At 47.0% G+C, this 144,179-nt stretch overlaps 3 protein-coding genes across 17 annotated transcripts in view; 1 reads left to right on the top strand and 2 right to left on the bottom strand.

Moving 5' to 3' along the window:
• The window catches only part of LOC144503050 (hemicentin-1-like), a 390,871-nt gene extending 379,555 nt beyond the window's left edge, over positions 1 to 11,316 (top strand). Inside the window, exons 99-103 of the mRNA XM_078227553.1 lie at positions 35 to 163; positions 1,157 to 1,495; positions 4,212 to 4,331; positions 10,739 to 10,865; positions 10,959 to 11,316. Coding sequence (XP_078083679.1) covers positions 35 to 163; positions 1,157 to 1,495; positions 4,212 to 4,331; positions 10,739 to 10,865; positions 10,959 to 11,316 — 1,073 coding nt within the window. The remainder of the gene's footprint in view (positions 1 to 34; positions 164 to 1,156; positions 1,496 to 4,211; positions 4,332 to 10,738; positions 10,866 to 10,958) is intronic.
• A 19,237-nt stretch (positions 11,317 to 30,553) lies between these two features.
• On the bottom strand, positions 30,554 to 118,209 carry prdm12a (PR domain containing 12a). The gene is made up of 5 exons (XM_078227579.1): positions 117,990 to 118,209; positions 114,831 to 115,021; positions 43,301 to 43,456; positions 39,884 to 39,998; positions 30,554 to 30,939 (listed from the first exon to the last, which is right to left on the bottom strand). Exons 1-5 carry the CDS (start codon positions 118,207 to 118,209, stop codon positions 30,554 to 30,556), a joined length of 1,068 nt encoding a protein of 355 aa, XP_078083705.1.
• A 22,153-nt stretch (positions 118,210 to 140,362) lies between these two features.
• fubp3 (far upstream element (FUSE) binding protein 3) overlaps positions 140,363 to 144,179 on the bottom strand; it is a 126,724-nt gene continuing 122,907 nt past the window's right edge. For 8 of the 15 annotated variants that reach the window (XM_078226354.1, XM_078226357.1, XM_078226359.1 and 5 more), the window contains 2 exons: positions 143,000 to 143,081; positions 140,363 to 142,166 (listed from right to left, as the gene is read on the bottom strand). In XM_078226354.1, coding sequence (XP_078082480.1) covers positions 143,028 to 143,081 — 54 coding nt within the window. In that variant the 3' untranslated portion in view covers positions 140,363 to 142,166; positions 143,000 to 143,027. The remainder of the gene's footprint in view (positions 142,167 to 142,999; positions 143,082 to 144,179) is intronic. The other 7 variants (XM_078226362.1, XM_078226356.1, XM_078226358.1 and 4 more) reach the window with 1 other exon arrangement.

Here is a 144,179-nt window from a genome sequence, read left to right as displayed (position 1 = left end):
CCTCCGCTTCCCTCAGCGCTGTTTCTTTCCACAGATGTCGATGAGTGCAAAACGGGAGAACATCAATGTCGCTACAACCAGAAATGTGAGAACACGGCTGGGAGTTACTACTGCAGCTGCCCTCGGGGTTATCGGTCACAGGGGACAGGGAGACCGTGTTTGGGTAAGTGGCGGGGGTGTGGCGGAGGGAAGGAGAGAATCGAACAGTGAAGCATCAGGGAGCCCCCCTCCCCCCGACACCATTGGCTTGTTAAGGTTTGCACCATTCTTTAACCGGGTGGAAGAGAAAGGTGTCACCGACATTCCCGCTCTGTTGGGGTTCGATTCTGGCCTCTGGTCACTGTCTGTGTGGAGTTTGCACATTCTCCCCGTGTCTGCGTGGGTTTCCTCCGGGTGCTCCGGTTTCCTCCTACAGTCCAAAGATGTGCAGGTTAGGTGGATTGGCCATGCTAAATTGCCCCTTAGTGTCCAAAGATGTGCGGGTTAGGTGGATTGGCCATGATAAATTGCCCCTTAGTGTCCAAAGATGTGCGGGTTAGGTGGATTGGCCATGCTAAATTGCCCCTTAGTGTCTAAAGACGTGTAGGTTAGGGAGATTGGCCACAGTAAATTGCCCCTTAATGTCCAAATACGTTAGGGGGATTAGCTATGGTAAATGTGTGGGGTTACAGGGACAGGGCAGTGGTTTGGGCCTGGGTGGGATGCTCTTTCGGGGAGTTGGTGCAGACTCGATGGGCTGAATGTCCTCCGTCTGCACTGTAGGGAAGTCTGGTAGTCAAAGGAAAGTCATGTTAACAGTGAGGACTCCACTGATATTGCTGTTTCTGTGAGTGGGCTCGTGGTGCTGATAAATACTCCTGACTGCCCTTCCCCAGTGCCCTGACTTCCTCAGGGACTCTGAGCTGCCTGTACCTCCCAGGCAGGGCAGAAGCTGCCAACCACAGGGTCTCACCCTCCGTATCGGGTCAGAGTGGCGCAGTTACAACTGTCTGGGTTCAAAGTTCAGAATCAGCAGGGAAGCCTCCCGATTCCCAAAGAACTTTCTGGAAATGTGAGGGTGATGCTTGTTTTCCTGTTGTTTCCAATGAATATTCTAATTCACCCCAACCATGCCCTCTGCCTCTCTCCCTCCCTATCTTCTCCTCCCTGCCACTAGATGTCGATGAGTGCCAGCAGGTGCCCAAGCCCTGCGTCTACCAGTGCCGCAACCTGGCCGGCAGCTACAAGTGCCTGTGCCCACCCGGGAAGCTGCTTCTGGCCGATGCCAGGTCCTGCGCTGGCCTGGAGAAGCCCAAACTCAGCAATGGCACCATTGCCAGTTTCAGGCCCCAGCTGGTCTCCATTGGCCAGTTCAGTCACACACAGCAGACTGGCCTGAACCAGATTAACCCCTTCTACACCTGGCTGGGCTGGAAGATGCACAGGGAATTCGAGTCACAGGACAGCAGGACACCTTGTCCCACCGGCTACAGGAAGAGGAATGGGGTCTGTACAGGTGAGCGGTGCAAGAAATTCCGATTTAATAACTTGTTCCCGATGGACGCGTCCGCAACTCGAGACCTGAGTGCCAACAGTATCCTGGGGGTTACCCTTAACCAGAAACTGAACTGGACCAACGGCACGGTGGCACAGCGGTTAGCACTGCTGCATCACAGCGCCAGGGACGCGGGTTCGATTCCCGGCTTGGATCACTGTCTGTGCGGAGTTTGCTCGTTCTCCCCGTGTCTGCGTGGGTTTCCTCCCACAGTCCGAAAGATGTGCTAGTTAGGGGCATTGGCCGTGCTAAATTCTCCCTCAGTGTACCCGAGCAGGCAGCGGAGTGTGGCCACTAGGGGATTTTCACAGTTATTTCATTACAGTGTTAATGTAAGCCTACTTGTGACACTAGTAAATAAAGCAAGGCTGGTTAACTGGTATAGACCAGCGAGAGTGGGGAGCGCCGCTTCCCGAGTTAACAATGTCACACACAGCAGCTCTGCAACAGCCGAGGCGTTTCAATTCCGACATTCAATGTGTTTTGCAGAATTTGGCACACACGTTAATACCTCACTGAGAGCAAATATAATCCTTTAATCGAATTGTTTCTGACGTTTATGAGCCGATTAAAAGATTCCCGGTTTGGGTGACTGTCTATGCGGAATCTGCATGTTCTCCCCGTGTCTGCGTGGGTTTCCTCCGGGTGCTCCGGTTTCCTCCCACAGTCTGAAAGACGTGCTGGTTAGGTGCATTGGCCGTGCTAAATTCTCCCTCAGTGTACCCGAACAGGCGCCGGAGTGTGGCCACTAGGGGATTTTCCACATTAACTTCATTGCAGTGTTAACGTAAGCCTACTTGTGACACTAATACTTCAACTTTAGTGTGCTTTAGGGAAGGAAATCTGCCATCCTTACCCGGTCTGGCCTACATGTGACTCCAGAGCCACAGCAATGTGGTTGACTCTCAACTGTCCTCTGAAATGGCCGAGTGAGCCACTCAGATGTTCAAGGTGGCAGCTCACCACCACCGTCTCAAGGGCAACTCGGGATGGGCAATAAATGCTGGCCAGCCAGCGACGCCCATGACCCCTGGATGAAATGACCTCGCGAGACATTCAGTTTGTGGGCAAATTAGGGATGGGGTAACAAATAGCGAGTGCCACATCCCGCAAAAGAATAAATTAAATCCACCTGCACCAGAAGGAATGAAGACGGGAGACATTCCAGGAATGTCAGCATTCAGCCGGAAAAAAAGAACAGCAGGAGGATGAGATGCAGCGGGAGAGGGGTGACAGGAGGAGGATTAGTCAGTCTGGATGGTTTCGCCTTGTGCTGTGACTAACGATTCCGGGATTCTCTGAACTTCTCCAGAGTCAGTATTGTCATTGCCCCATCGAGGAGGACATTGCTGAGCTGAATCTCTCCATCCCAGATCCCAGCCGTAAATACTGGGGACAGGAAATCTTTTAATCGGCTCATAAACATCAGAAACAATTCGATTAACTCCGTGGTTAAAGGATTATATTTGCTCTCAGTGAGGTATTAGCGTGTGCCAAATTCTGCAAAACACATTGAATGTTGGAATTGAAACTCCTCGACTTCTGCAGAGCTGCTGTGTGTGACATTGTTAACTCGGGAAGCGGCGCTCCCCACTCTCGCTGGTTTATACCAGTTATGATGTGGAGATGCCGGCGTTGGACTGGGGTAAACACAGTAAGAAGTCTAACAACACCAGGTTAAAGTCCAACAGGTTTCTTTGGTAGCAAAAGCCACACAAGCTTTCGGAGCCTTTAGCCCCTTCTCACCTGAAGAAGGGGCTTAAGGCTCTGAAAGCTTGTGTGGCTTTTGCTACCAAATAATCTTGTTGGACATTAACCTGGTGTTAAACCTCTTACTGTGTTTACCAGTTAACCAGCCTTGCGTTTGTTTTGCTTTGTTTATTAGTGTCACAAGTCACTGCAATGAAGTTACTGTGGACGGCACGGTGGCAGAGTGGTTAGCGCTGCTGCCTCACAGCACCAGGGACCCGGGTTCGATTCCGGCCTCGGGTCACTAACTGTGTGGAGTTTGCGCGTTCTCCCCGTGTCTGCGTGGGTTTCCTCCGGATGCTCCGGTTTTCTCCCACAGTCCAAAGATGTGCGGGTTAGGTGGTTTGGCCGTGATAAATTGACCCTTAGTGTCAGGGGGACTAGCTAGGGTAAATGTATGGGGTTATGGGGATAGGGCCTGAGTGGGATTGTGGTCGGTGCGGACTCGAGGGGCTGAATGGCCTCCTTCTGCACTGATTTCTGGCAGTGATTTTTGTATCCCGGTGATGGATAATCAATGAGCATTGGTGAGAATCTTGAAGGAATTTGCAAAGTGCCGTCTCAAAACTCAAGACGACACGGATCCCTTACAGCGTCAGGCAATGTCAGCCTGAATTAGATTTGAAAACGGAATGACATTGCCTCACACAATGTGGTTGTGGATTTTGGTTTATAGTTTAGGAGGTGGACCAAACACGATGACAATGATTATTTTAAGTCCCAGTCTCCTCTCCGCACTTACTAAGGAAATAACTTGCATTTCTTTGGCACCTTTCTGGCCTCGGTATTTTTGGATTGCAGTTATTCGGGGAATGTCGTGTGATTAAACAACGTCAGCAGGTGAGAGCGAGCTTTCACTGTGAACCCGGAGTGAGAGCAATCTGTCCAGCTTTGTGCTGATTTGTCCGCGTGCCATTTTCTATTCCAGATATCAACGAATGCCAGACGTGGAATTTCTGCCAACATGACTGCAGGAATACCCAGGGCAGCTACCAGTGTGTGTGCCCGCCCGGATACCGGCTGATGCCCAATGGTCGAAGCTGCCAGGGTAAGTGGTAAACAGCAGGGACGGTGCAACGCGCTGTGATGGCAACTGGCTCCTCGCGCTTTTATCCCATTGATGGAATAACCCACTCTTTTCCCATCCCTGAAACTGCAGACATCTCACTGCGTCCCAACTGGTCAGTCACCAGCCTGCGACTGCGCCTTGTCTGTCTGTGTCTGTGACTGTCTGCGACTGTGCCTTGTCTGTCTGTGTCTGTGACTGTATTTTTAAATTCATTCACAGGACATGGGTGTCGCTGGCTGGACCAGCATTTGTTGCCCATTCCTAATTGCCCTTGAACTGAACAAAGGGCATTTTTAAGAGTCAACCACATTGCTGTGGCTCTGGAGTCACATGTAGGCCAGACCGAGGTAAGGATGGCAGATTTCCTTCCCTAAAGGACATGAGTGAACCAGATGGGTTTTTCCGACAATCGACAATGGTTTCATGGTCATCAGTAGATTCTTAATTCCAGATATTTTTTATTGAATTCAAATTTCACCATCCACCTTGGTGGGATTTGAACCCGGGTCTCCAGAACATAACCCTGGGTCTCTGGATTTACTAATCCAGTGACAATACCACTATCCCACTGCCTCCTCCCATCTGTGATTCTATGTGACTGCCTGTGTCTGTGACAATCCATGCCTGTATGTAACCATCTGCCTGTATGTGACAGCCTGTGTCTATGTGTGATTGTCTGTGTCACCATTTGTGTTGTATGCAATTATTTGTATGTGACCATCTGTGTCTGTATATCACTGTCTATGTCTGTATCTGATTATCTGTGTCCGTATGTAACTATTTGCATTTGTATATAACCGTCTGTGTCAGTATGTCACTGCCTGTGTGTGACTATCTGTGTTTGTATCAGGGTGTGGATGACTGTGTCTATTTCTGTATCTGTGTATGTGTCTGTATCTGTATGTATCTTTATCTGTGTATGTGTGTGTGATTCTGTGTATGTGCGAGCATGTGTGTGTGTGTGTGTGTGTGTGATTCTGTTGTGTGTGTGACTCTGTGTCTGTGTGTGTGTGTGTGTCTGTGTGTCTATGTGTGTGTGTATATCTGTGTGTGTGTGTGTGTCTCGTGCGTGTGTGTCTCTGTGTGTGTCCCTGTGTGTGTGTCTCTGTGTGTGTCTCTGTGTGTGTCTCTGTGTGTGTGTCTCTGTGTGCGTGTATCTGTGTGTGTGTGACTCTGTGTGTGACTCTGTGTGTGTCTCTGTGTGTGTCTCTGTGTGCGTGTCTCTGTGTGCGTGTATCTGTGTGTGTGTGACTCTGTGTGTGTCTCTGTGTGTGTCTCTGTGTGTGTCTCTGTGTGTGTCTCTGTGTGTGTCTCTGTGTGCGTGTCTCTGTGTGCGTGTATCTGTGTGTGTGTGACTCTGTGTGTGTGTGACTCTGTGTGTGTCTCTGTGTGTGTGTGTGTCTCTGTGTGCGTGTGTGTGTGTCTCTGTGTGTGTGCGTGTGTGTGACGGTGTGTTTAATGTAAACAGTTGGTAGGCTATTCGACTGTGGAAGGCTATGTGATCAGTTTTGATCGAGAGTATATCTGACATTCCAGTGCTGGTTGGAGAGATCAGGACCGGGAATCTGGTTTCTTTTCCTGCTTTTATCAGAGGCACCGAGATTAGTTTATTCAGCAGTAACCAGGGATTGAATGGGAGGCTGTTCGGTTTGTGTGACTCAGTTTATAACCTGAGCCAACAAACCCAGAGGTTTCCATCCGTTGCTTCTGCCTGGATGCTGCATTGTGACATTGTAAAAATGGAGGAGGAAGGGGCTGCTTTGCCTCTCAATCCCTCACACCCCCACCTTTATTTCAAAAGGGGCAAAAATACATTGGAGAGGGTGTCAGTGTGAAAGATCCCAAAGGGACCAACAATGGGAGAAGGTTAGAGAATATGGAGCTCTAGCTACCTCTGGTGGCAGTGACCTGCCAGTGCAACAGGACAGATCCCAGGATGGAGATGGAGGGGACTGGGATGTTTAATGTGGTTCTCTGTGCGCTGTGGGATCACTCGACAGAAATTGGCATCTGATCCCAGCTGAGAGTGAGGATGATTGAGGTGTATAAGATTATGAGGGGTGTGGACAGGGTGAGTGGGGAGCAGCCCTTCCCCTTGGTTGAGGGGTCAGTCATGAGGGGGCAGAGTTTTAGGGTGAGGGGCAGGAGTTTCAGAGGGGATTTGAGAAAAAACTTTTTCACTCAGAGGGTGGTGGAATGCACTGCCTGGGAAGGAAGTGGAGGCCGGAAACCTTTCAACCTTTAAAAAATATTTGGATGAGCACTTGAAACGTCAGAACATTCAAGGATATGGGGGACAAGTGCAGGAAAATGGGATTAGCGCGACTTTAATGGTAGTTATTGTCGGTGAAGACCTTTTCTGCACTGTCTGACTGTGCAGGGTTGACTGTAGAATAGTGGCATGGTGGCACAGTGGTTAGCACTGCTGCCTCACAGCACCAGGGACCCAGGTTCAATTCCAGCCTTGGATGACTGTCTGTGCGGAGTCTGTATGTTCTCCCCATGCCTGCGTGGGTTTCCTCCGGGTGCTATGGTTTCCTCCCACAGTGCAAAGATGTGCAGGTGAGTTGGCCATGCTAAATTGACCCTAGTATCAGGGGGATTAGCAGGGTAAGTATGTGGGGTTACGGGGATAGGATGGGATTGCTGTCGGTGCAGGCTTGATGGGCCGAACGGCCTCTTTCTGCACCGTCGGATTCGCGGATTCTATGACCGCACCTTTGCCGTGTCCTGATTTGATGTCAAGGTTGCAACTGAGCGTGTCTGTCCGATCTGATACTTCTGTCCCTGTTTTAGGAGTGACTCTGAGTACTGGGGAGCTGAGAGTGGCTGCAAAGGGATGGAAATAAAGTTTAAAGTTTATTTATTAGTCACAAGTAAGGCTCACATTAAGTGAATGGACAAAAATAATGGCAAATGGAGTGTGATGTCAGCAAACATTGGCAGGAACAATTAAAAAGCAGAATAGAAAATGCTGGAAAATCTCAGCAGGTTTGGCAGCATCTGTAAGGAGAGAAAAGAACTGACGTTTCGAGTCTTTGTCAAAGCTGTCTGGATTAAAGCTGGTCGCCTGGACTCGAAACGTCAGCTCTTTTCTCTCCTCACAGATGCTGCCAGACCTGCTGAGATTTTCCAGCATTTTCTCTTTTGGTTTCAGATTCCAGCATCCGCAGTAATTTGCTTTTATTTGAAAAGCAGTATGTTGTTTAAGTGGAGAGAGACTGCAGAGCGCTGAAGTACAGAGGGATCTGGGTGTCCTTGAACATGAATCACAAAATGTTGGCACTCGGGTGCAGCAAGTGGTCAGGAAGGCAAATGGAATTGTGGCCACACAGAGTCAGTTGCAAAGGGCAATGGAGGGTAAAAGTGGGAAAGTCTTGGCTTGACTTGTGCAGGGCATTGGTGAGGCCACATCTGGAGCACTGTGTACAGTTTTGGTCTCCTCACAGAAGGAAGGACATGCTTGCATTGGAAGTGGTTCAGAGAAGATCCACGAGGCTGATTCCTGGGACGAAGGTTTATGGGGAAAAGCAGGTCAGGCCTCGACTGATTGGAGTTCAGGAGAATGAGGGAGGATCCGAATGAATCATATACAATTCTGAGGGGGTAGAGGCTGGGATGATGTTTCCCCTTGTGGAAGAATTTAAAACTGGGTGTGGTGGGCGGGTCACCATTTAAAAACAAAGGGGTCTCCACTCATTTAGGACAGAGGAGAGGAGGAATTTCTTCTCTCTTTAGAGGTCTCATCCTCAGAGGGGCTGTGGGTCACTGGATACATTCAAGGCCAAGTTAGACAGATTTGGATCGACAAGGGGCGATGGGGGCCAGACAGGAATGTGGAGTTGAGATCACAATCAGACCAGCCATGTTCTTATTGAAAGGCAGAGCAGGCTCGATGGGCTGAATGGACTCCTCCTGCTTCTAGTTCTTACAATCTTCTGAGCTTCGTTGGGCCAATTGTTAAGGATGTTGAGCTGTGTCTATCTGCTTAATAACTGCATATCCCTCTAATCAACACCAGAAAATGCTGGAAAATCTCAGCGGGTCTGACAGCATCTGTGGAGAGAGAATAGAGCCAACGTTTCGTGTCTTTGTCAGAGCTAAAGACTATAGAGACTAATTCACTCTGTGTATATTACAGAGACACTATAGAGAATAATTCACTCTGTGTATATAACAGAGACACTATAGAGAATAATTCACTCTGAATATTGCAGAGACACTACAGAGAATAATGCACTTTGTGTATATTAGAGACGCTATAGAGAATAATTCACTCTGTGTATATTACAGAGACACTATAGAGAATAATTCACTGTGTGTATATTACAGAGACGCTATAGAGAATAATTCACTCTGTGTATATTACAGAGACACTATAGAGAATAATTCACTCTGTGTATATTACAGAGACACTATGGAGAATAATTCACTCTGTGTATATTACAGAGACACTATAGAGAATAATTCACTCTGTGTATATTACAGAGACACTATAGAGAATAATTCACTCTGTGTATATTACAGAGACACTATAGAGAATAATTCACTCTGTGTATATTACAGAGACACTATAGAGAATAATTCACTCTGAATATTGCAGAGACACTACAGAGAATAATGCACTTTGTGTATATTAGAGACGCTATAGAGAATAATTCACTCTGTGTATATTACAGAGACGCTATAGAGAATAATTCACTCTGTGTATATTATAGAGACACTATAGAGAATAATTCACTCTGTGTATATTACAGAGACACTATAGAGAATAATTCACTCTGTGTATATTACAGAGACACTATAGAGAATAATTCACTCTGTGTATATTACAGAGACACTATAAATAATTCACTCTGTGTATATTACAGAGACACTATAGAGAATAATTCACTCTGTGTATATTACAGAGACACTATAAATAATTCACTCTGTGTATATTACAGAGACACTATAGAGAATAATTCACTCTGTGTATATTACAGAGACACTATAGAGAATAATTCACTCTGTGTATATTACAGAGACACTATAGAGAATAATTCACTCTGTGTATATTACAGAGACACTATAAATAATTCACTCTGTGTATATTACAGAGACACTATAGAGAATAATTCACTCTGTGTATATTACAGAGACACTATAGAGAATAATTCACTCTGTGTATATTACAGAGACACTATAGAGAATAATTCACTCTGTGTATATTACAGAGACACTATAGAGAATAATTCACTCTGTGTATATTACAGAGACACTATGGAGAATAATTCACTCTGTGGGCCTGATTTTACCCATTGCATCGTGCCCATTTTTGGGCACGGAAACTTGGTAAAGTCGGGTGTGAGGCGATTAGCGCGATCCGTGTCCGTGCAGATGGCCACTTTACCAAGGCCCGAAAATGGCCGCGATCTGAACCGCACCCGAAACAGATGCATTTGCATGCATTTAAATTGAATTAATTGACTGTCCGCCCAACTTTACCAGCATTTCCCCCTTTACCATCGCATTCGCCTGTCCAGATTCGGCGCAAAACTGACATGTTTGGCAAAGGTCTGTTTCAGGCGCTCCAGGTAGGCTCAGAGCTTCCGGCGACTCTCTGACTCAGATCAGTGGTGGGGGATGGGGGAGGGAGATGGGTCAGATCATTCTCTGGTCCGGGTGGGGGGAGGCCCGATCATTCTCTGGTCCGGGGGGGGTGGGGAGGGAGGCGGGTCAGATGTATCTCTGGTGGGGGGAGAGGGAGGTCAGATGGATCTCTGATGGGGGGGTCGGGGGTGGGCGGGCAGGGGCAGGGGGGACCGCTGCCACTCTGCGGGCGATCGGTTGGGGAGAAGTGGGGTGGAGGGTTGCGATCGGTCTGGGTAGCGGGGGAGGGGTGGATAAGGGGGGCAGCTGTTATGTTGCGGGAGTGGGGCGATATCTGTGGGGGCCATCGCTCCCGCTTTTTTCTCCCGAGCCGCTTTTTCCGCTTTTTGCGGCCCGGGGGCGATATGACAGGGGAGCGATTTTCAAATGTTATTCTCACTGTGCATGCGCAGTTGAAGGCTCCGATTGGAGCAGCAGCGTTTTGGACGTGATAAGCCCCACCCACAGCGCGATTCAGACCTGTGGTTTTTTTTTCAGGCTAAGTGCGTATGGGGGCGCCTGAGAGCAAATTTCCAAGTCGGATCTGAATTGCGCCCCAGATTCAGTACTTAGAATCAAAATGGTAAAATTGGATCCTGTGTATATTACAGATACATTATAGAGACAATAACAGAAAATGCTGGAAAATCTCAGCAGGTCTGACAGTGTCTGTAAGAGAGAATAGAGCCAACGTTTGAAGTCTGGATCACCCTTCGTCAGAGCTCCCTCTAATCAAATTCCCTTCTTTTTTTCAGATATTGACGAATGCCAGGAGCAGAATATTAAGTGTGGACTGAACCAGATGTGTTTTAACACCAGAGGCAGCCACCAGTGTATAGATACCCCATGTCCGGCCTCTTACCGCAGGGGAGCCAGCCCAGGGTAAGAGGAGACTCCCAGTGTTCAGGGGTAGTCATTGGGAGGTTTTCTTGTTGAAACTCACTGCCGTCTCTCTCTCTCTCTCTCCCCGCCCAGGACTTGTTTCCGCCGCTGCATCCTGCAGTGCGCGGCCGGACCCCTGGCGTTCCAGTACAAGCTGCTGACTCTCCCCCGCGGGATCCCGGCCACCCACGACGTGGTGCGGCTCTCGGCATTCTCGGAGAACGGCGTGCTGCAGAGCCGGACCAACTTCACCGCCATCGAGAGGGACGCGGGCAGCCCGTTCGCCATCCGCACCGAGGAGGGGCGCGGGATCGTGCACACGCTGCGCCCGCTGGGCGAACCCGGGGTTTACCGCCTGAAAGTGCGAGCTACCACCTACAGCGAGCGGCAGACACTGAAATACCAGAGTGTCTTTGTCATTGTGATCGCCGTGTCCCCGTACCCTTACTGAGACAGGAGGCTTCTACAGAGCGAGGGACCTGCTGTAGCCCAACGTGTTGATACAAATTTTTGTATTCTTTTAATGTCTCACAAAAATAAGATTGTTTATTTCTTTTCCCCACCCGGTGATCGTGACTTGCCGACTTTCAGAGCTCCCTTCTTTCCCGTCTTGTGGCAATGCCGCGCTGGCGGTTACGGACTAACTTCCCAGTGGATTTATCCGCTGACGGGGAACTGAATTGGGGAGGGGGGTGGGGGTGGGACGACACAATGTGTTGACATTCACCGTCGCAGAGTAAAACTCCCAGCTTACTTCACAATGTCCTCCAGGTTAGACACCCCCCGCAGTCTGTATAACACTCTAGTCCGTACTGCCCAATGCCCATTCAGCAGCCTGGCAAAGACAACCCCAGTTTCTACGCTATGGTGCAGGAAGGTGCTGCTGCCCTTGTACCATCACCCCTCCCTCTTCCTCCCACCCCCCCTCTTCCCCCCACTTCCCCACGCACCCCCCTCCCCCACATTCCACCCTCCCCCAACCCACTGCGAGTGCCTACTGCCCAATCAGCAAGGATAACCAATAAGCCCACAGGCCGGAATTCTACCGCCGCGTCTGCCCCGGAACGGCGGCTCCCGGAAGGGAATTCTCCATTGGCCTCCAGCGGGATTTTACGAGGCTCGCTCGAGCGAGGTCATAAAATATCAGCAATAGAATCACACCGCGCAGAAGAGGCCCTTTAGCCCATTTAGTCTGCACCGACACATGAGAAACACCTGAACTCGCACCTAATCCCGTTTACCAGCACTTGGCCCATAGCCCTGAATGTTATGGCGTGCCAAGTGCTCATCCAGGTACTTTTTCAAGGATGTGAGGCATCCCGCCTCCACCACCCTCCCAGGCAGGGACCCTCACCATCCTCTGGTACAAAAGGTTTTCCTCACATCCCCCCCCCTAAACCTCCTGCCCCCTCACCTTGAACCTGTGTCCCCCTCGTGTCTGGCCCTTCAACCGAGGGGACCAGCTCCTCCTTATCCACTCTGTCCGTGCCCCTCATAATCTTTACACAAATGCCTTTGACACCATCACGTTGAGTATATTTAACAGGTGCTTTGCTTTCTCAGCCTGGACCGGCTCCCCACGGTCTGGCCATCGCTTTCTGAGAAGGTTAAGAGATGGATGGCTCCAGTCAGATCGCGGTTGACTTCAAGGATTAACCGAGCAAACCCCGGTGAACATTTAGCTTGCCCTGAACTTGGCCGAGGGGGGCAGAGACAACCCGTCACCACGCCCCAGATTGTGGGGGTTCTGTTCTCAAAAGCATTTTCCAATGTTTTCCCGTGCGGCTGGGTTTCACACTTAACCAGACGGCCTGTTTTAAAAGGACAATCTGTCCTCTCTCTCTCAGGGTGTGTGACAGGTTCTGACAGCACATAAGCAGCACAGCGAGGGGTCTGTTCACAGGAGGGTTTATGTGGAGCACTAACTCTGTGGAGGTTGCTCTTTCATTGTTTGTTTTGCCACTTCTGCCTCTGAAAATGTCACAGATAGGATGCAGTATTTGATTTTCAGTACCTGTGACCTCCGTGTCACACCAGATCAATCAGACATTGTTTCTCTAGCATGTCTCCCCGCCCTCACTGTGATGTTCAACCTCGCGACATCTTGGCCGCCTCAATGGAACTCCGACCCTTCATCTATCTCTCCATCTATCTCCCTCTCCTTAAAAATCTCAATCTGTTTTTAAACGCACCTTCAGCCCAATCTGCTGAACCCTCCGCCACTTAGGCTGATGTCCCTCCTACATCCCTTCTCCTCTCTCAAACCCTCTATTGCTCAATTCTCCTAAGCCTCTCTCTCCTCAAACCATCCAACATTCAGTGCCCCTCTCCCCCCCCCACCCCTCCCACCCCCCCCTCTCTCTTCCACCACTGGGAGTCCCTCAGAGATATTACAGCATCCCCTGCCCCAGTGCCCTGGGCCTCCACATCGAACATGGCTCTCACTGCGGTGGAAGGACCTTAGTGATGGGTAGCCAAGCCTGTTACATGTGAACGCATGAATTAGGAGCAGGAGGAGGCCACTCGGCCCCTTCAATAAGACCATGGCTGATTTGATTGTAACTTCAGCCCCACATTCCTGCCGACCGCCTGATAACCTCTCACCCCCTCGTTCATCAAGAACCTATCTGGCTCTGCTTTTAAAAAAGATTCTGCTTCCACTGCCTTCTGGGGAAGAGAGTTCCGGAGACTCACGACCCTCTGAGAGAAAATTCTCCTCATCTCTGTCTTAAATGGGGCGGCACGGTGGCACAGTGGTTAGCACTGCTGCCTCACAGTGCCAGGGACCCGGGTTCAATTCCCGGCTTGGGTCACTGTCTGTGCGAAGCTTGCATGTTCTCCCCGTGTCTGTGTGGGTTTTCTCCGGATGCTCCGGTTTCCTCCCACAGTCCAAAGACGTGCTGGTTAGGAGAATTGGCCATGCTAAATTCTCCCTCAGTGTACTCGAACAGTGTGGTGTGGCGACTAGGGGATTTTCACAGTAACTTCATTGCAATGTGAATGTAAGCCTACTTGTGACTAATAAATAAACTTTAACTTTAAATGGGTGACCCTAATTCTAGATTCTCCCACAAGAGGAATCATTCCCTTCACATCCACCCTGTCGATACCCCTCAGGATCTTGTATGTTTCAATCAAGTCGCCTCTTACTCTTCTAAACTCCAGCGGATACAGGCCTAAATTGTCCAATCTTTCCTGATAAGACAACCCACCCATTCCTGGTAGTAGTCTGGTAAGCCTTCTCTGAACTGCTTCTAACGCATTTACATCTTTCCTTAAATAAGGAGACCAGTACTGCACACAATACTCCAGACGTGGTCTCACCAATGCCCTGCACACCTGAGGCATAACCTCCGTATTTTTGTAATCAATTCCCCTCACAATAAACATTAACATTCTATTGCTAATTACTTGCTGTGCCCGTATACCAGCCTTTTGTGATTCTTGCACTAGGACACCCAGATCCCTCTGCACCTCAGAGCTCTGCAATCTCTCACTATTTTGATATTGTGCTTCTTTTTTAAGCTTCCTGCCAAAATGGGTAATTTCACATTTTCCCATATTGTACTCCATTTGCCAGATTTTTGCCCACTCACTTAACCTATCTGTTTCCTTTCGTAGCCTCCTTATGTCCACTTCGCAACTTACCTTCCTACCCTTCTTTGTGTCATCAGCAAATTTAACAACTGTAATCTTCAGTCCCTTCAGCCAAATCATTCATATAAATCGAAAAGAGTTGAGGTCCCAGCACTGATCCTGCGGCACACCACTCATCACATCCTGCCCACCAGAAAATGATGCATTTATGCCTACTCTGTTTCCTGTTAACTAGCCAATCTTTGATCCATGCCAATATGTTACCCATTACACCGTGAATTTTGACTTTCCGCAATAACCTTCAATGTGATGCCTTATCAAATACCTTCTGAGAATCTAAATCCAGCACCTCCATTGGTTCCCCTTTATCCACAGCACATGTTACTTCTTCAAAGAACTCCAATAAATTGGCTAAACGTGATTTCCATTTTACAAAACCATGTTGACTCTGCCCAATTACCAGGTGCCCTGCTGTAACATCTTTAATAATATTTTCTGATGCTTTCCCTATGACAGATGTTAAACTAACTAGCCTGTAGTTTCCTGGTCTTTGCCTCCCTCCTTTTTTGAATAAAGGAATTACATAATTGCCCTTATTTAGGTTTAAGATACTAGTCTTAGACCCACTCTTATCTCCCTCAAACTGAATGTAAAATTCAAGCATATTATGATCACTGCTACCTAGAAGCGCCTTCACTATGAGATTGTTAATTTATCCTATCTTGATACACAGGTTTAGCATTGCCTGCTCTCTGGTTGTCTCCAGAATGTACTGTTTTAAGAAATTAGCCCTAAAATATTCTATGAATTCACCATAGAAACTTAGAAACTAGAAGCAGGAGTAGGCCATTCGGCCCTTCAAGCCTGCTGTGCCATTCATTTTGATCACGGCTGATCATCAAATTCAATAACCTAATTTCCTCTTCCGCCATATTCCTTGATCCCTTTAGTCCCAAGAGCTATATCTAATATCTTCTTGAAATCACACAATGTTTTGGCCTCAACTACTTTCTGTCGTAGTGAATTCCACACATTCACCATCCTCTGGATGAAGACATTTCTCCTCATCTCAGTTACATAGGACATAGAACAGTACAGCACAGAACAGGCCCTTCGGCCCACGATGTTGTGCCGAGCTTTATCTGAAACCAAGATCAAGCTATCCCACTCCCTATCATCCTGGTGTGCTCCATGTGCCTATCCAATAACCGCTTAAATGTTCCTAAAATGTCTGACTCCACTATCACTGCAGGCAGTCCATTCCACGCCCCAACCACTCTCTGCGTAAAGAACCTACCACCTAGTTCTAAAAGGTTTACCCCTTATCATCAAACTATGACCCCTAGTTCTGGACTCCCCCACCGTCGGGAACATTCTTGTCTAATCCTGTTAGAATTTTATAATTTTGATGAGAGCTCCTCTTCTAAACTCCAGTGAATACAATCCTAAATGACTTAGTCTCTCCCCATATGACAGACCTGCCGTCCCAGGAATCAGCCTGGTAAACCTTCGCTGTACTCCCTCTATAGCAAGGACATCCGTCCTCAGATAAGGACACCAAAACTGCACACAATACTCCAGGTGTGGCCTCACCCATGGCCTGTACAATTGCAGCAAAACATCTCTATCCCTTTACTCAAATCCTCTTGCTACGAAGGCCAACATACCATTTGCCTTCTTTACTGCCTGCTGTACCTGCGCGCTTACTTTCAGCGACTGATGCACGGTGGCACCAAGGATCACTGAGTATCCGCCTCTCTCAATTTGCACCCATTCATATAATAATCTGCCTTCCTATTATTGCTACCGAAGTGGATAACCTCACATTTATCCAGATTATTCTGCATCTGCCATGCAGATACCCACACAGTCAGCCTGTCCAAATCACGCTGAATCATCTATGCTACCTGTTGTTATAGAATCCTACAGTGCAGAAAAAGGCCATTCAGCCCATCGAGTCTGCACCAATCACAATCACACCCAGGCCCTATCCACATATCCACCCACTAACCCATGCATCCCAGGACACTAAGGGGCAATTTAGAATGGCCAATCAACCTAGCCCACACATCTTTGGACTGTGGGAGGAAACCGGAGCACCCGGAGGAAACCCATGCAGACACAGGAAGAATGTGCAAACTCCACACAGACAGCGACCCAAGTCGGGATTCGAACCCAGGTCCCTGGAGCTGTGAAACAGCAGTGCTAACCACTGTGGTACCGTGCTGGTTCAGGTTAGAAACTCCAAAGTGTTTTATGAAGCCCGCCTGGATCATAAATTTTGGCTTGGATAAGCATGATAGGTTTCACTTCAGGCATGATTCAAATGGCCCACTCGGGAGCTTTTATCAAACAAAGTTTATTTAAGAATATAGTTAACATGTATAGTAAGGAAATTAGCAAGAACTTTTATCAATTACAAACAAGAAACAAAACGACTATAATGTATAACCCTTAATGAATATATCTAAGATGTTCCAATTAAAACCAAAACCTTCCATTGACAAAACCCTTCAAACAAGTTCAATACAGCAAAGACTCATGCTCACGTGATATTGAAAACTTGGTTGAAGTCTGCAGTTCTCTGGATTCACTCAGCACAGTTTGAAGACAAAACAGCTTCTCAGAAACCCAGGGAGAGACTCTCTGGTCAAGCCACCAATTGCAGAATCCTTACTGCAGGAAGGCAAGACCTTGCTTTTAGATAACGAGCAGAATTTCCAAAACCAACAGTGAGAGAGAAAACACTTCTTTTCAGCTCGCTGTCCTTTCTAAAAACTAAACTGTCGCTCAGAACTGAAAATGAAGGAACTTCTGTCACCTGACCTGCCAACCAGTTTTTCTTTCCTCCTAATAATGCAGAGTTATAAAAAAATTCCAAAGTAAAAGCAAACAACTCCCGTCCAAGCCACTTAAGGAGCAATAAAAATTCATCTAGTAGTCTGCCCGGCAACAATAATGACATCAGCTGAGGCTGTGAACTGCAGAAATCATGATCTTAAAAAATCTTTCTTAAAGGTACACTATAAGACCATAAGATATAGGAGCAGAATTAGGCCACTCTGCCCATCGAGTCTGCTCTGCCATTCAATCATGGCTGATATTTTTTTCAACCCATTCCCCTCCCTTTTCCCCATAACCCCTGATCCATAGAATCAAAGAAACCCTACAGTGCAGAAAGAGGCCATTTGGCGCATTGAGCCTGCACCGTCCACAATCCCACCCAGGCCATACCCCCCTTATCCCTACATATTTACCCGCTAACCCTTCTAACCTACGCGTCTCAGGACACTAAGGGGCAATTTCAGCATGGCCAATCAACCTAACCTGCACATCTTTGGACTGGATCTCCTTATTAACCAATAATCTATCTATCTCTGTCTTAAAGACACTCAGTGACCTGACCCCCACAGCCGTCTGCGGCAAAGAGTTCCACAGATTCACCACCCTCTGGTGGAAGAAATTCCTCCACATCTCTGTTTTAAACGATCGTCCCTTTAGCCTGAGGTTGTGCCCTCTGGTTCTAGTTTTTCCTACTCGTGGAAACATCCTCTCCACGTCCACTCTCCCCAGGCCTCGCAGTATCCTGTAAGTTTCAATAAGATCCCCCCTCATTCTTCTAAACTCCAACAAGTACAGACCCAGAGTCCTCAACCGTTCCTCATACGACAAACTAATGTCACACTTTGCCGACTTGATTTTTCTAGTCTATATGTAGATTAAAATCCCCCATGATTATCACCATAACTTTCTGACAAAACTCCCACTGTTTCCTCTTTAGCTCCTTGGCCTATTGTGTGAGTACTGTTCAGGGTACACCACTCCTACAAGTGACCTCTTGTCTTTATCATTTCTTTAAGTTTAAAGTTTATTTATTAGTGTCACAAGTAGGCTTACATTAACACTGCAATGAAGTGCAGTTCTCCCACGGGGAGAACGTGCCAACTCCGCACAGACTGTGACCCAAGCTGGGAATCGAACCCGGGTCCCTGGCGCTGTGAGGTGGCAGTGCTAATCACTGTGCCACCGTGCCGCTCATTGCCATTCTCACCTCCACCCAAACCACTTCTATATCCTGATTTCCTGAACTTAGACGTTCTTGAACTTTATTGTGCTCATGTCAACTTTAATTAACAGAGCCGCCCCTCCACCTTTTCCTAACTCTCTCGCTCCTGCTACATATGTTGTTATATTGTTGCTGCAGGAAACATTTGTTATACAGCTTTTAGTTTAAACCTTCCAAGCATTCCAGTTTAATGAGACAAACAAGGACAGTAATTCAATTATTTCTTTATTTAACACTTCTAGTACCAACTCAAACATAAACAGTTGCAACTCATTAACTCTCAACTGAACTCTAACTCTTAATTGCATATTAGTTTTAACTGAACACCAACTTTAACTATTTAACTGAAAATAGATACCACCAAGTTTAGGAAAACATTGGCCAAGAAATATCCTCGATGTAGAATCTATCTTCTTCTTCTCTGAAGTATCCTTCAGGGTGCAGATCCTCTTGCGATGGTTGGTCTCTTCGAGTTATCGCTGGCAAACAAAGCTCACATGTCTTTTTATCCACAATTCTCCACTCGCTTCCGGAAGATTCCCTGTCATTCAGTCAACTGTGTAACCAGGAACCGGTCACATGGCTCGAACATCCAATGAAATTACTTGCGAATGACACCATTACACTTAGTTCAAACCGCATACTCCATGAGTAAAATTAGAGACGCAATGTCCGGGTCAATGTAAACAACTTCCCCTATCTGATCAACACAGGAAGCTTCAGATCACAGCTGCCAGACCAGAGCAACTTTATGACCTGCATCTGGTTTTAATCTATAAGTTGACCAAAAATCCCAGCATGCTTAACTCCGCAGCCAGAAAAGCCATTTTAAAGTCACTATGGCCATTATTGTTATTAAGTCACTGTTGTAGCCGTTCTTTCTCCTTCCACACATTGTAGCCCCCGATACGTCTGAATGTGTTATGCTGAATTATGGGATCCAGTGTTTGAAGGGACAACTATTGCGGAACAGTCACAGCCCGGAGTCAACCAGCTGTGAGTTTGATTGTAAAACATTGCCACAAATCCTGTATGGAATGATTTTCCCCCCTATTTATTTATCGATGTGCAGGGTTCTAACATGTTCAGGGAAACATTAAAATGAGGGATTGAGAAAAATTAACTTTTCAAATGTGTGCCAAATTTTGTTTTAACCAACTGCTCTGAGCGTCTTCTTATACACACATGTACACGCACACGCACACACACACACACACGCACACGCACACACTGACAGTGCCAAGATGTGTGTGTCTTTTGCAGCTTTGTGGAGTCCGTGTTCCACGTGTATGTAATTTGCCCTCGGCTGCACCCCTCTTTATAGTTTTCTGAAAAACCTGTTATTTTATTTTTGGTTGCACTTGCAGCCCCAAGGCTCCTGATCTTCGAGCACCCGATGCAGAGAGGGGGGGGGGGGTACTGGGGACAGAGGGAGACCTCCTTGTGGGCCTGCCCCTGGGCCTGGCCAAGCTGGCCATTAATGGGTCTGGGCAGCTGGTGGTCAAGGGGGTCGTCCTACCAGATTGTCTGCCCATCCTCCGCGGCTATGCTGGGTATCTCTGGAATGGGGGCATGTGGTCTCTGCCAGTGCCATCGAGGACATGTATATACCCAGTGGGCACCTGGCACAGTGGTTAGCATTGCTGCTTCACAGCGCCAGGGACCCGGGTTCAATTCCTGGCTTGGGTCACTGTCTGTGCGAAGTCTGCACGTGGAGAATTTAGCATGGGTTTCCTCCGGGTGCTCCGGTTTCCTCCCACAGTCCGAAAGTCATGCTGGTTAGGGTGCATTGGCCATGCTAAATTCTTCCTCAGTGTACCCGAACAGGCGCCAGAGTGTGGCGACTAGGGGATTTTCACAGTACATAAGAACATAAGAACATAAGAAATAGGAGCAGGAGTAGGCCATCTAGCCCCTCGAGCCTGCCCCGCCATTCAATAAGATCATGGCTGATCTGACGTGGATCAGTACCACTTACCCGCCTGATCCCCATAACCCTTAATTCCCTTACCGCTCAGGAATCCATCCATCCGCGCTTTAAACATATTCAGCGAGGTAGCCTCCACCACCTCAGTGGGCAGAGAATTCCAGAGATTCACCACCCTCTGGGAGAAGAAGTTCCTCCTCAACTCTGTCTTAAACCGACCCCCCTTTATTTTGAGGCTGTGTCCTCTAGTTTTAACTTCCTTACTAAGTGGAAAGAATCTCTCCGCCTCCACCCTATCCAGCCCCCGCATTATCTTATAAGTCTCCATTAGATCCCCCCTCATCCTTCTAAACTCCAACGAGTACAAACCCAATCTCCTCAGCCTCTCCTCATAATCCAAACCCCTCATCTCCGGTATCAACCTGGTGAACTTCATTGCACACCACCGGCTACGTAAGATTCTTATGGGTGGCACGGTGGCACAGTGGTTAGCACTGCTGCCTCACAGCGCCAGGGAGCCGGGTTCGATTCCCGGCTTGGGTTACTGTCTATGTGGAGTTTGCACGCTCTCCCCGTGTCTGCGTAGGTTTCCTCCGGGTGCTCCGGTTTCCTCCCAAAAATGTATGGGTTAGGTGGATTGGCCATGCTAAATTGCCCCTGAGTGTCAGTGGGACTAGCTAGGGTAAATGCATGGGATTACGGGGATAGGGCCTGGGTGGGATTGTGGTCGGTGCAGAAGCGAATGGCCTCTCGCTGCACTGTAGGGATTCTATGATTCTGAGAGGGATTGACAAGATTGAGGGTGAGAAGCTGTTCCCCTGGATGGAGCGTCTAGAACCTGGAGGGGGGAGGGGGGCAGAGATGCAGGATAAGGGGTCAGACATTTAGGCCAGAGCTGAGGAGAGATTTCTTCACTCAGAGGGTTGTGAATATTTCACACTCACTATCCCAGCAAGCTGCATTCAGTATATTCATTACAGAAATTGATAAATTTGACGGAATTAAGGGATTTTAAAAAATTCATTCATGGGATGTGGGCATCGCTGAACCAGCATTTACTGCCCATCCTTAATTGCCCCTTGAACAGACTGTAATTCAGAGGGCAGCTGAGAGTCAACCACATTGATGTGGATCTGGAGTCACATGGAGGCCAGACCAGGGTAAGGAAGGCAGATTTCCTTCCCGAAAGGAAGGACTCACTAAAGAATATTAGTGGACCAGATGGGATTTTGCAACAATAGTCATCATTAGAATTTTAATTTCAGATTTTTACTGAATTCTAATTTCACCATCTGCCACGGTGGGATTCAAACCCGGATCTCCGGAGCATTATCCTGGGTCTCTGGATTACTCGTCCAGTGACAATACCACTAGGCCAGTGCTCCCAGGTAGAGGGGCAGTGATGATCATAGGGAATGATCGAGGACAGTTCTCATTGTGAGTAACTGCAGCCATCATCACCTCTCTCCCAATGGACTGCCTTCAAGAACAATTTTACCCAGTCTTTTTCAGTGGATGACCCGAAATGAGGCATGTTGTTTTAGCGTGGAAGCAGTTAATGTCACTGTAAACCTTACTGATCACACTGAAACTCAGGAACTGGAAGAGGTTTGATGGAGAAATCAGTGGGCAAAGAGCAGAAGAAGAAATGAATTAAAAGTTTGAGTATATTTATTAGTGTCACAAGTAGGCTTAAATTAACACTGCAATGAGCTTACTGCAGAAAATCCCCTAGTGGCCACACTCCAGCACCTGTTCGGGTACACTGAGGGAGAATTTAGCATGGCCAATGCACCTAACCAGCACGTCTTTCGAACTCTGGGAGAAAACCCACACAGACACGGGGAGAATGTGCAGACTCCGCACAGACAGTGACCCAAGCCAGGAATCGAACCCGGGTCCCTGGCGCTGTGAGGCAGCAGTGCTAACCACTGTGCCACCGTGAAGACCCAACAGTAACCCACAGAATGGTCGGGCAATTGAGAATGAGGAAGGGAAATTGAAATGTCCACAGAAATAGAAATAGCAGCAAGGAGCTGAGAGTCGAGAGCAATTGGCAGGAGGAAATAGAGAACGGCAGAAAGATCTGAACGTATAATGCAGAGAAATAGAGAGAGGCAAAGAGATCAAATGGAGGTTCATCGAAAACTAGAATCGCAGAACCAGCCACAGAAGGACAGAAAGAGGGGGGAGCAAAAGTAGAAAAGCAATCGCGTCTGCAGTCTAGAAGGAAAGTGAAATGGGTCGAGTGACAGAGAAAGTGACATTGAAAAATGGAAACAAGAAGGAAAGAATTTGAGAGCGAACCTATGGCAGAAAGGGAGGGAACCAGCAGAGAGAGAGCAGCAGACACAGAGTAAAATAGAGAATCGATAGAGGAGGCGATGGCCTCGGGGTATTGTCACTAGACTATTAATCCAGAAACTCAGCTAACGTTCTGGGGACCCGGGTTCGAATCTAGCTACGGCAGATCAAAGAACAAACAAAGAACAATACAGCACAGGAACAGGCCCTTCGGCCCTCCAAGCCCGCGCCGCTCCCCGGTCCAGGATTGAATCCTGAATCCAGGATCCCCGCCCAATTTTCCAGCCTATCTACATACCAATATCCTATCCACCGAGCTGTCCCTCACAGCTACGATGCTTTGTTCATTACAACCTATTAACTCACCCCCACCCCCCCATTCCAGACCATGTGATCTCCAGGGAGAGGCGAAAACCCAGAGTGAAAAACCCCAGGGCCAATATGGGGAAAAGAAAATCTGGGAAATTCCTCTCCGACCCCCTGAGGCGATCGAAACGAGTCCAGGAGATCACAATGGCCCTGATCGGAAAATGCTTCCCAACCCTAGTCATTTCCACTTCCACGAACACCATATGAATTCCCTGCCCCCGAGACAGGTTCCCAACTATCTGCCGTCTCGCTCTGTACTGGCACCAGCAAGATGATCATAGAATGAAGCCTTGAAACGAGAAACAAGGAACAATTAGCCCGCGCCGCTCCCTGGTCCAAACTAGACCACTCTTTTGTATCCCTCCATTCCCACTCCGTTCATATAGCTGTCTAGATAAGTCTTAAACGTTCCCAGTGTGTCCGCCTCCACCACCTTGCCCGGCAACACATTCCAGGCCCCCACGACCCTCTGTGTGAAATATGTCCTTCTGATATCTGTGTTAAACCTCCCCCCCTTCACCTTGAACCTATGACCCCTCGTGAACGTCACCACCGACCCGGGGAAAAGCTTCCCACCGTTCACCCTATCTATGCCTTTCATAATTTTATACACCTCTATTAAGTCTCCCCTCATCCTCCGTCTTTCCAAGGAGAACAACCCCAGTTTCCCCAATCTCTCCTCATAACCAAGCCCCTCCATACCAGGCAACATCCTGGTAAACCTCCCCTGTACTCTCTCCAAAGCCTCCACGTCCTTCTGGTAGTGTGGCGACCAGAACTGGACGCAGTATTCCAAATGCGGCCGAACCAACGTTCTATACATCTGCAACATCAGATCCCAACTTTTATACTCTATGCCCCGTCCTATAAAGGCAAGCATGCCATATGCCTTCTTCACCACCTTCTCCACCTGTGACGTCACCTTCAAGATGGTGGAATTTGAATTCAATAATAAATATCTGGAATTAACAATCTATTGATGACCCCTTGTCAATTGTTGGAAAAACCCACCTGGTTCACTAATGTCCTTTAGGGAAGGAAATCAGCCGTCCTTACCTGGTCTGGCCTACATGTGACTCCAGAGCCATAGCAATGTGGTTGACTCTCAACTGCCGTCCAAGGCAACTAGCGATGGGCAATAAATGCTGGCCAGCCAGCGACACCCCTATCCCAAGAATGAATAAAAAACAGAGAGAAATAGGTTGGGATGCGGGTTTCCATTTGATTTGATTTATTATTGGATTTGGATTTGGATTTATTATTGTCACTTGTATTCATATCCAGTGAAAAGTATTGTTTCTTGCGCGCTATACTGACAAAGCATACCATTCATAGAGAAGGAAAGGAGAGAGTGCAGAATGTAGTGGTACAGTCATAACAGTAGGTCTATTCAAAAGTCTGATAGCAGCAGGGAAGAAACTGTTTTTGAGTCGGTTGATACGCGACCTCAGACTTTTGTATCTTTCCTGACAGAAGAAGATGGAAGAGAGAATGTCTGGGGCGAGTAGGGTCCTTGATTATGCTGTCTGCTTTTCCGAGGCAGCGGGAAGTACAGACAGTGTCAATGGATTGAAGGTTGGTTTGCATGATGGATTGGGCTTCATTCACGACCCTTTGTAGTTTCTTGCGGTCTTGGGCAGAGCAGGAGCCATACCAAGTGGTGATACAATCAGGAAGAATGCTTTCTATGGTACATCTGTAGAAGTTGGTGAGAGTTGTAGCTGACATGCCAAATTTCCTTAGTGTCCTGAGAAAGCAAAGGAGTTGGTGCACTTTCTTAATTATAGCGTCCGCATGGAGGGACAGGTTGCTGGTGATCTGGACACCTAAAAACTTGAAGCTCTCGACCATTTCTACTTCATCCCCATTGATGTAGACAGGGACATGTTCTCCCTACACTTCCTGACGTTGATGACAATCTCCTTCATTTTGTTGACATTGAGGATAATTGTCATCGCACCAATTGACCAGATTCTCTATATCCAGGAATTGGAATGGACAATAAAATATATGTACATAGTGATAAACCAATGACAGAAGTAGCATAGAAATACTTACTGAGAACACAGCAGTGAGAGAAGAACAGCAGGAATCAATCAATGCATCAGTGAGAGAGAATTCTCCTGATGTTCTCCTTCAATCCCCAATAATTGCCATTGATTTTTAAAAAGGATTTTCTTTGTGTACGAACTCATCACTAAAAACATTGACAACTGTTTCTATACGGATCTAATTGAGGTCAGTGGCAGATAAACCAACTCTGGGTTGTTTACAGTGTTCCAGCGCTTTCAAAGAACAAAGAACAGTACAGCACAGGAACAGGCCCTTCGGCCCACTGAACCTGCACCGACGCATGATGCCTTTCTAAACTAAAGACCTCTACGCAGTCCGTATCCCTCTATTCCCTGTCTATTTACGTGTATCTGTCAAAGTGCCTCTTAAACACTGATATTGTACCTGCTTCTACTACCACCTCCTCTGGCAGCGCATTCCAGGCACTTACCATCCTCTGTGTAAAAAACGTGCCTCTCACATCTCCTTTAAACTTTCCCCCTTTTACCTTAAAACTATGTCCCCTGGTAATTGACATTTCTACCCTGGGAAAAAGACTCGGACTATGCATTCTGTCCATGCCTCTCATAATTTTGTAAACTTCTATCGGGTCGCACCGCGCCCCCCCCCCTCCCACCACCACCACCCCCCACCCCCTCCCCCAAACCTCAAGTGAAAGCAAACCAAGTTTGTCCAATCTCTCCTCATAGCTATTACCCTCCAAACCAGGCAGCATCCTGGTAAACTTGGATAAAAGCAAATTACCACTGATGCTGGAATCTGAAACCAAAAGAGAAAACGCGGGAAAATCTCAGCAGGTCTGGCAGCATCTGTAAGGAGAGTAAAGAGCTGACGTTTTGAGTCCAAATGACCCTTTGTCAAAGCTTTCCCCCTTTGACAAAGGGACATCTGCTTTGACAAAGGGACATCTGCTTTGACAAAGGGTCTTCTGGACTCGAAACGTCAGCTCTTTTCTCTCCTTACTGATGCTGCCAGACCTGCTGAGATTTTCCAGCAATTTCTCTTTTGGATCCTGGTAAACCTTTTCTGCACCCTCTCCAAAGCCTCCACATCCTCCTGGTAGTGTGGAGACCAGAACTGTACAATGTTCCAAATGTGACAGAACTAAAGTTCTACACAGCTGCAACATGACTTGGCCAATTTTTATACTCTCTGCCCCGACCGATGAAGGCAAGCATGCCATATGCCTTCTTTCAACAGCAACTATATATTATATAGCGTTCTCAACATGGTAAAATGACCCAAGGTGCTTCAGAGGAGTGTTCCCAAACAAAAAATTGGCATTCAAGTAAATCGCTGTGTCAGTAGATATCTCAGCTGGCAGGAGGCTAAACCCATTACCAACTATCTGGTGGATTGAGGAGTGAGAGAGGTTAATAGATTTAAAAAGATAGCAACTAAATATAACATTTCCCAACAAAATACATAGTAGGAGAGAAAGTTTCAGAAATAAGGTACAGTTTATTCAGAAATACAAGAAAAAAGTACAGATTTATTTATACATTTCCATACAGTGAACATTTACAATTCAATACATATAATTACAAAATGCAATATGTCTGGCAAATATCTCCTTTAAATATTTACAAGGTAAAGTGACAATTATTTTAGTTCTCTTTTGGAAGCCGCACACAGTCACTGCAAACAAATGTTATTTTATTTAATTAATAATTAACCTATACTGTATTCACTTAAAGCTTTCATACATTTAAACAGGTAGGCAGGAGGGGGTTAGTGCTGCACCGAGACAGCGCAGGCACCAGGGGGCAGTCAATACCAGTACACTTCAATACATAGACCAGGTGTGTGAGGAGAGACTAGAGGGGTCCAGGTGAATGGAACCGGGCTCAGTCCGGTACCCAGTTACCTTACGAATAAACCAAATGCAACTTCTAATTGAAATTATAATCAAGCTACAGTAAGAACCTGTTCACTTTCATCATTAGAACAATCTCAGTGTTCAAGCACTGGGCCCATTAAACCATTTCGAAAAAAAACACTTCTAATAAATTAAATTGTGGTGAGCGAGTCAGAGGAAGGGTTAATTATGAAGGTTTTTTTTTATTATCACAGGGTTTCGCTATAAAAGGGGGTTTCATTGTAAAATGGCAGCGCACTGTGGTGTCATTTGGTCCTTCTCGAAAGAACGGTTTTATTTAGTCCCCGTTGTGCAGTATTGAACTTCGGATATCCAGATGTGCCGACTTATAGCCCCTGGCCTGTATGGTATCAGCCGATATCAGTGTAGCTATAATGACCTCAGAGAGGCCCATGAAGTTGGCCTCTTGGAGTATGAGCTCCCTGACTGAGGTAGCGGTTGCCTGTCCAATCAGAGAGCTCATACTCCAAGAACCCCACCTCATGGGCCTCTCTGGATCAATACAATAAGTGACCTTTTGGAATTAAGCAGAGAAAAGTTAGACCTGGTTCCCCCGCACCTGATCACTTGGGCTTGGTTGCCGGGGGAGTTGCCGTGGGGGGGCGGGGGGGGGGGGGGGGCGGGGGTGGCGGTGGCGACTGAAAAATGACTGGAATAGACTCCAGACCACACTGTCTCAGATGAAATGGGGGCATCGCTGGCTGGGCCAGCATTTATTGCCCATCTCTAAGAACCTTTGAACTGAATGGCTTGCTAGGTAATTTCAGAGGGCAGTTAAGAGTCAACCACATTGCTGCCGGTCTGGAGTCGCATGTAGGCCAGACTGGGTAAGGACGGCAGATTTCCTTCCCTAAAGGGAACATTAGTGAACCAGCTGGGTTTTTAACAATAATCGACAATGGTTTCATGGTCATCAGTAGGTTTCGAATTCCAGATTTTTATTGAATTGAAATTTTGGGATCTGACATAGTGAGATTCTTGTCTAAGTGAATGGGCGAGGGTCTGGCAGATGGAGTACAATGTTGGTAAATGTGAGATCACTCATTTTGGTAGGAATAACAGCAAAATGGACTATTATTTAAATGGTTAAAAAATTGCAGCATGCTGCTGTTCAGAGGGACCTGGGTGTCCTTGTGCAAGAATCTCAAGGAGTTGGTTTTCAGGTGCAGCAGATAATTAAGAAGGCAAATGGAATTTTGTCCTTCATTGCTAGAGGGATGGAGTTTAAAAACAGAGGGGTTATGTTGCTGTATAAGGTGCTGGTGAGGCCACACCTGGAGTACTGTGTACAGTTTTGGTCTCCTTACTTGAGAAAGGATATACTGGCACTGGAGGGGGTGCAGAGGAGATTCACTAGGTTGATTCTGGAGTTGAGAGGGTTGGTTTATGAGGAGACACTGAGTAGACTGGGGCTATACTCATTGGAATTCAGAAGAATGAGGGGAGATCTTATAGAAACATATAAGATTATGAAGGGAATCGATAAGATAGAAGCAGGGAAGCTGTTTCCACTGGCAGGTGAAACTAGAACTAGGGGGCATGGCCTCAAAATAAGGGGAAGCAGATTTAGGAATGAGTTGAGGAGGAACGTCTTCACACAAAGGGTTGTGAAGCTGTGGAATTCCCTGCCCAGTGAAGCAGTTGAGGCTACCTCATTATATGTTTTTTAAGGCAAGGATAGATCAATTTTTGAGTAAAGGAATTAAGGGTTATGGTGAGCGGGCGGGTAAGTGGAGCTGAGTCCACGAAAAGATCAGCCATGATCTTATTGAATGGCGGAGCAATCTCGAGGGGCCAGATGGCCTACTCCTGCTCCTAGTTCTTATGTTCTTATTCGAACTCTGATCCCCAGAGAATTCAGTAAGAGTTTTAACAACACCAGGTTAAAGTCCAACAGGTTTATTTGCTACCAAATAAACCTGTTGGACTTGAACCTGGTGTTGTTAAAACTCTTACTGTGTTTACCCCAGTCCAACGCCGGCATCTCCACATCATGACCCCAGAGAATTCCCAGAGCTCTTCTGTAGAAGGGTCATCTGGACTCGAAACATTAACTCTGTTTCTCTCTCCAAGACCTGCTGCGTTTACCCAGTATTTTCTCTCTTTATTCCCCAGAGCATGAACCTGGGTTACTGGATTACTCGTCCAGTGACAAGCTGAGAAGACTTGCATGGTCAAATAGTTTCTACAACACTCTGCCTGATGTTGAGCAATACAAGTGTGGAGAAAGACCAGAAAAATTGGAGTTGTTTAGATTTCTTTGAAAACAGGGGTGAGGGGGGTGGGGGTGGGGGGGGGGGCGGATTTCAGGGGTTAATTGATGGGGTTGGTGAAATGGGAAAAGGCAAAGTGGATCGAGTGCTCAAAGAATGAAAGAATAGATAGAAAGTGAGACTCAGGAGCAGGAGATTATTTGCACAGGGAGATCTGTGGAATGTACCAGCAGAGTTAGTGATTGAAACATCGAATGCCTAGAGAGCAGAAGGTGGCCATTCAGCCCAACGAGAATGCACCGATTCAGCATCTTACCCAGGCCCACACATGTTACTCAGCACCGCCCGCCCGCCTGATCCCCATAACCCCTAATCCACCTTACTCACACAACTTGGGACACTCAGGGGCAATTCAGAAAGGCCAATCCACCTAACCTGCACATCTTTGGAGTGTGAGAGGAAATCGGAGCACCTGGAGGAAACCCACGCAGACACGGGGAGAATGTGCAAACTCCACACAAGCAGTCACCCGGAGCCGGAATTGAACCCCGGTCCCTGGCGCTGTGAGGCAGCAGTGCGAACCACTGTGCCACTGTTCCGCCTCGTAAATAATGAGTTGTTAAGATAAGGAGTTCAGAGGAAAAGAACAAAGGGATTGGGGAACGGATCAGGCACGTTGCAATTGGAGTTACAACTTGTTGAAGAGTGATCTCTATGAGGGGCAGTGGAGGTTAAACAGTCGACAGAGATCGAACATTCGGTGTAAGATAGTGAACACAGTGCTCCCAGGAGCAGGGGACGAGGCTAAGCTTGATGGGTTGGGGTGAGGAACCATATCCAACAGGTATGGAGCTGACACTGTGTAGCTCGCTCCCAGCCTTGTGGTTCTGCTTATCGCGCTGCCTTGTTGCATTTTGATGACCAATTGCAGGATCTCTCACCAGTCTCTTAAAAATAAAACAGACATGGTAACAGATACAAGAGACACCTTGGCACATATTAGCTACATATTAGAGAGAGGGTGTGAGGGAGATTCAAGACAGACTGGGTTCAGAGAAACGTGACACTTCTGTACTTCTGAACCTTTTTCTTAAATGTCTACAGTTCGCGTCATTGGCCAAAATGGGGGTTCGTTTTGGCGAAATGTCTCTGTCTCCATGGCGATACGATCGGCAGTGGAAGAACTTCCTTTTCCTCTTCCACCAAAGTTTCTTTTGTAGATTCGATGGGAAGGATTCCTAATCAGCTGGTGCCCGGCAGTCACAGTACCATGGTGGGGATGTGGTGTGCCAGGGTGGCAGAGTGCGACACCGCCAGGGTTGGCGAGTGGGGCTGCAGTGAGGCAGGGGGCGGCCGGTGCCTGGCGCTCTTTTGGTGGGCCCGGAGTCCGGCCAGCTGGGAGTAGGCGCTCTGGCACACCTGGCACTTGTAGGGGCGTTCGCCCGTGTGCAGACGCACGTGGTTCCTCAGCGTGGACGACTGGCTGAAGCGGCGATTGCAGAAACGGCAGATGAAGGGCTTGTCCAGGGTGTGGATGCGCATGTGCGAGCGGAGGTTGCTGCGTGAGTTGAAACCACGGTAACAGATCACGCATCGCATCCGTCCCGCGCTGCTCCCACCGGAACCATCCCCTGTGTTCAGATCATCTGCAGAGAAATAAACAAAGGAAATGGCGTCAGTGGAGGTCTCCCATATTGCTGCAGTATTATTCATTTCTTATTCATTTTAGGTTGCAAGGTGCTAGATTCAACTCTGGGATGAGGAGGAACTACTTCTCGCAGAGGGTGGTGAATTTGTGGAACTCGCAGCCCCATAGCACGGCGGAGACTGAATCGTTGAATGGTTTCAAGAAGGAAATAGATATATTTCTAATTTTAAAAAGGGATAAGGGGATATGGGGAACAGGTGGGGAGGTGGATTTGAGGCCAGGGAGAGATCAGCCATGATCTGATGGAATGGCGGAGCAGGCTCGAAGGGCTGAATTTGCCTTCTTCTGCTCCTTATTCCTATGTTCCTCTGTTTATGGGACATGGGTGTCACTGGCTAGCTGGCCAGCAATTATTGCCCATCTCAATTGCCCTACAGAAGGTGGTGATGAGCTGCTTTTGAACTGCTGCACTCCCTGACGAGTAAGTACAACCACAATGCTGTTAGAGAGGGAGGTCCAGGATTTTGACCCAGCGACGCTGTAGCAACAGCGATATATTTCCAATTCAGGACGGTTGTGTGGCTTGGAAGGGAACTTCCAGGTTGTGGTGTTCCCAGGTATCTGCTGCTCTTGTCCTTGTAGATGACAGCGGCCTTGGGTTTAGAAGGAGTCTCGGTCCTGGGTGAGTTCCTGCAGTGCATCTTGTAGATGGTACACACAGCTGCCACTGTTCGTTGGTGGTGGAGGGAGTGAATGCTTGGGTGGCAATCAAGCGGGGCCGCTTTGCCCTGTGTTGCTGCCAATTCTAGACGCCACCTAGAGGAAGGATGCCAAGACCGTGGAGAGGGTGCAGAATACTGGAGCAGAGATGAGGGACTTCACTAAGCTGGAATTGTTCTCCTAAGAGCTGAGAATATTATGGGGACACTCAGTGGTGATCCCGGGTATGAAGGGATTTGCTTGTGAGGTGGGGTTGAGTAGGTTGGGCCTGTACTCACTGGAGTTCAGAAGAATGAGAGGTGACCTTATTGAGACAGATCGGATTCTCGGGGGCTTGACAGGGTAGATGCTGAGAGGTTGTTTCCCCTTGTGGGACAGTCTTGGACCAGAGGGCATCATCTCAGAGTAAGGGGGATGAGGAGGAGTTTCTTCTCTCAAGGGGCAATGAATCTGTGGAATTCTTTACCACAGAGGGTTGTAGAGGCTGGGCCATTGAGTATGTTCAAGGCTGAGATAGATAGATTTTTAATCAGTAAGGGAATCCAGAGTTATGGAGAGAAGGCGAGAAAATGGAGTTGTGGATTATCACATCAGATCAGCTGTGGCCTCATTGAACTGCGAGATGACTCGATGGGCCGAATGGCTTACTTCTGCTCCTCCATTTTCTATGGTCTTATATTCAAGATTATAAAGGGTTCTGATAGAGAAGAGGAGGAGAAATTGCTTCCAGAGACAAGGTGAGGTGACCAGAGGACTCAGACTGAAGGTAATTCATTGGTAAAGATTCTAGAGTTGGGGGGGCGGGGGGGGGAGCGGTGATGAGGAATTTTGGTTTGATGCAGCCAGTGGCTATGATCTGGAATGCACTGCCTGAAAGGGCAGGAGAATGAGATATAATCATAACCTTGAAAAGAGAATTGTTTTTCTTAGCTGAAAAGGGATGGTTTGTAGGGCTGTGGAGAATGGACTGGGGAGTGGGAGTAAGTGGAATAACTCCTTCATAGAAGCTGCTACAGGTGACGGGAGTCAGGTGGTCTCCAAAGCTGTATGAGTTTTATGTTTCTCTGATATATATGACTGACAAATCCCCAGGGCCTGATGGAATCTATCCAAGGCTGCTCAAGGAGACGAGAGGTGAAATCGTTGGGCCTCTGACGCAAATCTTTGTCTCGTCACTGGACACAGGTGAGGTCCCAGAGGATTGGAGGATAGCCAATGTGGTCCCGTTATTTAAGAAGGGTAGGAAGGATAACCCGGGTAATTATAGGCCGGTAAGCTTGACGTCCGTGGTGGGGAAGTTGTTGGAGAAGATTCTTAGAGATAGGATGTATGCGCATTTAGAAAGGAATAAACTCATTAACGATAGTCAGCATGGTTTTGTGAGAGGGAGGTCATGCCTCACTAACCTGGTGGTGTTTTTTGAAGAAGTGACCAAAATGGTTGACGAAGGAAGGGCCGTGGATGTTGTCTATATGGACTTTAGTAAAGCGTTTGACAAAGTCCCTCATGGTAGGCTGGTGAAAAAGGTTGGATCCCATGGGATAAAGGGGGAGGTGGCTAGATGGGTGGAGAACTGGCTTGGTCATAGAAGACAGAGGGTGGTAGTGGAAGGGTCTTTTTCCGGCTGGAGGCCTGTGACTAGTGGTGTACCGCAGGGCTCTGTATTGGGACCTCTGCTGTTTGTGATTTATATAAATGATCTGGAAGAAGGAGTAACTGGGGTGATCAGTAAGTTTGCGGACGACACAAAACTGGCAGGACTTGCAGATAGTGAGGAACATTGTCAGAGGCTACAGAAGGATATAGATAGGCTGGAAATTTGGGCAAGGAAATGGCAGATGGAGTTCAATCCTGATAAATGCGAAGTGATGCATTTTGGTGGGAATAATGTAGGGAGGAGCTACACGATAAATGGAAGAACCATAAAGGGTGTAGAGACGCAGAGGGACCTGGGTGTGCAAGTCCACAGATCTTTGAAGGTGACGTCACAGGTGGAGAAGGTGGTGAAGAAGGCATATGGCATGCTTGCCTTTATAGGACGGGGCATAGAGTATAAGAGTTGGGGTCTGATGTTGCAGATGTATAGAACGTTGGTTCGGCCGCATTTGGAATACTGCGTCCAGTTCTGGTCGCCACACTACCAGAAGGACGTGGAGGCTTTGGAGAGAGTACAGGGGAGGTTTACCAGGATGTTGCCTGGTATGGAGGGGCTTGGTTATGAGGAGAGATTGGGGAAACTGGGGTTGTTCTCCTTGGAAAGACGGAGGATGAGGGGAGACTTAATAGAGGTGTATAAAATTATGAAAGGCATGGATAGGGTGAACGGTGGGAAGCTTTTCCCCGGGTCGGTGGTGACGTTCACGAGGGGTCATAGGTTCAAGGTGAAGGGGGGGAGGTTTAACACAGATATCAGAAGGACATATTTTACACAGAGGGTCGTGGGGGCCTGGAATGTGTTGCCGGGCAAGGTGGTGGAGGCGGACACACTGGGAACGTTTAAGACTTATCTAGACAGCTATATGAACGGAGTGGGAATGGAGGGATACAAAAGAGTGGTCTAGTTTGGACCAGGGAGCGGCGCGGGCTAATTGTTCCTTGTTTCTCGTTTCAAGGCTTCATTCTATGATCTGCCAGTCTGCGGATAGTTGGGAACCTGTCTCGGGGGCAGGGAATTCATATGGTGTTCGTGGAAGTGGAAATGGCTAGGGTTGGGAAGCATTTTCCGATCAGGGCCAGTGTGATCTCCTGGACTCGTTTCGATCGCCTCAGGGGGTCGGAGAGGAATTTCCCAGATTTTTTTTTCCCCATATTGGCCCTGGGGTTTTCACTCTGGGTTTTCGCCTCTCCCTGGCGATCACATGGTCTGGAATGAGGGGGTGGGGGTGAGTTAATAGGTTGTGATGAACAAAGCATCGTAGCTGTGAGGGACAGCTCGGTGGATAGGATATTGGTATGTAGATAGGCTGGAAAATTGGGCGGGGATCCTGGATTCAGGATTCAATCCTGGACCGGGGAGCGGCGCGGGCTTGGAGGGCCGAAGGGCCTGTTCCTGTGCTGTATTGTTCTTTGTTCTTTGTTCTATATCAGTACTATACAAATATTAGGGTTGGAAGCTAATATATAGATAAACAGATCATTTTAGTGGGTTAGCAGGACATGAGCGTTCAGTTTTCTGAAGCTCTTCAGCCTCATTAAGGTGAGGAATATGTGTTACTAGTGCGTGGTACAGTGGTTAGCACTGTTGCCTCCAGCGCCAGGGACCCGGATTCGATTCCCGGCTTGGGTCACTATCTGTGTGGAGTCTGTACGGTCTCCCCGTGTCTGCATGGGTTTCCTCCGGGTGCTCCGGTTTCCTCCCACAGTCCGAAAGACTTTAATCCCTGGAGCGTAGAAGATTGAGGGGAGATTTGATAGAGGTGTATAAGATTTTGATGGGTATAGATACAGTGAATGCAAGCAGGCTTTTTCCACTGAGGCTAGGGGAGAAAAAAAACCAGAGGGCATGGGTTAAGGGTGAAAAGAGAAAAGTTTAAAGGGAATATTAGGGGGGGGCTTCTTCACGCAGAGAGTGGTGGGAGTGTGGAATGAGCTGCCGGATAAAGTGGTAAATGCTTTTAACATTTAAGAAAAACTTGGACGGGTTCATGGATGAGAGGGGTGTGGAGGAATATGGTCCAAGTGCAGGTCAGTGGGACTAGGCAAAAAATGGTTCGGCACAGACAAGAAGGGCCAAAAGGCCTGTTTCTGAGCTGTAATTTTCTATGGCCATGCTAAATTCTCCCTCAGCATTCCTGAACAGGTGCCGGAGTGTGGCGACCCGGGGATTTTCACAGTAACTTCATTGCAGTGTTAATGTAAGCCTACTTGTGACTAATAAATAAATACTAAACATTTTTTAAACCAGTTTCAGTACCAAGCACTCACTGAGGTGGCACAGCTAGGGAGAATGCCAACTACCCTGCCCAGTCACATATCCCCAGATTAGATACAGCTAATGTTAAAGCAAATTAAATCCCCGTTGGTATGACATCTCCAGGCTGAGGACAGGGACACAGATTAAAGCCCTTGTTACATCCATTATGTCCAGGTCAGACAAAGAATTTAGCTGCAGAGTCACACTCTCTTTACCATTCCAATGCACTGCCTAGGTCACAGTGCAGTGTGAAAGGACAGTGTGTTAACCCATTGAATCACACAGTGCAGTGTGTGAAAGGAGAATGTTTTAACCCATTGAATCACACAGTGCAGTGTGTGAAACCATAGAAAACCATAGAAAATTACAGCTCAGAAACAGGCCTGAAGCAGAATTGCCGCTGACATGTATAAATGTTAAAAAGACAAGTCTAAAGCCACTGCATCTGAATGCATTGAACATTCACAATAAGGTAGATTAATTACAGTGCAAACTGATATATGCAAGCACAATATGATTGCAATTGCAGAGACACGGCTGTAGGGTCACCAAGGCTGGGAACTGAATATCCAGGGCTACCCGATTTCTAGGAAGGACAGATGAAAATGAGGTGGGGTGCCATTGTTTGTTCAGGATGGAATCAGTGCAATGGTGAGAAATGATACAGGCTCAGAAAACCTCAATGTAGAATCAGTCTGGATGGAGCTAAGAAGAAAACAAAGGCTGGAAAACATTAGTGCGAGTTGTCTGTAGGCCTCTAAAGAGTAACGGTAAAGAAAGGGATGACAGGAAATTAGAGATTCATATAAGAAGGGAACTACATTCATCATGGTTGACTTCAATGTACACACAGATTGGGTAAATCAAATTAGCAGCAATATTCTGGTGGATAAATTCCTGGAGAATGGACAAGATGGTTTTTTAGACCAGTGTGTCGAGGAACCAACTCGGGAACATGCTTTCCTAGGTGTGGTATTATGCAATGGGAAAGGATTAATTGATAATCTGGCTGTGTGGTGTTCTTCCGGGAAGAGTGATCATAACATGATAGGTTTGAATGGAAAGTGAAGAAGTCCAATGTGAAACTAGGACCCTAAACATATGCAAAGGAAACTGGGGAAGTATGAGGCAAGAATTGGCAAAGATAGATTGGTGAACTTCAATCATGATGAATGGGCAATGGCTAATAGTTAAGGAACAATGCATGCATTGCAACAGTTGTACATTCCTCTTGCAAAAACATTGCCAGAAAAGTGGCTCAACTATGGCTAACAAAAGAAATGAAGGAGAGTATTAGATCCAAAGAGGAGTCGTATAAAGTTACTAGAAAAGGTAGCAAGGCTGAGGATTGAGAGCAGTTCAGAATTCAGCAAAGGACAAAGAGATTGATCAAGAGGGGGAAAATTGAGTATGAGAGTAAACTTGCAAGCAACTTAAAACAGACTGCAAAAACTTCTATAAGTATGTAAAAAGAAAACAATTAGTGAAGACAAATGTAGGGCCCTTACAGTCTGAATCAAGAGAATTGATAATAGAGAAGAAGGAAATGGCAGAGCAATTAAATAACTTTAGCTCTGTCTTCATGGAGGAGATACAAATAACTTTCCAGAAATTCTAAGGAACCAAGGGACTAGTGAGAAGAAGAAATTGAAGGAAATTAGTATTACCTACAAATAAATAGTGCTGGGGAAATGAGTAGGACTGAAAGCTGAAGGAAATTGGGGAATTTATAATAGAGAACAAAGCAATGATAGGGCAGTCGAACAATCACTTTAGTTCTGTCTTCATGGAGGAAGACACAATCTTCCCGGAAATGTTAGGGAACCAAAGATTTATTGAGAAGGAGGAATTGAAGGAAATTAGTATTACTCAAAAAACGTGCTGTAAAAATTACTGGGTGAAAGCTGATAAATCCCCAGGGTCTAATAATCTACATCCCAGGGTACTAAAGGAGGTAGCCGTGGAAATAATGGATACATTGGTTATCATCTGCCAAGATTCTGGAACAGTCCAAACAGATTAGAGGGTGGCAAGTGTAACTCCGCTATTTAAAAAGGGGGTAGGGTGAAAACAGGGAATTTCAGACCGGTTAGTCTAAATCAGTAGTAGAGAAAATGGTAAAGTTTATTGTAAAGGATGTGATATCAGGACATTTCGAAAATATCAGTGAGATTAGACAAAGTAAAGATGGGATTATAAAAGAGAATCTAGAATCCCGACAATGCAGAAGGAGGCCATTCGGCCCATTGATTCTGCACTGACCACAATCCCACCCAAGCCCTATTCCCGTACCCCACATATTTACCCTCCTAAATCCCTGATACTAGGGTCAATTTGGCATGGCAAATCAACCAACCCACACATTATTGGACTGTGGGAGGAAACCAGAGCACCCGGAGGAAACCCAAGCAGAAACAGGGAGAATGTGCAAACTCCACACATACAGTGACCCGAGGCCAGAATTGAACCCAGGTCCCTGGCGCTGTGAAGCAGCAGTGCTAACCATTGTGCCACTATGCTGCCCCAGGTTTGACAAACTTAATGGAGTTTTTTGAGGATGTAATTAGTAGAATAAATAAGGGTGAACCAGTAGATATGGTGTATTTAGATTTTCAGAAAGCTTTTGATAGAGTCCCACATAAGAGGTTAGTGTGCAAAATTAAAGCACATGGAATTGGGGTAATATATTGGCATGGATTGAGAGTTGGTTAGCAGACAGGAAACAGAGAGTAAGAATAATTTTTTTTTTCAAGTGGCAAGCAATTATTAGTAAGATCTTGCAGGGATCAGTGCTTGGGCTCCAGCTATTCACAATATACGTCAATGGTTTAGATGAAGGGACCAAATGTAATACTTCCAAGTTTGCTGATGATACCAAACTTGGTGGCTATGTGAGTGATGAAGAGGATGTTAAGAGGCTTCAAGGTGAGGAAGACAAGTTGAGTGAGCGGACAAGTATATGGCAGATGCAGTATAACATGGATAAATTTAAATTCACCCTCTTCAGACTGGGAAACAGAATAGCAGAGTATTATTTAAATGCTGACAGATTGGGAAAAGTTGACATAAACCATAATATAAACCAATCATTTTGCAGAGTCACATTGGGGGAGGAGATATTGACAGGGATCGAATCTCCGCCGATCAGTATGAAAACACAAATGTTTACATGCGCAAGAAACTACAAAGGGTTGTGAACGTAGCCCAGTCCATCACACAAACCAGTCTCCCATCCATTGACTCCGCCTACACTTCCCATTGCTTCAGAAAGGCAGCCGGCATACTCGAGGACCCCACACACCTCGGACACGTTCTCTTCCACCTTATTCCGTTGGGAAAAGGATACAAAAGTCTGAGATCATGTACCAACTGACTCAAGAATAGCTTCTTCCCTGCTGCCATCAGACTTTTGAATGGACCTAACATATATTAAGCTGATCTTTCTTCACACCCTAGCTATGACTGTAACATTACATTCTGCACCCTCTCCTTTCCTTCTCTATGAATGGAATGTTTTATCTGTATAGCTAAAGTAAAGTTTACTTATTAGTCACAAGTAAGGCTTACATTAACACTGCAATGAAGTTACTGTGAAAATCCCCTAGTCACCACAGTCCGGCGCCTGTTCAGGTCAATGCACCCTAACCAGCACGTCTTTTAGAATGTGGGAGGAAACCGGAGCACCTGGAGGAAACCCACGCAGACACGGGGAGAACGTGCAAACTCCACAGAGACGGTGACGCAAGCCAGGAATTGAACCCAGGTCTCTGGCGCTGTGAAGCAGCAGTGCTAACCACTGTGCCACCCGTTTAAAAAAAAAGCCTATTGTACCTTGCATTCCCAGGCAGTCTCCCATCCAAGTACTAACCAGGGTTGAGTCCACTTAGCTTTACAAGATCAGACAAGGGCAGAAATTCTAGACTAACATGGCCACATGCCACAGTGCGCAAGAAACAATACTTTTCACTGTATCCCAATACATGTGACAATAATAAATCAAATCAAAATCAAAGTACGTACAAACATGCTTAGAGTAACTAGAAGCTAACAATTCCAGAATTAAAATATTCTCTATTCTTTTCCTGTTTGGGCCCTGCGTGTTTGCGTGTAATTACAGTGATTGCAGTTATCCACCTCCCACCAGTGGTGAAACATTGAACATTTCATCAGGATTAATAGATCGGGATCAACCCTGCTGAGAAGTGTTTAAATAATCCGAGTGTCTATTTAACAATTCCTCATCCCTCCCTCCCCCTTATACACCATTCACTTCTACCCCTCTTATCCCACTGGTGTTAACTATCATTACCATCTTTGTTCTTTTTCCTGTGTTCTTCCTCTATCCCTGGAACTCCCGGGATGCCAAGGAACGTATTCTGTGTATTTCCGTACCACACCAGCAGCTCCTGGTCCGGGGGGATTGTCTGTAGGGGAAAGGGAGACAGAGAAAGACATTGCTTTGATCCCAGTACCATTCTGTTATCTAATCACTGGCATTCATAAGAACATAAGAAATAGGAGCAGGAGTAGGCCATCTAGCCCCTCGCGCCTGCCCCGCCATTCAATAAGATCATGGCTGATCTGATAGTGGTTTAGTTCCACTTACCCGCCCGCTCCCCATAACCCTTAATTCCCTTATTGATCAGAAATCTATCTACCTGTGACTAAAACATATTTAACGAGGTAGCCTCCACTGCTTCAATTGGCAGAGAATTCCAGAGATTCACTACCCTCTGAGAGAAGAAGTTCCTCCTCAACTCTGTCCTAAACTGACTCCCCCTTATTTTGAGGCTGTGTCCTCTAGTTCTTGTTTCCTTTCTAAGTAGATTAATTCACCATTAATCTTCACCTCTGCTTTTAGATCCATGGTTTAGACATGAAGGGAATCTTTCCCTGCCCCGTGCCCCTGTTTGGGTCAGGTACAACACAGACTGGGTGCAGAGTGAAGCTCCCTTTCCTAAAATCCCAGCAGAAAAGTGAGGGGCAAAAATCCCCCCCCTGCTCCCATCATTCTGGGTGAAAGGAAAGCTCTCCCACTGTCCCAGCCTGCTACCTTCAAAGTGGAGAAAGTACTGGGGATGTTTTAACCGAAGCAACATAAACATATCGAATCCCCAACAAAAGTTCCCCTTTTTGCAGCTGAATTTAAGTGGGTGGGCGACACTGGAACTAGGGAGGGGGCAGAGGGGAGAGCAAAAAGGAAAGATAGTCCAGGCTCCATCCACACTGATCCCCCTGTTAGACCAACATGGGTGAAGAGCAGCAGATCTGTGATGCTTCTATGGTCCAATAGCTAACAATTCCTTCCAGACTGACAGGGCAAGGGGAGAATTGATCGGGGTGAGGGGGTGTATGGATAGGTTACTTATCCAGAAGGGCTCTTCCTATTGGCGGTTGGTGTCTGGATTGCACTGTCTGAGAGTATGGTGGAGACAGGATTCAAATCTTGATTTTCAGAAGGGAATTGGATCATTACCTGAAAAGATAAATAAACTGCAGGGCCACGGGTCTAGGGAGGGCGGTGGGGGAGGGTGGGGGGTGATGTAACGGCAGGGATGTGGGACTAGTGGAGTTGCTCTTGCAGAGAGCAAGTACAGACAGGGTGGGCAAAATGGCCGCCTCCCTTACTGTGTTATCATTCTATGACTTGTCCAGCCTGCCCTTGGGAACTGTATGGCCACAGCTGTCAGTGTCTTCCGCAGGGGGTGATATCGAACGAGCTGGAAACATACTTTAGAGAGAAGGTGAAAAGAGCCCAGCAATGATTGCGTCTTAATCCAACATAAACCATAAAACCGGGAGATAGCTGCTCAATATCACTGACCAATGTTGCTGCTGCTCTAATACAATTTCTATCTGAAATAAAAAGAGAAATGCTGGAAAATTTAGCTGGTCTGAAACTCTGTAAAAATTGCATATTGGACTAATGTTAGCTCCATTTCCCTCCCCAGAGAGATTACCCTGACAGGGCACCCTCTGTGGAGTTAATATTTGGAGTCCGCTTCTACCACTTCTTCAGAATTTCAAACCAGTTTTTCCAACATTTCCTGTTTTATTTCAGATCTCCAGCATCTGCAGTATTTTGCTTTTTATTTATCAATTAATTTGGGCCTGATCTTAATTCCCGCGTGGAGCTAGTTCAGCTCCAGCTGTTGCATCTTGTACTAACAACAGCCAGCGTGGTGGCACAGTGGTTAGCACTGCTGCCTCAGAGCGCCAGGGATCCAGGTTGATTCCCAGCTTGGGTCACTGTCTGTGCGAAGTCTGCACGTTCTCCCCGTGTCTACGTGGGTTTCCTCCGGGTGCTCCGGTTTCCTCCCACAGTCCAAATGATGTGCTGGTTAGATGCATTGGCCATGCTAAATTCTCCCTCAGTGTACCTGAACAGGTGCCGGAGTGTGGCGACTAGGGGATTTTCACAGTAACTTAATTGCAGTGTTAATGTCAGCCTACTTGTGACACTAATAAATAAATAACATAGAAACTAGGAGTCGGCCATTCAGCCCTTCGAACCTGCTCCACTATTCATTTTGATCATGGCTGATCATCAAATCAGATCCCGTCTTCCTCCCCATATCCCTTGATCCCTTTAGCCCCAAGAACTATATCTAATTTCTTCTTGAAATCAGACAATGTTTTGGCTTCAACGATGTTCTGTGGGAGCAGCACAGTGGCACAGTGGTTAGCATTGCTGCCTCACAGTGCTAGGGATCCGGGTTCAATTCCCAGCTTGGGTCTGTGTGGAGTTTGCACATTCTCCCCGTGTCTGCGTGGGTTTCCTCCGGGTGCTCCGGTTTCCTCCCACGCTCCAAAGATGTGCAGGTTAGGTTAATTGATCATGCTAAGTTGACCCTTAATGTCAGGGGGATGAGCTAGAGTAAATACATGGGGTTATGGGGATGGGGCCTGGGAGGGATTGTGGTTGGTGCAGACTCAATGGGCCGAATGGCCTCCTTCTGCACTGTATGATTCCAGGAGTGAATTTCACACATTCACCACCTTTTGGGTGAAGAAATTTCTCCTCACCTCAGTTCTAAAAGGTTATCCTCAAACTATGACCCCTAGTTCTGGGCTCCCCCACCATTGGGAACATTCTTTCTGAATCTACCCTGTCTAACCCTGTTAGAATTTTAAAAGTTTCTATGAGATTCCCTCTCACTCTTCTAAACTCCAGTGAATACAATCTTAGTCTTAGTCTCTCTTCATATGACAGACCTGCTATATCCTGCCAAATGCCAGTACTGAACCCAGTGGAGTGATTTCTAAGCACTGGGGATGGGCGGCGGGGGTGGGGGTGGGGGGGGGGGTGTGGGGGGGCGCGGGGTGGGGGCGGGGGGTGGTTATAAATCCATGTTCACTACTCTTCCCAAGTTCAAGGCAGTTTTCTTATGAGATAAATCTTTTACAGATACTAAACATTAAATTTCGACAAACTACAGATGTTGGAAAGCTGAACAATGTTTTGATGAGATTCACTTTCACCCCATGGACTCAAACTATATTTTTCTGTCGATACAGATTTCACATTTCCGGAAGCTCTGATTTGCCAAGAGTTAAGGAGCTGTTCCCCTCCCCTCCTGAAACTCTGTCCGGACCCCTGCGGGGCTCGAACCTGCCACCCTCCCCCACTGGGCAGAGTGCGGCCCTGGCTGGCAGAACAGACCAAACCGGGTTCAGTCCTGACACCACCCTCTGATGCAAGGCAGTGGCTAAGAGAGCGCCTCACCTCGGTAGCTTTGTAGTAAATGTTGTTTCCGATCTGGACCACTTCCAAATTTTGCTCCTGCTCATTTCTGGCACATTTGATGTAAGTCATCCAGCTGCGGTGATCCTCTTGGCTGGCATCAATGAAATACCTCACCGTGCCATCATCGTTAAAAACCTGGGCACAGAGAGAGACGGGGAGAGGGAGGATGAAGGCTAATACTGGTCCTGGACACTGACAGTGAAATCAGCACTACCCTAGGACACTGAAATCAGCACAATCCTGGGACACTGAAATCAGCACTATCCCGGGATACTGAAATCAACACTCACCTGGGAGACTGAAACCAGCACAATCCCAGGACACTGAAATCAGCACAAACCCGGGACACTGAAATCAGCATTAACCCCAGACACTGAAATCAGTACTAACCTGGGACACTGAAATTAGCACTAACGCAGGACACTGAAATCAGCACAATACTGGGACACTGAAATCAGCACAATCCCAGGACACTGAAAGCAGCACTAATCCAGGACAGTGAAATCAGCACTAACCTGGGACACTGAAATCAGCACTATCCCAGGACACTGAAATCAGCACTATCCCAGGACACTGAAATCAACACTAACATTGGACACTGAAATCAGCACTATTCCAGGACAGTGACAGCGAAATCATCACTATCCCAGGACCCTGAAATCAGCATTAAACGGGGACATTGAAATCAGTACTGACACGAGACACTGACAGCAAAATCAGTACTCACCCAGGACCCTGAAATCAGCATTAACATGGGACATTGAAAGCAGCACTAACCCGGGACACTGACAGCAAACTCAGAATTATCCCGGAACATTGAAATCAGCACTAACCCGGGACACTGACAGAAAAATCAGCATTATCCTGGGACATTGAATTCAGCACTAAGCCGCGACACTGAAATAAGCACTAAACTGGGACACTGAAATAAGCAATAACTTGGGGCACTGAAATCAGCACAATCCCAGGACACTGAAATCAGCACTAACCTGGGACAGTGAAATCAGCACTAACCTAGGACACTGAAATCAGCACAATCCCAGGACACTGAAATCAACACTAACCCGGGACACTGAAATCAGCACTAACCCGGGACACTGAGATCAGCACTATCCCAGGACACTGAAATCAACACTAACCCGGGAAACTGAAATCAGCACCAATCCGGGACAATGAAATCAGCACAAACCAGGGACATTGAAATCAGCATTATCCCAGGACACTGAAATCAGCACTATCCCGAGATACTGAAACCAACACGAACACGGGAAACTGAAATCAGCACTAACCCAGGACAGTGAAATCAGCACAAAGCAGAGACACTGGAATCAGCATTAACACAGGACACTGAAATCAGCATTAACCCCGGACACAGAAATCAGCACAATCCCAGGACACTGAAATCAGCACTAACCCGGAACAGTGAAATCAGCACTAACCTGGGACAATGAAATCAGCACTATCCCAGGACGCTGAAATCAACACTAACCTGGGACACTGAAATCAGCACTAACCTGGTACACTGAAATCAGCACTAACCTGGTACACTGAAATCAGCACTAACACGGGAAACTGAAGTCAGTACCAACCTGGAATATTGAAATCAGCACAAACCCATGACATTTAAATCAGCTTTTAACCCAGGACACTGGAATCAGCACTAACCCCGGACACTGAAAGCAGCACAATCCCAGGACACTGAAATCAGCAAGATCCCAGGACTTTGTAATCAGCACTAACCTGGGACACTGAAATCAGAACTAAGCCACGACACTGAAATCAGCACTAACATGGGACACTGATATCAGCACTAACACGTGACATTGAAATCAGCACTACCCAGGAACACTGAAATCAGCACTAACCTTGGACACTGAAATCAGCACTAACCCGGGACACTGAAAACATCACTAACCCGGGACACTGAAATCAACACTAACCCGGAACACTGAAAACAGCACAAACCGGGACACTGAAATCAACACTGACACGGGACACTAAAGTCACCATTGACCTGGGTCTCTGAAATCAGCACTATCCTGGGAAATGAAATCAACACTAACATGGGACACTGAAATCAGCACCTACCTGGGGCACCAAAATTAGCACACACTCAGGACATTGAAATCAGCATTAACCCAGGACACTGAAATCAGCACCTACCTGGGGCACCAAAATTAGCAGACACTCAGGACATTGAAATCAGCATTAACCCAGGACACTGAAATCAGCACAATCCCAGGACACTGAAATCAGCACTAACCCAGGACACTTAGATCAGCACTATCCCGGGACACCGGAATCAACACTAGCATGGGACATTGTCATCAGCACTAACCCGGGACACTGAAACTAGCACAAACCAGAGACATTGGAATCAGCACTAACCCAGGACACTGAAATCAGCACTAACCTGGGACACTGAAATCAGCACTAACCTGGGACACTGAAATCAGCACTAACCCGGGACATTGAAATCAGCACTACCCAGGAACACTGAAATCAGCATTAACCCAGGACACTGAAATTAGCACGAACCCGGGTCACTGGAATCAGCACTAACTGGGGATACTGAAATCAGCACTATCCTGGGAGACTGAAATCAGCACTAACCTTGGACACTGAAATCAACACTAACCCGGGACACTGGAATCAGTGCAAATCAGAGACACTGGGATCAGCACTAACCCTGGACACTGAAATCAGCAGTAACCCAGGATACTGAAATCAGCACTAACCTATGTCACGGAAATCAGCACGAACCTGAGACACCAAAATCAGCACACACTTGGGACATTGAAATCAGCATTAAACCAGGACACTGAAATCAGCACAATCCCAGGGCACTGAAATCAGCACTAACCCGGGACACTTAGATCAGCACAAACCCGGGACACTGAAATCAGCATTAACCCAGGATACTGAAATCAGCACTAACCTATGTCACTGAAATCAGCACTAACCTGAGACACCAAAATCAGCACACTCTTGGGACATTGAAATCAGCACTAACCCGGGACACTGAAATCAGCGCAAACCCGGGACACTGGAATCAACACTAGCTCGGGACATTGAAATCAGCACTAACCCGGGACACTGAAATCAGCGCAAACCAGAGACACTGGAATCAGCACTAACCCTGGACACTGAAATCAGCATTAACCCAGGATACTGAAATCAGCACTAACCCGGGACACTGGAATCAACACTAGCTCGGGACATTGAAATCAGCACTAACCCGGGACACTGAAATCAGCGCAAACCAGAGACACTGGAATCAGCACTAACCCTGGACACTGAAATCAGCATTAACCCAGGATACTGAAATCAGCACTAACCTATGTCACTGAAATCAGCACTAACCTGAGACACCAAAATCAGCACACACTTGGGACATTGAAATCAGCATTAACTCAGGACACTGAAATCAGCAAGATCCCGGGGCACTGAAATCAGCACTAACCCCGGACACTTAGATCAGCACAAACCCGGGACACTGAAATCAGCATTAACCCAGGATACTGAAATCAGCACAAACCCGGGACACTGAAAACAGCACTCACCCAGGACACTGAAATCAACACTAACACGGGACATTGAAATCTGCATTGACCTGGGACACTGAAATCAGCACTATCCCGGGACATGAAATCAGTACTAACATGGGACACCAAAATCAGCATACACTCGAGAGATTGAAATCAGCATTAACCCAGGACACTGAAATCAGCAAGATCTCAGGACTCTGAAATCAACATTAACCTGGGACACTGAAATTAGCACTAACCCGGGACACTGAAATCAGCAATAACCCGGGACACTGAAATCAGCACTAACCCGGGACACTGAAATCAGCACTAACCCAGGATACTGAAATCAGCACTAACCCAGGACACTGAAATCAACACTAACCTGGGACACTTAGATCAGCACTAACCCGGGACACTGAAATCAGCATTAACCAAGGATACTGAAATCAGCACTAACACGGGACACTGGAATCAACACTAGCTCGGGACATTGAAATCAGCACTAACCCGGGACACTGAAATTAGCGCAAAACAGAGACACTGGAATCAGCACTAACCCTGGACACTGAAATCAGCATTAACCCAGGATACTGAAATCAGCACTAACCTATGTCACTGAAATCAGCACTAACCTGAGACACCAAAATCAGCACACACTTGGGACATTGAAATCAGCATTAACTCAGGACACTGAAATCAGCAAGGTCCTGGGGCACTGAAATCAGCACTAACCCCGGACACTTAGATCAGCACAAACCCGGGACACTGAAATCAGCATTAACCCAGGATACTGAAATCAGCACAAACCCGGGACACTGAAAACAGCACTCACCCAGGACACTGAAATCAACACTAACACGGGACATTGAAATCTGCATTGACCTGGGACACTGAAATCAGCACTATCCCGGGACATGAAATCAGCACTAACATGGGACACCAAAATCAGCATACACTCGAGACATTGAAATCAGCATTAACCCAGGGCACTGAAATCAGCAAGATCTCAGGACTCTGAAATCAACACTAACCTGGGACACTGAAATTAGCACTAACCCGGGACACTGAAATCAGCAATAACCCGGGACACTGAAATCAGCACTAACCCAGGATACTGAAATCAGCACTAACCCGGGACACTGAACACAGCACTCACCCAGGACATTGAAATTAACACGGGACATTAAAATCAGCATTGACCTGGGAGACTGAAATCAGCACTATCCTGGGACATGAAATCAGCACTAACATGGGACACCAAAATCAGCACACACAGGGGACATTGAAATCAGCATTAACCCAGGACACTGAAAACAGCACCATCCCGGGACACTGAAATCAGCACTAACCCGGGACACTGGAATCAGCACTGACCCGGGACACTTAGATCAGCACAAAGCAGAGACACTGGAATCAGCATTAACCCGGGATACTGAAATCAGCACTAACCTGGGACACTGAAATCAGCACTATCCCGGGACACTGAAATCAGCACTGACCCAGGATACTGGAATTAGCACTAAACTGGGACAGGGAAATCAGCACTAATCCTGGACACTGAAATCAGCATTAACCCAGGACATTGAAATCAGCACTAACGTTGGACACTGAAATCAGAACAATCCCAGGACACTGAAATCAGCACTAACCTTGGACACTGAAATCAGTACTAACCCAGGACACTGAAATCAGCATTAACCCGGGTCACTGGAATCAGCACTAACTGGGGATACTGAAATGAGCACTATGCTGGGACACTGGAATCAGCACTAACGTGGGACACTGAAAGCAGCACAATCCCAGGACACTGAAATCAGCATTAACCTGGGATACTGAAATCAGCACTAACCTGGAACACTGAAATCAGCACTAACCCGGGACATTGAAATCAGCACTACCCAGGAACACTGAAATCAGCATTAACCCAGGACACTGAAATTAGCACGAACCCGGGTCACTGGAATCAGCACTAACTGGGGATACTGAAATCAGCACTATCCTGGGAGACTGAAATCAGCACTAACCTTGGACACTGAAATCAACACTAACCCGGGACACTGGAATCAGTGCAAATCAGAGACACTGGGATCAGCACTAACCCTGGACACTGAAATCAGCAGTAACCCAGGATACTGAAATCAGCACTAACCTATGTCACGGAAATCAGCACGAACCTGAGACACCAAAATCAGCACACACTTGGGACATTGAAATCAGCATTAAACCAGGACACTGAAATCAGCACAATCCCAGGGCACTGAAATCAGCACTAACCCGGGACACTTAGATCAGCACAAACCCGGGACACTGAAATCAGCATTAACACAGGATACTGAAATCAGCACTAACCTATGTCACTGAAATCAGCACTAACCTGAGACACCAAAATCAGCACACTCTTGGGACATTGAAATCAGCACGAACCCGGGACACTGAAATCAGCGCAAACCCGGGACACTGGAATCAACACTAGCTCGGGACATTGAAATCAGCACTAACCCGGGACACTGAAATCAGCGCAAACCAGAGACACTGAAATCAGCACTAACCCTGGACACTGAAATCAGCATTAACCCAGGATACTGAAATCAGCACTAACCCGGGACACTGGAATCAACACTAGCTCGGGACATTGAAATCAGCACTAACCCGGGACACTGAAATCAGCGCACACCAGAGACACTGGAATCAGCATTAACCCAGGATACTGAAATCAGCACTAACCTATGTCACTGAAATCAGCACTAACCTGAGACACCAAAATCAGCACACACTTGGGACATTGAAATCAGCATTAACTCAGGACACTGAAATCAGCAAGATCCCGGGGCACTGAAATCAGCACTAACACCGGACACTTAGATCAGCACAAACCCGGGACACTGAAATCAGCATTAACCCAGGATACTGAAATCAGCACAAACCCGGGACACTGAAAACAGCACTCACCCAGGCCACTGAAATCAACACTAACACGGGACATTGAAATCTGCATTGACCTGGGACACTGAAATCAGCACTATCCCGGGACATGAAATCAGCACTAACATGGGACACCAAAATCAGCATACACTCGAGAGATTGAAATCAGCATTAACCCAGGACACTGAAATCAGCAAGATCTCAGGACTCTGAAATCAACATTAACCTGGGACACTGAAATTAGCACTAACCCGGGACACTGAAATCAGCAATAACCCGGGGCACTGAAATCAGCACTAAACCGGGACACTGAAATCAGCACTAACCCAGGATACTGAAATCAGCACTAACCCAGGACACTGAAATCAACACTAACCCGGGACACTTAGATCAGCACTAACCCAGGACACTGAAATCAGCATTAACCAAGGATACCGAAATCAGCACTAACACGGGACACTGGAATCAACACTAGCTCGGGACATTGAAATCAGCACTAACCCGGGACACTGAAATCAGCGCAAACTAGAGACACTGGAATCAGCACTAACCCTGGACACTGAAATCAGCATTAACCCAGGATACTGAAATCAGCACTAACCTATGTCACTGAAATCAGCACTAACCTGAGACACCAAAATCAGCACACACTTGGGACATTGAAATCAGCATTAACTCAGGACACTGAAATCAGCAAGATCCTGGGGCACTGAAATCAGCACTAACCCCGGACACTTAGATCAGCACAAACCCGGGACACTGAAATCAGCATTAACCCAGGATACTGAAATCAGCACAAACCCGGGACACTGAAAACAGCACTCACCCAGGACACTGAAATCAACACTAACACGGGACATTGAAATCTGCATTGACCTGGGACACTGAAATCAGCACTATCCCGGGACATGAAATCAGCACTAACATGGGACACCAAAATCAGCATACACTCGAGACATTGAAATCAGCATTAACCCAGGACACTGAAATCAGCAAGATCTCAGGACTCTGAAATCAACACTAACCTGGGACACTGAAATTAGCACTAACCCGGGACACTGAAATCAGCAATAACCCGGGACACTGAAATCAACACTAACCCGGGACACTGAAATCAGCACTAACCCAGGATACTGAAATCAGCACTAACCCGGGACACTGAACACAGCACTCACCCAGGACATTGAAATTAACACGGGACATTAAAATCAGCATTGACCTGGGAGACTGAAATCAGCACTATCCTGGGACATGAAATCAGCACTAACATGGGACACCAAAATCAGCACACACAGGGGACATTGAAATCAGCATTAACCCAGGACACTGAAAACAGCACCATCCCGGGACACTGAAATCAGCACTAACCCGGGACACTGGAATCAGCACTGACCCGGGACACTTAGATCAGCACAAAGCAGAGACACTGGAATCAGCATTAACCCGGGATACTGAAATCAGCACTAACCTGGGACACTGAAATCAGCACTATCCCGGGACACTGAAATCAGCACTGACCCAGGATACTGGAATTAGCACTAAACTGGGACAGGGAAATCAGCACTAATCCGGGACACTGAAATCAGCATTAACCCAGGACATTGAAATCAGCACTAACGTTGGACACTGAAATCAGAACAAAGCCAGGACACTGAAATCAGCACTAACCTTGGACACTGAAATCAGTACTAACCCAGGACACTGAAATCAGCATTAACCCGGGTCACTGGAATCAGCACTAACTGGGGATACTGAAATGAGCACTATGCTGGGACACTGGAATCAGCACTAACCTGGGACACTGAAAGCAGCACAATCCCAGGACACTGAAATCAGCATTAACCCAGGATACTGAAATCAGCACTAACCTGGGACACTGAAATCAGCACTAACCCGGGACATTGAAATCAGCACCATCCAGGAACACTGAAATCATCAGTAACCCAGGACACTGAAATCAGCACTATCCCGGGACATTGAAATCAACACTAACCCGGGACCCTGGAATCAGCACTAACCCCAGACACTGAAAGCAGCACAATCCCAGGACACTGAAATCAGCAAGATCCCAGGACTCTATAATCAGCACTAACCTGGGACACTGAAATCAGAACTAAGCCACGACACTGAAATCAGCACAAACCGGGACACTGATATCAGCACTAACACGTGACATTGAAATCAGCACTACCCAGGAACACTGAAATCAGCACTAACCTTGGACACTGAAATCAGCACTAACCCGGGACACTGAAAACATCACTAACCCGGGACACTGAAAACAGCACTAACCCGGGACACTGAAATCAACACTAACACAGGACACTAAAGTCACCATTGACCTGGGTCTCTGAAATCAGCACTATCCCGGGAAATGAAATCAGCACTAACATGGGACACTGAAATCAGCACCTACTTGGGACACCAAAATTAGCACACACTCAGGACATTGAAATCAGCATTAACCCAGGACACTGAAATCAGCACAATCCCAGGACACTGAAATCAGCACTAACCCGGGACACTTAGATCAGCACTATCCCGGGACACCGGAATCAACACAAGCTTGGGACATTGACATCAGCACTAACCCAGGACACTGAAACCAGCACAAACCAGAGACATTGGAATCAGCACTAACCCAGGACACTGAAATCAGCATTAACCTGGGATACTGAAATCAGCACTAACCTGGGACACTGAAATCAGCACCAACCCGGGACATTGAAATCAGCACTACCCAGGAACACTGAAATCAGCATTAACCCAGGACACTGAAATTAGCACGAACCCGGGTCACTGGAATCAGCACTAGCTGGGAATACTGAAATCAGCACTAACCTTGGACACTGAAATCAACACTAACCTGGGACACTGGAATCAGCGCAAACCAGAGACACTGGGATCAGCACTAACCTTGGACACTGAAATCAGCAGTAACCCAGGATACTGAAATCAGCACTAACCTATGTCACGGAAATCAGCACTAACCTGAGACACCAAAATCAGCACACACTTGGGACATTGAAATCAGCATTAACCCAGGACACTGAAATCAGCACAATCCCAGGGCACTGAAATCAGCACTAACCCGGGACACTGAAATCAGCACAAACCAGAGACATTGGAATCAGCACTAACCCAGGATACTGAAATCAGCATTAACCTGGGATACTGAAATCAGCACTATCCCAGGACACTGAAATCAGCACTATCCCGGGACATTGAAATCAACACTAACACGGGACCTTGGAATCAGCACTAACCCCAGACACTGAAAGCAGCACAATCCCAGGACAGTGAAATCAGCAAGATCCCAGGACTCTATAATCAGCACTAACCTGGGACACTGAAATCAGAACTAAGCCACGACACTGAAATCAGCACAAACCGGGACACTGATATCAGCACTAACACGTGACATTGAAATCAGCACTACCCAGGAACACTGAAATCAGCACTAACCTTGGACACTGAAATCAGCACTAACCCGGGACACTGAAAACATCACTAACCCGGGACACTGAAATCAACACTAACCCGGAACACTGAAAACAGCACTAACCCGGGACACTGAAATCAACACTAACACAGGACACTAAAGTCACCATTGACCTGGGTCTCTGAAATCAGCACTATCCCGGGAAATGAAATCAGCACTAACATGGGACACTGAAATCAGCACCTACCTGGGACACCAAAATTAGCACACACTCGGGACATTGAAATCAGCATTAACCCAGGACACTGAAATCAGCACAATCCCAGGACACTGAAATCAGCACTAACCCGGGACACTTAGATCAGCACTATCCCGGGACACCGGAATCAACACAAGCTTGGGACATTGACATCAGCACTAACCCGGGACACTGAAACCAGCACAAACCAGAGACATTGGAATCAGCACTAACCCAGGACACTGAAATCAGCATTAACCTGGGATACTGAAATCAGCACTAACCTGGGACACTGAAATCAGCACCAACCCGGGACATTGAAATCAGCACTACCCAGGAACACTGAAATCAGCATTAACCCAGGACACTGAAATTAGCACGAACCCGGGTCACTGGAATCAGCACTAGCTTGGGACATTGACATCAGCACTAACCCGGGACACTGAAACCAGCACAAACCAGAGACATTGGAATCAGCACTAACCCAGGACACTGAAATCAGCATTAACCTGGGATACTGAAATCAGCACTAACCTGGGACACTGAAATCAGCACCAACCCGGGACATTGAAATCAGCACTACCCAGGAACACTGAAATCAGCATTAACCCAGGACACTGAAATTAGCACGAACCCGGGTCACTGGAATCAGCACTAGCTGGGAATACTGAAATCAGCACTAACCTTGGACACTGAAATCAACACTAACCTGGGACACTGGAATCAGCGCAAACCAGAGACACTGGGATCAGCACTAACCCTGGACACTGAAATCAGCAGTAACCCAGGATACTGAAATCAGCACTAACCTATGTCACGGAAATCAGCACTAACCTGAGACACCAAAATCAGCACACACTTGGGACATTGAAATCAGCATTAACCCAGGACACTGAAATCAGCACAATCCCAGGGCACTGAAATCAGCACTAACCCGGGACACTGAAATCAGCACAAACCAGAGACATTGGAATCAGCACTAACCCAGGATACTGAAATCAGCATTAACCTGGGATACTGAAATCAGCACTATCCCAGGACACTGAAATCAGCACTATCCCGGGACATTGAAATCAACACTTACCCGGGACCTTGGAATCAGCACTAACCCCAGACACTGAAACATAGAACATAAAACATAGAAAGCCACAGCACAAACAGGCCCTTCGGCCCACAGGTTGCGCCGATCACATCCCCACCTCTAGGCCTATCTATAGCCCTCAATCCCATTAAATCCCATGTACTCATCCAGAAGTCTCTTAAAAGACCCCAACGAGTTTGCCTCCACCACCACCGACGTCAGCCGATTCCACTCACCCACCACCCTCTGAGTGAAAAACTTACCCCTGACATCTCCTCTGTACCTACCCCCCCAGCACCTTAAACCTGTGTCCTCTGAAAGCAGCACAATCCCAGGACAGTGAAATCAGCAAGATCCCAGGACTCTATAATCAGCACTAACCTGGGACACTGAAATCAGAACTAAGCCACGACACTGAAATCAGCACAAACCGGGACACTGATATCAGCACTAACACGTGACATTGAAATCAGCACTACCCAGGAACACTGAAATCAGCACTAACCTTGGACACTGAAATCAGCACTAACCCGGGACACTGAAAACATCACTAACCCGGGACACTGAAATCAACACTAACCCGGAACACTGAAAACAGCACTAACCCGGGACACTGAAATCAACACTAACACAGGACACTAAAGTCACCATTGACCTGGGTCTCTGAAATCAGCACTATCCCGGGAAATGAAATCAGCACTAACCTGGGACACTGAAATCAGCACCTACCTGGGACACCAAAATTAGCACACACTCGGGACATTGAAATCAGCATTAACCCAGGACACTGAAATCAGCACAATCCCAGGACACTGAAATCAGCACTAACCCGGGACACTTAGATCAGCACTATCCCGGGACACCAGAATCAACACAAGCTTGGGACATTGACATCAGCACTAACCCGGGACACTGAAACCAGCACAAACCAGAGACATTGGAATCAGCACTAACCCAGGACACTGAAATCAGCATTAACCTGGGATACTGAAATCAGCACTAACCTGGGACACTGAAATCAGCACCAACCCGGGACATTGAAATCAGCACTACCCAGGAACACTGAAATCAGCATTAACCCAGGACACTGAAATTAGCACGAACCCGGGTCACTGGAATCAGCACTAGCTGGGAATACTGAAATCAGCACTAACCTTGGACACTGAAATTAACACTAACCTGGGACACTGGAATCAGCACAAACCAGAGACACTGGGATCAGCACTAACCCTGGACTCTGAAATCAGCAGTAACCCAGGATACTGAAATCAGCACTAACCTATGTCACGGAAATCAGCACTAACCTGAGACACCAAAATCAGCACACACTTGGGACATTGAAATCAGCATTAACCCAGGACACTGAAATCAGCACAATCCCAGGGCACTGAAATCAGCACTAACCCGGGACACTGAAATCAGCACAAACCAGAGACATTGGAATCAGCACTAACCCAGGATACTGAAATCAGCATTAACCTGGGATACTGAAATCAGCACTATCCCAGGACACTGAAATCAGCACTATCCCGGGACATTGAAATCAACACTAACCCGGGACCTTGGAATCAGCACTAACCCCAGACACTGAAAGCAGCACAATCCCAGGACAGTGAAATCAGCAAGATCCCAGGACTCTATAATCAGCACTAACCTGGGACACTGAAATCAGAACTAAGCCACGACACTGAAATCAGCACAAACCGGGACACTGATATCAGCACTAACACGTGACATTGAAATCAGCACTACCCAGGAACACTGAAATCAGCACTAACCTTGGACACTGAAATCAGCACTAACCCGGGACACTGAAAACATCACTAACCCGGGACACTGAAATCAACACTAACCCGGAACACTGAAAACAGCACTAACCCGGGACACTGAAATCAACACTAACACAGGACACTAAAGTCACCATTGACCTGGGTCTCTGAAATCAGCACTATCCCGGGAAATGAAATCAGCACTAACATGGGACACTGAAATCAGCACCTACCTGGGACACCAAAATTAGCACACACTCGGGACATTGAAATCAGCATTAACCCAGGACACTGAAATCAGCACAATCCCAGGACACTGAAATCAGCACTAACCCGGGACACTTAGATCAGCACTATCCCGAGACACCGGAATCAACACAAGCTTGGGACATTAACATCAGCACTAACCCGGGACACTGAAACCAGCACAAACCAGAGACATTGGAATCAGCACTAACCCAGGACACTGAAATCAGCATTAACCTGGGATACTGAAATCAGCACTAACCTGGGACACTGAAATCAGCACCAACCCGGGACATTGAAATCAGCACTACCCAGGAACACTGAAATCAGCATTAACCCAGGACACTGAAATTAGCACGAACCCGGGTCACTGGAATCAGCACTAGCTGGGAATACTGAAATCAGCACTAACCTTGGACACTGAAATCAACACTAACCTGGGACACTGGAATCAGCGCAAACCAGAGACACTGGGATCAGCACTAACCCTGGACACTGAAATCAGCAGTAACCCAGGATACTGAAATCAGCACTAACCTATGTCACGGAAATCAGCACTAACCTGAGACACCAAAATCAGCACACACTTGGGACATTGAAATCAGCATTAACCCAGGACACTGAAATCAGCACAATCCCAGGGCACTGAAATCAGCACTAACCCGGGACACTGAAATCAGCACAAACCAGAGACATTGGAATCAGCACTAACCCAGGATACTGAAATCAGCATTAACCTGGGATACTGAAATCAGCACTATCCCAGGACACTGAAATCAGCACTATCCCGGGACATTGAAATCAACACTAACCCGGGACCTTGGAATCAGCACTAACCCCAGACACTGAAACATAGAACATAGAACATAGAAAGCCACAACACAAACAGGCCCTTCGGCCCACAGGTTGCGCCGATCACATCCCCACCTCTAGGCCTATCTATAGCCCTCAATCCCATTAAATCCCATGTACTCATCCAGAAGTCTCTTAAAAGACCCCAACGAGTTTGCCTCCACCACCACCGACGTCAGCCGATTCCACTCACCCACCACCCTCTGAGTGAAAAACTTACCCCTGACATCTCCTCTGTACCTACCCCCCCAGCACCTTAAACCTGTGTCCTCTGAAAGCAGCACAATCCCAGGACAGTGAAATCAGCAAGATCCCAGGACTCTATAATCAGCACTAACCTGGGACACTGAAATCAGAACTAAGCCACGACACTGAAATCAGCACAAACCGGGACACTGATATCAGCACTCACCCAGGACACTGAAATCAACACTAACACGGGACATTGAAATCTGCATTGACCTGGGACACTGAAATCAGCACTATCCCGGGACATGAAATCAGCACTAACATGGGACACCAAAATCAGCATACACTCGAGAGATTGAAATCAGCATTAACCCAGGACACTGAAATCAGCAAGATCTCAGGTCTCTGAAATCAACATTAACCTGGGACACTGAAATTAGCACTAACCCGGGACACTGAAATCAGCAATAACCCGGGACACTGAAATCAGCACTAACCCGGGACACTGAAATCAGCACTAACCCAGGATACTGAAATCAGCACTAACCCAGGACACTGAAATCAACACTAACCCGGGACACTTAGATCAGCACTAACCCGGGACACTGAAATCAGCATTAACCCAGGATACTGAAATCAGCACTAACCCGGGACACTGGAATCAACACTAGCTCGGGACATTGAAATCAGCACTAACCCGGGACACTGAAATCAGCGCAAACCAGAGACACTGGAATCAGCACTAACCCTGGACACTGAAATCAGCATTAACCCAGGATACTGAAATCAGCACTAACCTATGTCACTGAAATCAGCACTAACCTGAGACACCAAAATCAGCACACACTTGGGACATTGAAATCAGCATTAACTCAGGACACTGAAATCAGCAAGATCCTGGGGCACTGAAATCAGCACTAACCCTGGACACTTAGATCAGCACAAACCCGGGACACTGAAATCAGCATTAACCCAGGATACTGAAATCAGCACAAACCCGGGACACTGAAAACAGCACTCACCCAGGACACTGAAATCAACACTAACACGGGACATTGAAATCTGCATTGACCTGGGACACTGAAATCAGCACTATCCCGGGACATGAAATCAGCACTAACATGGGACACCAAAATCAGCATACACTCGAGAGATTGAAATCAGCATTAACCCAGGACACTGAAATCAGCAAGATCTCAGGACTCTGAAATCAACACTAACCTGGGACACTGAAATTAGCACTAACCCGGGACACTGAAATCAGCAATAACCCGGGACACTGAAATCAACACTAACCCGGGACACTGAAATCAGCACTAACCCAGGATACTGAAATCAGCACTAACCCGGGACACTGAACACAGCACTCACCCAGGACATTGAAATTAACACGGGACATTAAAATCAGCATTGACCTGGGAGACTGAAATCAGCACTATCCTGGGACATGAAATCAGCACTAACATGGGACACCAAAATCAGCACACACAGGGGACATTGAAATCAGCATTAACCCAGGACACTGAAAACAGCACCATCCCGGGACACTGAAATCAGCACTAACCCGGGACACTGGAATCAGCACTGACCCGGGACACTTAGATCAGCACAAAGCAGAGACACTGGAATCAGCATTAACCCGGGATACTGAAATCAGCACTAACCTGGGACACTGAAATCAGCACTATCCCGGGACACTGAAATCAGCACTGACCCAGGATACTGGAATTAGCACTAAACTGGGACAGGGAAATCAGCACTAATCCGGGACACTGAAATCAGCATTAACCCAGGACATTGAAATCAGCACTAACGTTGGACACTGAAATCAGAACAAAGCCAGGACACTGAAATCAGCACTAACCTTGGACACTGAAATCAGTACTAACCCAGGACACTGAAATCAGCATTAACCCGGGTCACTGGAATCAGCACTAACTGGGGATACTGAAATGAGCACTATGCTGGGACACTGGAATCAGCACTAACCTGGGACACTGAAAGCAGCACAATCCCAGGACACTGAAATCAGCATTAACCCAGGATACTGAAATCAGCACTAACCTGGGACACTGAAATCAGCACTAACCCGGGACATTGAAATCAGCACCATCCAGGAACACTGAAATCATCAGTAACCCAGGACACTGAAATCAGCACTATCCCGGGACATTGAAATCAACACTAACCCGGGACCCTGGAATCAGCACTAACCCCAGACACTGAAAGCAGCACAATCCCAGGACACTGAAATCAGCAAGATCCCAGGACTCTATAATCAGCACTAACCTGGGACACTGAAATCAGAACTAAGCCACGACACTGAAATCAGCACAAACCGGGACACTGATATCAGCACTAACACGTGACATTGAAATCAGCACTACCCAGGAACACTGAAATCAGCACTAACCTTGGACACTGAAATCAGCACTAACCCGGGACACTGAAAACATCACTAACCCGGGACACTGAAATCAACACTAACCCGGAACACTGAAAACAGCACCAACCCGGGACACTGAAATCAACACTAACCCGGAACACTGAAAACAGCACTAACCCGGGACACTGAAATCAACACTAACACAGGACACTAAAGTCACCATTGACCTGGGTCTCTGAAATCAGCACTATCCCGGGAAATGAAATCAGCACTAACATGGGACACTGAAATCAGCACCTACCTGGGACACCAAAATTAGCACACACTCGGGACATTGAAATCAGCATTAACCCAGGACACTGAAATCAGCACAATCCCAGGACACTGAAATCAGCACTAACCCGGGACACTTAGATCAGCACTATCCCGGGACACCAGAATCAACACAAGCTTGGGACATTGACATCAGCACTAACCCGGGACACTGAAACCAGCACAAACCAGAGACATTGGAATCAGCACTAACCCAGGACACTGAAATCAGCATTAACCTGGGATACTGAAATCAGCACTAACCTGGGACACTGAAATCAGCACCAACCCGGGACATTGAAATCAGCACTACCCAGGAACACTGAAATCAGCATTAACCCAGGACACTGAAATTAGCACGAACCCGGGTCACTGGAATCAGCACTAGCTGGGAATACTGAAATCAGCACTAACCTTGGACACTGAAATCAACACTAACCTGGGACACTGGAATCAGCGCAAACCAGAGACACTGGGATCAGCACTAACCCTGGACACTGAAATCAGCAGTAACCCAGGATACTGAAATCAGCACTAACCTATGTCACGGAAATCAGCACTAACCTGAGACACCAAAATCAGCACACACTTGGGACATTGAAATCAGCATTAACCCAGGACACTGAAATCAGCACAATCCCAGGGCACTGAAATCAGCACTAACCCGGGACACTGAAATCAGCACAAACCAGAGACATTGGAATCAGCACTAACCCAGGATACTGAAATCAGCATTAACCTGGGATACTGAAATCAGCACTATCCCAGGACACTGAAATCAGCACTATCCCGGGACACTGAAATCAACACTAACCCGGGACCCTGGAATCAGCACTAACCCCAGACACTGAAAGCAGCACAATCCCAGGACAGTGAAATCAGCAAGATCCCAGGACTCTATAATCAGCACTAACCTGGGACACTGAAATCAGAACTAAGCCACGACACTGAAATCAGCACAAACCGGGACACTGATATCAGCACTAACACGTGACATTGAAATCAGCACTACCCAGGAACACTGAAATCAGCACTAACCTTGGACACTGAAATCAGCACTAACCCGGGACACTGAAAACATCACTAACCCGGGACACTGAAATCAACACTAACCCGGAACACTGAAAACAGCACTAACCCGGGACACTGAAATCAACACTAACACAGGACACTAAAGTCACCATTGACCTGGGTCTCTGAAATCAGCACTATCCCGGGAAATGAAATCAGCACTAACATGGGACACTGAAATCAGCACCTACCTGGGACACCAAAATTAGCACACACTCGGGACATTGAAATCAGCATTAACCCAGGACACTGAAATCAGCACAATCCCAGGACACTGAAATCAGCACTAACCCGGGACACTTAGATCAGCACTATCCCGGGACACCAGAATCAACACAAGCTTGGGACATTGACATCAGCACTAACCCGGGACACTGAAACCAGCACAAACCAGAGACATTGGAATCAGCACTAACCCAGGACACTGAAATCAGCATTAACCTGGGATACTGAAATCAGCACTAACCTGGGACACTGAAATCAGCACCAACGCGGGACATTGAAATCAGCACTACCCAGGAACACTGAAATCAGCATTAACCCAGGACACTGAAATTAGCACGAACCCGGGTCACTGGAATCAGCACTAGCTGGGAATACTGAAATCAGCACTAACCTTGGACACTGAAATCAACACTAACCTGGGACACTGGAATCAGCGCAAACCAGATACACTGGGATCAGCACTAACCCTGGACTCTGAAATCAGCAGTAACCCAGGATACTGAAATCAGCACTAACCTATGTCACGGAAATCAGCACTAACCTGAGACACCAAAATCAGCACACACTTGGGACATTGAAATCAGCATTAACCCAGGACACTGAAATCAGCACAATCCCAGGGCACTGAAATCAGCACTAACCCGGGACACTTAGATCAGCACAAACCCGGGACACTGAAATCGAGCATTAACCCAGGATACTGAAATCAGCACTAACCTATGTCACTGAAATCAGCACTAACCTGAGACACCAAAATCAGCACACACTTGGGACATTGAAATCAGCACTAACCCAGGACACTGAAATCAGCATTAACCTGGGATACTGATATCAGCACTAACCTGGGACACTGAAATCAGCACTAACCCGGGACACTGAAAACATCACTAACCCGGGACACTGAAATCAACACTAACCCGGAACACTGAAAACAGCATTAACCCGGGACACTGAAATCAACACTAGCCCGGGATATGGAATCAGCACTAACATGGGACACCAAAATCAGCACACACTCGGGACATTGAAATCAGCATTAACCCAGGACACTGAAAACAGCACAATCCCAGGACACTGAAATCAGCACTAACCCGGGACACGGGAATCAGCACTAATCCCGGACACTGAAAGCAGCACAATCCCAGGACACTGAAATCAGCAAGATCCCAGGACTCTGAAATCAACACTAACCTGGGACACTGAAATCAGCACTAACCCGGGACACTGAAATCAGCAATAACCCGGGACACTGAAATCAGCACTAACGCAGCACACTGGAATCAGCATTAACGCGGGACACTGAAATCAGCATTAACCCAGGACACGGAAATCAGCACTATCCCAGGACACTGAAATCAGCACTATCCCGGGACATTGAAATCAACACTAACCCGGGACCCTGGAATCAGCACTAACCCCGGACACTGAAAGCAGCACAATCCCAGGACACTGAAATCAGCAAGATCCCAGGACTCTGTAATCAGCACTAACCCTGGACACTGAAATCAGAACTAAGCCACGACACAGAAATCAGCACTAACCTGGGACACTGATATCAGCACTAACACGTGCCATTGAAATCAGCACTACCCAGGAACACTGAAATCAGCACTAACCTTGGACACTGAAATCAGCACTAACCGGGGACACTGAAAACATCACTAACCCGGGACACTGAAATCAACACTAACCTGGAACACTGAAAACAGCACTAACCTTGGACACTGAAATCGGCACTAACCAAGACATTGAAAGCAGCACTAACCCGGGACACTGAAATGAACACGAACCCAGGACACTGAAATCAACACTACCCAGGAACAATGAAATCAGCACGAACCCGGGACACTGAAATCAGCACAAACCAGAGACACTGGAATCAGCACTAACCCAGGACACTGAAATCAGCACTATCCCAGGAAACTGAAATCAACACTAACCTGGGACACTGAAAACTCCACTAACCCAGGGGACTGAAATCAGCAATAACTGGGTCACTGAAATCAGCAGTAACCCGAGATACTGAAATCGGAACTATCCCGGGACACTGAAATCAGCACTAACCTGGGACACTGAAAGCAGCACAATCCCAGGACATTGAAATCAGAAGCATCCCAGGACAGTGAAATCAACACTAATCTGGGACACTGAAGTCAGCACTAACCCGGGACACTGAAATCAGTACTAACCCGGGACACTGAAATCAACACAAACCCGGGACATTGAAATCAGCACTAACCCGGGACATTGAAATCAGCACTACCCAGGAACACGGAAATCAGCATTAACCCAGGACACTGAAATTAGCACGAACCCGGGTCACTGGAATCAGCACTAGCTGGGGATACTGAAATCAGCACTATCCTGGGACACTGAAATCAGCACTAACCTTGGACACTGAAATCAACACTAACCTGGGACTTGGAATCAGCGCAAACCAGAAACACTGGGATCAGCACTAACCCTGGACACTGAAATCAGCAGTAACCCAGGATACTGAAATCAGCACTAACCTATGTCACGGAAATCAGCACTAACCTGAGACACCAAAATCAGCACACACTTGGGACATTGAAATCAGCATTAACCCAGGACACTGAAATCAGCACAATCCCAGGGCACTGAAATCAGCACTAACCCGGGACACTTAGATCAGCACAAACCCGGGACACTGAAATCAGCATTAACCCAGGATACTGAAATCAGCACTAACCTATGTCACTGAAATCAGCACTAACCTGAGACACCAAAATCAGCACACACTTGGGACATTGAAATCAACACAAACCCGGGACATTGAAATCAGCACTAACCCGGGACATTGAAATCAGCACTACCCAGGAACACGGAAATCAGCATTAACCCAGGACACTGAAATTAGCACAAGCCCGGGTCACTGGAATCAGCACTAGCTGGGGATACTGAAATCAGCACTATCCTGGGACACTGAAATCAGCACTAACCTTGGACACTGAAATCAACACTAACCTGGGACTTGGAATCAGCGCAAACCAGAAACACTGGGATCAGCACTAACCCTGGACACTGAAATCAGCAGTAACCCAGGATACTGAAATCAGCACAAACCTATGTCACGGAAATCAGCACTAACCTGAGACACCAAAATCAGCACACACTTGGGACATTGAAATCAGCATTAACCCAGGACACTGAAATCAGCACAATCCAGGGCACTGAAATCAGCACTAACCCGGGACACTTAGATCAGCACAAACCCGGGACACTGAAATCAGCATTAACCCAGGATACTGAAATCAGCACTAACCTATGTCACTGAAATCAGCACTAACCTGAGACACCAAAATCAGCACACACTTGGGACATTGAAATCAGCACTAACCCGGGACACTGAAATCAGCACAAACCAGAGACATTGGAATCAGCACTAACCCAGGACACTGAAATCAGCATTAACCTGGGATACTGAAATCAGCACTAACCTGGGACACTGAAATCAGCACTAACCCGGGACACTGAAAACATCACTAACCCGGGACACTGAAATCAACACTAACCCGGAACACTGAAAACAGCATTAACCCGGGACACTGAAATCAGCACTAGCCCAGGACACTTAAATCAGCACTAACCCGGGACACTGAAAACAGCACTCACCCAGGACACTGAAAGCAACACTAACATGGGACATTGAAATCAGCATTCACCTGGGAGACTGAAATCAGCACTATCCCGGGATATGGAATCAGCACTAACATGGGACACCAAAATCAGCACACACTCGGGACATTGAAATCAGCATTAACCCAGGACACTGAAAACAGCACAATCCCAGGACACTGAAATCAGCACTAACCCGGGACACGGGAATCAGCACTAATCCCGGACACTGAAAGCAGCACAATCCCAGGACACTGAAATCAGCAAGATCCCAGGACTCTGAAATCAACACTAACCTGGGACACTGAAATCAGCACTAACCCGGGACACTGAAATCAACACAAACCCGGGACATTGAAATCAGCACTAACCCGGGACATTGAAATCAGCACTACCCAGGAACACGGAAATCAGCATTAACCCAGGACACTGAAATTAGCACGAACCCGGGTCACTGGAATCAGCACTAGCTGGGGATACTGAAATCAGCACTATCCTGGGACACTGAAATCAGCACTAACCTTGGACACTGAAATCAACACTAACCTGGGACTTGGAATCAGCGCAAACCAGAAACACTGGGATCAGCACTAACCCTGGACACTGAAATCAGCAGTAACCCAGGATACTGTAATCAGCACTAACCTATGTCACGGAAATCAGCACTAACCTGAGACACCAAAATCAGCACACACTTGGGACATTGAAATCAGCATTAACCCAGGACACTGAAATCAGCACAATCCCAGGGCACTGAAATCAGCACTAACCCGGGACACTTAGATCAGCACAAACCCGGGACACTGAAATCAGCATTAACCCAGGATACTGAAATCAGCACTAACCTATGTCACTGAAATCAGCACTAACCTGAGACACCAAAATCAGCACACACTTGGGACATTGAAATCAGCACTAACCCGGGACACTGAAATCAGCACAAACCAGAGACATTGGAATCAGCACTAACCCAGGACACTGAAATCAGCATTAACCTGGGATACTGAAATCAGCACTAACCTGGGACACTGAAATCAGCACTAACCCGGGACACTGAAAACATCACTAACCCGGGACACTGAAATCAACACTAACCCGGAACACTGAAAACAGCATTAACCCGGGACACTGAAATCAACACTAGCCCGGGATATGGAATCAGCACTAACATGGGACACCAAAATCAGCACACACTCGGGACATTGAAATCAGCATTAACCCAGGACACTGAAAACAGCACAATCCCAGGACACTGAAATCAGCACTAACCCGGGACACGGGAATCAGCACTAATCCCGGACACTGAAAGCAGCACAATCCCAGGACACTGAAATCAGCAAGATCCCAGGACTCTGAAATCAACACTAACCTGGGACACTGAAATCAGCACTAACCCGGGACACTGAAATCAGCAATAACCCGGGACACTGAAATCAGCACTAACGCAGCACACTGGAATCAGCATTAACGCGGGACACTGAAATCAGCATTAACCCAGGACACGGAAATCAGCACTATCCCAGGACACTGAAATCAGCACTATCCCGGGACATTGAAATCAACACTAACCCGGGACCCTGGAATCAGCACTAACCCCGGACACTGAAAGCAGCACAATCCCAGGACACTGAAATCAGCAAGATCCCAGGACTCTGTAATCAGCACTAACCCTGGACACTGAAATCAGAACTAAGCCACGACACAGAAATCAGCACTAACCTGGGACACTGATATCAGCACTAACACGTGTCATTGAAATCAGCACTACCCAGGAACACTGAAATCAGCACTAACCTTGGACACTGAAATCAGCACTAACCGGGGACACTGAAAACATCACTAACCCGGGACACTGAAATCAACACTAACCTGGAACACTGAAAACAGCACTAACCTTGGACACTGAAATCGGCACTAACCCAGGACATTGAAAGCAGCACTAACCCGGGACACTGAAATGAACACGAACCCAGGACACTGAAATCAACACTACCCAGGAACAATGAAATCAGCATGAACCCGGGACACTGAAATCAGCACAAACCAGAGACACTGGAATCAGCACTAACCCAGGACACTGAAATCAGCACTATCCCAGGAAACTGAAATCAACACTAACCTGGGACACTGAAAACTCCACTAACCCAGGGGACTGAAATCAGCAATAACTGGGTCACTGAAATCAGCAGTAACCCGAGATACTGAAATCAGAACTATCCCGGGACACTGAAATCAGCACTAACCTGGGACACTGAAAGCAGCACAATCCCAGGACATTGAAATCAGAAGCATCCCAGGACAGTGAAATCAACACTAATCTGGGACACTGAAGTCAGCACTAACCCGGGACACTGAAATCAGTACTAACCCGGGACACTGAAATCAACACAAACCCGGGACATTGAAATCAGCACTAACCCGGGACATTGAAATCAGCACTACCCAGGAACACGGAAATCAGCATTAACCCAGGACACTGAAATTAGCACGAGCCCGGGTCACTGGAATCAGCACTAGCTGGGGATACTGAAATCAGCACTATCCTGGGACACTGAAATCAGCACTAACCTTGGACACTGAAATCAACACTAACCTGGGACTTGGAATCAGCGCAAACCAGAAACACTGGGATCAGCACTAAACCTGGACACTGAAATCAGCAGTAACCCAGGATACTGAAATCAGCACAAACCTATGTCACGGAAATCAGCACTAACCTGAGACACCAAAATCAGCACACACTTGGGACATTGAAATCAGCATTAACCCAGGACACTGAAATCAGCACAATCCCAGGGCACTGAAATCAGCACTAACCCGGGACACTTAGATCAGCACAAACCCGGGACACTGAAATCAGCATTAACCCAGGATACTGAAATCAGCACTAACCTATGTCACTGAAATCAGCACTAACCTGAGACACCAAAATCAGCACACACTTGGGACATTGAAATCAGCACTAACCCGGGACACTGAAATCAGCACAAACCAGAGACATTGGAATCAGCACTAACCCAGGACACTGAAATCAGCATTAACCTGGGATACTGAAATCAGCACTAACCTGGGACACTGAAATCAGCACTAACCTGAGACACCAAAATCAGCACACACTTGGGACATTGAAATCAGCACTAACCCGGGACACTGAAATCAGCACAAACCAGAGACATTGGAATCAGCACTAACCCGGGACACTGAAATCAGCACTAGCCCAGGACACTTAAATCAGCACTAACCCGGGACACTGAAAACAGCACTCACCCAGGACACTGAAAGCAACACTAACATGGGACATTGAAATCAGCATTCACCTGGGAGACTGAAATCAGCACTATCCCGGGATATGGAATCAGCACTAACATGGGACACCAAAATCAGCACACACTCGGGACATTGAAATCAGCATTAACCCAGGACACTGAAAACAGCACAATCCCAGGACACTGAAATCAGCACTAACCTGGGACACGGGAATCAGCACTAATCCCGGACACTGAAAGCAGCACAATCCCAGGACACTGAAATCAGCAAGATCCCAGGACTCTGAAATCAACACTAACCTGGGACACTGAAATCAGCACTAACCCGGGACACTGAAATCAACACAAACCCGGGACATTGAAATCAGCACTAACCCGGGACATTGAAATCAGCACTACCCAGGAACACGGAAATCAGCATTAACCCAGGACACTGAAATTAGCACGAACCCGGGTCACTGGAATCAGCACTAGCTGGGGATACTGAAATCAGCACTATCCTGGGACACTGAAATCAGCACTAACCTTGGACACTGAAATCAACACTAACCTGGGACTTGGAATCAGCGCAAACCAGAAACACTGGGATCAGCACTAACCCTGGACACTGAAATCAGCAGTAACCCAGGATACTGAAATCAGCACTAACCTATGTCACGGAAATCAGCACTAACCTGAGACACCAAAATCAGCACACACTTGGGACATTGAAATCAGCATTAACCCAGGACACTGAAATCAGCACAATCCCTGGGCACTGAAATCAGCACTAACCCGGGACACTTAGATCAGCACAAACCCGGGACACTGAAATCAGCATTAACCCAGGATACTGAAATCAGCACTAACCTATGTCACTGAAATCAGCACTAACCTGAGACACCAAAATCAGCACACACTTGGGACATTGAAATCAGCACTAACCCGGGACACTGAAATCAGCACAAACCAGAGACATTGGAATCAGCACTAACCCAGGACACTGAAATCAGCATTAACCTGGGATACTGAAATCAGCACTAACCTGGGACACTGAAATCAGCACTAACCCGGGACACTGAAAACATCACTAACCCGGGACACTGAAATCAACACTAACCCGGAACACTGAAAACAGCATTAACCTGGGACACTGAAATCAGCACTAGCCCAGGACACTTAAATCAGCACTAACCCGGGACACTGAAAACAGCACTCACCCAGGACACTGAAAGCAACACTAACACGGGACATTGAAATCAGCATTGACCTGGGAGACTGAAATCAGCACTAACCCGGGACACTGAAATCAGCACCCACCTGGGACACTGAAATCAGCACTAACCCGGGACACTGAAAGCAGCACAACCACAGGACACTGAAGTCAGCAGTTTTCCAGGACATTGAAATCAACACTAACCAGAGACACTGAAATCAGCACTAACCATAGACACTGGAATCAGCACTGTCCCGGGACACTGAAACCAGTACTAACCCGGGACACTGAAATCAGCATTAACCCAGGTCACTGGAATCAGCACTAACCTTGGACACTGAAATCAGCACTATCCTGGGACACTGAAATCAGCATTAACCCGAGATACTGAAATCAGCACTATCCCGGGACACTGAAATCAGCACTAACCTGGGACACTGGAAGCAGCACGATCCCAGGACATTGAAATCAGCATCATCCCAGGACAGTGAAATCAACACTGACCTGGGACACTGAAATCAGCACTAACCCGGGACACTGAAATCAGTACTAACCCGGGACACTGAAATCAGCATTAATCTGGGTCACTGGAATCAGCACTAACCTTGGACACTGAAATCAGCACTACACTGCGACAGTGAAATCAACACAAACCCAGGACATTGAAATCAGCACTAACCCGGCACACTGAAATCAGCACAAAGCAGACACACTGGAATCAGCATTAGCTCGGGACACTGAAATCAGCACAAAGCAGTGACACTGGAATCAGCACTAACCCAGGACACTGAAATCAGCACTATCCCAGGAAACTGAAATCAAAACTAACCGGGGACACTGAAAACAGCACTAACCCAGGACACTGAAATCAGCACTAACCCAGGATACTGAAATCAGCACTAACCCGGGACACTGGAATCAGCAATAACCCAGGACAATCAAATCAGCACAAACCGAGGACATTGAAATCAGCATGAACCCCGGACACTGAAATCAGCACTAACACAGGACACTGAAATCAGCACTACCCTGGGACAGTGAAATCAAAACAAACCCGGGACATTGAAACCAGCACTAACCCGGCACACTGAAATCAGAACAAACCAGACACACTGGAATCAGCATTAACCCGGGACACTGAAATCAGCACAAACCAGAGACACTGGAATCAGCACTAACCCAGGACACTGAAATCAGCACTATCCCAGGAAACTGAAATCAACACTAACCTGGGACACTGGCAACAGCACTAACCCAGGGGTCTGAAATCAGCAGTAACACGGGACACTGGAATCAGCACTAACCTGGGACACTGAAAGCAGCACAATCCCAGGAAATTGAAATCAGAATCATCCCAGGACAGTGAAATCAACACTAACCTGGAACACTGAAATCAGCACTAACCCGGGACACTGAAGTCAGCACTAACCGGGACACTGAAATCAGCACTAACCCGGGACACTGAAATCAGCACCCACCTGGGACACTGAAATCAGCACTAACCCGGGACACTGAAAGCAGCACAACCACAGGACACTGAAGTCAGCAGTTTTCCAGGACATTGAAATCAACACTAACCAGAGACACTGAAATCAGCACTAACCATAGACACTGGAATCAGCACTGTCCCGGGACACTGAAACCAGTACTAACCCGGGACACTGAAATCAGCATTAACCCAGGTCACTGGAATCAGCACTAACCTTGGACACTGAAATCAGCACTATCCTGGGACACTGAAATCAGCACTAACCTTGAACACTGAAATCGGCACTAGCCCGGGACATTGAAAGCAGCATTAACCCAAGACACTGAAATCAGCACGAACCCAGGACACTGAAATCAGCGCGACCCAGGAACGCTGAAATCAGCACGAACACAGGACAGTGAAATCAGTACTAACCCGGGACACTGAAATCAGCACTAACCCGGGACAATCACATCAGCACAATCCGAGGACATTGAAATCAGCATGAACCCCGGACACTGAAATCAGCACTAACACGGGACACTGAAATCAGCACTACCCTGGGACACTGAAAGCAGGACAATCCCAGGACATTGAAATCAGCATCATCCCAGGACCGTGAAATCAACACTAACCTGGGACACTGAAATCAGCACTAAGCCAGGACACTATAATCAGTACTAACCCGGGGCACTGAAATCAGCATTAACCCGGGTCACTGGAATCAGCACTAACGTTGGACACTGAAATCAGCACTATCCTGGGACACTGAAATCAGCACTAACCCAGGACATTGAAAGCAGCACTACCCAGGAACAGTGGAATCAGCACAAACCCAGGACACTGAAATCAGAACTAACACAGGACACAGAAATCAACACTAACCTGGGACACTGAAATCAGCACTAACCCAGGACACTGAAATCAGCACTGACCCGGGGCAATCAAATCAGCAAAAACCCAGGACATTGAAATCGGCATGAACCCCGGACACCGAAATCAGCACTAACACAGGACACTGAAATCAGCACTACCCTGGGACAGTGAAATCAAAACAAACCCGGGACATTGAAACCAGCACTAACCCGGCACACTGAAATCAGAACAAACCAGACACACTGGAATCAGCATTAACCCGGGACACTGAAATCAGCACAAACCCAGGACACTGAAATCAGCACTATCCCAGGAAACTGAAATCAACACTAACCTGGGACACTGGCAACAGCACTAACCCAGGGGTCTGAAATCAGCACTAACCCAGGGTACTGAAATCAGCACTAACACGGGACACTGGAATCAGCACTAACCTGGGACACTGAAAGCAGCACAATCCCAGGAAATTGAAATCAGAATCATCCCAGGACAGTGAAATCAACACTAACCTGGAACATTGAAATCAGCACTAACCCGGGACACTGGAAGCAGCACAATCCCAGGACACTGAAATCAGCAGTATCCTAGGACATTGAAATCAACACTAACCTGGGACACTGAAATCAGCACTAATCCGGGCACTGAAATCTGCACTAACCAGAGACACTGGAATCAGCACTGTCCCAGGACACTGAAACCAGTACTAACCCGAGACACTGAAATCAGCATTAACCCGGGTCACTGGAATCAGCACTAACCTTGGACACTGAAATCAGCACTATCCTGGGACACTGAAATCAGCACTAACCTTGGACACTGAAATTGGTACTAGCCCAGGACATTGAAAGCAGCACTAACCCAGGAGACTGAAATCAGCACAAACCCAGGACACTGAAATCAGAACTACCCAGGAACACTGAAATCAGCACGAACCCAGGACACTGAAATCAGCACTAACATGGGACACTGTAATCAAGACTAACCTGGGACACTGAAATCAGCACTAACCCGGGACACTGAAATGAGCACTAACCAGGGACAAACAAATCAGCACAAACCCAGGACTTTGAAATCAGCATGAACCCTGGACACTGAAATCAGCACTAACCCGGGACAATCTCATCAGCACAATCCGAGGACATTGAAATCAGCATGAACCCCAGACACTGAAATCAGCACTAACACGGGACACTGAAATCAGCACTACCCTGCGACCGTGAAATCAACACAAATCCAGGACATTGAAATCAGCACTAATCCGGCACACTGAAATCAGCACAAAGCAGACACACTGGAATCAGCATTAACCCGGGACACTTAAATCAGCACAAACCAGAGACACTGGAATCAGCACTAACCCGGGACACTGAAATCAGCACTATCCCAGGAAACTGAAATCAACACTAACCTGGGACACTGAAAACAGCACTAACCCAGGACACTGAAATCAGCACTAACCTGGGACACTGAAATCAGCACTAACCTGGGATACTGAAATCAGTACAAACCCGGGTCAATCAAATCAGCACAAACTCAGGACATTGAAATCAGCATGAACCCCGCACACTGTAATCAGCGCTATCCCAAGAAACTGAAATCAACACTAACCTGGGACACTGAAAACAGCACTAACCCAGGACACTGGAATCAGCACTAACCCAGGGTACTGAAATCAGCACTAACCCGGGACACTGGAATCAGCACTAACCCGGGACACTGAAAACAGCACTGACGCAGGACAATCAAATCAGCACAAACCCAGGACATTGAAATCAGCATGAACCCCGGGCACTGAAATCAGCAATATCCTGGGACACTGAAATCAGCACTGACCCAGGACATTGAAAGCAGCACTACCCAGGAACAGTGGAATCAGCACGAACCCAGGACACTGAAATCAGAACTAACACAGGACACAGGAATCAACACTAACCTCGGACACTGAAATCAGCACTAACCCGGGACACTGAAAACAGCACTGACGCAGGACAATCAAATCAGCACAAACCCAGGACATTGAAATCAGCATGAACCCCGGGCACTGAAATCAGCAGTAACCCGGGACACTGAAATCAGCATTAACCCGGGTCACTGGAATAAGCACTAACCTTGGACACTGAAATCGGCACGAACCCAGGACATTGAAAGCAGCACTAACCCGGGACGCCGAAATCAACACGAACCCAGGACACTGAAATCAGCAATACCCAGGAACACTGAAATCAGCACGAACCCAGGACACTGAAATCAGCACTAACACAGGTCATTGAAATCAACACTAAACTGGGACACTGAAATCAGCACTAACCCGGGACACTGAAATCAGCACTGACCCGGGGCAATCAAATCAGCACAAACCCAGGGCATTGAAATCAGCATGAACCCCGGACACCGAAATCAGCACTAACACAGGACACTGAAATCAGCACTACCCTGGGACAGTGAAATCAAAACAAACCCGAGACATTGAAATCAGCACTAACTCGGCACACTGAAATCAGAACAAACCAGACACACTGGAATCAGCATTAACCCGGGACACTGAAATCAGCACAAACCAGAGACACTGGAATCAGCACTAAGTCAGGACACTGAAATCAGCAGTAACCCAGGAAACTGAAATCAACACTAACCTGGGACACTGGCAACAGCACTAACCCAGGGGTCTGAAATCAGCACTAACCCAGGGTACTGAAATCAGCACTAACCCGGGACACTGAAATCAGCACCCACCTGGGACACTGAAATCAGCACTAACCCGGGACACTGAAAGCAGCACAACCACAGGACACTGCAGTCAGCAGTTTCCCAGGACATTGAAATCAACACTAACCAGAGACATTGAAATCAGCACTAACCATAGACACTGGAATCAGCACTGTCCCGGGACACTGAAACCAGTACTAACCCGGGACACTGAAATCAGCATTAACCCAGGTCACTGGAATCAGCACTAACCTTGGACACTGAAATCAGCACTATCCTGGGACACTGAAATCAGCACTAACCTTGAACACTGAAATCGGCACTAGCCCGGGACATTGAAAGCAGCACTAACCCAAGACACTGAAATCAGCACGAATCCAGGACACTGAAATCAGCGCGACCCAGGAACACTGAAATCAGCACGAACCCAGGACACTGAAATCAGCACTAACATGGGACACTGAAATCAGCACGAACCCGGGACAATCAAATCAGCACAAACCCAGGACATTGAAATCAGCATGAACCCGGGACACTGAAATCAGCTCTAACCCGGGACAATCACATCAGCACAATCCGAGGACATTGAAAGCAGCATGAAGCCCGGACACTGAAATCAGCACTAACACGGGACACTGAAATCAGCACTACCCTCGACAGTGAAATCAACACAAACCCGGGACACTGAAATCAGCACTAACCCGGCACACTGAAATAGCACAAAGCAGACACACTGGAATCAGCATTAACCCGGGACACTGAAATCAGCACAAACCAGAGACACTGGAATCAGCACTAACCCGGGACACTGAAAACAGCACAAACCCAGGACACTGAAATCAGCACTACCCAGGAACACTGAAATCAGCACGAACCCAGGACACTGAAATCAGCACTAACACGGGACACTGTAATCAACACTAACCTGGGACACTGAAATCAGCACTAACCCGGGACACTGAAATCAGCACTACCCCGGGACAAACAAATCAGCACAAACCCAGGACATTGAAATCAGCATGAACACTGGACACTGAAATCAGCACTAACCCGGGACAATCTCATCAGCACAATCCGAGGACATTGAAATCAGCATGAACCCCAGACACTGAAATCAGCACTAACACGGGACACTGAAATCAGCACTACCCTGCGACCGTGAAATCAACATAAATCCAGGACATTGAAATCAGCACTAACCCGGCACACTGAAATCAGCACAAAGCAGACACACTGGAATCAGCATTAACCCGGGACACTTAAATCAGCACAAACCAGAGACACTGGAATCAGCACTAACCCGGGACACTGAAATCAGCACTATCCCAGGAAACTGAAATCAACACTAACCTGGGACACTGAAAACAGCACTAACCTGGGACAATCAAATCAGCAGTAACCGAGGACATTGAAATCAGCATGAACCCCGGACACTGAAATCAGCACTAACACGGGACACTGAAATCAGCACTACCCTGCGACAGTGAAATCAACACAAACCTGGGACATTGAAATCAGCACTAACCCGGCACACTGAAATCAGCACAAAGCAGACACACTGGAATCAGCATTAACCCGGGACACTGAAATCAGCACAAACCAGAGACACTGGAATCAGCACTAACCCAGGACACTGAAATTAGCACTATCCCAGGAAACTGAAATCAACGCTAACCTGGGACACTGAAAACAGCACTAACCCAGGGGTCTGAAATCAGCACTAACCCAAGGTACTGAAATCAGCACTAACCCGGGACACTGGAATCAGCACTAACCCGGGACACTGGAAGCAGCACAATCCCAGGACACTGAAATCAGCAGTATCCCAGGACATTGAAATCAACACTAACCTGGGACACTGAAATCAGCACTAATCCGGGACACTGAAATCTGCACTAACCAGAGACACTGGAATCAGCACTGTCCCGGGACACTGAAACCAGTACTAACCCGAGACACTGAAATCAGCATTAACCCGGGTCACTGGAATCAGCACTAACCTTGGACACTGAAATCAGCACTATCCTGGGACACTGCAATCAGCACTAACCTTGGACACTGAAATTGGTACTAGCCCGGGACATTGAAAGCAGCATTAACCCAGGAGACTGAAATCAGCACAAACCCAGGACACTGAAATCAGCACTACCCAGGAACACTGAAATCAGCACGAGCCCAGGACACTGAAATCAGCACTAACACAGGACACTGAAATCAACACTAACCTGAGACACTGAAATCAGCACTAACCCGGGACACTGAAATCAGCACTAACCTGGGACAATCACGTCAGCACAATCCGAGGACATTGAAGTCAGCATGAACCCCGGACACTGAAATTTGCACTAACCCGGGACAATCAAATCAGCAGTAACCGAGGACATTCAAATCAGTATGAACCCCGGACACTGAAATCAGCACTAACACGGGACACTAAAATCAGCACTACCCTGGGACAGTGAGATCAACACAAACCTGGGACATTGAAATGAGCACTAACCCGGCACACTGAAATCAGCACAAAGCAGAGACACTGGAATCAACATTAACCCGGGACACTTAAATCAGCACAAACCAGAGACACTGGAATCAGCACTAACCCAGGACACTGAAATCAGCACTATCCCAGGAAACTGAAATCAACGCTAACCTGGGACACTGAAAACAGCACTAACCCAGGGGTCTGAAATCAGCACTAACCCAAGGTACTGAAATCAGCACTAACACGGGACACTGAAATCAGCACTAACCCGGGACATTGAAATCAGCATCATCCCAGGACAGTGAAATCAGCACTAACCCGGGACACTGAAAACAGCACAATCCCAGGACACTGAAATCAGCATTATCACAGGACATTGAACTCAACACTAACCTGGGACACTGAAATCAGCATTAATCCGTGACACTGAAATCATCACGAACCCGGGACAGTGCAATCCGCACTAACCCGGGACACTGAAATCAGCACTAACCCAGGATACTGAAATCAGCACTAACCTGGGACACTGAAATCAGCACAAACCAGAGACACTGGAATCAGCACTGTTGAGGAACACTGGAGTCAGCATTAATGTGGGACACTGAAATCAGCATTAAGCCAGGACACGGAAATCAGCACTATCCCAGGAAACTGAAATCAGCACTATCCCAGGACATTGAAATCAGCACTAACCCAGGACATTGAAATCAGCATGAATCCTGGACACTGAAATCAGCACTAACCCGGGACAATCACATCAGCACAATCCGAGGACATTGAAATCAGCATGAACCCCAGACACTGAAATTAGCACTAACATGGGACACTGAAATCAGCACTACCCTGCGACAGTGAAATCGACACAAATCCAGGACATTGAAATCAGCACTAACCCGGCACACTGAAATCAGCACAAAGCAGACACACTGGAATCAGCATTAGCCCGGGACACTGAAATCAGCACAAACCAGAGACACTGGAATCAGCACTAACCCAGGACACTGAAATCAGCACTATCCCAAGAAACTGAAATCAACACTAACCTGGGACATTGAAAACAGCACTAACCCAGGACACTGAAATCAGCACTAATCTGGGACACTGAAATCAGCACTAACCTGGGATACTGAAATCAATACGAACCCGGGACAATCAAATCAGCACAAACCCAGGACATTGAAATCAGCATGAACCCCGCACACTGTAATCAGCGCTATCCCAAGAAACTGAAATCAACACTAACCTGGGACACTGAAAGCAGCACTAACCCAGGACACTGAAATCAGCACTAACCTGGGACACTGAAATCAGCACTAACCTGGGATACTGAAATCAGCAACAACCCGGGACAATCAAATCAGCACAAACCCAGGACATTGAAATCAGCATGAACCCCGGACACAGAAATCAGCACTAGCCCGGGACACTGAAATCAGCACTAACACGGGACACTGAAATCAGCACTACCCTGGGACAGTGAAATCAACACAAACCCGGGACATTGAAATCAGCACTAATCCAGCACACTGAAATCAGCACACACCAGACACACTGGCATCAGCATTAACCCAGGACACTGAAATCAGCACAAACCAGAGACACTGGAATCAGCACTATCCCAGGAAACTGAAATCAACGCTAACCTGGGACACTGAAAACAGCACTAACCCAGGGGTCTGAAATCAGCACTAACCCAAGGTACTGAAATCAGCACTAACCCGGGACACTCGAATCAGCACTAACCCGGGACACTGGAAGCAGCACAATCCCAGGACACTGAAATCAGCAGTATCCCAGGACATTGAAATCAACACTAACCTGGGACACTGAAATCAGCACTAATTCGGGACATTGAAATCTGCACTAACCAGAGACACTGAAATCAGCATTAACCCGGGTCACTGGAATCAGCACTAACCTTGGTCACTGAAATCAGCACTATCCTGGGACACTGAAATCAGCACTAACCTTGGACACTGAAATTGGTACTAGCCCGGGACATTGAAAGCAGCACTAACCCAGGACACTGAAATCAGCACTACCCAGGAACACTGAAATCAGCACGAACCCAGGACACTGAAATCAGCACTAACACGGGACACTGTAATCAACACTAATCTGGGAGACTGAAATCAGCACTAACCCGGGACACTGAAATCAGCAATAACCCGGGACAATAAATCAGCACAAACCCAGGACATTGAAATCAGCATGAACACTGGACACTGAAATCAGCACTAACCCGGGACAATCTCATCAGCACAATCCGAGGACATTGAAATCAGCATGAACCCCAGACACAGAAATCATCACTAACACGGGACACTAAAATCAGCACTACCCTGCGACCGTGAAATCAACACAAATCCAGGACATTGAAATCAGCACTAACCCGGCACACTGAAATCAGCACAAAGCAGACACACTGGAATCAGCATTAACCCGGGACACTTAAATCAGCACAAACCAGAGACACTGGAATCAGCACTAACCCGGGACACTGAAATCAGCACTATCCCAAGAAACGGAAATCAACACTAACCTGGGACACTGAAAACAGCACTAACCTGGGATACTGAAATCAATACGAACCCGGGACAATCAAATCAGCACAAACTCAGGACATTGAAATCAGCATGAACCCCACACACTGTAATCAGCGTTAACCCAAGAAACTGAAATCAACACTAACCTGGGACATTGAAAACAGCACTAACCCGGGACACTGAAATCAGCACTAACCTGGGACACTGAAATCAGCACCAACCCGGGACAATCAAATCAGCACAAACCCAGGACATTGAAATAAGCATGAACCCCGGACACAGAAATCAGCACTAGCCCGGGACACTGAAATCAGCACTACCCTGGGACAGTGAAATCAGCACTAACCTGGGACACTGAAATCAGCACTAACCTGGGATACTGAAATCAATACGAACCCTGGACAATCAAATCAGCACAAACTCAGGACATTGAAATCAGCATGAACCCCGCACACTGTAATCAGCGCTATCCCAAGAAACTGAAATCAACACTAACCTGGGACACAGAAATCAGCACTAGCCCGGGACACTGAAATCAGCACTACCCTGGGACAGTGAAATCAACACAAACCCGGGACACTGAAATCAGCACTACCCTGGGACAGTGAAATCAACACAAACCCGGGACATTGAAATCAGCACTAACCCAGCACACTGAAATCAGCACACACCAGACACACTGGCGTCAGCATTAACCCAGGACACTGAAATCAGCACAAACCAGAGACACTGGAAGCAGCACTAACCCCGGACACTGAAATCAGCACTATCCCAGGAAACTGAAATCAAAAATAACCTGGGGCACCGAAAACAGCACAAACCCAGGGTACTGAAATCAGCACTAACCTGGAACAGTGGAATCAGCAAGAACCCGGGTCACTGAAATCAGCATTAACCCGAGATACTGAAATCAGCACCATCCCAGGACACAGTACTCAGCACTAACCTGGGACACTGAAAGCAGCACAATCCCAGGACATTGAAATCAGCATCATCCCAGGACAGTGACATCAACACTAACCTGGGACACTGAACTCAGCACTAACCCGGGACACTGAAATCAGCACTAACCCGGGACACTGAAATCAGCACTAACCCGGGACACTGAAAGCAGCACAATCCCAGGTCACTGAAATCAGCATTATCCCAGGACATTGAAATCAACACTAACCTGGGACAATAAAATCAGCACTAATCCAGGACACTGAAATCAGCACAAACCAGAGACACTGGAATCAGCACTGTCCAGGGACACTGTAGTCAGCATTAACGTGGGATACTAAAATCAGCATTAACCCAAGACACGGAAATCAGCACTATCCCAGGACACTGAAATCAGCACTATCCCAGGGCATTGAAATCAGCACTAACCTGGGACACTGAAAGCAGTACAATCCCAGGACATTGAAATCAGCATCATCCCAGGACATGAAATCAACACTAACCTGGGACACTGAAATCAGCACTAACACGGGACACTGAAGTCAGCACTAACCCGGGACACTGAAATCAGCACTAACCCGGGACACTGAAATCAGCACCAACCTGGGACACTGAAATCAGCACTAACCCGGGACACTGAAAGCAGTACAATCCCAGGACACTGAAATCAGCACTAACACAGGACACTGAAATCAACACGAACCTGGGACACTGAAATCAGCACTAACCCGGGAAACTGAAATCAGCACCAACCCGGGACACTGGAATCAGCAATAACCCGGGTCACTGAAATCAGCATTAACCCGAGTAACTGAAATCAGCACAATCCTGGGACACTGAAATCAGCACTAACCTGGGACACTGAAAGCAGCACAATCCCAGGACATTGAATCAACACTAAACTCGGACACTGAAATCAGCACTAATCCGGGACACTGAAATCAGCACTAACCTGAGACACTGGAATCAGCACTGTCCCGGGACACTGAAACCAGTACTAAACCGAGACACTGAAATCAGCATTAACCCAGGTCACTGGAATCAGCACTAACCTTGGACACTGAAATCAGCACTATCCTGGGACACTGAAATCAGCACTAACCTTGGACACTGAAATCGGCACTAGCCTGGGACATTGAAAGCAGCACTAACTGGGACACTGGAATCAGCACGAACCCAGGACACTGAAATCAGCACTACCCAGGAACACTGATATCAGCACGAACCCAGGACACTGAAATCAGCACTAACCTGGGGCACTGAAATCAGCACTAACCCGGGACAATCAAATCAGCACAAACCCAGGACATTGAAATCAGCATGAACCCCGGACACTGAAATCTGCACTAACGCGGGACAATCACATCAGCACAATCCGAGGACATTGAAATCAGCATGAACCCCGGACACTGAAATCAGCACTAACACGGGACACTGAAATCAGCACTACCCTGCGACAGTCAAGTCAACACAAACCCGGGACACTGAAATCAGCACTACCCTGCGACAGTCAAATCAACACAAACCCGGGACATTGAAATCAGCACTAACGCAGCACACTGAAATCAGCACAAACCAGACACACTGGAATCAGCATTAACCCGGGACACTGAAATCAGCATTAACCCGAAATACTGAAATAGGAACCATCCCAGGACACTGAAATCAGCACTAACCTGGGACACTGAAAGCAGCACAATCCCAGGACATTGAAATCAGCATCATCCCAGGACAGTGAAATCAGCACTAACCCGGGACACTGAAAACAGCACAATCCCAGGACACTGAAATCAGCATTATCACAGGACATTGAACTCAACACTAACCTGGGACACTGAAATCAGCATTAATCCGTGACACTGAAATCATCACGAACCCGGGACAGTGCAATCCGCACTAACCCGGGACACTGAAATCAGCACTAACCCAGGATACTGAAATCAGCACTAACCTGGGACACTGAAATCAGCACAAACCAGAGACACTGGAATCAGCACTGTTGAGGAACACTGGAGTCAGCATTAATGTGGGACACTGAAATCAGCATTAAGCCAGGACACGGAAATCAGCACTATCCCAGGAAACTGAAATCAGCACTATCCCAGGACATTGAAATCAGCACTAACCCAGGACATTGAAATCAGCATGAATCCTGGACACTGAAATCTGCACTAACCCGGGACAATCACATCAGCACAATCCGAGGACATTGAAATCAGCATGAACCCCAGACACTGAAATTAGCACAAAGCAGACACACTGGAATCAGCATTAGCCCGGGACACTGAAATCAGCACAAACCAGAGACACTGGAATCAGCACTAACCCGGGACACTGAAATCAGCACTATCCCAAGAAACGGAAATCAACACTAACCTGGGACATTGAAAACAGCACTAACCCAGGACACTGAAATCAGCACTAACCTGGGACACTGAAATCAGCACTAACCTGGGATACTGAAATCAATACGAACCCGGGACAATCAAATCAGCACAAACCCAGGACATTGAAATCAGCATGAACCCCGCACACTGTAATCAGCGCTATCCCAAGAAACGGAAATCAACACTTATCTGGGACACTGAAAGCAGCACTAACCCAGGACACTGAAATCAGCACTAACCTGGGACACTGAAATCAGCACTAACCTGGGATACTGAAATCAGCAACAACCCGGGACAATCAAATCAGCACAAACCCAGAACATTGAAATCAGCATGAACCCCGGACACAGAAATCAGCACTAGCCCGGGACACTGAAATCAGCACTAACACGGGACACTGAAATCAGCACTACCCTGGGACAGTGAAATCAACACAAACCCGGGACACTGGCAACAGCACTAACCCAGGGGTCTGAAATCAGCACTAACCCAGGGTACTGAAATCAGCACTAACCCGGGACACTGAAATCAGCACCCACCTGGGACAAACAAATCAGCACAAACCCAGGACTTTGAAATCAGCATGAACCCTGGACACTGAAATCAGCACTAACCCGGGACAATCTCATCAGCACAATCCGAGGACATTGAAATCAGCATGAACCCCAGACACTGAAATCAGCACTAACACGGGACACTGAAATCAGCACTACCCTGCGACCGTGAAATCAACACAAATCCAGGACATTGAAATCAGCACTAATCCGGCACACTGAAATCAGCACAAAGCAGACACACTGGAATCAGCATTAACCCGGGACACTTAAATCAGCACAAACCAGAGACACTGGAATCAGCACTAACCCGGGACACTGAAATCAGCACTATCCCAGGAAACTGAAATCAACACTAACCTGGGACACTGAAAACAGCACTAACCCAGGACACTGAAATCAGCACTAACCTGGGACACTGAAATCAGCACTAACCTGGGATACTGAAATCAGTACAAACCCGGGTCAATCAAATCAGCACAAACTCAGGACATTGAAATCAGCATGAACCCCGCACACTGTAATCAGCGCTATCCCAAGAAACTGAAATCAACACTAACCTGGGACACTGAAAACAGCACTAACCCAGGACACTGGAATCAGCACTAACCCAGGGTACTGAAATCAGCACTAACCCGGGACACTGGAATCAGCACTAACCCGGGACACTGAAAACAGCACTGACGCAGGACAATCAAATCAGCACAAACCCAGGACATTGAAATCAGCATGAACCCCGGGCACTGAAATCAGCAATATCCTGGGACACTGAAATCAGCACTGACCCAGGACATTGAAAGCAGCACTACCCAGGAACAGTGGAATCAGCACGAACCCAGGACACTGAAATCAGAACTAACACAGGACACAGGAATCAACACTAACCTCGGACACTGAAATCAGCACTAACCCGGGACACTGAAAACAGCACTGACGCAGGACAATCAAATCAGCACAAACCCAGGACATTGAAATCAGCATGAACCCCGGGCACTGAAATCAGCAGTAACCCGGGACACTGAAATCAGCATTAACCCGGGTCACTGGAATAAGCACTAACCTTGGACACTGAAATCGGCACGAACCCAGGACATTGAAAGCAGCACTAACCCGGGACGCCGAAATCAACACGAACCCAGGACACTGAAATCAGCAATACCCAGGAACACTGAAATCAGCACGAACCCAGGACACTGAAATCAGCACTAACACAGGTCATTGAAATCAACACTAAACTGGGACACTGAAATCAGCACTAACCCGGGACACTGAAATCAGCACTGACCCGGGGCAATCAAATCAGCACAAACCCAGGGCATTGAAATCAGCATGAACCCCGGACACCGAAATCAGCACTAACACAGGACACTGAAATCAGCACTACCCTGGGACAGTGAAATCAAAACAAACCCGAGACATTGAAATCAGCACTAACTCGGCACACTGAAATCAGAACAAACCAGACACACTGGAATCAGCATTAACCCGGGACACTGAAATCAGCACAAACCAGAGACACTGGAATCAGCACTAAGTCAGGACACTGAAATCAGCAGTAACCCAGGAAACTGAAATCAACACTAACCTGGGACACTGGCAACAGCACTAACCCAGGGGTCTGAAATCAGCACTAACCCAGGGTACTGAAATCAGCACTAACCCGGGACACTGAAATCAGCACCCACCTGGGACACTGAAATCAGCACTAACCCGGGACACTGAAAGCAGCACAACCACAGGACACTGCAGTCAGCAGTTTCCCAGGACATTGAAATCAACACTAACCAGAGACATTGAAATCAGCACTAACCATAGACACTGGAATCAGCACTGTCCCGGGACACTGAAACCAGTACTAACCCGGGACACTGAAATCAGCATTAACCCAGGTCACTGGAATCAGCACTAACCTTGGACACTGAAATCAGCACTATCCTGGGACACTGAAATCAGCACTAACCTTGAACACTGAAATCGGCACTAGCCCGGGACATTGAAAGCAGCACTAACCCAAGACACTGAAATCAGCACGAATCCAGGACACTGAAATCAGCGCGACCCAGGAACACTGAAATCAGCACGAACCCAGGACACTGAAATCAGCACTAACATGGGACACTGAAATCAGCACGAACCCGGGACAATCAAATCAGCACAAACCCAGGACATTGAAATCAGCATGAACCCGGGACACTGAAATCAGCTCTAACCCGGGACAATCACATCAGTACAATCCGAGGACATTGAAAGCAGCATGAAGCCCGGACACTGAAATCAGCACTAACACGGGACACTGAAATCAGCACTACCCTCGACAGTGAAATCAACACAAACCCGGGACACTGAAATCAGCACTAACCCGGCACACTGAAATAGCACAAAGCAGACACACTGGAATCAGCATTAACCCGGGACACTGAAATCAGCACAAACCAGAGACACTGGAATCAGCACTAACCCGGGACACTGAAAACAGCACAAACCCAGGACACTGAAATCAGCACTACCCAGGAACACTGAAATCAGCACGAACCCAGGACACTGAAATCAGCACTAACACGGGACACTGTAATCAACACTAACCTGGGACACTGAAATCAGCACTAACCCGGGACACTGAAATCAGCACTACCCCGGGACAAACAAATCAGCACAAACCCAGGACATTGAAATCAGCATGAACCCTGGACACTGAAATCAGCACTAACCCGGGACAATCTCATCAGCACAATCCGAGGGCATTGAAATCAGCATGAACCCCAGACACTGAAATCAGCACTAACACGGGACACTGAAATCAGCACTACCCTGCGACCGTGAAATCAACATAAATCCAGGACATTGAAATCAGCACTAACCCGGCACACTGAAATCAGCACAAAGCAGACACACTGGAATCAGCATTAACCCGGGACACTTAAATCAGCACAAACCAGAGACACTGGAATCAGCACTAACCCGGGACACTGAAATCAGCACTATCCCAGGAAACTGAAATCAACACTAACCTGGGACACTGAAAACAGCACTAACCTGGGACAATCAAATCAGCAGTAACCGAGGACATTGAAATCAGCATGAACCCCGGACACTGAAATCAGCACTAACACGGGACACTGAAATCAGCACTACCCTGCGACAGTGAAATCAACACAAACCTGGGACATTGAAATCAGCACTAACCCGGCACACTGAAATCAGCACAAAGCAGACACACTGGAATCAGCATTAACCCGGGACACTGAAATCAGCACAAACCAGAGACACTGGAATCAGCACTAACCCAGGACACTGAAATTAGCACTATCCCAGGAAACTGAAATCAACGCTAACCTGGGACACTGAAAACAGCACTAACCCAGGGGTCTGAAATCAGCACTAACCCAAGGTACTGAAATCAGCACTAACCCGGGACACTGGAATCAGCACTAACCCGGGACACTGGAAGCAGCACAATCCCAGGACACTGAAATCAGCAGTATCCCAGGACATTGAAATCAACACTAACCTGGGACACTGAAATCAGCACTAATCCGGGACACTGAAATCTGCACTAACCAGAGACACTGGAATCAGCACTGTCCCGGGACACTGAAACCAGTACTAACCCGAGACACTGAAATCAGCATTAACCCGGGTCACTGGAATCAGCACTAACCTTGGACACTGAAATCAGCACTATCCTGGGACACTGCAATCAGCACTAACCTTGGACACTGAAATTGGTACTAGCCCGGGACATTGAAAGCAGCATTAACCCAGGAGACTGAAATCAGCACAAACCCAGGACACTGAAATCAGCACTACCCAGGAACACTGAAATCAGCACGAGCCCAGGACACTGAAATCAGCACTAACACAGGACACTGAAATCAACACTAACCTGAGACACTGAAATCAGCACTAACCCGGGACACTGAAATCAGCACTAACCTGGGACAATCACGTCAGCACAATCCGAGGACATTGAAGTCAGCATGAACCCCGGACACTGAAATTTGCACTAACCCGGGACAATCAAATCAGCAGTAACCGAGGACATTCAAATCAGTATGAACCCCGGACACTGAAATCAGCACTAACACGGGACACTAAAATCAGCACTACCCTGGGACAGTGAGATCAACACAAACCTGGGACATTGAAATGAGCACTAACCCGGCACACTGAAATCAGCACAAAGCAGAGACACTGGAATCAACATTAACCCGGGACACTTAAATCAGCACAAACCAGAGACACTGGAATCAGCACTAACCCAGGACACTGAAATCAGCACTATCCCAGGAAACTGAAATCAACGCTAACCTGGGACACTGAAAACAGCACTAACCCAGGGGTCTGAAATCAGCACTAACCCAAGGTACTGAAATCAGCACTAACACGGGACACTGAAATCAGCACTAACCCGGGACATTGAAATCAGCATCATCCCAGGACAGTGAAATCAGCACTAACCCGGGACACTGAAAACAGCACAATCCCAGGACACTGAAATCAGCATTATCACAGGACATTGAACTCAACACTAACCTGGGACACTGAAATCAGCATTAATCCGTGACACTGAAATCATCACGAACCCGGGACAGTGCAATCCGCACTAACCCGGGACACTGAAATCAGCACTAACCCAGGATACTGAAATCAGCACTAACCTGGGACACTGAAATCAGCACAAACCAGAGACACTGGAATCAGCACTGTTGAGGAACACTGGAGTCAGCATTAATGTGGGACACTGAAATCAGCATTAAGCCAGGACACGGAAATCAGCACTATCCCAGGAAACTGAAATCAGCACTATCCCAGGACATTGAAATCAGCACTAACCCAGGACATTGAAATCAGCATGAATCCTGGACACTGAAATCAGCACTAACCCGGGACAATCACATCAGCACAATCCGAGGACATTGAAATCAGCATGAACCCCAGACACTGAAATTAGCACTAACATGGGACACTGAAATCAGCACTACCCTGCGACAGTGAAATCGACACAAATCCAGGACATTGAAATCAGCACTAACCCGGCACACTGAAATCAGCACAAAGCAGACACACTGGAATCAGCATTAGCCCGGGACACTGAAATCAGCACAAACCAGAGACACTGGAATCAGCACTAACCCAGGACACTGAAATCAGCACTATCCCAAGAAACTGAAATCAACACTAACCTGGGACATTGAAAACAGCACTAACCCAGGACACTGAAATCAGCACTAATCTGGGACACTGAAATCAGCACTAACCTGGGATACTGAAATCAATACGAACCCGGGACAATCAAATCAGCACAAACCCAGGACATTGAAATCAGCATGAACCCCGCACACTGTAATCAGCGCTATCCCAAGAAACTGAAATCAACACTAACCTGGGACACTGAAAGCAGCACTAACCCAGGACACTGAAATCAGCACTAACCTGGGACACTGAAATCAGCACTAACCTGGGATACTGAAATCAGCAACAACCCGGGACAATCAAATCAGCACAAACCCAGGACATTGAAATCAGCATGAACCCCGGACACAGAAATCAGCACTAGCACGGGACACTGAAATCAGCACTAACACGGGACACTGAAATCAGCACTACCCTGGGACAGTGAAATCAACACAAACCCGGGACATTGAAATCAGCACTAATCCAGCACACTGGAATCAGCACACACCAGACACACTGGCATCAGCATTAACCCAGGACACTGAAATCAGCACAAACCAGAGACACTGGAATCAGCACTATCCCAGGAAACTGAAATCAACGCTAACCTGGGACACTGAAAACAGCACTAACCCAGGGGTCTGAAATCAGCACTAACCCAAGGTACTGAAATCAGCACTAACCCGGGACACTCGAATCAGCACTAACCCGGGACACTGGAAGCAGCACAATCCCAGGACACTGAAATCAGCAGTATCCCAGGACATTGAAATCAACACTAACCTGGGACACTGAAATCAGCACTAATTCGGGACATTGAAATCTGCACTAACCAGAGACACTGAAATCAGCATTAACCCGGGTCACTGGAATCAGCACTAACCTTGGTCACTGAAATCAGCACTATCCTGGGACACTGAAATCAGCACTAACCTTGGACACTGAAATTGGTACTAGCCCGGGACATTGAAAGCAGCACTAACCCAGGAGACTGAAATCAGCACGAACCCAGGACACTGAAATCAGCACTACCCAGGAACACTGAAATCAGCACGAACCCAGGACACTGAAATCAGCACTAACACGGGACACTGTAATCAACACTAATCTGGGAGACTGAAATCAGCACTAACCCGGGACACTGAAATCAGCAATAACCCGGGACAATAAATCAGCACAAACCCAGGACATTGAAATCAGCATGAACACTGGACACTGAAATCAGCACTAACCCGGGACAATCTCATCAGCACAATCCGAGGACATTGAAATCAGCATGAACCCCAGACACAGAAATCATCACTAACACGGGACACTAAAATCAGCACTACCCTGCGACCGTGAAATCAACACAAATCCAGGACATTGAAATCAGCACTAACCCGGCACACTGAAATCAGCACAAAGCAGACACACTGGAATCAGCATTAACCCGGGACACTTAAATCAGCACAAACCAGAGACACTGGAATCAGCACTAACCCGGGACACTGAAATCAGCACTATCCCAGGAAACTGAAATCAACACTAACCTGGGACACTGAAAACAGCACTAACCTGGGACAATCAAATCAGCAGTAACCGAGGACATTGAAATCAGCATGAACCCCGGACACTGAAATCAGCACTAACACGGGACACTGAAATCAGCACTACCCTGCGACAGTGAAATCAACACAAACCTGGGACATTGAAATCAGCACTAACCCGGCACACTGAAATCAGCACAAAGCAGACACACTGGAATCAGCATTAACCCGGGACACTGAAATCAGCACAAACCAGAGACACTGGAATCAGCACTAACCCAGGACACTGAAATTAGCACTATCCCAGGAAACTGAAATCAACGCTAACCTGGGACACTGAAAACAGCACTAACCCAGGGGTCTGAAATCAGCACTAACCCAAGGTACTGAAATCAGCACTAACCCGGGACACTGGAATCAGCACTAACCCGGGACACTGGAAGCAGCACAATCCCAGGACACTGAAATCAGCAGTATCCCAGGACATTGAAATCAACACTAACCTGGGACACTGAAATCAGCACTAATCCGGGACACTGAAATCTGCACTAACCAGAGACACTGGAATCAGCACTGTCCCGGGACACTGAAACCAGTACTAACCCGAGACACTGAAATCAGCATTAACCCGGGTCACTGGAATCAGCACTAACCTTGGACACTGAAATCAGCACTATCCTGGGACACTGCAATCAGCACTAACCTTGGACACTGAAATTGGTACTAGCCCGGGACATTGAAAGCAGCATTAACCCAGGAGACTGAAATCAGCACAAACCCAGGACACTGAAATCAGCACTACCCAGGAACACTGAAATCAGCACGAGCCCAGGACACTGAAATCAGCACTAACACAGGACACTGAAATCAACACTAACCTGAGACACTGAAATCAGCACTAACCCGGGACACTGAAATCAGCACTAACCTGGGACAATCACGTCAGCACAATCCGAGGACATTGAAGTCAGCATGAACCCCGGACACTGAAATTTGCACTAACCCGGGACAATCAAATCAGCAGTAACCGAGGACATTCAAATCAGTATGAACCCCGGACACTGAAATCAGCACTAACACGGGACACTAAAATCAGCACTACCCTGGGACAGTGAGATCAACACAAACCTGGGACATTGAAATGAGCACTAACCCGGCACACTGAAATCAGCACAAAGCAGAGACACTGGAATCAACATTAACCCGGGACACTTAAATCAGCACAAACCAGAGACACTGGAATCAGCACTAACCCAGGACACTGAAATCAGCACTATCCCAGGAAACTGAAATCAACGCTAACCTGGGACACTGAAAACAGCACTAACCCAGGGGTCTGAAATCAGCACTAACCCAAGGTACTGAAATCAGCACTAACACGGGACACTGAAATCAGCACTAACCCGGGACATTGAAATCAGCATCATCCCAGGACAGTGAAATCAGCACTAACCCGGGACACTGAAAACAGCACAATCCCAGGACACTGAAATCAGCATTATCACAGGACATTGAACTCAACACTAACCTGGGACACTGAAATCAGCATTAATCCGTGACACTGAAATCATCACGAACCCGGGACAGTGCAATCCGCACTAACCCGGGACACTGAAATCAGCACTAACCCAGGATACTGAAATCAGCACTAACCTGGGACACTGAAATCAGCACAAACCAGAGACACTGGAATCAGCACTGTTGAGGAACACTGGAGTCAGCATTAATGTGGGACACTGAAATCAGCATTAAGCCAGGACACGGAAATCAGCACTATCCCAGGAAACTGAAATCAGCACTATCCCAGGACATTGAAATCAGCACTAACCCAGGACATTGAAATCAGCATGAATCCTGGACACTGAAATCAGCACTAACCCGGGACAATCACATCAGCACAATCCGAGGACATTGAAATCAGCATGAACCCCAGACACTGAAATTAGCACTAACATGGGACACTGAAATCAGCACTACCCTGCGACAGTGAAATCGACACAAATCCAGGACATTGAAATCAGCACTAACCCGGCACACTGAAATCAGCACAAAGCAGACACACTGGAATCAGCATTAGCCCGGGACACTGAAATCAGCACAAACCAGAGACACTGGAATCAGCACTAACCCAGGACACTGAAATCAGCACTATCCCAAGAAACTGAAATCAACACTAACCTGGGACATTGAAAACAGCACTAACCCAGGACACTGAAATCAGCACTAATCTGGGACACTGAAATCAGCACTAACCTGGGATACTGAAATCAATACGAACCCGGGACAATCAAATCAGCACAAACCCAGGACATTGAAATCAGCATGAACCCCGCACACTGTAATCAGCGCTATCCCAAGAAACTGAAATCAACACTAACCTGGGACACTGAAAGCAGCACTAACCCAGGACACTGAAATCAGCACTAACCTGGGACACTGAAATCAGCACTAACCTGGGATACTGAAATCAGCAACAACCCGGGACAATCAAATCAGCACAAACCCAGGACATTGAAATCAGCATGAACCCCGGACACAGAAATCAGCACTAGCACGGGACACTGAAATCAGCACTAACACGGGACACTGAAATCAGCACTACCCTGGGACAGTGAAATCAACACAAACCCGGGACATTGAAATCAGCACTAATCCAGCACACTGGAATCAGCACACACCAGACACACTGGCATCAGCATTAACCCAGGACACTGAAATCAGCACAAACCAGAGACACTGGAATCAGCACTATCCCAGGAAACTGAAATCAACGCTAACCTGGGACACTGAAAACAGCACTAACCCAGGGGTCTGAAATCAGCACTAACCCAAGGTACTGAAATCAGCACTAACCCGGGACACTCGAATCAGCACTAACCCGGGACACTGGAAGCAGCACAATCCCAGGACACTGAAATCAGCAGTATCCCAGGACATTGAAATCAACACTAACCTGGGACACTGAAATCAGCACTAATTCGGGACATTGAAATCTGCACTAACCAGAGACACTGAAATCAGCATTAACCCGGGTCACTGGAATCAGCACTAACCTTGGTCACTGAAATCAGCACTATCCTGGGACACTGAAATCAGCACTAACCTTGGACACTGAAATTGGTACTAGCCCGGGACATTGAAAGCAGCACTAACCCAGGAGACTGAAATCAGCACGAACCCAGGACACTGAAATCAGCACTACCCAGGAACACTGAAATCAGCACGAACCCAGGACACTGAAATCAGCACTAACACGGGACACTGTAATCAACACTAATCTGGGAGACTGAAATCAGCACTAACCCGGGACACTGAAATCAGCAATAACCCGGGACAATAAATCAGCACAAACCCAGGACATTGAAATCAGCATGAACACTGGACACTGAAATCAGCACTAACCCGGGACAATCTCATCAGCACAATCCGAGGACATTGAAATCAGCATGAACCCCAGACACAGAAATCATCACTAACACGGGACACTAAAATCAGCACTACCCTGCGACCGTGAAATCAACACAAATCCAGGACATTGAAATCAGCACTAACCCGGCACACTGAAATCAGCACAAAGCAGACACACTGGAATCAGCATTAACCCGGGACACTTAAATCAGCACAAACCAGAGACACTGGAATCAGCACTAACCCGGGACACTGAAATCAGCACTATCCCAAGAAACGGAAATCAACACTAACCTGGGACACTGAAAACAGCACTAACCTGGGATACTGAAATCAATACGAACCCGGGACAATCAAATCAGCACAAACTCAGGACATTGAAATCAGCATGAACCCCACACACTGTAATCAGCGTTAACCCAAGAAACTGAAATCAACACTAACCTGGGACATTGAAAACAGCACTAACCCGGGACACTGAAATCAGCACTAACCTGGGACACTGAAATCAGCACCAACCCGGGACAATCAAATCAGCACAAACCCAGGACATTGAAATAAGCATGAACCCCGGACACAGAAATCAGCACTAGCCCGGGACACTGAAATCAGCACTACCCTGGGACAGTGAAATCAGCACTAACCTGGGACACTGAAATCAGCACTAACCTGGGATACTGAAATCAATACGAACCCTGGACAATCAAATCAGCACAAACTCAGGACATTGAAATCAGCATGAACCCCGCACACTGTAATCAGCGCTATCCCAAGAAACTGAAATCAACACTAACCTGGGACACAGAAATCAGCACTAGCCCGGGACACTGAAATCAGCACTACCCTGGGACAGTGAAATCAACACAAACCCGGGACACTGAAATCAGCACTACCCTGGGACAGTGAAATCAACACAAACCCGGGACATTGAAATCAGCACTAACCCAGCACACTGAAATCAGCACACACCAGACACACTGGCGTCAGCATTAACCCAGGACACTGAAATCAGCACAAACCAGAGACACTGGAAGCAGCACTAACCCCGGACACTGAAATCAGCACTATCCCAGGAAACTGAAATCAAAAATAACCTGGGGCACCGAAAACAGCACAAACCCAGGGTACTGAAATCAGCACTAACCTGGAACAGTGGAATCAGCAAGAACCCGGGTCACTGAAATCAGCATTAACCCGAGATACTGAAATCAGCACCATCCCAGGACACAGTACTCAGCACTAACCTGGGACACTGAAAGCAGCACAATCCCAGGACATTGAAATCAGCATCATCCCAGGACAGTGACATCAACACTAACCTGGGACACTGAACTCAGCACTAACCCGGGACACTGAAATCAGCACTAACCCGGGACACTGAAATCAGCACTAACCCGGGACACTGAAAGCAGCACAATCCCAGGTCACTGAAATCAGCATTATCCCAGGACATTGAAATCAACACTAACCTGGGACAATAAAATCAGCACTAATCCAGGACACTGAAATCAGCACAAACCAGAGACACTGGAATCAGCACTGTCCAGGGACACTGTAGTCAGCATTAACGTGGGATACTAAAATCAGCATTAACCCAAGACACGGAAATCAGCACTATCCCAGGACACTGAAATCAGCACTATCCCAGGGCATTGAAATCAGCACTAACCTGGGACACTGAAAGCAGTACAATCCCAGGACATTGAAATCAGCATCATCCCAGGACATGAAATCAACACTAACCTGGGACACTGAAATCAGCACTAACACGGGACACTGAAGTCAGCACTAACCCGGGACACTGAAATCAGCCCTAACCCGGGACACTGAAATCAGCACCAACCCGGGACACTGAAATCAGCACTAACCCGGGACACTGAAAGCAGTACAATCCCAGGACACTGAAATCAGCACTAACACAGGACACTGAAATCAACACGAACCTGGGACACTGAAATCAGCACTAACCCGGGAAACTGAAATCAGCACCAACCCGGGACACTGGAATCAGCAATAACCCGGGTCACTGAAATCAGCATTAACCCGAGTAACTGAAATCAGCACAATCCTGGGACACTGAAATCAGCACTAACCTGGGACACTGAAAGCAGCACAATCCCAGGACATTGAATCAACACTAAACTCGGACACTGAAATCAGCACTAATCCGGGACACTGAAATCAGCACTAACCTGAGACACTGGAATCAGCACTGTCCCGGGACACTGAAACCAGTACTCACCCGAGACACTGAAATCAGCATTAACCCAGGTCACTGGAATCAGCACTAACCTTGGACACTGAAATCAGCACTATCCTGGGACACTGAAATCAGCACTAACCTTGGACACTGAAATCGGCACTAGCCTGGGACATTGAAAGCAGCACTAACTGGGACACTGGAATCAGCACGAACCCAGGACACTGAAATCAGCACTACCCAGGAACACTGATATCAGCACGAACCCAGGACACTGAAATCAGCACTAACCTGGGGCACTGAAATCAGCACTAACCCGGGACAATCAAATCAGCACAAACCCAGGACATTGAAATCAGCATGAACCCCGGACACTGAAATCTGCACTAACGCGGGACAATCACATCAGCACAATCCGAGGACATTGAAATCAGCATGAACCCCGGACACTGAAATCAGCACTAACACGGGACACTGAAATCAGCACTACCCTGCGACAGTCAAGTCAACACAAACCCGGGACACTGAAATCAGCACTACCCTGCGACAGTCAAATCAACACAAACCCGGGACATTGAAATCAGCACTAACGCAGCACACTGAAATCAGCACAAACCAGACACACTGGAATCAGCATTAACCCGGGACACTGAAATCAGCATTAACCCGAAATACTGAAATAGGAACCATCCCAGGACACTGAAATCAGCACTAACCTGGGACACTGAAAGCAGCACAATCCCAGGACATTGAAATCAGCATCATCCCAGGACAGTGAAATCAGCACTAACCCGGGACACTGAAAACAGCACAATCCCAGGACACTGAAATCAGCATTATCACAGGACATTGAACTCAACACTAACCTGGGACACTGAAATCAGCATTAATCCGTGACACTGAAATCATCACGAACCCGGGACAGTGCAATCCGCACTAACCCGGGACACTGAAATCAGCACTAACCCAGGATACTGAAATCAGCACTAACCTGGGACACTGAAATCAGCACAAACCAGAGACACTGGAATCAGCACTGTTGAGGAACACTGGAGTCAGCATTAATGTGGGACACTGAAATCAGCATTAAGCCAGGACACGGAAATCAGCACTATCCCAGGAAACTGAAATCAGCACTATCCCAGGACATTGAAATCAGCACTAACCCAGGACATTGAAATCAGCATGAATCCTGGACACTGAAATCTGCACTAACCCGGGACAATCACATCAGCACAATCCGAGGACATTGAAATCAGCATGAACCCCAGACACTGAAATTAGCACTAACATGGGACACTGAAATCAGCACTACCCTGCGACAGTGAAATCGACACAAATCCAGGACATTGAAATCAGCACTAACCCGGCACACTGAAATCAGCACAAAGCAGACACACTGGAATCAGCATTAGCCCGGGACACTGAAATCAGCACAAACCAGAGACACTGGAATCAGCACTAACCCGGGACACTGAAATCAGCACTATCCCAAGAAACGGAAATCAACACTAACCTGGGACATTGAAAACAGCACTAACCCAGGACACTGAAATCAGCACTAATCTGGGACACTGAAATCAGCACTAACCTGGGATACTGAAATCAATACGAACCCGGGACAATCAAATCAGCACAAACCCAGGACATTGAAATCAGCATGAACCCCGCACACTGTAATCAGCGCTATCCCAAGAAACTGAAATCAACACTTATCTGGGACACTGAAAGCAGCACTAACCCAGGACACTGAAATCAGCACTAACCTGGGACACTGAAATCAGCACTAACCTGGGATACTGAAATCAGCAACAACCCGGGACAATCAAATCAGCACAAACCCAGAACATTGAAATCAGCATGAACCCCGGACACAGAAATCAGCACTAGCCCGGGACACTGAAATCAGCACTAACACGGGACACTGAAATCAGCACTACCCTGGGACAGTGAAATCAACACAAACCCGGGACATTGAAATCAGCACTAACCCAGCACACTGAAATCAGCACACACCAGACACACTGGCATCAGCATTAACCCAGGACACTGAAATCAGCACAAACCAGAGACACTGGAAGCAGCACTAACCCCGGACACTGAAATCAGCACTATCCCAGGAAACTGAAATCAAAACTAACCTGGGGCACCGAAAACAGCACAAGCCCAGGGTACTGAAATCAGCACTAACCCGGAACAGTGGAATCAGCAATAACCCGGGTCACTGAAATCAGCATTAACCCGAGATACTGAAATCAGCACCATCCCAGGACAGAGTACTCAGCACTAACCTGGGACACTGAAAGCAGCACAATCCCAGGACATTGAAATCAGCATCATCCCAGGACAGTGACATCAACACTACCCTGGGACACTGAACTCAGCACTAACCCGGGACACTGAAATCAGCACTAACCCGGGACACTGAAAGCAGCACAATCCCAGGACATTGGAATCAGCATCATCCCAAGACAGTGAAATCAACACTAACCTGAGACACTGAAATCAGCACTAACATGGGACACGGAAATCAGCACTAACCTGGGACATTGAAATCAGCACTACCCAGTAACACTGAAATCAACACTAACCTGGGACACTGAAATCAGCACTAACCCGGGACACTGAAATCAGCACTAACCCGAGACACTGAAATTAGCATTAAGACAGGTCACTGGAATCAGCACTAACATTGGACACTGAAATCAGCACTATCCTGGGACACTGAAATCAGCACTAACCTTGGACACTGAAATCAGCACTAACCTTGGACACTGAAATCAGCACTAACCCGGGACACTGAAAACAGCACTAACCTGGGACACTGAAATCAGCATTAACCTGAGACACTGAAATCAGCTCTATCCCGGGACGTGAAATCAGCACGAACATGGAACACTGAAATTAGCACTAGCCCGGGACACCAATATCAGCACACACTCGGGACATTGAAATCAGCACAAACCAGAGACACTGGAATCAGCAGTAACCCAGGACACTGAAATCAGCATTAACCCAGGATTTTGAAATCAGCACTTACCTGGGACACTGAAATTAGCACTAACCTGGGATACTGAAATTAGCACAATCCCAGGACACTGAAATCAGCACTAACTCGGGACACTGAAATCAGCACTATCCTGGGACACTGAAATCAGCACTAACCTTGGACACTGAAATCAGCACTAGCCCGGGACATTGAAAGCAGCACTAACCCAGGACACTGAAATCAGCACGAACCCAGGACACTGAAATCAGCACGACCCAGGAACACTGAAATCAGCACGAACCCAGGACACTGAAATCAGCACTAACACAGGACACTGAAATCAACACTAACCTGGGACACTGAAATCAGCACTAACCCGGGACACTGAAATCAGCACTGACCCGGGACAATTAAATCAGCAAAAACCCAGGACATTGAAATCAGCATGAACCCCGGACACTGAAATCTGCACTAACCCGGGACAATCAAATCAGCAGTAACCGAGGACATTGAAATCAGCATGAACCCCGGACACTGAAATCAGCACTAACACGGGATACTGAAATCAGCACTACCCTGGGACAGTGAGATCAACACAAACCTGGGGCATTGAAATCAGCACTAACCAGGCACACTGAAATCAGCACAAAGCAGACACACTGGAATCAGCATTAACCCGGGACACTGAAATCAGCACAAACCAGAGACACTGGAATCAGCACTAACCCAGGACACTGAAATCAGCACTATCCCAGGAAACTGAAATCAACGCTAACCTGGGACACTGAAAACAGCACTAACCCAGGGGTCTGAAATCAGCACTAACCCAAGGTACTGAAATCCGCACTAACCCGGGACACTGGAATCAGCACTAACCCGGGACACTGGAAGCAGCACAATCCCAGGACACTGAAATCAGCAGTATCCCAGGACATTGAAATCAACACTAACCTGGGACACATAAATCAGCACTAATCCGGGACACTGAAATCTGCACTAACCAGAGACACTGAAATCAGCATTAACCCGGGTCACTGGAATCAGCACTAACCTTGGACACTGAAATCAGCACTATCCTGGGACACTGAAATCAGCACTAACCTTGGACACTGAAATTGGTACTAGCCCGGGACATTGAAAGCAGCACTAACCCAGGAGACTGAAATCAGCACGAACCCAGGACACTGAAATCAGCACTACCCAGGAACACTGAAATCAGCACGAACCCAGGACACTGAAATCAGCACTAACACGGGACACTGTAATCAACACTAATCTGGGACACTGAAATCAGCACTAACCCGGGACACTGAAATCAGCACTAACCCGGGACAATAAATCAGCACAAACCCAGGACATTGAAATCAGCATGAACCCTGGACACTGAAATCAGCACTAACCCGGGACAATCTCATCAGCACAATCCGAGGACGTTGAAATCAGCATGAACCCCAGACACAGAAATCATCACTAACACGGGACACTGAAATCAGCACTACCCTGCGACCGTGAAATCAACACAAATCCAGGACATTGAAATCAGCACTAACCCGGCACACTGAAATCAGCACAAACCAGACACACTGGAATCAGCATTAACCCGGGACACTTAAATCAGCACAAACCAGAGACACTGGAATCAGCACTAACCCGGGACACTGAAATCAGCACTAACCTGGGACACTGAAATCAGCACTAACCTGGGATACTGAAATCAATACGAACCCGGGACAATCAAATCAGCACAAACTCAGGACATTGAAATCAGCATGAACCCCACACACTGTAATCAGCGTTATCCCAAGAAACTGAAATCAACACTAACCTGGGACATTGAAAACAGCACTAACCCAGGACACTGAAATCAGCACTAACCTGGGACACTGAAATCAGCACTAACCCGGGAAACTGAAATCAGCACCAACCCGGGACAATCAAATCAGCACAAACCCAGGACATTGAAATCAGCATGAACCCCGGACACAGAAATCAGCACTAGCCCGGGACACTGAAATCAGCACTACCCTGGGACTGTGAAAACAGCACTAACCTGGGATACTGAAATCAATACGAACCCGGGACAATCAAATCAGCACAAACTCAGGACATTGAAATCAGCATGAACCCCGCACACTGTAATCAGCGCTATCCCAAGAAACTGAAATCAACACTAACCTGGGACACGGAAATCAGCACTAGCCCGGGACACTGAAATCAGCACTACCCTGGGACAGTGAAATCAACACAAACCCGGGACACTGAAATCAGCACTACCCTGGGACAGTGAAATCAACACAAACCCGGGACATTGAAATCAGCACTAACCCAGCACACTGAAATCAGCACACACCAGACACAGTGGCATCAGCATTAACCCAGGACACTGAAATCAGCACAAACCAGAGACACTGGAAGCAGCACTAACCCCGGACACTGAAATCAGCACTATCCCAGGAAACTGAAATCAAAACTAACCTGGGGCACCGAAAACAGCACAAAACCAGGGTACTGAAATCAGCACTAACCCGGAACAGTGGAATCAGCAATAACCCGGGTCACTGAAATCAGCATTAACCCGAGATACTGAAATCAGCACCATCCCAGGACACAGTACTCAGCACTAACCTGGGATACTGAAAGCAGTACAATCCCAGGACATTGAAATCAGCATCATCCCAGGACAGTGACATCAACACTAACCTGGGACACTGAACTCAGCACTAACCCGGGACACTGAAATCAGCACTAACCCGGGACACTGAAATCAGCACGAACCCGGGACACTGAAAGCAGCACAATCCCAGGTCACTGAAATCAGCATTATCCCAGGACATTGAAATCAACACTAACCTGGGACAATAAAACCAGCACTAATCCAGGACACTGAAATCAGCACAAACCAGAGACACTGGAATCAGCACTGTCCAGGGACACTGTAGTCAGCATTAACGTGGGATACTAAAATCAGCATTAACCCAAGACACGGAAATCAGCACTATCCCAGGACACTGAAATCAGCACTATCCCAGGGCATTGAAATCAGCACTAACCTGGGACACTGAAAGCAGTACAATCCCAGGACATTGAAATCAGCATCATCCCAGGACATGAAATCAACACTAACCTGGGACACTGAAATCAGCACTAACACGGGACACTGAAGTCAGCACTAACCCGGGACACTGAAATCAGCACCAACCCGGGACACTGAAATCAGCACTAACCCGGGACACTGAAAGCAGTACAATCCCAGGACACTGAAATCAGCACTAACACAGGACACTGAAATCAACACGAACCTGGGACACTGAAATCAGCACTAACCCGGGAAACTGAAATCAGCACCAACCCGGGACACTGGAATCAGCAATAACCCGGGTCACTGAAATCAGCATTAACCCGAGTAACTGAAATCAGCACAATCCTGGGACACTGAAATCAGCACTAACCTGGGACACTGAAAGCAGCACAATCCCAGGACATTGAATCAACACTAACCTCGGACACTGAAATCAGCACTAATCCGGGACACTGAAATCAGCACGAACCTGAGACACTGGAATCAGCACTGTCCCGGGACAGTGAAACCAGGACTAACCCGAGACACTGAAATCAGCATTAACCCAGGTCACTGGAATCAGCACTAACCTTGGACACTGAAATCAGCACTATCCTGGGACACTGAAATCAGCACTAACCTTGGACACTGAAATCGGCACTAGCCTGGGACATTGAAAGCAGCACTAACCGGGACACTGGAATCAGCACGAACCCAGGACACTGAAATCAGCACTACCCAGGAACACTGATATCAGCACGAACCCAGGACACTGAAATCAGCACTAACCTGGGGCACTGAAATCAGCACTAACCCGGGACAATCAAATCAGCACAAACCCAGGACATTGAAATCAGCATGAACCCCGGACACTGAAATCTGCACTAACGCGGGACAATCACATCAGCACAATCCGAGGACATTGAAATCAGCATGAACCCCGGACACTGAAATCAGCACTAACACGGGACACTGAAATCAGCACTACCCTGCGACAGTCAAGTCAACACAAACCCGGGACACTGAAATCAGCACTACCCTGCGACAGTCAAATCAACACAAACCCGGGACATTGAAATCAGCACTAACGCAGCACACTGAAATCAGCACAAACCAGACACACTGGAATCAGCATTAACCCGGGACACTGAAATCAGCATTAACCCGAAATACTGAAATAGGAACCATCCCAGGACACTGAAATCAGCACTAACCTGGGACACTGAAAGCAGCACAATCCCAGGACATTGAAATCAGCATCATCCCAGGACAGTGAAATCAGCACTAACCCGGGACACTGAAAACAGCACAATCCCAGGACACTGAAATCAGCATTATCACAGGACATTGAACTCAACACTAACCTGGGACACTGAAATCAGCATTAATCCGTGACACTGAAATCATCACGAACCCGGGACAGTGCAATCCGCACTAACCCGGGACACTGAAATCAGCACTAACCCAGGATACTGAAATCAGCACTAACCTGGGACACTGAAATCAGCACAAACCAGAGACACTGGAATCAGCACTGTTGAGGAACACTGGAGTCAGCATTAATGTGGGACACTGAAATCAGCATTAAGCCAGGACACGGAAATCAGCACTATCCCAGGAAACTGAAATCAGCACTATCCCAGGACATTGAAATCAGCACTAACCCAGGACATTGAAATCAGCATGAATCCTGGACACTGAAATCTGCACTAACCCGGGACAATCACATCAGCACAATCCGAGGACATTGAAATCAGCATGAACCCCAGACACTGAAATTAGCACTAACATGGGACACTGAAATCAGCACTACCCTGCGACAGTGAAATCGACACAAATCCAGGACATTGAAATCAGCACTAACCCGGCACACTGAAATCAGCACAAAGCAGACACACTGGAATCAGCATTAGCCCGGGACACTGAAATCAGCACAAACCAGAGACACTGGAATCAGCACTAACCCGGGACACTGAAATCAGCACTATCCCAAGAAACGGAAATCAACACTAACCTGGGACATTGAAAACAGCACTAACCCAGGACACTGAAATCAGCACTAATCTGGGACACTGAAATCAGCACTAACCTGGGATACTGAAATCAATACGAACCCGGGACAATCAAATCAGCACAAACCCAGGACATTGAAATCAGCATGAACCCCGCACACTGTAATCAGCGCTATCCCAAGAAACTGAAATCAACACTAACCTGGGACACTGAAAGCAGCACTAACCCAGGACACTGAAATCAGCACTAACCTGGGACACTGAAATCAGCACTAACCTGGGATACTGAAATCAGCACCAACCCGGGACAATCAAATCAGCACAAACCCAGGACATTGAAATCAGCATGAACCCCGGACACAGAAATTAGCACTAGCCCGGGACACTGAAATCAGCACTAACACGGGACACTGAAATCAGCACTACCCTGGGACAGTGAAATCAACACAAACCCGGGACATTGAAATCAGCACTAATCCAGCACACTGAAATCAGCACACACCAGACACACTGGCATCAGCATTAACCCAGGACACTGAAATCAGCACAAACCAGAGACACTGGAAGCAGCACTAACCCCGGACACTGAAATCAGCACTATCCCAGGAAACTGAAATCAAAACTAACCTGGGGCACCGAAAACAGCACAAACCCAGCGTACTGAAATCAGCACTAACCCGGAACAGTGGAATCAGCAATAACCCGGGTCACTGAAATCAGCATTAACCCGAGATACTGAAATCAGCACCATCCCAGGACACAGTACTCAGCACTAACCTGGGACACTGAAAGCAGCACAATCCCAGGACATTGAAATCAGCATCATCCCAGGACAGTGACATCAACACTAACCTGGGACACTGAACTCAGCACTAACCCGGGACACTGAAATCAGCACTAACCCGGGACACTGAAATCAGCACTAACCCGGGACACTGAAAGCAGCACAATCCCAGGTCATTGAAATCAGCATTATCCCAGGACATTGAAATCAACACTAACCTGGGACAATAAAACCAGCACTAATCCAAGACACTGAAATCAGCACAAACCAGAGACACTGGAATCAGCACTGTCCAGGGACACTGTAGTCAGCATTAACGTGGGATACTAAAATCAGCATTAACCCAAGACACGGAAATCAGCACTATCCCAGGACACTGAAATCAGCACTATCCCAGGGCATTGAAATCAGCACTAACCTGGGACACTGAAAGCAGTACAATCCCAGGACATTGAAATCAGCATCATCCCAGGACACGAAATCAACACTAACCTGGGACACTGAAATCAGCACTAACACGGGACACTGAAGTCAGCACTAACCCGGGACACTGAAATCAGCACTAACCCGGGACACTGAAATCAGCACCAACCCGGGACACTGAAATCAGCACTAACCCGGGACACTGAAAGCAGTACAATCCCAGGACACGGAAATCAGCACTAACACAGGACACTGAAATCAACACGAACCTGGGACACTGAAATCAGCACTAACCCGGGAAACTGAAATCAGCACCAACCCGGGACACTGGAATGAGCAATAACCCAGGTCACTGAAATCAGCATTAACCCGAGTAACTGAAATCAGCACAATCTTGGGACACTGAAATCAGCACTAACCTGGGACACTGAAAGCAGCACAATCCCAGGACATTGAAATCAACACTAACCTCGGACACTGAAATCAGCACTAATCCGGGACACTGAAATCAGCACTAACCTGAGACACTGGAATCAGCACTGTCCTGGGACACTGAAGCCAGTACTAACCTGAGACACTGAAATCAGCATTAACCCAGGTCACTGGAATCAGCACTAACCTTGGACACTGAAATCAGCACTATCCTGGGACACTGAAATCAGCACTAACCTTGGACACTGAAATCGGCACTAGCCTGGGACATTGAAAGCAGCACTAACCCGGGACACTGGAATCAACACGAACCCAGGGCACTGAAATCAGCACTACCCAGGAACACTGATATCAGCACGAACCCAGGACACTGAAATCAGCACTAACCCGGGACACTGAAATCAGCACTAACCCGGGACACTGAAATCAGCACTAACCCGGGACAATCAAATCAGCACAAACCCAGGACATTGAAATCAGCATGAACCCCGGACACTGAAATGAGCACTAACCTGGGACTATCACATCAGCACAATCCGAGGACATTGAAATCAGCATGAAACCCGGACACTGAAATCAGCACTAACACGGGACACTGAAATCTGCACTACCCTGCGACAGTCAAATCAACACAAACCCGGGACGTTGAAATCAGCACTAACCCAGCACAGTGAAATTAGTACAAACCAGACACACTGAAATCAGCATTAACCCGAAATACTGAAATCAGCACTAACCTGGGACACTGAAAGCAGCACAATCCCAGGACATTGAAATCACCATCATCCCAGGACAGTGAAATCAATACTAACCTGGGACAGTGAAATCAGCACTAACCCGGGACACTGAAAACAGCAGAATCCCAGGACACTGAAATCAGCATTATCCCAGGACATTGAAATCAACATTAACCTGGGACACTGAAATCAGCACTAATCCGTGACACTGAAATCATCACGAACCCAGGACAGTGAAATCCGCACTAACCCGGGACACTGAAATCAGCACTAACCCAGGATACTGAAATCAGCACTAACCTGGGACACTGAAATCAGCACAAACCAGAGACACTGGAATCAGCACTGTTCAGGAACACTGGAGTCAGCATTAATGTGGGACACTGAAATCAGCATTAAGCCAGGACACGGAAACCTGCACTATCCCAGGACACTGAAATCAGAACTATCCCAGGACATTGAAATCAGCACTAACCTGGGACACTGAAAGCAGCACAATCCCAGGACATTGAAATCAGCATCATCCCAAGACAGTGAAATCAACACTAACCTGAGACACTGAAATCAGCACTAACACGGGACACGGAAATCAGCGCTATCCCAGGACACTGAAATCAGCACTATCACAGGACATTGAAATCAGCATGAACCCCGGACACTGAAATCAGAACTAAGCCACGACACTGAAATCAGCACTAACCTGGGACACTCATATCAGCACTAACCTGGGACATTGAAATCAGCACTACCCAGTAACACTGAAATCAACACTAACCTGGGACACTGAAATCAGCACTAACCCGGGACACTGAAATCAGCACTAACCCGAGACACTGAAATTAGCATTAACCCGCGTCACTGGAATCAGCACTAACTGGGGATACTGAAATCAGCACTATCCTGGGACACTGAAATCAGCACTAACCCGGGACACTGAAATCAGCACTAACCCGGGACACTGAAAACAGCACTAACCTGGGACACTGAAATCAACACGAACATGGGACACTGAAATCAGCATTAACCTGAGACACTGAAATCAGCTCTATCCCGGGACGTGAAATCAGCACGAACATGGAACACTGAAATTAGCACTAGCCCGGGACACCAATATCAGCACACACTCGGGACATTGAAATCAGCACAAACCAGAGACACAGGAATCAGCAGTAACCCAGGACACTGAAATCAGCATTAACCCAGGATTTTGAAATCAGCACTTACCTGGGACACTGAAATTAGCACGAACCCGGGATACTGAAATTAGCACAATCCCAGGACACTGAAATCAGCACTAACTCGGGACACTGAAATCAGCACTAACCTGGGACACTGAAATCAGCACTCTCCCAGGACACTGAAATCAACACAAACCTGGGACACTGAAATCAGCACTAACCCGGGACACTGAAATCAGCACCAACCCAGGACACTGAAATCAGCACCAACCCAGGACACTGAAATCAGCACTATCCTGGGATACGGAAATCAGCACAAACCCAGGACACTGAAATCAACACTGAGCCGGGGCATTGAAGTCAGCACTATCCCAGGACACTGAAATCAGCACTATCCTGGGATGCAGAAATCAGCACTAACCCGGGACACTGAAATCAACACTAACCCGGGACACTGAAATCAGCACGAACTCAGGACACTGAAATTAGCACCAACCCGGGACACTGAAATCAACATTAACCTGGGACTCTGAAATCAGCACAATCCCAGGACACTGAAATCAGCACTAACACGGGACACTGAAATCAACACTAACCTGGGACACTGAAATCAGCACTAACCTGGGACACTGAAATTAACACTAACCCGGCAAACTGAAATCAGCACCAACCCAAGACAATCAAATCAGCACAAACCCAGGACATTGAAATCAGCATGAACCCCGGACACTGAAATCAGCACTAGCCAGGGACACTGAAATCAGCACTAACCTTGGACACTGAAATCAGCACTAACCCGGGACACTGAAAACAGCACTAACCTGGGACACTGAAATCAACACGAACATGGGACACTGAAATCAGCATTAACCTGGGACACTGAAATCAGCTCTATCCCGGGACGTGAAATCAGCACGAACATGGAACACTGAAATCAGCACTAGCCCGGGACACCAATATCAGCACACACTCGGGACATTGAAATCAGTAAAAACCAGAGACACTGGAATCAGCAGTAACCCAGGACACTGAAATCAGCATTAACCCAGGATTTTGAAATCAGCACTTACCTGGGACACTGAAATTAGCACTAACCCGGGATACTGAAATTAGCACAATCCCAGGACACTGAAATCGGCACTAACTCGGGACACTGAAATCAGCACTAACCTGGGACACTGAAATCAGCACTCTCCCAGGACACTGAAATCAACACTAACCTGGGACACTGAAAACAGTACTAACCCGGGACACTGAAATCAGCACCAACCCAGGACACTGAAATCAGCACACTCCTGGGATGCGGAAATCAGCACTAACTCGGGACACTGAAATCAACACTAACCCGGGACATTGAAGTCAGCACTATCCCAGGACACTGAAATCAGCACTATCCTGGGATGCAGAAATCAGCACTAACCCAGGACACTGAAATCAGCACTAAGCCAGGACACTGAAATCAGCACCAACCCGGGACACTGAAATCAGCACTAACCCGGGACACTGAAAGCAGCACAATCCCAGGACACTGAAATCTGCACTAACACGGGAAACTGAAATCAGCACCAACCCAAGACAATCAAATCAGCACAAACCCAGGACATTGAAATCAGCATGAACCCCGGACACTGAAATCAGCACTAGCCTGGACACTGAAATCAGCACCAACATGGGATACTGAAATCAGCACTACCCTGGGACAGTGAAATCAACACAAACACGGGATATTGAAATCAGCACTATCCAGGCACACTGAAATCAGCACTAACCCGGGACAATCACATCAGCACAAATCCAGGACCGTGAAATCAGCATGAACCTCGGGCACTGAAATCAGCACTAACACGGGACACTGAAATCAGCACTAATCTGGGACACTGAAATCGGCACTAACCTGGGACACTGAAATCTGCACTAACCCGGGAAACTGAAATCAGCACCAACCCAAGACAATCAAATCAGCACAAACCCAGGACATTGAAATCAGCATGAACCCCGGACACTGAAATCAGCACTAGCCTGGGACACTGAAATCAGCACCAGCATGGGATACTGAAATCAGCACTACCCTGGGACAGTGAAATCAACACAAACACGGGACATTGAAATCAGCACTATCCCGGCACACTGAAATCAGCACTAACCCGGGACAATCAAATCAGCACAAACCCAGGAAATTGAAATCAGCATGAACCCCGGACACTGAAATCAGCACTAGCCTGGGACACTGAAATCAGCACTAACACGGGACACTGAAATCAGCACTACCCTGGGACAGTGAAATCAACACAAATCCGGGACATTGAAATCAGCACTCACCCGGCACACTGAAATCAGCACAAACCAGACACACTGGAATCAGCATTAACCCGGGACACTGCAATCAGCACAAACCAGAGACACTGGAATCAGCACTAACCCGGGACACTGAAATCAGCACTATCCCAGGAAACTGAAATCAACACTAACCCAGGACACTGAAATCAGCACTAACCCAGGGAACTGAAATCAGCACTAACCCAGGACACTGGAATCAGCAATAAGCCGGGTCACTGAAATCAGCATTAACCCGAGGTACTGAAATCAGCACTATCCTGGGACACTCGAATCAGCACTAACCTGGGACACTGAAAGCAGCACAATCCCAGGACATTGAAATCAGCATCATCCCAGGACACTGAAATTAGCACTAACCTGGGACACTGAAATCAGCACTAACCTGGGACACTGAAATCAGCACTAACCCGGGACACTGAAAGCAGCACTAACCCGGGACACTGAAAGCAGCACAATCCCAGGACACTGAAATCAGCACTAACACGGGACACTGAAATCAACACTAACCTGGGACACTGAAATCAGCACTAATCTGGCACACTGAAATCAGCACTAACCCCGGAAACTGAAATCAGCGCCAACCTGGGGCAGTCAAATCAGCACAAACCCAGGACATTGAAATCAGCATGAACCCCGGACACTGAAATCAGCACTAGCCTGGGACACTGAAATCTGCACTAACACGGGAAACTGAAATCAGCACCAACCCAAGACAATCAAATCAGCACAAACCCAGGACATTGAAATCAGCATGAACCCCGGACACTGAAATCAGCACTAGCCTGGCACATTGAAATCAGCACTCACCCGGCACACTGAAATCAGCACAAACCAGACACACTGGAATCAGCATTAACCCGGGACACTGCAATCAGCACAAACCAGAGACACTGGAATCAGCACTAACCCGGGACACTGAAATCAGCACTATCCCAGGAAACTGAAATCAACACTAACCTGGGACACTGAAAACAGCACTAACCCAGGACACTGAAATCAGCACTAACCCAGGGAACTGAAATCAGCACTAACTCAGGACACTGGAATCAGCAATAAGCCGGGTCATTGAAATCAGCATTAACCCGAGGTACTGAAATCAGCACTATCCTGGGACACGCGAATCAGCACTAACCTGGGACACTGAAAGCAGCACAATCCCAGGACATTGAAATCAGCATCATCCCAGGACAGTGAAATCAACACTAACCAGGGACACTGAAATCAGCACAAACCAGACACACTGGAATCAGCATTAACCCGGGACACTGAAATCAGCACAAACCAGAGACACTGGAATCAGCAGTAACCCAGGACACTGAAATCAGCACTATCCCAGGAAACTGAAATCAACACTAACCTGGGACACTGAAAACAGCACTAACCTGGGACACTGAAATCAGCACTAACCCAGGGTACTGAAATCAGCACTAACCCGGGACACTGAAATCAGCAATAACCTGGGTCACTGAAATCAGCATTAACCCAAGATACTGAAATCAGCACTATCCCAGGACACTGAAATCAGCACTAACCTGGGACACTGAAAGCAGCACAATCCCAGGACATTGAAATCAGCATCATCCCAGGACACTGAAATCAGCACTAACCTGGGACACTGAAATCAGCACTAACCTGGGACACTGAAATCAGCACTAACCCGGGACACTGAAAGCAGCACTAACCCAGGACACTGAAAGCAGCACAATCCCAGGACACTGAAATCAGCACTAACACGGGACACTGAAATCAACACTAACCTGGGACACTGAAATCAGCACTAATCTGGGACACTGAAATCAGCACTAACCCCGGAAACTGAAATCAGCGCCAACCTGTGGTAGTCAAATCAGCACAAACTCAGGACATTGAAATCAGCATGAACCCCGGACACTGAAATCAGCACTAGCCTGGGACACTGAAATCAGCACTAACACAGGACACTGAAATCAGCACTGCCCTGGGACAGTGAAATCAACACAAACATTGGACATTGAAATCAGCACTAACCCGGCACACTGAAATCAGCACAAACCAGACACACTGGAATCAGCATTTACCCAGGACACTGAAATCAGCACAAACCGGAAACACTGGAATCAGAACTAACCCGGGACACTGAAATCAGCACTATCCCGCGAAACTGAAATCAACACTAACCTGGGACACTGAAATCAGCATTAACCTGGGACACTGAAATCAGCACTAACCCAAGACACTTAAATCAGCATTATCCCAGGACCCTGAAATCAGCATTAACCCGGCACACTGAAATCAGCACTAACACGGGACACTGAAATCAGCACTATCCCAGGAAACTGAAATCAACACTAACCTGGGACACTGAAATCAACATTAACCCGGGACACTGAAATCAACATTAACCCGGGACACTGAAATCAGCACTAACCCAAGATATTAACCGAGGGAGCGGCATAGTGGCACAGTGACTCCCGGTTCTGGTCATTGTCTGTGCAGAGTCTGCACGTTCTCTCTGTGTCTGCGTGGGTTTCCTCCCACAGTCCGAACGACGTGCTGGTTAGGTGCATTGACCATGCTAAATTCTCCCTCAGTGTACCTGAACAGGCGCCAGTGTGTGCCAACTTCATTGCATCTAACCAGCACGTCTTTCAGGCTGTGGGAGGAAACCGGAGCACCCAAAAGAAACCCACGCAGACACGGGGAGAACATGCCGACTCCACACAGACAGTGACCCAAGCCTGGAATCGAACCTGTTACCCTGGCGCTGTGAAGCAGCAGTACTAACCACTGTGCCACAGTATTTTGAGACAGAGATGACAGAAGAGAGATGGAGACAGCTGTGAAAAAACAACAGAGTGAGAGCTGCGGGGACAAAATAGAGGGAGAGAGGGACAAACATGTAAAGGAGGAGGAACAGGGGACAGAGAGGAAGAGAGAGGGAGAGACAGAGAGAGCGAGACAGTGAAAGCAAGGCAGAGAGAGAGCGAGAGAGACAGAGGGAGACAGAGCGGGAGAGAGAGACGGAGCGAGAGAGAGACAGAGCGGGAGAGACAGAGAGAGAGAGCGAATGAGGCAGAGAACGAGACCGAGACAGAGAGAGAGAGAGAAAGACGGAGAGAGAGAGAGCGAGCAAGTCAGAGACAGAGAGACACAGAGAGAGGGACAGAGCGAGTGAGACAGAGAGACAGAGGGAGAGATAGAGACAGAGAGCGAGAGATACAGAGCGAGAAAGAGCGAGAGACAGAGAGACAGAGAAGGCGAGGAAGAGACAGACAGAGAGAGAGAGAGAGGAGAGAGCTATTTCCAAAAAGCCATTCTGTCTCTAATTCCGATATGAACAGCCCGTATGGAGTGTGTGGGAGATCCTGTCCCCTATGCTTTAAGGGTTATTCTGTAGGACCGAAGTCATTCTTTCTAAGCAGCCCAAGTGTCCGGACACATTCAGAAACCCACCCACTTGTTTAAGAATGTTCAAAGCAAGCTACTCTAATCATCCACATAGGAACCGAAAGGGAAAATGCTGGAAAATCTCAGCAGGTGCCAGACCCGCCGGGATTTTCCAGCATGTTCAGTTTTGGTTACAGATTCCAGCATCCGCTGTAATTTTCTTCCATCCACACAGGAAAATATTCTCCTGGTATCATCTGGAATATAACCTATCCCCATCAGGGGAGTCGCACAGAGTATAGAGACAGGCACAGGCTGATAGAACCAAGACTTTGTAACCCCTGTGTTCCGGGGCACAGCTGGAGTGGAACTGGGTGGTACAGAGCACTGGCAAAGCTGGACTGGACTCTGGATTGCACTGGGTATCTTCACTGGAGCTAAAAGCAATCCAAACCCAGCAACACGTTTACCGCTACAAGATTAAATAGTGAGACTGGTGCATTCGATCCCCCGGAACCGCACTCCGCCCCCGCCCCCCGCACCCACCCCCTCCCCCGGGGATGCAGTGTTACTCCCGGTAACTCACATGTGGAATAATTTCTTCTATAATCCCAGGATGCGGAGTATTATTCCTAAACACTCACATTACCCGCGGTGCTGTGTGTATTATTGCCCATAAGCGGGGATGTGTGTGGGTTGTTGCCCCATGTTACCAGGTGTGTGGAGCGCTCTGCACAGTCGGGATCGTTACCTTGCAGGACTGGATATATGGGTGATGTCCCAGATAACCAGCTGTGTGGGATGCTGCTCCGTGTAAACGGGAATGTAAAACATTGTCCTGTATAACCAGGCATGTGAGTGCTGGCCCCTAAAATCAGTGTGCGGACCTTGTCCCCAATAACCAGATGTGTGGAATGTTGTCCCCATAACCAGGTGTGCGAAACATTGTTCCCTATAACCAGATGTGAGGTGTTATCCACATAACCAAATGTGCGAAATGCTGTCCCCTATAACCAGATTTGCGGAATGTTGTCCCCATAACCAGGGGTGCGAAATGTTGTCCCCTATAACCAGATGTGCGAGGTGTTATCCCCATAAACAGATGTGAGAATGTTGTCCCTATACCCAAATTTGCGAGGTGTTGTCCCCATAAACAGATGTGAGGAATACTGTACCTTATAACCAGATGTGCGAGCTGTTATCCACATAAACAGAAATGCGAATTGCTGTCTCCTATAACCAGATGTGCGGAATGTTGTCTCTTATAACCAGATGTGTGAGGTGCTATCCCCAAAAACAGATGTGAGGAATGCTGTCCCATATAACCAGATGTGCGAGGTGTTATCCCCATAAACAGATGTAAGGAATGCTGTCCCCTATAACCAGATTTGAGAGGCGTTGTCCCTCTAACCAGATGTGCAGAACGCTGTCCCCTGTAGCCAGATGTGCGGAATGCAGTCGCCTATAGCCAGATGTGCGGAATGCAGTCGCCTATAGCCAGATGTGCGGAATGCAGTCCCCTATAACCAGCTGTGTGGCCCAGTGTCAGTCCCTTACCTCCCACATCAGGTTGTTGTTCTTGAACAGGTCCACATGCTCCGGGGAGATTATTCTGCCGGTGAATGGACCCATTTCGGTGCCGGGTTTAATCCAGGTCTTGGAGAAGATTCCCAGTCCCTCCCCGGGGATGGAGCTCTGGGCGATAATCACCTCGGACGGGAGCACCAAACTCGACAGCTTCTGAACTTCTGAATGCGAGGGGAAGGAGAGGTGGGTGAAAGGTTAGAACCGAAGAACTCGGGGCGGTCACACAGCAACAACTGGGGGCCGGGCGGGGGTTCCATCACTAAAGTCGGTGGATCGGATTCCTCTATCTTCAAGGAAATGTGGAGGACTAGGCAGACTTGGGAATAACCTGAGCCAAGAGGAGGGAGCCTCACACGGAATGGAATGGCAGTTCCGATGGAAATGAGGAACGGATTCAATTATAGCAACAAATAGACAGGGGGTAAAATTCACACCAGGCGGTTTCAGCTGATAGTTAAACATTGGCAGGTTGAATTTCATCTTTCCACGGCCATCTCATATGTTTCGCTGGCACTTTGTTTAACCGGCAGCATCAGGAAGCCGGAGCAGGGTCCTGAGCACAACAGGGACAGAGACAGAGGGAGGACCCAACACCCATTGAAGGCCCTCGCTCGCTGCTCTGTCCGGGAAAGGTGATTGAAAAGGTACTTTCGTTGGGCAAGAGTGGAACTGCCCCCCACCTCCTCTCTGCAGAGACTTGGCTGGTTAAATCCGAGTTATACCTGGGCTAAACCTGCGTTAAATCCGAGATACACCTAGGTTAAATCTGGGTTAAATCCGAGTTACACCTGGGCGAATTCCGGATCAGATCAGGATTATATCAGGAACATATCAGGGTTAAATCTAGGTTATATCGGGGTTATAATGGGGTTATATCTGGGTTATATCGAGGTTAAATTTGGGTTATATCGGGGTTAAATCTGGGTTATATCGAGGTTATATCGGGGTTATATTGGGGTTAAATCAGGGTTATATTGGGGTAAAATCTGGGTTATATCGGGATTATATTGGGATAAATCTGGGTTATATCGGGATTATATCGGGGTTAAATCTGGGTTATATCGGGATTATATCGGGGTTATATCGGGTTAAATCTGGGTTATATCGGGATTATATCGCGGTTATATCGGGATTAAATTAGGATTCGTTCCGTTTATAAATCGAATTGTCAGATGATTTTTTTAAACCCACAGAATTAACTGTGTAAGAATATTTGTCCGCGAGTCCGGGACGGGAGTGTGATACAGAATGTTAGCCCAGAGAGGGGTGGCTGGGGGTGAGTGTAACCCCCCCAGAGACAGAGCCACTCACTGCTGGTTAAACTGCCCATTCAGACTCTCCCCGTTCAGCCGCTCTCCCCCCTCTCAATCCCGGGTTTAGAATAACCGATACCGGGACAGGATTGTCACTGGGATGCGAATCAATCCGATTGAGAATTGAATCAAGCGGGAATATCCTCTCTCAATAAGGAACTGGGATCTTCCTTTAACCAGGAGACGCTTCAGAGAGCAATGTTAACATAGCAGGGGTGAGGAAACCAATTAGATAGCGCCTTCTAAAGAGCTAGGTCAGGCGCAATGGGCCGAATGGTCTCTGCGATTCTATGAACAAATTCAAAAAAATTCTTAACCATCGAGAATAACACAGAACATTCCGCGGCAACATTTCAAATATCAAATACTAAACCCAGGTTTGATTTTTCGATCGAAATCCGGGAAAATTTGAAACCCTGTTTTAAATCCTGTACAAAATGAAATTTATCTTATTTAAGCACAGCAGCCTGTAACAGAGATCCACCCGACACAAACCCCTTTAAATATAACAATCTGGAAAATAAAATCATTACAAATTGCCAGATCCTCACAGAAAAAGAAACGAAAGATTTTTGGCAAAACGCCTAAATGGTGAAAGAATTATTCCATATTTGCCGAAGGTATCGACAATATACCCAGGACTGGTTTGATTGCTGCTAACGCGGGATCCCGGTTACATCTCCCGGGATTAGCTCCCGGTGTGATTCTCATAGCCTGTGAGTCTGGAGCCGATTTCCCCAGATTCCCTCTCGCTCCCTTAGTGAGTTGTCCGGGTTTTGGGAACACCACTCACTCACTGACTCATTCTCACTCTCACTCACTCCTTACACACACACTCATTCACTCACTCACTCACACTCACACACTCACTCACACTCACTCTCACTCTCACTCACTCATACTCTCACTCACTCCTTACACACTCACTCACTCATTCTCACTCTCACTCACTCCTTACACACACTCACTCACTCACACTCACTCTCACTCACTCATACTCTCACTCACTCCTTACACACTCACTCACTCATTCTCACTCTCACTCACTCCTTACACACTCACTCACTCACTCACACTCACACTCTCACTCACTCATACTCTCACTCACTCCTTACACACTTACTCACTCAGTCACTCACTCACTCTCACAGACACTCACTCTCACTCACTCACACACTCTCACTCCACACACACACACTCACTCACACACACTCACTCACTCACACACTCACTCGCACACACACACTCTCGCACACTCACACTCGCATACACATACACACACACACTCACACACACTCACTCACACAGTCACTCACACACCACACTCACTCACTCACACACTCTCGCACACTCACTCGCATACACACACACTCACTCACACAGTCACTCACACACACTCACTCACTCACTCACACACACACTTATTCAATCACTCACTCAATCACAAATCACTCACTCATTTACACACACTCATTCACACATTCATTCACTCACTTATTCACTCCCTCCCTCCCTCACACTCACTCCCTCACTCACACTCCCTCCCTCCCTCACACTCACTCCCTCACTCACACTCCCTCCCTCCCTCACACTCCCTCCCTCCCTCACACTCACTCCCTCACACACTCACTCCCTCACTCACACTCCCTCCCTCCCTCACACTCACTCCCTCACTCACACTCACTCCCTCACACACACTCCCTCACACACTCACTCCCTCACTCACACTCCCTCCCTCCCTCACACTCACTCCCTCACTCACACTCACTCCCTCACTCACCCTCACTCACTCCCTCACTCACGCACACTCACTCACCTCCGGTGAAGGATTGCGATAACGCCTCGGCGGTGAAGGCGATTTTCTGGCCGCCGCTGTTAGTTCTGTCTTCGAAAAGTTGCTCTCCCAACACATTCCTCCACCTCCCGTACAGAAAGCTGTGTAGAATGTCGGATGTGATTATCTCCGCCAGCGAGAAGCCGTGAGACTTGAAGCCGGCTTTAAGAGCCAGAGCATCAGAGGGCAGGACAGAGCCCATTGGTGTGGAGGAGAGAGGGGGAGAGAGGAGCGAGGGAGAGAGGACAGAGGGAGAGTGGGAGTGAGGAGAGAGAGGGAGAGAGGGAGAGAGGATGGGAGAGAGACTGTCTCCTGTCTCAGTCGCTGTAAGCAGGCAGGGGGGTGAGGGCAGACAGGGTGTGAGGGGCAGTGGGCAGAGACTGGAGTGTGGTGTGTGTACCTTCTCCAGTCCAGAGGGGGAAAACCAATCTCTCAGCCCTCTTTATAGCCTCCTGCATGACCTCCTAATTGGTTATTAATGACCTCCTGACGTCTGAGAGGAGGCTGGTTATAGGACAGAGTTCCTGGAGGGAGGGGAACAAACGTCCCAGCAGCTTTATCCCTGTACACCTGTTGGGGGAAACCTCCACAACTTGCAGCAGCAATCGCCCGTGCTGCTTTTAAAATCCAGAGAGAATGCAGTCAGCACATGTCTCTCTTTCTCTGTCCCTGTCCCAAATGTCTAAAGACTATATCTTTTTTGCTCCCCACCCCTCTCCCGACAAATCCCCCCCCCCCCCCCCGTTCCTGTCTACGAACCAGGCGAGAGAGGTAACACTCTCAGCCACGTGTGAATACACCTTCAGTCCATTCAAACTTTCATCCCAACTCAGAACACAGGCAGTCCCCAACAATCTGTGCAATGGGATGAAATCCTGCTTTCCAAACCTTGCATCGATTGTGTGACTGAGGGGTGGCGGAAAACCCGTCTGAGGACCCCCCCCCCCCCGCCTCCTCCTCCCCCAGTCCTCTCCCCCCAGACCCCCACCCCCCTCTCCCCTGGGAAACAGGTTAAAATTTGGGAGCGGGGGCATTTTCCGGTGAGAAAGTTGCCAGTTTAACATTCATTACCGCTGTTCAGAGCCGCACTGTAGGGAAGCCTGCAATATTTGTCGAATTTCCAGAGTCCTTCCCCCCCCCCCCCCCTTGTGTTCATCTATTTTTAAATACATTTTCAGTGTTAGACACGGGGGCGATTAGAGCGATTGGCTCCGAACAGAAAAGCAGTCTAGCTCACTGTGTCCCGTCGCTAAAACATCTTTATTCTCTCTCTCTCTCTCTTCCCCTCTCTCACACATTCAGCTATGTCAAGAAGGATGAAAGTGAGACAGTCTGATCTTTCACGCCCATTCTTGGTGGGGTTTAAAAAAAATAAAGGCGATCTTTGACATTTTTCTGATGAGATCCCTAAATGAATGAAGTGTCCAATTGAAAGGAGTGGGTTCACTTTAACATGGGGTTGTCTGGTTGTCTCACGGGGGAATGGGGAGAGGGGGGGAAATTGATCACATTTTAAAAAAAACTCGATATATTTAAAATGCAGAAAGAGAGAGAGAGAGAGAAGGAGCTGAAGAAACTTGCCAATGAATGACAGGAAGAGATTAAAGCTTAAAGCAGCTGCTTTTTTCATGGCTTAGAGTGGGTCAGATAGAATCTCCCCACGCTGGGATGACTTAGATTTCTAACAGTTTAAACATAATTTATTACATCCAACGATGTGGGGTTGTGGGGGGGGGGGGGGGGGGGATAGAGGGGAGGAGGGGGGGGGAGGCAACACAAAGGGGGCGGTCAATTCATCTTTTAAGTGTTGCCATTCGACCCAGGGAACATGACTGGGACAGGGGAGAGGGGGGACCCGCTAAACCCCTCCGAATGGCAACTTGGAATTTAATCAGATCGATTTTCCTCACTCGCCGTTTCGAAATAGCCAAGAATGTCGTTTATTTTTTAATTCCAGGTTTTTCTACGAATGCGAGGCAAATTTTTTATGTTGCTGTTGATTTTTTATTTTAAAACCCTCCAAATTAGGATTTATTTTCAGAGCTTTGTCTCAGGATCCAGGAAGTCCAAACTCCGGGACTACCCCTCTCTCCCAAAAAAAATCCTACCTTCGATATTAAAGCGAATACACCAGCCTTCCACTCAGTTGAAATATAGCTGCTTCATATTAAAGTAAAGGTTTTATATATATATATATATATATATATACATAGAGGGAGAGAAAATAGAGGGATGATAAGAGATAAAAGGCAAGTTGAATATTAAAAAATGGATTTTAAAATGGAAAAGCAGCGAGCCAGGAAGTTGGATCAATTGTTTCATTTAGTTGATAAAGCGAAGACAGGATTAGGCAAGATGTTGGGTGGATTTGATAGTATTTCCCGTCCATGGAATTCAAATTCCACCCCATTCCCCCCAAGTGCCTCCCTCTCTCAGATGGCAGGTTATTTTTTGTTGAGTTGTTAAGATCGGATCTAAATGTTATTTCATTGTGAGAGCCAACGCACCTTTCCAATCAAAGTTAGAATTGCATTTTTCGGTTTTAAAACTACCGAATCCCCTTAGCACAGGATCCTCTGGGTCCATTGCTAAATATTTTTATCATTCAGTTCAATCGCTCTCCCCCTCGTTTTGCGTGCATCTGCGTTTTCGTAAAACGGGTTAAAATTACATTTCCTTTCTCATCCCAAAGGTAATTTGAACATTAAAATTCAGTCGAATTCTCAGTTGATTTATTTTAGAAAAGAAAAAGAGACACGTGTTAAAGTAAAACTCCTTAAAGTGGGGGAGGAAGCCCCTCAGGTTTAAATGTTAAAAAGAAGTTGGAAGTAAAAGATGTTCTTGTATTGAGGGGGTTTTTTGTGCCTTTCTCCAATCTGGTTTCGAAGCTAAAAGCGGCTGTTTCTCCCCCCATCCGCCTTTCTAATGGAAAATGGTCACAGGATTGGGAGGACAATGGTCCCTCTGCAAATGTCCCTCAATAGACTCAGCTGACTGAGTGGGTATATTGGAAGAAATTGTACACGGCCCCCGGTGAATGCGAGGACCGGGATGAAAGCGGATTTGGGATTAAATGGGTGTCGACGCGACTTATTTGTCGCGATCAAATTTAATTAGCCCTGTAGGACCCACGACAAACAAAGGAGCTCTCAATATGTATCCAATTTGAAGCTGATTTTGTTGGGGTTTCTTTTTCTGTGGTTAAAAAAATGTCAAAGGGAGAGAGGGAGAAAAAGATTAAAGACAATGGGGTGTTGGGAAAAGCAGGTGAATCAGATGCGTAAAGTGTGCTCTTTGGAACAGAGAGGACCCGACGCTTTTCTAACCCAAGGTTTTATTTTGCCTCTTGTATCTTGTAGAGAGAAAAAACGATGAAGACCAACATGTGAAAAGACTAATAAAAAAAGAGGGAAGAAAGACAACAGCTTCTTTCAGAGAAGCATTCTCTCTTCTGAAGGGACTGTGGGAATATTCGCAACTGCTCCCCTTGTTTAGCTCCACGCATCGTTCAAGCCTTAATGAGAAGTCATTAATTATAGAAATAATATTTATATCAAGGGGTTGATTGCATTTTGGGGACTGGCTGTATATAAGGGGCCGCATCGGTAGCAGTGGAATGAGAGAGCGAGAGACAGAGAGGCAGGACATACAGGTACAGAGCAGAGCAGATAGAGGGAGGTAGAGAGATTTGCAAGCCAGAGGTAGCGAAGGTGAGGCGGAGGAAGAGAACGGAACAGGAGGGAGGGAGAGAGAGAAACAAGAGGACCAAGAGAATGGAGGGAAAAAAGGATTAAAAAGAGAAAGAAAAGCAGAGAAGGAAAAACAGAAAAAATGGGAAGATAAAATAGATAGCCAGGTGGAGAGACGGATTGATAGAGACAGATAGAGATGGATAGACAGACGTAAACAGATAGATAAGACAGATGTGTAGATAGCAGGAGACAGACACAGATAGATAGAAAGATAGTTCTAGACAGGCAGAGATAGACAAATATAAATAGATAAAGATGGATAGATAGAGAGACCTAAATATAGAGAAAAGACTGATGTATGGATAGACAGAAGGAGATGGACACAGATAGAAATTAGATAAATACAGGAAGTCAGATCTGGATAGATAGATAGATAGATAGATAGACAGAGACAGACAGACAGACAGATACAGCCAGAGAGAGATAAACAGAGATAGTCAGACAAACAGTTGGATCTATATTTGATTACAGGAACTCCAGCTGATTAAGGTTCGGCACTGGCAGCCTTTAAGATTGTAAAAATCTTCAGTGGCTCTCCAATTGAGTCCCGCACCAATGTCCGCTCCTCTTTCTCGCTCTGGGTGTGAGTAATGCCCCCTCAGTCCCCCTGCCCCCTGTGTCCCCCTGCTCCCCTGTGTCCCCCTGTGTCCCCTGCCCCTGTGTCCCCCTTCCCCCTGTGTCCCCCTGCCCCCTGTGTCCCCTGCCCCCTGTGTCCCCCTTCCCCCTGTGTCCCCTGCCCACTACCCCCTGAGTCCCCCTGTCCCCTGCCCCCGTGTCCCCCTGCTCCCTGTGCCCCCCTGCCTCCTGTGTCCCCCTGTGTCCCCCTGCTCCCCTGTGTCCCCCTGCCCCCTGTGTCCCCCGTGTCCTCCTGCTCCCTGTATCCCCTGCCCCCCTGCCCCCTGTGCCCCCGTGTGTCCCTGCCCCCTGTTCCCCCTACCCCACATGTCCCCTGCCCCCTGAGTCCCCCTGCCCCCTGTGTCCCGCTATCCCCTGTGCCCCCCCCCCCCCCTACTCCCTGTGCCCACCAGCCCTGCGTCCATTCGCCCCTTTGGGGAATTGCTACCTTCTGGAGACAAGAGGACTTTGTGGACGAGTTCATACAGAGTGAAACCGCAGAAAGACCCATGTTCACAGAAATATAAGCCGCACCCTTTGCTCATTGATCCCAGTTTGATTTCAGTTTTGTTTTACCAAAGCGGGGCTCCGGGAAACACATCCAGAGAGAGATCCACTGAAGGTACAGAGATACACCCCTCCCTTTGTACATCTTGCTGTTGGGAGGGCCAATACCAAGTGTGGGTTAACCGATAACCAGCAGGGTTAACCGATTACCAGCGGGGTTAACCGATTACCAGCGGGGTTAACTGATTACCAACGGGGTTAACCGATACTCGGTGCTTTAACTGAGGCTGGGTGCTTCGATGCTCTCAGTTGCCGGGTGAGCATTGGCCGGAATCAGGTTGATCAGAAATTGGATAAAGCGAGGAGGCTTCCGGCCAGATGTAACCAGCCCCAGAACAACCCCCCAGCCGCCCCCCCCCCCGCCCCACCCCCACCCACTACCCCCACCACCACCAGCTTTAAAAGGAGAGTTTGAAAATATTCCTATTCGGATATTTCCCAATCCACAGAAACCAGTCCCGGTGAAGGAGACATCCAGTCTTCAGAGATCGCAGGTAAACACCACTGACCAGGGAAGGTGGATAGATATTCCAGGAAAAATGGTTATTTCAAGAAAGTTGGTTAGATATTCCAGGGAAAAATGGTTATTCCAGGCAAATTGGTTAGATATTCCAGGAAAATGTTAAAAATTCCAGGAAAAATAGTTCGATATTCCAGGAAAAATTATTCCAGGAAAGTTGGTTAGAAATTCCAGGAAAAATGATTAGGTATTCCAGGAAATAGTTAGATATTCCAGGAAAAATGGTTATTCCAAGAAAGTTGCTTAGATATTCCAGGAAAATGTTAGATATTCCAGGAAAAATAGTTAGATATTCCACGAAAATGTTAGACATTCCAGGAAACATAGTTAGATATTCCAGGAAAAATGGCTATTCCAAGAAAGTTGCTTAGATATTCCAGGAAAATGTTAGATATTCCAGGAAAAATAGTTAGATATTCCACGAAAATGTTAGATATTCCAGGAAACATAGTTAGATATTCCAGGAAAAATGGTTATTCCAGGAAAAAGGGTTAGATTTGCCAGGAAAAATAGTTAGATTTTCCAAGAAAAATGGTTAGATATTCCAGGAAAAATGGTTAGATATTCCAGGAAAGCTGGTTGGATATTCCAGGAACACTGGCTTCTATTACAAGTGTTATTATCTACAGTGCTGTAGTTTGGACACTGTAAATCCGAGTTTTTTTTTTAACATACTGGAACATACATTTATCAGGAGTTTGGCTGTAGCTGTGTATTTGCCAGATTGCTTTTAGCGAAAGGGGTCTTGTTTCACAGTGGCTGTGTGTTCATTGATGGAGTTTTGCTTCTCCAAATTGCGCACCTGGTCCTTGGAGGGACTGTTTCCTCCCCCCCACCCCACCCCCAACCCCCCCGCCCATCCCTATTGAGGTGGGGGGGGGGGGGGGGTAATGTCCAGGAGCTGAGACAGTCTCGGGAGGGGACCATGTGTTGAGACAGGGCCGCACTGTGGGCTGGGTTGAAGATGTGGGGGATTGGATTGTGCCCTTTGGATATGATATTCATCCTGGGGACCCCCCAAACTAGTTAGAGGACACTGGCTCTCTCCTGAGGGTCTGGTTAACATCCCACCGGCCAACGAATAGATTGGCCTCTCGCCTCGTTGTCAATGTGAAATCTTGCTGTACGCATCAGGACAATATAACAGGCATAGGTTACATTGGTGATTGGAATGTGTGTCAGGCTCCTCGGGGTATTTCTCAGATATGAGAAGATGCTGCATTGGCAAAGCAGTGTGCTCAGCACAATGAGAATACTATTACGATATCACAGAGATCACGAGTCACAAACCTGGAGGATTTTAGCTCGTTGGACAGAGGGGGCGGAAAGATATAGCACTCTGCACACCCTCACTAACTCCACATTGACCCAAATCCTCTCTGTTCTCCCAGTCTAACTCCCCGAACCCACAATAAATTCCTTTGTCTGCCCCCCTCAGTTAATATCTCCTGTTAAAAAACATGCTTTCAAAAAACCATGACACATTTCACCATAACTTTGTTACATTTACCGATAGAATTGGAGAGGGCGCCTTTCAAAAGCCTTAATGACAGTTTTTACTCCATAACTTTACTCCGTCCCAGAAACCCAGTCATTGACACCTTTCCCGAGGACAAAGCATAATCCTCTCTCCCTCTCGGATCGGAGGTTCTGTAACCTGAGTGTGTGCAGTTACTCCAGGTTTTCCCAGAGAGAGAATGATCCGTTTCCCTCGGCTTGTAACAGGATAGATCACTTTCCTAAATTATCTGGGGGAGGGGGGCGGGAGTTAGTGTGAATTTCAAATATTTTACTGAGAAAAGTAAACATCGAGTATTTTTTTCTATCGCGAGGAAGTTGTTAGAGAGAGAGAGAGGGAGAGGGGCAAGGCGAAAATACGAATAACTTGCCCAAACTGGGTGAACTGTTAGGATTGCACATTCGTTAGCATCCTCGTTTTTAACCGTATCAGAACAAGCCCTGGGTTTGGCAGATGGAAATCAGGTTAGATTTGGTATTGATAATATCTCCGTTTGTGTGGGAGTTGAAAACGATTTGAATATAAACCGGATGAAAGCGATTTACGATCTTACTTTAGAAAGCAACTCAAGCTGAGAGAGAGAGAAAGAGCTCAGTGCCTGTCCCACTCTTTACATCCACAATGTAAAGCAACTCGGGGTCGGTGCGAGAGTTATTTATCTCGACACGTCCAGTCGATGAATCGTTAATTATCGTGGATTCAGAGTTGTTTTCCATCATTTTATTAGTTTCATATGAAAAAAAAACTGACTTTTCGGTAAGGGATTTCTTGAGAGGTGATGTTATCATTGACAGCAACACTTCCCATTGAAAGGAAATACTCTATCTTAACCCGAAAGGTGAAATACAATTTTTCTGGTGGAAATTAAGATTAATTTCTTGCAAGCTTTCATATGTTTATTTCATGCTTGAAAAATACAGTGAAATCTTTAGTTACTTATTATTGCGACATTATGGTGGCACAGTGGTTAGCACTGCTGCCCCACAGTGCCAGGGACCTGTGTTCAATTCCCGACTTGGGTCACAGTCTGCACGTTCTCCCCGTGTCTGTGTGGGTTTCCTCCAAGTGCTCCAGTTTCCTCCCTCAGTCCGGAAGACGTGCTGGTTAGGTACATTGGCTATGCTAAATTCTCCCTCTGTGTACCCGAACCGGCACTGGAGTGTGGCGACTAGAGGATTTTCACAGTAACTTCATTGCAGTGTTAATGTAAGCCTGCTTGTGACTAATAAATAAACTAAGCGCTATTAACCTTTGAAGAAAGTATTTTTCAGGAATAACTATTTCATTCAGTCTCCCTTGAATTACAAAATGTTGCCACACCTGGGCACCCGTCTCCAATGCTATCAAATCCATTGATCCTTCCTCGTACTATCAGATACCCAAACCTTACTCTGTGCTAATTGCCAGGTATCTACTACTAAGCTGATCGCTCGCGTGTCCAACCTCGTTGTATATTTAAACATGGCAAGAGGTTAGAAATATAGTTGAATAAATATCTGATAATAATCAAAGCTAATCATTTACAATTTTCATCGAATAATGTAAGGTCCCAAATAACAAAATCATCACAAACAGTATAGCATGGACTAAATGTGTTATTTGGTTCTGATGAAAGGTCATCCAGACTCGAAGCGCTCCCTCCGTCCTTCTTTCCACAGAAGCTGTCAGACCTGCTGAGTTTTCCCAGCATTTTCTGTTTTTTGTTTCAGATTCCAACGCCCGCAGTCATTTGCTTAATTTGGTTTAATCTGTCTCGGTGGTTCCAACAACCGATAGTGCAACAAATAACCTTTGTTATAAAACAGTCTGTCTAACGCAATAACCACAGTGGCACAGTGGTTTGCACTACCGCCTCACAGCGCCAGGGACCCACGTTTGATTCCCAGCTTGGGTCACGGTCTGTGCGGAGTCTGCACGTTCTCCCTGTTTCTGTGTGGGTTTCCCGCCAGGTGCTCCGGTTTCCTCCCACAATCCGAAAGACGTACTGGTTAGTTGCATTGGCTATGCTAAATTCTCCCTCAGTGCACCCAAACAGGTGCCGGAGTATGACAACTGGAGGATTTTCACACTAACTTCATTGCAATGCAAGCCTACTTGTGACACTAATAAATAAACTTAAACTTTATACAGTGCCTATAGTATAATAAGACGTTCCAGGTCACTTTAGAGGATTGTTATGGAACAAAATTTGACCACGACCACAAGAGGAGATATTTTTTTTTAAAGTGTTGAGGTAGGGTTGAAGGAATATCAAAGAAATTGAGACATGGGGATGCAGAGATTTAGGGAAAGAATTCCAGAGCTTGGGACCAAGGCAGCTGAAAGCATGGTTATTAATGGTGAAGCAATTGATGTTGGGAATGCTCCAAAGGACAGAGTTGGCATGACACCGAGTTCCAGGAGTGTTATGGGGCTGGAGGAGATTACAGATATAGGGAGGAGTGGGGCCCTGGAGGGATTTGAAAAAAAAACATGAGAATTTTAAAATCAAGGCATTGCTTAACTGGGAGCCGATGGAAGACTGGATTTAGTGCAAGTGAGGACACTGGCAGCAGAGTTTGAATGACCTCAATTTACCATGAACAATGCCATGGGAGATCCACTATTATATAGCGGGGAGGTGTTGGTCTAATGATATTATCACTTGAGTATTAATCTGGAAACTCAGCCAATGTTCTGGAGAACCGGGTTCGAATCCCAGATGATGGAATTTGAATTTGATAAAAAGTATCTGGAATTAAGAATCTACTAATAACCATGAAACCATCGTCGATTGTCAGAAAAACCCATCTGGTTCACTAATGTCCTTTAGGGGAGGAAATCTGCCATCCTCATCTGGTCTGGCCAACATGTGACTCCAACATATGGACCAAGGGTAGCAATTGATGGTCACAAATTGGGGCAGATCCCCGGGTTTAAGACAGGATGTTGTCCAATGCCATTGGGTTTATCTTAGAGTCCACCCATATAACAATGCCCACAGGTGCTTCTGTTACAACCAGATACCGTGGTTAAAAATAACTCCTCAAAAAGAACTGCAAAGGCTAAAATCACCCAAAGAGATGTTGTTGCTATAACCTCATCTTGCTGCTTCTGGAACTTTTGTTCACCTAGGGAGTATCAAGCTTAATATACAGCACGATGCGGGGAATGTGGCCCAAGACTTCAGGTTGGGATTCTCAGTGGACAACAAAGTGGTTGACTCTCAACTGCCCTCAGGCAACTAGGGATGGACAATAAATGCTGGCCAGCCAACAAAGCCCATGTCCCATAAATGAATTTTTAAAAAATAATATAGCATAGGTTATAAAAGGGAATTATTATACATAATATTGTACAGATTAGAACACTGCTATGTCTAACATTTTACAACTCTTACATTTGTCTCCTATCCACTCTTTTCCATCATAAATTTCTATGTACACACATATAGCATGGCAATCCTTCTGTGCCCGGTGGCCACTGCGGGGGTTGGGGTACATCATCACCCCCAAGAATGACATTTAATTTAAAGTTTATTTAATAGTGTCACAAGTAGGCTTACATCATATCTAAGAAGGCTGGCCTTGGAAAGGATCCAGAGGTTCACAAGAATGACTCCTGGAATGAAGAGCTTGTCATATGAGGAACGGTTGAGGACTCTGGGTCTGTACTCATTGGAGTTTAGAAGGATGAGGAGGGATCTTATTGAAACTTACAGGATACTGTGAGGCCTGGATAGAGTGGACGTGGAGAGGGTGTTTCCACTTGTAGGAAAAACTAGAACCAGAGGGCACAACCTCAGGCTGAAGGGACGATCCTTTAAAACAGAGAGGAGGAGGAATTTCTTTAGCCAGAGAGTGGTGAACCTGTGGAACTCGTTGCCGCAGAAGGCTGTGGAGGCCGGGTCACTGAGTGTCTTTAAGACAGAGATAGATAGGTTCTTGATGAATAAGAGGATCTGGGGTCATGAGAAAAAGGCAGGAGAATGGGGATGAGAAAAGTATCAGCCATGATTGAATGGCACAGCAGACTCGATGGGCCGAGTGGCTTAATTCCGCTCCTATGTTTTATGGTCTTATTAGCACTGTACTGAAGTTACTGTGAAACTCCCCGAGTCGCCACACTCTGGCACCTGTTCGGGTACACTGAGGGAGAATTTAGCATGGCCAATGCACCTAACCAGCACTGGGGTGGTACAGTGGTTAGCACTGCTGTCTCACAGCGCCAGGGACCCGGATTTGATTCCCGGCTTAGGTCACTATCTGTGTGGAGTTTGCACATTTCCCCATGTCTGCATGGGTTTCCTCCAGGTGCTCTGGTTTCCCCTCTCAGTCTAAAAGACGTGCTGGTTAGGTGCATTGACCCGAACAGGCGCCGAAGTGTGGTGACTCGGGGATTTCACAGTAACTTCATTGCAGTGTTAATGTAAGCCTTACTTGTGACCAATAAATAAACTTTTCTTTTGGACTGTGGGAGGAAACCTGAACACCTGAAGGAAACCCATGCAGACACGCAGAACATTTTGATTTAATTAATTAAGTTTCCTTTTGATGTCTTATTTTTGTTACAGTGCCCCACTAAGGGCTGTCACCGCCTCCACCCCGCCCCCCTTCCCCCTTCTTCAATTTGTTTATTTATTGATCATTTGTTCAATTTAAGAGAGTATAGAATAGCAATCTCCTAGGTAAACTAATTAGGTTGCATTCTTATCTTTCCTGTAATGGACCACCAGCACTGGGCTACAGGACAAATTGCATAGAACACATGTCAGTTTCAATTAGAAATGTGGGCACCAAAAGTTTTATTAAAATAGGAAAGAATTATACCTATGTGATTCTCATGACTTGGTATTGACCTGATTGCCTCAGGTGATCCACTAGTAATGTCTGAAAAATCTTATGTTTGTGAATTTCATTATAAAATTCATGTTTCCTTATTTAAATATAATAATGGTAGAGATTCAAAACATTGGATAAAAATAAAGACAATATTTAAAATCTTATAACGTAAATCTGTTCAGCCTGGTCCAATTATTCACTGCTCTCTGAAACTAATTCCATTAAATTCTGCACCTGAACCTGACGTACTGGTATAGAAAGTCTGTGATGGACCAAGGGTAGCAATGAGGTGGTTTTATCAATTGATGGTCACAAATTGGGGCAGATCCCCAGGTTTAAGACAGGATGTTGTCCAATGCCATTGGGTTTATCTTAGAGTCCACCCATATAACAATGCCCACAGGTGCTTCTGTTACAACCAGATGCCATGGTTAAAAATAACTCCTCAAAAAGAACTGCAAAGGCTAAAATCACCCAAAGAGATGTTGTTGCTATAACCTCACCTTGCTGCTTCTGGAACTTTTGTTCACCTAGGGAGTATCAAGCTTAATATGACAGCACATTGACGGGGCCATTTCTACTGTGCGGAACGTGGCCCAAGACTTCAGGTTGGGATTCTCAGTGTACATGCCCCGCTGAAGGGATAAAAAGGGTGCCATGGAAGGTTGAAGAATCAGGTAGCATTGTATAGTGGGTGGCACAGTAGTTAGCACGGCTGTCTCTCAGCATCAGGGACCGGGTTCAATTCCAGCCTTGGGTGACTGTGGAGTTTGCACGTTCTCTCTGCGTCTGTTTGGGTTTCCTCCAAAGATATGCGGGTTAGGTGGATTGGGCATGCTAAATTGCCTCTTAGTGACAGGGGGATTAGCAGGGTAAATGCGTGGGGTTACAGGGATAGGGCGTGGGTGGAATTGTTGTCAGTGCAGGCTTGACAAGGCAAATGGCCTCTTCCTGCACTGTAGGGATTCTATGATTCATAAACCCAGCAAGCAGAGTGGACAGCAATGGCACTTATTTTTCAACATCTCATTCCAGTTACGTGTCCGGAGATTTCATTACAATCCTGGAGTCTTGCAAGAGCCTTTCACCCTCCTGCAGGGTGATCCCGTGCAGGCGAAAGTAAAATCTGAACTTGCTTTTGTTTTGTCAGTGGGTCAACTGATGACGCTTGCTGAGTTGGTCAATATGCAGGAGTTTTGCATTGGTCCGGTTCAAAAGGGCACCTGGGTTCATCTCATTTGACATTAGAGTAAGGCAGAGGACTGAGCAGCTATTGATTGTTATAGAATTATTGGTGTCGGCCTTGGCTGAGTGGTAACACTCTCACCTCGGAGTCAGAAGGCCATGGGCTTGATGACCACTCCAGGGACATGAGCACATAATCCAGGCTGATACTCCAGTACAGTACTGAGGAAATGCTGCACTGAGGAAGTGCTGTACTGAGGAATTATTGCTGTACTGATGGATATCCTCACTTTTCAGATGAGATGTAAAATCTCTCAAGTGGACGTTGAAAGGCTCCATGGCACTATTTCGAAGCACAGCTAGGGAGTTATCCCTCGTGAACTGAGCAATAGCCTCCCCTCCAAACAATATAACAAAGAAACATTCTCTGTTTGGGAATCGCTATGTACAAACTGGCTGCTACTATCCCTATGTTACAAGAGTGATTGCTCTTCCAAAGTACTTCACAGGCTATAAAATTTCTTGAAATTATAAAAGGACCATATAAAAGCAAGTCTTTCTGATCGAATTGTAGACAACCCTGGAGCCATTGGGGCAATCACTGGCACAAAAACAAGTTGCTGTAGCATACATTATAACACTTCTATGTAAATGATACAATACTACTATAGAGTAATTATCGTGCTGTCCACATTATATACCTCTGCTGTTTATTAAGTGTCCTCTGCTATAATGATGGTCAGACTGCTGTTTCATCTATGATTGTATCACATGTTGAGGCTGTAGAGGGAGATTTTCAGTAGCTTGTCTTGACTGAAATCTGTACCTATACTTTGTTCTGAAACTGAAAACAATTCCATTTAGAATGGGAGGACCTGCATGAGGATGGCAGTGGCACAATGGTTAGCACTGCTGCTGCAATACGGCGCCAGGGACCTGGGTTCGATTCCCGGTTTGGGTCACTGTCTCTGTGGAGTCTGCACGTTCCCCCCCCCCCCCCCCCCCCAACATCTGCATGGGTTTCCTTCGGGTAATCCGGTTTCCTCCTGCAGTCCAAAAGATGTGCTGGTTAGGTTAATTGGCTATGCTAAATTCTCCCTCAGTGTACCCGAACAGGCGCCGGAGTGTGGTGACTAGGGAATTTTCAAAGTAACAACATTGCAGCGCTAATGTATGCCTACTTGTGACACTAAATAAGCTTTAAAAAAAATTATTTATCTAAATAAACATTTCCCTTCTAAACTCAGATTAGGCATTGGAAAGCATGGTGCAACCTCGTGTACCTTAGATGTATTTTTTTAGTTAAATGTCAGATGAGTCACAGGGAGAGGTAGTTATGTATAGTTATCATTGATAGTGTTTAGCTGCAGAACTGTCTTCCCCTTCATAAGCCTCGGCTGAAGGAGCAGGTCCTGCTGTAGTTAAAGGTCAGTTTGCACTTTGTAAAAAATAAAGCTCCATCTTATACACTGTAGTCAATAATTAATTCTTCTGCTGGAGTGGGGCCCAATTGGCTTAGGTTAGGAATAGCTGGAGCAGATATGGTGAAAACTGATCTTGGACACTGTCGAAGATGGTCCGAGTTGAAATGGGTGCGCACAGCATTAAATTACTCAGTTCAGTACCAATTCAAACTGAACTAAACTAAACAAGATCAAAAGCCACACTGGCACACTTGGGTCCACTTGGCCCAGTTTGTAGTACTATATTTATGTTTCAAATCCTGTTCCAGAACCTTGAACATATAATCTAATGAAACATTCCAACGTTGAGGCTGCTAAACTGGATGTTAACCTGCAGCATTGCCTGTCAGTTCGGGTAGCTGTTAAGGATTTTCTGGCACTACTTGGAAAATAATTTTCTCTGGCGTCTTGGTCAACATTCTCCTCTCAACCGACACCACTTTAAAATAAATAGCCATTCATTTCATCGCAGCCTGTGGATGTGGTGGCTGCCATGCTTGCCTCCACAATGATGGCTGCCATGCTTGCCTCCACAATGATGGCTGCCATGCTTGCCTCCACAATGATGGCTGCCATGCTTGCCTCCACAATGATGGCTGCCATGCTTGCCTCCACAATGATGGCTGCCATGCTTGCCTCCACAATGATGGCTGCCATGCTTGCCTCCACAATGATGGCTGCCATGCTTGCCTCCACAATGATGGCTGCCATGCTTGCCTCCACAATGATGGCTGCCATGCTTGCCTCCACAATGATGGCTGCCATGCTTGCCTCCACAATGATGGCTGCCATGCTTGCCTCCACAATGATGGCTGCCATGCTTGCCTCCACAATGATGGCTGCCATGCTTGCCTCCACAATGATGGCTGCCATGCTTGCCTCCACAATGATGGCTGCCATGCTTGCCTCCACAATGATGGCTGCCATGCTTGCCTCCACAATGATGGCTGCCATGCTTGCCTCCACAATGATGGCTGCCATGCTTGCCTCCACAATGATGGCTGCCATGCTTGCCTCCACAATGATGGCTGCCATGCTTGCCTCCACAATGATGGCTGCCATGCTTGCCTCCACAATGATGGCTGCCATGCTTGCCTCCACAATGATGGCTGCCATGCTTGCCTCCACAATGATGGCTGCCATGCTTGCCTCCACAATGATGGCTGCCATGCTTGCCTCCACAATGATGGCTGCCATGCTTGCCTCCACAATGTTGGCTGCCATGCTTGCCTCCACAATGATGGCTGCCATGCTTGCCTCCACAATGATGGCTACTACCATTTTAATCTGAAATATTTTGAAATGCTTCTGAAGATAGTATACAAGACTTCCTTTGTTCCTTGAGGTCGGGTTAAGAGAAAGAATTGAAATCAGAGCATTTAATCTGTTCCAATTCTGATCTCAAAATATGAAGAAAATCATCCAGCAAAATGCCATTGATACGCAACAGGTCCATTATCATCTGCACCCAGATAGTGAAGTCAATATTCTGAATTCTGAGGGAAAAAACAAGCTGCTTTGCGCAAGGAGGAGACACAGTACAAACATTGGTGGTGGTGGTGGGGAGGGGGGTTGGTAAACGTTGAAGGACTTGTCGCGTGATATAAAGGATCATCTAATTTGATTTGTCACATGCATTAAGATACAGTGAAAAGTATTGTTTCTCATGCACTATATAGACAAAACATTCCGTTCATAGAGTACATAGGGGAGGAAAGGGTGGAGAATATAGTGCTAGAATGTAGTGTAGAGTTTGAGAGAGTTGGGGTTCAGTTTTAAGAGCATAAAAAAAAAGTAAAAGTTAGAATTAGACAGCTTAAAAGTTGCCTCACTCCAGCACCATCTTGAAGAATAAAGCAAGACATAGAAAGGAGTCGAGCATGAGAATGAGCAAGTTTCTAATGGCATCAAAGGGTAAGGAATACAAAGATTTCCTAGTGGATCATGCCATAGATCTGGAAATCTTGAAGTGAAAAAAACAAAGCCAGGTACTCTGTTTTGCACCTCGGACCCCCCCTCCATTCGGATCAGAGCTGTGTCCCAAGAGGGTCCTTAAGCATAGACTTCCCTCTGCTTGTCCCGGACCCATTCCACACTCCCAACACTCCTTACTGAATAGAAAACGAGGGACAAAGTTAGTCAGCGTACAGACCTAGAATGCGCAGGAGAAAGATGAACTAAAAACTAAACAAAAAGTGCTGCAAATACTCAGCAGGTCAGGCAGCATGGGTGGGGAGAAAGAGAGACGATGTTTCAGGTCACGATGACTTGACTCCTGTTCTCGTTTGAATCCAGAGTAATCGTACAAGTTCCTGCAATGTGGATTGCGTAGTCCATGCCCGCAGCATCACATCCCCAAAGCATAACACAAAGGTCAATAATTCGAGATTGTCCAACTGTCCATTTTCTGCTGATTGCTTCACATTTAATCAATGGAACATTGGAGCCAATCCAATCCCAGCTTCATTCACTAGACAGGGACGAGAGCATCCAATCAACAACAAAGTAGCACCAATCAATTCCACCCCCCCCCCCCCCCCCCCCCAAACCCAGTAACCTGGAAATCAGTGATGTCCTGAAACAGAGATTGCTCAAATAATTCCTTGGCATTGTTTTCTGATGCCATCATCTGCTTCAACATATGCAATTCAAATTAGCATCTACTCCAGAGGTGAATGTACACACACACATTGTTTCTGTTTAAAAGTCATGCTTCAGTGTGTGTGTACAAGCAGTCATGTAAATAAACTCTTTAAAACTTTTCCCATTCTGTATCAACAGGAGGGGTGCCAGGGTCGAACATTTCAATCTTACATTAACTGCATGCCTCAGAGGGCAGTGCACACACCCCAGTAGGCTGCTGTCTATACACAGAAAGAACCACTTGTGTCTTCAGATGGCCATGTGGCTAAGACATAGAAACTAGAAGCAGGAGTAGGCCATTTGGCCCTTCAAGCCTGCTTTGGCATTCATTTTGATTATGGCAAATCCTGATCCCCCCACATTCCTTTCGCCCAAGTGCTATATCTAATTTATTCTTCTTTAAGGGTTTATCCCTTATACTCAAACTATGACCCGTAATTCTGGAACCCCCCACCATCAGGAACATTCTTTCTGAATCTACCCTGTTAGAATTTTATAAGTTTCTATAAGAAACTTCTGTCGTCCTTACCTGGTCTGCCCTACTTGACTCCAGAGTCACAGAAATGTGGTTGACTCTCAACTGCCCTTCAAGGGCAACTAGGGATGGGCAATAAATGCTAACCAGCCAGTAATGCCCACATCTCACAAAGGAATTAAAACTATGCAGAGCGGGGAAACAACCCCATAATGTTTATCCCTATACTATCACTAAAACAGGCTCCTGAGATATCAGTACTGTTTTACTGCGTGCAAGTTGCTGCGTCTCCTGTATTACAATAATTACTACATTTTAGAAAGTATTTCATTGGCCACAAAGCACTCGGGACCATTCTGAGGTTGTGACAGGCTTAATTATAACGGCATGTTCTGCCATTAAACGTCACCACAGAAGATTATAACATTCAGGATTCAGTAATGAACAAAGATTAAAAACCTGATGCTCGATTCCCAACAAAAGGGGGATCGAGATGAATATCTGATTCAATCTGGGGCCCCAAGGTTAAAGATGGAATCCAACCCTTCGGGTTAGTTTATAAAGATTTATTATAATAAAATCTGCTACATTTGAAAGAGAAATTAGTGGCCCCCTTGAAAGCCAAGTTCGTTATGTCTGCTGCCTATGTATACAGATGTAGACAGACTAGGTCCGTTCACCACATCTGCTGAGTTAGCTGACCTGTTCGCGTAGGGATGTTACAATTTCTCTCAGTGCCAACGGACAAGGCGTTGGGAGGAGGCAGGAGGGAAACTGGGCAAGGTTCCACTCTCCGCCGAGCTTCAATAGTTGTAGGAAGCCATTTGAACAGAGGTATTGGAGGACAACCAGTAGCTATAGAATGACTGGGGAGATAAGTGTTTACCAATGAACAGTTACTGAATCTGACCACGACAGAAAGAACTTACATTTATATAGCCCCATTTGAGCAGCACGGTGGCACAGTGGTTAGCACTTCTGCCTCACAGTGCCAGGGACCCAGGTTCAATACCAGCCTCGGGTGACTGTGTAGAGTTTGTATGTTCTTTCCGTGTCTGTGTGGATTTCCTCCCACACTCCAAAGATGTGCGGGTTAGGTTGATTGGCAATACTAAATTGGCCCTTAGTATTCAAAGATGTGTAGGTTACGGGATTAGTGGGGTAAATACATGGGGTTATGGGGATAGGTCCTGGGTAACATGCTCTGTCGGAGAGTCAGTGCAGACTCGATAGGCTAAAATGGCCACCTCCTGTACTGTAGGGATTCTATGAAAGGAAAAGAGAAAGCAAGTATGGGGGGGAGGGGGGGAAAGAGAGCGGGCAGCAAACAGTTATAAAAATATCCTTTTATTCTACTGAAGCATGCTGTGAGAATCCCTCCACCGAGTGCTTGAAAGAGCAAGATAGCCCCGCAGAAAGCCCCAAAATGGCGTGGCATCAACTCAACACACAGCCGATCTTCAATAACAATCGAATGGACACAAGTAATCCTCCGGTAAGCACAGGTTGGAGGCGCCAAGGCGATGACCCTGGTTGACAGCACAGAGAAAGGGAAAGGCCGCACTGCCGGCTACCACCTGCACCCAGCCACTAACCACATCTCAAGACACATCCAATCAAAAGGAGATAAGCATCTCTTTCATGTTACAATAGGATTTCCTTCCAGTAAGAGACCCTCCAGATAATCGGATCACCAGTCAGTACAATTATTACACTCATCGCCAAGACTTCAAGGAAGAAATTACACGTGGATTATTAAGTGCTGCTGGTTTTTTTTGAAAGTTATTAATGACACAATGTCAGTTATCCCACAGAGAGACTGAGCCCTCCCTCCTCCCCGCTCCATAGCAACTGGCAAAACAACACAATAGAAATTTTTATTGCACTTTATTGGAAAAGTTCGTTGATCTTGAGAGCTGACAACCTAACCTTCTGAATTCAAATAAAGTGGTTGCTTTGCCTATTCAAGCCCCACTCGAGGATGTGAGCACAATCAAAGCTGGCAGTCCAGCGCAGTACTGAGGGTGTTGTGCTATCTGAGGGAGCGACATTCTGACAAAATATTAAACCATCTTCTCCAGCGAGTGGAAAAGATCCCATGGCACTACTTCTAAGAGAGCAGGGGAGTTCCACCCAGTGTCCTAGCCAACATACATCCCTCGATCGAAATAATTAAAATCACTCATTATCACACTGCTATTGTGGGATCTTGTTGTGTACAAAATGGGTGGCACGGTGGCACAGTGGTTAGCACGGCTGCCTCACAGCCCCAGGGAACCGGAGCACCCAAAAGAAACCCACGCAGACACTGAGAACGTGCACACTCCGCACAGACACATGACCCAAGCCGGGAATTCGAACCCTGTGCGGGTTTCCTCCGGGTGCTCCAGTTTCCTTCCAGTCTGAAAGACGTGCTGGGTTAGGTGCATTGACCCGAACTGGCACCGGAGTGTGGCAATTAGGGGAATTTCGCAATAATTTCATTGCAGTGTTAATGTAAGCCATATTTATGACTAACAAATAAAATTGTAAAAAAATTAAAAATGTTTCCTTCATTACAACAGGGTGTCTACACTTCAAATGTATTTTGTGTGCTGTAAAGCACTTTGGGATGTGTCGAGGAAATGAAAGGCGCTATATGAATGCAAGTCTGTCTTTCGAATTGAGCGAAGAGAAAATTATTGTTGGGAGTAGTGGGGTTTGAAAAGATACAACAATCCCATCCCCAAAGCAGATGCCAGAAAGGAACATTTAGTAGATGAGATTTTGCGGGAGTTCCATACAATTCTCCACAGTGCAGCAAATAAAGCCTCGCTGCGATGATAGGATTCTGGTTCACAGCACTGCTCATTAAATTCCCAATCTCTGCTTCTGCAGAAGAGGAATCAAGCCTTAGACACATACAGAGGGGAAAAAAACTGACAAAATGACATTGAAAAACTGAAATTTGAGATACAGATGGCGAATTAATCTCCACTTGGAGCCGGCAGTTTGCGGTGTCGATGGTAGTCATGTACAGGGCACAGAAATATAAGTCATCTATTATTTACCATGGGTCAAATAAACAGGAATATACATCAATGCAGCTCTGATAATTGCAGCAAATTGAACAAAGTGTAAAGTTTATTTATTAGTGTCACAAGTAGGCTGACATTAACACTGCAATGAAATGATTGTGAAAACCCCCTCGCGCCACACTCCGGTGCCTGTTCGGGTACACAGAGGGAGAATTTAGCACGGCCAATGCACCTAACCAGCACGTCTTTGGACTGTGGGAGGAAACCGGAGCACCCGGAGGAAACCCAAGCAGACACGGGGAGAATGTGCAAACTTTGCACGGACAGTGACCCAAGTCGGGAATCAAACCCGGGTCTAGAGGCAGCAGTGCTAACCACTGTGCCACCATGACACCCGGGGGGGTGGGGGGGGGAGGAGGAGCGAGGAGAAGAGAGAGCTGGTAGAGTAAGTGATCCTCCAATCTCCAGTTATCTCCTGCCCACCCCATACTCCTATTGCAAATTTACTCAGGGCTATGCTGCATAGCATATATATTCTTTGGCAGGCAGTGTTATTTAATTGATACTAACCTCTGTGATTGTGTCCCTTCTGAAGTCCAACAGCACAGTCCGTCTCCTCACTGCTCCTCGACCCATTTCTCCTCTCTACTTGCGCTGAAATCAAAGCTATTGAGGTTTTATTTCGATGGGTTGTCTTGCCGGGTTATTACAGAGAGAAAGAACTATAATCCACGGCTGCCCATGTGCAGCTGGTGCCTGCAAGTATACCGGGCCAGGCATGGGCAACAGCTTCTACTCTCTGATGAACATTAGGAAACCAAGTGGGCCCTTCAGTAACAAAACAAATGTTTTCGTGGTCATTTTCCTCAAGTGCTCGCCCCAGGTTATCTAACTTCTGTGAATTGAATTTCAACAACTTGCTATGCAAGTGCCACAACAAATATTTTGAAGGCAGAGGTAGACAGAGTCTTGACCAACATGGGAGTCAAAGGTAGTTAGGGGTGGGAGGAATGTGGAGTTGAGGCCACGTCAAATCAGCCATGATCCTGGTGAACGGCAGAGCAGGCTCGAATGGGCCAAACGGCCTACTCCTGGTCCTAATTCATATGCACAACTGATAAATTACCCTAATCTGACCTCCCTATCACGTACTGCAACTCTCTTTTTCCAGGGCCTCAGTTAGACAATGAGATTTCTCTTCCCACAAGGTTGGCGAAGCCAAGCACAGAAACATCTAAATCAGTGTCTGGGTTTATTCCATCCTTTGGGAGGCAGGGTGGCACAGTGATTAACACTGCTGCCTCACAGCGCCAAGGAGCTGGGTTCAATTCAATTCCGACCTCGGAATGACTGTCTGTGTGGAGTTTGCACATTCTCCCCATGTCTGCGGGGGTTTCCTCTGGGTGTTCCGGTTTCCTCCCACACTCCAAAGATGTGCGGGTTAGGTTGATTGGCCATGCTAAATTGCCCCTTAGTGTCAGGGGGGGGGATCAGCAGGGTAAATATGTGGGGTTACTGGGATAAGGCCTGTGTGGGATTGTTGTTGGTGCAGACTCGGTGGGCCAAACGGTGTCCTTCTGCACTACAGGGATTCCATGATTCTTTCCCCCTCGTGTTGCAGTTTTAACCTTGGGAACGTCTTGGTCCTTTTCCAAGGGCTCCTCAATGAAATTAAAAACCTGACAGATTTCTGTGTGGGAGTGGAGGGAAGAGGGAAATGCCATTAAACAGAGGGCGGCTTGCTCGAGGCCCACTGGCAAATTAAGCAGAGCCAAAAAGTCAGGCCAAACCTCCACAAAGAAATGCTGTGGACATTTTATTATAGAGTGTAAAATGCAGGTGTCAGTAAAATAAAAGGGATACATCTCTTGAACATGCCGCACAGAGCTGTTTTTCTCTTTTGAAACCAGTCACACTTTCCAAAGTTAGACATCTCGAGCATTAATAGAAAAAAATCAGTACAATTTAAACGGAATGTCCAGTAAACCTCAGGTCATTAAAAACAGAACCAAAGTCCCTGGTTATCTACACTGTTAACTGTACAAAGGCAAATACTACAAGTTAAACAGCTTCAACTTAATAACATCCCTTTTTTTTCTTAATCAACTTATTTTTTTTTCACGTACGTAATTAATACTAGGATTCATTCACTTGCTAAACATAATCATACATATTAGATCACACCACGTAAGAATAAGAATTAAAAAATAGTTATTAGCATGGCTCGTGGAGACTTTGCCGAGTCCAAATTTGAGAGAGGTGTATACCAAACACAACAACCTTTTTTGTATTTTTTTTTCATAAAAAATAAAACCTTGTACTTTTATTTAATTGCATCAGCGTTTCTCATCAGGCAATTGCACAGACGGGTGCAATCTAATCGCACGAGAGAACGAGAAAGTGTATGACCATCAAGTCTTTAGCACATTGGAGGCCCCGTTTCAGGCATGCTTACAGTCCAGGACTCTTTCTTTTTTTGGGGGGGGGGGGGGGGGGGGGGGGGGGGGGGGAGAAAGGGGGAGGGGAGGGAGGAGATGGGTGGGGTGGGGGGGGGGGGAGGGGGAAGGGGTGGCAGGCAGACTACAGTGCGAACGGTAGTGTTCTTCCAATTACATCCACGTACAGATGTGCACCCTGCTGCTGTTCAATTTTCATTCATCAATTACAAAATGTGCCTAGATTCTCATGTTTTTTTTTTGTCATTTTTGCTTTTAAATACATTTTTTTAAATCCTCATCTTTGCCGACAGTCACCTACGTAAAACATGTATTTTGGAAAAAAGTATTAAATTATTATTCACAGTTCTCGTTTTCGACTCTCATAAAAAAAAGAAGTGTCTGTTGTGCTAACTTCTTTTTTTGTTTTCTTTCCCCCTCCCTCCCCACACAGTAGAGTTAATGGACCAGTACAAAAATCTACCAGCCCAACACAGTTTTGTATTTAGTGCCTTCTCGCATAGGGATGGAGGCACAGTTTCACAAAAGTGAGACATATTTTTTATATATATATATATAATATATATTATATATATACCATGGTCGTTAGTACCTTTCGGTCTGTCCTGTACAAAACTCCAGACCGATACCTGGGACCCTTACGTTGCCACTACCGAGTCTCAGGATATGTAGTACCAGGACCAGTATTCCTACCCATCTATCGCTGGGATGTATACAGTTCAACAATGCACCGTCTTTGAACCCCCACATCCACACTACTATTATACTTTAAAAACTTTTCCTGTAGTGCTGCTGATGCAGGGGAGTAATCTTTTTTTAAAAAAAAAAATTAAAAAAAACAGAACAAACCACCATTCGCATTTTAGCCTGTCCAAACCATGGTGTTGGTTTAAGGGTCCCCGAATGTTCAATCCACAACATCTGCACCCCTCAACTTCACTATTACTCCATTAATGGTAAATCTAGAAAGTTATCGTAATAAGTATTTTTTTTTCCTCTAGTGTTCAGAAACAAAAGTATAAGTTTTTCTTCTTCAAGGCGTCATAAATCTTTTCAACCTTTTATTAAAAAAGGCTCCACACCCATAATGATTCAAATCTCATCACAAGGACGTCAAATTATTGATCCTGCAACAGAGAGAGACACAATGAGTGAGAACATAATTGCAGGGACATCAGAAGAGAGTATTAGAAAGAATTGTTGCAAGAAGTTGAGAGATCCCAACACTGGGAAAACAAATCTAAAGATCCGGAATGTTTTACAATCGGGAATGCAAGCTGTCCAAATATTTGCTAATTCCGGAGAATATAAGATGGCCTCCTCCTTTTTTGAATGTGGAGATGCTGGTGTTGGGGTGGGCACAGTAAGAAGTCTCACAACACCCGGTTAAAGTCCAATGGGTTTATTTGGAATCACGGGTCTTTGGAGCGCTGCTCCTTCATCAGGCGAGTGGAGGTCAGTTCACACTTCGTTTCTTAAGGCCTTTGTTGTTTTAGTGTGATTCCTCAGGTACTCAATTGCTCTTCACTATCAAGTGCCTCCTCATTCCTCATGGGGTGCATTGACCGAGAGTAGCAGTATCACCATGTATGAGAGACATTACAACTCTATTTCACATCCAATATCTTCCAGACACAGCACGGAGTAGTGATCTGGTGCAAAGCCCGAGGCTGTTGTTGCCCCTATTAGAGAGTAAAAGGTGAACTGTAGTAACCATACCACTACAGGCCAGCTGGTTAACCCTGCATAGGCCAGGAAGTTTCCTTATTTCCTTCACTATCACAGCCGTCAGTACATTTACCCACAATCAGAAGGCGAAAACTAATTCCCTTTCCCTTGTATCATTACATTTAAACGTTTCTATTGTAGGGAAGAGATGGGGAATTCCAAAACTCGCAGCCAGAAATATAAAACAGTCACAAATAAATCCAAATACGGAATTCAGGAGAAAATTCTTTACCTAGAGAATGGTTAGAATGTGGAACTCGCTACCGCAAGGAGCAGTTGAGGTGACTAGCGTGGATGCACTTAAGGGAAAGCAACTAAGAACATGAGGGAGAAAGGAAGAGAAGGTTATGTTGATGAGATTAGATGAAGTACGGTGGAACATAAACCTGGCTGAGCCTGTTTCTGTGCTGCAAATGCTCTCTGACTCAGGAAGATGGTTCAGTTAGTAGCTGAGCCGTACATAATCCCAACTTCAATAACTGGTCTTGGCTGACTTAACTGGAGTAGTGATAAGGGTCGCTAATACCTCAGCGCCATGGGTTGGGAATGGCAAATAGAACTGCAGCCAGAGTCCTCGGCTGATGGCTAGGTAGTGATCCCTGTGGCCTGAGGTGTGTGTAGGTGCTGCTAAGGTCAGAATCAGACAGCATAAGGCCGGATATGGTGCTCACTAACAATTGCTGTGAAGACGACAATGACTAACTGGATGCAGTACTGGTGGATATCTGGCAAGACCCACAGAACCATACCCCAGCAGAGAAGGGAAAGCATTAGCAAGGAAACATGTTTAACAATTCCAAAATGCAATTTCATTACAAATTTACAAATAAAAGCTATTGTGGAAAGAAAGATGAAGGAAAAGAATCGATAGCCTGTCATTTTGAGATTATATGTATTTCACTACTGACTGCTACAACCTTAAAGTCGGTGTTGCATAGCAAGTGACATTTATCCATGTGATTACAGCAAGTGGTGGCACAGTGGTTAGCACTGCTGCCTCACAGCTCCAGGGACCCCAGATCAATTCCGACCTCAGGAGGCTGACGTTTGCACGTTCTCCCAGTGTCTGCGTGGGTTTCCTCTGGGTGCTCCGGTTTCCTCCCACAGTCCAAAGACGTGCGAGTTAGGCGGATTGGCCATGCTAAACTGCTCTTTAGTGTCAGGGGGATTAACAGGGTAAATATGTGCGGTTACAGGGATGGAGCCAGGGTGGGATTGTTGTCTGTGCAGGCTCGATGGGCCGAATGGCCTCCTCCTACACTGTGAGGATTCTAAGCGATCCACAAGCTTGGTTTCAAGCCAGGAACACTTCAGTCTCGACAGCTTTGCTTCATTTCAATCCATCCTGAAGGAGCACTTTACATTGAAATGTACTGGATAAGACTCTCTGCTGGATAACAAAACCCACAATC

Source organism: Mustelus asterias, chromosome 13 (assembly GCF_964213995.1).
Source record: "Mustelus asterias chromosome 13, sMusAst1.hap1.1, whole genome shotgun sequence".
NCBI classification, from domain to species: domain Eukaryota; kingdom Metazoa; phylum Chordata; class Chondrichthyes; order Carcharhiniformes; family Triakidae; genus Mustelus; species Mustelus asterias.
The sequence above is the reverse complement of the archived record's forward strand: the minus strand, read 5'-3'. Positions and strand labels throughout refer to the sequence as shown.

What these genes read in the sequence shown, in the direction of transcription:
- prdm12a (XM_078227579.1), bottom strand. Translation starts at nt 118,209, where the DNA reads ATGGGCTCTGTCCTGCCCTCTGATGCTCTGGCTCTTAAAGCCGGCTTC. An exon ending in ACAACAACCTGATGTGGGAG is followed by an intron (nt 43,457 to 114,830) that starts GTAAGGGACTGA and finishes CTCTGTGCCCAG; the next exon opens with GTTTTTAACGATGATGGCAC. An exon ending in CAGGAAAAAGAACAAAGATG is followed by an intron (nt 30,940 to 39,883) that starts GTAATGATAGTT and finishes ATTTCTCTGCAG; the next exon opens with ATGATCTGAACACAGGGGAT.